Source organism: Salminus brasiliensis, chromosome 3, assembly GCF_030463535.1.
Source record: "Salminus brasiliensis chromosome 3, fSalBra1.hap2, whole genome shotgun sequence".
Taxonomy (NCBI): domain Eukaryota; kingdom Metazoa; phylum Chordata; class Actinopteri; order Characiformes; family Bryconidae; genus Salminus; species Salminus brasiliensis.
This window is the reverse complement of record NC_132880.1, coordinates 31,632,624-31,776,802: the sequence shown is the minus strand read 5'-3', so window position 1 is coordinate 31,776,802 and position 144,179 is coordinate 31,632,624. Positions and strand designations below refer to the sequence as shown.

General features: G+C 39.2%; 5 protein-coding genes across 6 annotated transcripts; 2 read left to right on the top strand and 3 right to left on the bottom strand.

Moving 5' to 3' along the window:
* Positions 1-53,288: 53,288 nt before the first annotated feature.
* nrsn1l (neurensin 1-like) lies at positions 53,289-58,804 on the top strand. The gene is made up of 3 exons (XM_072675898.1): positions 53,289-53,508; positions 55,557-55,763; positions 56,321-58,804. The coding sequence occupies exons 2-3, from the start codon at positions 55,566-55,568 to the stop codon at positions 56,744-56,746; spliced, it is 624 nt and encodes a 207-aa protein (XP_072531999.1). The 5' UTR covers positions 53,289-53,508; positions 55,557-55,565; the 3' UTR covers positions 56,747-58,804.
* Positions 58,805-71,271: 12,467 nt separating this feature from the next.
* On the bottom strand, positions 71,272-97,922 carry lpcat1 (lysophosphatidylcholine acyltransferase 1). Of its 2 annotated transcripts, XM_072674778.1 has the most exons (14): positions 97,763-97,922; positions 85,511-85,650; positions 83,198-83,412; positions 82,616-82,728; positions 82,164-82,224; positions 78,512-78,570; positions 77,643-77,677; positions 76,999-77,053; positions 76,788-76,870; positions 75,955-76,080; positions 73,761-73,914; positions 72,670-72,762; positions 71,946-72,087; positions 71,272-71,715 (listed from the first exon to the last, which is right to left on the bottom strand). In XM_072674778.1, exons 1-14 carry the CDS (start codon positions 97,880-97,882, stop codon positions 71,534-71,536), a joined length of 1,578 nt encoding a protein of 525 aa, XP_072530879.1. In that variant the 5' UTR covers positions 97,883-97,922; the 3' UTR covers positions 71,272-71,533. The 2 variants fall into 2 exon arrangements, with proteins under 2 accessions (XP_072530879.1, XP_072530880.1); XM_072674779.1 differs by lacking the exon at positions 85,511-85,650.
* Positions 97,923-99,567: 1,645 nt separating this feature from the next.
* On the bottom strand, positions 99,568-100,550 carry mrpl36 (mitochondrial ribosomal protein L36). Its single transcript, XM_072674457.1, has 2 exons — positions 100,466-100,550; positions 99,568-99,938 (listed from the first exon to the last, which is right to left on the bottom strand). The coding sequence occupies exons 1-2, from the start codon at positions 100,548-100,550 to the stop codon at positions 99,568-99,570; spliced, it is 456 nt and encodes a 151-aa protein (XP_072530558.1).
* A 1,836-nt stretch (positions 100,551-102,386) lies between these two features.
* Positions 102,387-105,316, top strand: ndufs6 (NADH:ubiquinone oxidoreductase subunit S6). Its single transcript, XM_072675897.1, has 4 exons — positions 102,387-102,575; positions 103,023-103,076; positions 103,180-103,302; positions 105,142-105,316. Exons 1-4 carry the CDS (start codon positions 102,432-102,434, stop codon positions 105,208-105,210), a joined length of 390 nt encoding a protein of 129 aa, XP_072531998.1. The 5' UTR covers positions 102,387-102,431; the 3' UTR covers positions 105,211-105,316.
* A 9,999-nt stretch (positions 105,317-115,315) lies between these two features.
* On the bottom strand, positions 115,316-119,037 carry irx4b (iroquois homeobox 4b). The gene is made up of 5 exons (XM_072674776.1): positions 118,993-119,037; positions 117,955-118,179; positions 117,164-117,276; positions 116,539-116,858; positions 115,316-115,938 (listed from the first exon to the last, which is right to left on the bottom strand). The coding sequence occupies exons 1-5, from the start codon at positions 119,035-119,037 to the stop codon at positions 115,316-115,318; spliced, it is 1,326 nt and encodes a 441-aa protein (XP_072530877.1).
* Between the last annotated feature and the right edge of the window lie 25,142 nt (positions 119,038-144,179).

The window sequence follows — 144,179 nt, the reverse complement described above, 5'->3', positions numbered from 1 at the left end:
ATACTGTAAGTTCTGCTGTCCGCTGAGCAGACTGCAGAGTGTTTCTGTAGAATTAGTGTCTATTCTTTAAGCCAATGTTCTCTTTTCAATGTCCTTTTTTGTATTTTCCACTGTAGATGAATGTAAACATTGTAAGGGGAAAACACCTGCCTTCACTCCCTGACCAATGACAATGTGCATGCATGTGTGTCTGTGCGTTTTTAGCCATCAGTCAGGTTAGCCCCAGAGTCGAGTAATCACACTGGACTAATCCTCTTCCAGACGGAGCGGCCGTACAGGAGCCAGACATAGAGCGAAAATGCAGAAAATCGCTCTCCATCCCCTGTGATATCTGCAGGCCTGGGGCTGTGTGGATAAGATGATTGAGGTGACACTGGAAAGAGCGAGCGAGGGAAGGTGGAAGGTGTGAGAAAGCAAGTGAGAGAGAGATATGAAATGGGGAGGGGGACGGAAAGCGCGACTTACCATAAAGAGGAGAAGCGAGGGATAGCGGGGAAAAAGCTGATGTGGAGATCATATACTGAGGTGGAATTGGGAGCCAGAGAGAATGTGAGCTGGTGAGGGAGAGAAAGAGTGAGAGCGAAAGAGAGAGAGAAAGAGAGAGAGAGAGGATTACAGACTCAGGTTGTTAGACTGGTCTGTCAGTGATAAGGGAATTGGACGAAGGAATGGACATCTAATCCATCAGCAAAATTCCGGCCTCACACAATTGTCGCCTTTACACAGGATTTATCTCCATGAGAAAGTTTCCCTCAGCTCCTGCGTTTGATAATGAAATATTATGTATGCTATTCATGGCTAACTGTATAATCTACTGCAGTCTTAGAGCACTAATTACTGTTTGGGGGTTATTAGAAAGCGCAGTCGGAAGCCAGTGGGAGGCGGCTTGTCGAGATGGAAAACAACAAGTGTTTTACGTTCGTTCGACTGCATTTCATATATGAATAATAAAAAAAAACAAAAAAACACAGTCTTATTTCTATGCTAATGTACTTTGAAAATGACATATAATTAAATTCGTAGATAATTAAGCTTACACATATTTTCAGGGAAAACACAATTAAACATCCCCATCTGCTTATTCTAAGTGATACCGTCTCCCTCATAATTAATATTTTGTTTGTCATGCACTTGCACATCCTCAGTACCTCTTTGCATCTGGCATAATTTGCGACAGTGTGGATGTGTATGTGTGTGTATTTGTGTGTGTACTAACTCTAAATATTCTCCTGAAGTATTTAGACCTTCTTCAGCATTTAGACAGCATTTGCTGGAGCACCAAACGCTTGCATCTGCTTTGTAGTAGTAATAATGACAATAATAATAATAATAATAATAATACTGTCTATTTGAATAGCACCTTTTATGCATAGAAATCATGCTCAGCTTGAAGCTCAAAAACTGCGCATATAAAACAAGCACAAATAAAAGGCGAACCACAGTAAATGAGAAAGCTGAAAGCTAAAGTAGATAAATGAGTTTTGAGCTGTTTATTAAAGCTGTCAACAGAAGGCACCTGACAGATCAGTTTTCGACAAAGAGAGCCAAATCTCTGGAGCGTATAAACAAAGCGCTTTTAAGCTTTAAATGCTGCTTCAGGGACATTGCTACTGGACTGTGTGGTGCCACAGAACACTTTTTTTAACCTGTAATGCATTCATTTTTCAAAGAACCCTTTTAAGAAAGCACTCAAGACAGGTTCATAAGCAGCAAGAAAATATGCAACATGGCAACCTATTTGGATGACAGAATTAACTACAATTACTACAGATTTATCTTACTACAGATAAAGAAGCTACTATACATTTATATAGAAATATGTGTATGTATATATATATATATATATATATATATATATATATATATATATATATATATATATATATATATATTAGATCATTTATTTAATCATTTAAATTCTTTTTCTCCCAATTTGGTACTGCCAGTTAACCTACCAGTTCATAACTCCAAAGCACTAGCAATGCCCCCGACACTGGACATGCAAAAACATACAAGTCAACCACTGTCTCTTTTTGAACTGCCACTGATGCAGCATCGCTGGGCAGTTGACACACTCAAAGGAAAGCACCAGGTCCCTAGATCCATCACACCAGCTAGCAGGCCCTTATGTTAGAGTGGTGAGGGGATAGAGATAACCATCTACCCAATTGTGCTCTTTCAGACTCCGGCCACTGATGGCAAAGCAGCATGGCTCGGGATTCGAACACCCGACCCCCAGTCTATAGTGGTAGCACCTTAGAATGCTGAACCACTCTGAGCCCCAGAGCTACGCATTCTAACATACGAAGTACTGTTCAGCAAAATACAACATCAAGTAAACAACAGAAACACGTATATTATCAATGTGGTGTTAACTCTTCACTGGCATGCAAAATGCAAAGAATGTTGTATCTCTAAGATGGCAATATTACAGGAGAAGGGAAAAACCTTCTCAACTTTCAATGGAAATCAATGTAAAAAGATTTTATTCAAAGCCATGTTTTAGCATTTCTTTTGGTCCATCAATCATGACATTTGTATACAATGTAACTGCTACATTCAAATTATTAAAAAGAAATTAATTCCATTACCTAATTAAAAAGTATACATATACAGAGTCCCAATGCTGAACAAACTGCATGTCTGAATTAAGATGATTATTTTTATTCTTATTTTAAATCATTACCGAACAGGAAAATCTACATCTGCTGTTTATTATCTTTGGTTTTTATAATGCAAACTGTGTAAATAGTTAGAGTTTGAATGATAATAGAGCATTTTCTTAAAACAGTCTATGGCCATCCTTTGGTCAGGCTAAAATCCACTCTATCCCTCAGCCTATCTTAGGCAATGAGCCAGTTTTATAGCATTCTCTGAAGCCTAAGATCGGTGTTGTTTATTTCAGCAGGTCTATGACACTTAGGCTCCTGGAAGCCTATTCAGTTGACACACTCTGTGCTCAGAATGGATGAAGCCTGGGGACTTCACATCACTTTTAATATCCTCTCCCATTCGGCTGCCGTATTGGTAGAGAAATGAACTGTTTTAAATGTATAGTTTTGTAAGATTGAGGGATGGGCTTTTCCAAAGAGCTTATCTGTGTCTGATTGTGGCTATTTGGAGGCATTAGCCATGTATCCACATGTGCACGCGTCAAAATGGCAAAATTTCAAACGCTCACCTATTGAGAATGCATTAAGACAGAGCGCACCCACTGTCATTTACATTCATATCAATTTTGTATGTCTGTGTGTGTGTGTGTGTGTGCGTGCGCACGCGCATCTCCATGTGTATGCCAAATGCATGTGCATGCACATGTACGTATGCTGCCGTGAAACATTGATGTAATGATATCTAAACATGCAAATTATACGCAGCTAAAAACGACTTCCTGGCTAATTAGGCACTTTTTTGCCTGACTGCATATTCGCAATACTTTCGCTCCTTTATTTCATCCATTTTCCAGAAGGAGGTGACACACAGGAGCTTGAGTGGCAGAGACGCCATGGTAACGACAGTTAGCACCATGTGAAGGACAGTATGCAGTTATTTCCATGCGACTTGGCAGACGCTGCAGTTCACACTGTTTCTGAAAGCATGCTGGGAGAATGTAAAGGAAACGTCATTGACATCACTCGACCACACATTCCTGCCAGGAACACTTACCGCATGATGCCGCAACAGCTGAACCCTGCTGCAAAAATAAACAGATATACATTTTTCAGTACATTTAAAGAAAAGTTTGCCAATAATGATCCGACGAGTGGATCCTTCGCCAGGCAAGATATCCCAAGATTTATCGTGTCCCGGCCAGGATGTCAATAAACACACTTTTGCTGAAGTTTGGTGGCAGTAGTGGCTCAGTGGTTAGAGCTCTGGGCTATTGATGACAGGGTTTTGGGTTCGATACCCAAGCATGGCAAGCTGCCATTATTGGGCCCTTGAGCAAGGCCCTTCACCCTTGCTGCTCTCTGGGTGTTGCAGCAATGGCTGCCCACCGCTCTGGGCATGTGTGCTCACTGTCCACTGTGTGTGTTTCACTGGTGTGTATGTGTGTGTTCACTGCATGGATGGGATAAATGCGGAAGCCAAATTCCATCTGTGTCACAAAAAAATGTCACAAATTAATTCGGAAACAATGTTCTTAATGGAACAGAAGTGGTTCTTCAATGACATCACTTAAAGAACTTTTTGTAATATTTTTACTTTTAAAGGAATAATTAATGGTCTTGTATAATATCATACTGGCTTTTTAGCTTTGTGACAGTGTTTGAACATACTAGAAAATTCTCACAACAATTATTGTTTGCAGGCAGATGTGACAAGTAATGAAGTACAAGTACTTTGTTTCGGTACTTTGTTTCAAAGTAGATTTTTAAAGTATTTGTAATGTTGTCACTTAATAATTTTACTTCTAATACTCCTGACATTTCACTTTTAACTTAAGTTTAAGTTTTCGTATCTACATTTTTTACCCCCATTTTGAATCCCCAATTGGTGGAACCCACACATATCCTCCTCCTATCACATGTAATGCACATTGCTAAAATTTGTTGAAAATCTGAATAAACAACACTGACAGGGGTGAACATTTCACCTGTTTTCTGGATAAACTTCAACTTTTACTTAAGTATTTTCTAACTGGAGTATTTGTACTTTTACTTAAGTATGGGGCATGTGTACCTCTGCCAGGAAAACCCCTTATCCATGAGCATCAATAGACCTAGGTAAATGAGGCCATGCCTAGCTATAATCACAGAGGAAAACATAGGTCAACCCTCTAATGTAGAACAACCTGTAAATTTAGTAAATTTAGAATTCATGAGAATTCATTCGCCAATAACTTTGTAATTGAGAAATTTCCTAACTGATTTTTACATCAGATCAATGATGTGTTTTTAAACCTGTTGTTCACAGCTCTGCTCAGCTCATAATGATGGATCCTATTGTCCTCATAAATGGAAGGAAACCTAAATAGGAAATCATTGGGGAATGTCAGAATCTTCATGAAAATGTCATAGTTGTACTTAGTATGTCAGTAGCCCAGTTGTCTTTTATTAGTAAATAAAAAAAAAATAGGTAGAAAGAATGAAGGAGAACCAGAACAGGGAGAAGAACAGGACCTCTTCAAAAATGTTTTGACTCCACTACAGCCTCCACTAGTTCATCAAATGTGCCCATAAAACAGTGTGTGACTAAACACTACCAAACGTAGCAATACCTGGGTTAAATGCTTCCTCTTTTCAATGATACCACTCACAGTTGCTCTTGGAATATCTAGGAGGTCAGGAAATTTCACCAACTGACCTGTTGCACTAGAGGCCACACTGGAATTCAGTGAGCTCTTTAGAAACACCTATTCTTTTCAATATTCTTCTACTTGTGTCCATATAGTGTATGTTTTGTTGTTCAAAAACATTGCAAATAGCTTTATGTAAATAAATGCTTTTAGGGAACAGCTAGGAGACCCACCAAATATGGAACTGCATTTTTACCTGACTACAGGATTAGGAAAGATTATATTGTTTATTGGAATTTGTAGTTTGAGTTTAATAACAAAACCTTAAATTTAATTCTGTAACTGCTAAATTGCTGAAGGTTACCCTGATTGTTTTCTGAGTATGCTCCTCTGCTTTGTGTGTGGATTTGCATATATTCAAAAACAACAACAAAACAAACATGTTCAGTTCAGTGATATATTTCATTTGAGTGCATTCTGCAGGAAATACACTCTGTCCAAAAGAAAGATCACCCTGAGTCGGTCTTGCACTCTATCTCCACTAAATCTATTGTCTAACAAGCATATTTGATGATGTTCTGAAATCTTGCTTTTAATACTATATGCAAAGTTGGCCTGAGTTTTGAAGTCCTCAACATTTGCTCGCTAAATCATCAGTTTCATCTTTTTTAAAAAGGAACGAAGAGATTCGTGGGCATCAAATGGAGCGCTCACTTCCATCGGAGCTTTTAGATGAGAGACATCGCCTCGTCCTCTACCTTTCTGTCTCACAGTGATGATGAGCTGCTTTAGGAGATGAAAGCTTTTCCAGCTTTACTTTGAATTAGAATCACTCTTTGAAGTGATTTGTGTTTGTTTGTAATGGAAACTACATTCTAGAAATACAAACACCATTTGAAATGAAATCCCACCGGACCCACTGTCTTCCTTTGTCCTCCAAACTAGCTTTTAGATCCGTTTGTTCCTATAAGGCGTTCATGCATTTGAATGTGGTCCACTGCTGCATAAAACGCAATTGTCAAGATCCTGTCCCTTCTAGCCGTTCTACTGCTGGTGGTCGTAATTGGCCCATGGCGAGGTTCTTGGTTAAACAGCAGGGGTGTTAATCTCTGATCTTATAATGATTAGATTCATAATGATTAGGATTCTTTGAGGATTATTTGATGCACTGTGAAAGGCAGATTGCACATTAATAAGCAGTCTTGTTAATGTGCCAGCTTAGCCACCATGGCTAATTTTCATAGTCTACTGGTCAGAGACAGGTATGGACGAGGATGAATAAAGAACACAAAGCAGTACTGACACACACAGTAATACAGGACAGTGTAAAAAAATGTGTAAGCTGTTGAAAAACTTTCCTCACCATGATCATAAAGCTGAAGGCTTTATCGAAAGACCATCTTTCTAATGGGTTTCACACTTTTGCCTCTTGCCACTCGCCATTTAGTAAATCTGTTGTCAGTTGTTTATACTGAAAGCATTTGAAGAATCTTGGAAGGACGCACATGAAACATCACTGATATCCCTTTACCACATTTTCCCGACAGATAGTCAATGTTTGTTTCACTACTATAATGTTACAGACACTGACAAACTTTATGAAGGTCACCCTGCATTTTTTTCCCTCAATGTTCAACTGTGTATTTGTTTAATGCAAATATTTGTGTATAGTTGAAATGCCCTGCAGAAGTATATTACATCTTTGAGAATTTCAAAGATAAGATTTGCAATACAAACATTTGTCTCAGTGGAGGACTAGCCTTCTAATGAGCTAACTTTATGTTTACTCAGTTCAATTACAATTCTAATTTATGTAAAAACTACAGAGAGAAACCAGGATTCAAAAGCTCTCCCAACCAAGAAGATAAAGAAGAAGAAGAAGCTCTCTAAGTGCATAAGAGAGAACAAGTGAGAAGAACCATGATTCAAAAGGAGAGCCTCAATAAGAGCATAATAAAGAACCACTAAAAAGAAACAAGATTCGTAAGGTGAAATGTTCTCAGAACATTAGGAAAAACTGCAAGAAACCAAGCAGTAGAAATAGAAAATGCTTTCTAAGAGTATAAGAGAAAACCACAGAGAGTGACAAAGATTCAAAAGAAAAGCCTTACCAATAGCATAATACAGAACCACTGCAAGGAACCAAGACTCAAAAGAAGATGCTCTCTAAGAGCATAAGAAAAAAAACAATGAGAGGGACCAAGAATCAAAAGGAAAGCATCACCAAGAGCATAATAAAGAACAACTGAGAGAAACCAAGATTCAATAGGAGAACCTCAAAAACAGCATAATGAAGAACCACTGAGAAACTGAAGTTCATAAGGTGAAACTTTCTAAGAACATGAGAAAAAAACACTGCAATGAACCAAGACTTAAAAGAAGATGCATATGGGAGCACCATTGAGAGGGACCAAGATTAAAAATGAGAACTTCACAAATAGCACAATAAAGAGCCACTGATAGGAACCAATATTCAATAAGGAAAAACTGTCCTGAGCATAAGGGACAAAATACAGAGAGAAACCCAGACTTAAAAGGAGGAACTCTCTAACAGCATGTAGAAGAACAGCTGAGAGGAACCAACACTCAAAATAAGAAGCTTGCCAGGGCATGAGGAAGAACCACTGAGACAAACCAAGATCAAAATAATATGTTGGCCAAGAGCATGAGGAAGAACATCTGCGATCAATCAAGACTTAAAAGGAGAGTCATCTCATTTTAAGAAGTATTAGATACCAATGGATTGGTGAATCTTGTTGCTTTAGGGGCTGTGGTGCCTAGTACCGTAACTTGACAGAAAAGTAAATAATATCCAATAAAATTGAATCAAATAATATTTTTTGATATCAACAGGCATCAGGCTAATATTCAGATTAACTAATGAAAAACAATTACATCAATGTTTAGTTAGGTAGTTTAGTTTGGCATCATAACACATAAACATGTCACAGCTCTTTTCAGTAAGTGTTTGTGCCATTTTGAGTCAAATGGCGAGCAGCTCATAGTGTGTTTGTGCCTTAATATACCTCCAGCCGCCATTTCAGCGCTGGTTTTATTTACGGCCTTGTGTTCTTCTCTTCCATCAGCAGTCATCGGGCTATTTTCATCTCATCCAAATTGTGGTGTTTTCACCTCTCTTTACAGAGCTAATGGCCGTGAAGCGCCGAAACACTGTTTTGTAACCCTGCATTATTAGGAAATTGCACTCCTCCATGGCGTGAAGTTGAATAGCGGAGGTCCAGCTCCACCACCCACGACCACTGCCTTTACCCTCCGCTCCAGAACCATTAAAGAGAGCAGTGCTTTCAGAACACCCTGCCCACTCCCAGCTCCCCTCTCATAACACTACACACTCTCACAGGCCTGCTCTTAAAACACCACACACACACTCACAGGCCTGAATCAGAACACTTACACTCACAACCTGATGGATGTTTGTCTCTCAATCTGTCTCAGCTTCTGCTAGACGTTTCTCACTGCAGTATGACATCATGCTCTGCGTCTCTTTCACTTCTGTCAGCCTGTCTTTCTCTTTTTGTCTGTTAATGTCTCTCTGTCCGTCCGTTTCTCTCTCTTTCTGTTTCTGTTCTTCACACACACTCTTTCACTTTATTCTCACCTTTCTTACTCTCTCTTTCTGTCTCTCTCCATCTGTCTCCTTTACTTTACTCCAGCTTTCCCTTCTCACGCTACTCACTTTCTTTCACATCTTCAACAAACTTCCTAACACATAACTCTCTCTTTCTCTCGCTCTCTTTTACAGGTTGAGGGGGATAGTGACATACATCCCCAGCTAACTGAAATATTGTGCTTTATTGAGGACCAATCTTACATGTTGTTTTTTACTATAGAAATATATGGAAAATATGAAGGGGTGAGTGGTAAAGCTATGCTAACGTCATTGACTAGCATGGTGGATAACACTCTTGCCCAGCACCTGTAACACTGGGGTTTAGTCCCTGTCCAGATACCCAGTGAAAATAAGAGCATATGCTGAATATGCAAAGTTGTTGTTTTTCACAAATTGTCCTGTGAGCACAGACTGGTGTGAGACGTCTACTGGTACCACTGGTAATGCTGTTTGGGAGGCACTTAATGTGTAAGGAATCACTGGGATGTCACGTGGCAGTGTTTGCTGCATGTAAAAATAAGCAAGCATACCAGTCATCTGTAGCAGAGTACAAAATGGGCAATCATGGGATGCAAAAGGATGCGATTTGACTGAAGGGCATGACAATAGGGTATCGGCCGAAGGTAAAGCCACTGTGGACCAGTTAACCTCTATAATGAATACCTTTCTTCACCTAATACAGTCCGAGCCATGACATCTCACTAGTGTCATCTAGTGTCATACATAACAAGATTGAGTAGGTCCCCCTTGTGCTGCCACAAGGGATACATTTGAGGAATGGACCGCTCAAGATATCTGAAGGTGTCCTGGAGCAGGTATTTTAAGGCGTTCTGTAAGTTGTGAGTTGGGACCTTCATGCGTCGCTTCGGTGAGCCTTAGGGGCCCATGACCCTGTCACTGGTTTACTGGTTGTCCTTTCTTGGACAACTTTTGGTATGTACTGACCACTGCATACTAGAAAAACCTGGCAATTGTTATTTTATAATTATTATTTTGCCAAACTGTATTAATATTATTTTTTTTATTATAGATGACAAAGAGCTACTAGTGTATGTGATTTATTAAGGATTAAGTCTAGGTACATCTATAGGTTGAGCATAACTTTGCCCAGCTTTAGCTGTCAACTTGAGCAGCCTCTCTAATGCTCAAAGAAAACAGGTGCTGAAACCTCCTCTAAACATGTACCAATACACTGCTTAAATGAGAGCCAAACTAAGCTATAGGGGATCTGATAAATCACACATCCGCTTCTTGCTGTCACTGCACATATAATACACATTTACCAGACTGCTTTATCTGTCCATCTGTGTGTGCTGTGTGAACATCCATGTTCTACATAAGCGCACGCTGTTTTTCCTCTGCATGCAGGTGATTATGTATGGCTAGCATGGAGCTACATGCCATGTTTTTGGGCTCAACTGCATCCCGAGGCAGCTTTAGGGAAATTACTCAGGCTTGTATATTGAGCTGGAACTGGAGCTTATTCCAGACATCCATGTCCCACTATTTCTTTCGCACTGCCTTTCAGTTGAGGCATGAGTGTTGGAAGATTTGAAGTGGCCAGGTGTGTTCAGTGTGTTTAGGGCATTTGTGTAGTTTGTTTTGGAGCTGCAAGATACTGTAGTTTTAAATACTGTACAGTAGTTTTTACATATTGGTCCAAGACTCTCGCAAATTCTTTCTCTCTCAGTCTGTCTTGCTCTTTTCCTTCTCTTTCCCTTCTCCTCTCTTTTTTTTGGCCCATTCTACTTTCTTTTTTTACTTCCTCTCCTAATCTTTTTCCTCTCTCATTCTCTCTCTCTTTCTCTTTCTCATTCATTCTTCTTTTGTTTCATTTCACTTCTTTAATTCATTCTGCCCTATATCGCAATGTGTCTTTTCTTTTGTTTCTCAGTATTTCTGTCTTATGCTTTCTTGCTGTCTCTCTTTCTTTCATTCTTTCTCTCTTTCTGTCTCTCTCACACTTCTCTAGCTCCGACTTTCTCTCTTATTGTTTTGATGTCTCTCTCACTTTTTTGCATTCCTTTTTCTGTCCTCTCTTACTTATCCTTTTTCCCTCTCATTCTTTTTTCCTCATTCTTTCATTTTCTCTTTTTTATTTTCTCATATTATGACTTGCTGTCCCTCTCCCTTTCTTGTAGATAGATAGATGACAGATGACAATTCTGAATAAACATGTGCATATGTTGGTATTTAAGTAAAGTGTCTAATGTAATAAGTGCAATAAGTGTCATGGAGTGCAGATGTACTGGATGTACAGTAAAGTGTAAATAGTGCAGATTAAACCTATGATTAAACATAAGAGACTCAGTCATCTGTCTAACATCTGTCCTCCACCCTCTTCCGGCCCCACTGGGAAGAGTTGAAGAGCCTGATGGCTCTCGGAAAACAAAGGATCTCCTGAGTCTGTCTGTGGAGCAGTTATGTGACAGCAACCTGCCACTGAACTTGCTCTTTTGGTCCATAATGATGGTGTGCAGTGGGTGACCATCATCGTCCATGATTGAGAGCAGTTTGTGAAATTCTCCTCTCTGCCACCCTAACTACAGAATGTGTTCCCAGAATGTGTTCCCAGAATGTGGTCCCTCTTACACTCTCTCCTATTCTTCTTTCTCTTTCTCTCTCATTTCCTTTCATTTCTCATTCTTCATTTTTTATCTGGTTTTCATGCATTACCAAGATTCCTTCTCTCTTCTTCTCTTCTAGTTTTTATCTCCCCCATCTTCGTCTTGATCTCTCTCTCTGTCTTTCATTCTTTCTCTTTCTGTCTCTATAATTTTCTTTTACTATCTCTTTTCCCTCTCTGATTCTTTCTTTCTCTTATTCTCCTTCCCATTGCTTTCTGTCTTGTTCTATCTTGCTCTCTCTCTCTCTCTCCTTGTCTTTCTGCCTCTCTCTGATGCTTTCTCTTTTCCATGGTTTCATTGTTTCATGCAAATACACATACACAAACAGACGCATCTTTCTCTATCTCTCTCTCTCACTCTCTCTCTTTCACACACACTCTCAGCTTGTTTGCGGTACAAGCTCCTATTGCTGGTGCTTTTTCCGATGACAGAATTAAAATGCATTTGCAAGATTAGAGGTGTTGAATCTTCAATCATATGGAGTTTCATCTCATATTAGAATTCTGAGCATGGACTGAATGTGTAAGTGAGTGTGAAAGCCCCCAGCACCATCTTGCATGGCATTAATGAAACAACCATGTGTGTGTGTTCTATAAATACACACAGGTTCAAATACAAAGTGAGTTTCTTTCAATAACTAGTTTATGAACACAGTACTGTTCAAACGTCTGGAACCAAAAGTTTAAAAAGTCTGGATCGAAAATTCAATGGGCCTCATTACCCAATATCTTCTCAAGACTTTTGTCCTGAGAAAAGTCAGGCTCAAGAATACCATTGTCCACAAAAACTGAACAAATTCAAATAAGAAAAAATGGTCAATGTCAGAATCTTTGTGAAAACGATGTAAGTGGGTTTTAAAGAGAATTTTCTTCTAAGAATGATTGTGAATAAAGTCTAATGTTCTAAAAAAAAACAGACAAAATAAACCTGAGGGCTCAGAGTGGTCCAGTGCACTATGGTGCTGCCACTGTGATCCAAGGGTCAATGGCTAGAATCCTGGGTCATGCTGCTTGCCTCCAGCAGCCAAAGTCCGAGAGGGCGCAACTGGCCTTTCTCTCTCAGGTTGGGTTCATGAAAACTTCCTTCCAACATCACTCCTAATGTGATGCACAGTGGTCAGCACAAGCATTCGTTGGCTCTTGTATCAGAGCTGGGAAGCTGTGCTTTCCTCCCAGCGTGCTGACTACTTTTGATGTTGCATCAGCGGCAGTTTGAAAAGAGGTGGTGGCTGGCTTCACAAAAGTCTGCACTCCCTCAGGGGCTCTCATCTTGAAGGGCACTGGATTCTGAAAAGGGTCAGAGGATGTCTCAAGTCCTCAGTTTGATTCGTCAAAAGCAGACTACAAATTGCTTAGTGCTACATCCCAAAATCTACAATGTCTAGGGGCCCCAAAACATACCTAGTGAAATGTTCAGTTTGCTGTAACTCTATTCACACACCAGACACATCAGTTTTTAATAACCTAGCTGTTCATGTACCATAAGCATCATTATTATGTCTGTTTTGAATTTGGTGTTTATGTAAAACACAAAGTTAATTATTAATTTGGAGTCTTACCTGAAATATATAAAATCTGAATAAATTAAACAAAGGCACTGTCCAGAGAGATAACCCTAGCTGTGGATGACCCTAAAAGGACTAAGAAACTGGAAATTCCTTAAGACTAAAGTTATGACAAAGGCAATTCACAGACTATTTTGGGTTTCAAAAAGTAGTGATCTCCTCTGGAAGCAGGAACCAAGACAAAAAAGGTTCCAAAGAATAAATTAGTGGTATTCTTATATAAATTAGTTGTAAAGTTGTATTTTTATCAAACAATTGCAATATTTTACATCCAAATCTTTAAAACGTCAAACCAACTTCTGCCCTGTTCCACTTTTTACAACGTATTTAAATGTTTCGTAAAACTTTTTATCATCCTGGAGAAACTTCGTTCTAGAGCTAAACATATGCGCATATACATATCACACAGGTCCCTGCAGTCAGATAACCACAGCTGCCCACCTAGTTGAATCCTCTCCACGGCTGACAGGAAGCATATATTCTGTTTCTGTTGGGAGATAGAAAGCGCATGAAAAATCAGCCACTATGACCAATCAACAGACACATTCACACGCTAACAAACTAATTCTTATTTATATAAACACACCTAAAACATCACATGCAAGGAAACAACAATGAAGCAACATTTTCTGAAGCAGGTGCACTAATAAAGACATATTGACCTCAATATGGCTCTTCAGTCCTGAATTTTTATTGCATGAGAAAAAATACCCCTCCATACTTCCCCTTAGGGGCTGCCATCTTGAAGGGCATTGGATTCTGAAAAGGGTCAAAGGATGTTTCTACTGGGAGACACTCCAGCCTCTTAGTTTGAGTCGGCAAAAGGAGACTACAGATTGTGCACTTCAGGCAGTGATATATCCCAAAATCTACCATGGGATGACCTTGGCACCCAATGTCCAGGAGCCCCAAAACATTGCACATAATCAGTGAACATGAATAAAAATACCTATTGAAATGTTCAGTTTGCTTTAACTCTATTCACACCAGACACATCAGTTTTTAATAATTTATCTGTTAACATACAGTAAACTTTATTATTATGAATGAAAAAAATGAAAGTTAACTAGTGTTACGTTAGTTTATCCTAACAACTGAATTAAGTAAACCACAATTTCTTGAAGCTAAGCTGAATGTTAACTAGCTTTACATGAGCTAACAATTTCCTGCAGCTCAGTTTAACGTTAACTTGTATTACATTAGTTAACATTAACAAATGATTTTAATAAACCATGTTTTCCTAAAGCTAAGCCTAATGCTAACTAGCATTACTTTAGCTAACACTAACAAATGATTTCAATAAACCACATTTTGCTTGAAACTAAGCTGAATGTTATCTAGCACTTACAACAGCTTACACTAACAAATAAATGTAATAAACCTTGATTTTCTGAAGCTAAGCTAAATGTTACCTAGCAATATTTCAGCTAACAGTAACAAATAAATTCAATAAACCACAATGTCTTGATGCTAAGCTGAATGTGAACTAGCATTACATTAGCTAACAATTCCTGAGGCTAAGTTTAACATTAACTAGCATTACATTAGCTAACACTAACAAACAAATTCAATAAACCACAATTTTCTAAAGCTAAGCTGAATGTTAACCTGCAATATTTCAGCTAACAGCAACAAATACATTTAATAAACCACAATTTTGTCAAGCTAAACTGAAGGTTAACTAACATTACATTAGCTAACACTAACAAAATAATTCAATAAAACATGATTTCCTGAAGCTAAGTGAATGCTAAAAAACGAATGTACGTTTACAGTAACTTTTCATGTTAGGGAAGTGGTGAACTAGTTATCACAAAAGAGCAGCATCCTATGTCCCTGTTGGACCAACGTTCCACATAAATGACAACAATCCCTTAAGACTAACAAGACACTTAGCACATTTTATTAGTCAGTACTTAACACTGAATGCCAAGATACTGTGAAATGCTTCTTTACTGCGCTGAACTATGCTGCTGTGCTAATCGAGAATTGGGAGTTTTAAATGCCAACTTTAGATTTTCCTCTATTCTAATGTTAGCCTGCACCGCCACGGTGCACCAGTCATTACCAGGCAACAGTGTACTCCACCTCAAGCAGGGTGCACCTGAATCGGCTCATGGCCCATTCAGCGCTAAAAGATCTGGAGCACATCTCCCTTTCACCCGAGCTGAATGAGCCTGGAGCAGCAGCCTGGAAACACCAGCTGCATTTCCCCCCTCGTGCCCTGCCTGATTACAGCCATTCTCTCTCCTTGTTCAGCCATAAATATTCATTTCACCCTCCCAGTCCCTGTTTCTGAGAATCTCCTGTCTGTGTTATGTCTGAAAATTAAAGCCCCGTAGTTGGTCATCATACATTTATCAATCTCCAGTGAAGTTTAATAGGGTTATATTAGCCCATATCGTGCTCGCCGTGCTGTAAAGCTGTAAAAATATTTCCCAGGCTGTGAACCTTGTTGTATGGCATGTATCATTTACACTGTCACACAATACTATTCATGGCAGCGCTTCAAATGTTCAAAGCGCATTGTGGGGAGAGGGATCCATCTTCAGCAGCGCCCCTAAGCATTTTCTCATTCTGTTAGCCGTGATGTTCTTTAGCTATCCTCTCTCCCTCTCGCTCTACACTTCAGCAGTTTAAGGTTTGCACATTATTGCCCTCAGTCATGCTCTTTTTGCCTTTTTCTCCAGAGAGCACAGCAGGTTCTCTAGCCTCTGCTTGCTGAAGGCTCTGTCAAGCTGAGAGATGATTGTGTCTCAAGGAAAGAGAGAGTGGAGAAGGAAAGTTAGATATAGAGAGAGACAGAAAAAGCTCTACTGAAAATAGATACACAATGGCCGCTTTATTAGAAACACCTACTTTGTAGATCTGCTTTTCTGGTGTGCAGACAGAAATTGTGTGATTTGTTGAGGCACAGGTATGGTTAGTCATCCTTTAGTGCAATGGTCAGCTTCTTTGCCGAATGTTTTTGGGTGATGGAGCCACTCTAAACCTAGTGTAGCATATGTATAGCGTATTCACAACATCTGGGAAAAAACCTGGAGAGAGCTAGCAGAGTATCCAGGGAGCTGAATATTAAAGAGAAAGTTCTAGTGTCTGGAGAGAGCTTAGTTTGGTGTATGTGTGATGGGATCAGTGCTCACATCCTCTGAGATCTGACAGGACAGGTGTAGGAACTCTCTGAAGACGACATGTTCGGCTCTGGCAACAAGATCTCCCAGGATGTGCATCTGTTGAGTAGCTGGGTGTTAAAGATGTGTTAACAGATGAATCCCAGGAAAGATTCCGAGCATACTCAACTAATACTGCTCTGAGACAGAACACACGACTGGAGACCGCAGTGGCAGATACAATGCCCATCAAAAGTTTGGAGACAACTTGCTTTTCAGAATGTTTCAAAAGCTTTACTTGGAGAATAAGCTCAGACATTGTACCCCTTGGTTGAATATCAGCACTTATCATATCTTTCTGGTATGAAGCAGGTGCATCTTTTTTAATCTCCATTTCCACCAGATAGAGAATCTGCCATTTACAGATGACAAAAGAGTGAAGTATTCTGTGTGAAGGCTTTTCCGTAGGCAGCTTTTACCTTGCTTCCTTTTATGGGCAAAATAGTATTAATATGTCTGTTGTTTTGGGGTTTCTGTCTTCTAAAGTAGCTAACGTTAACATTATATCCATGTGTTGTTTTGGATTAGCCATGCTGATATAGACACCTGAGCAGGGCAGCAGAAATGGGTTTCATGATGTTCACATGCTCTTTATTTATTTATTTACATGGGTTAAGCAATGTTTCCGGTTTACTTTAGGATCATCATCATCATTACAGCATAAATTTGTCTACTGCAGCCATGAAATGTGAAAGTGTGCTTCAGAGATTTATAGGTTCAGAACTTTCCTCAGGTAAACACACTTAGGCCATACACAAGATTTTGGCAATGTTCTAGTACAAGCTTTTAGCGGTGAGGTCATTTAGATCACAGTTTATCCAAATAAGAGTCCCTGCCATCCTTGCAGAGTTTGTTCTGATATGATGTCTTGCTTTGAATGACGGCACTCCGCCTCAAACTTAACCCCAGCAAGACAGAGCGGCTGTACATACCGGGAACTGCTGGACTTCGATCTAACGATCTTGCCATCTCCTTTGAGAACTCACTGATCACTCATTCTACAGAAGCTCGAAGCCTTAGTGTAGTCATCGTTCGTTATCGTTCTCAAGCCATGTTGCAAACGTAACTCGGTCATGCAGATTTCTCCTGTACAACATCCGGAGAATTCGACCCTTCCTCTCTAGAGAGGCCACCCAGGTGATTCTCTCGTCACTTCGAGACTTGACTACTGCAACTCTCTTCTGGCTGGTCTCCCTCTGCACTCCATCAGGCCCCTGCAACTTATCTAGAATACGGTGGCATGGGTCGTCTTCAATGTTTCTAAATTCAGCCATGTCACTCCACTGCGTTCTCTTCACTGGCTTCCTGTAGCTGCTTCCCGGATCCTGCTGGCCTACAAAGCCAAGAACGGATCAGCCCCTCCGTACCTGATGGCAATGGTCAAAAGCTGATCTGCCCCAAGAGCCCTTCAAGCTTCAGGTACGGCTCGACTCAACCCACCATCCCTCACAATCCACGAAAGACAAGCGTCCAGGCTTTTTTCTGTACTGGCACCGAAGTGGTGGAACGAACTTCCCCTGGGTGTCCGAACAGTCGCTCACTGTCTTCAAACGCAGACTGAAGACCCTCCTCTTCAGAGAATACTTGGGCGAATAGCAGAGTGGTCACCTTATTGACTTGTGTTTAGTAGTGTCTAACCTTAGAGGTATCTTTGAATTTTTAGCCTGTTCAAACTAGCTGAGATTTGCTTTTGCTTCTCTAGTTTTATTGCCTCATCTCCAACTCTTCAAAAGTACTGGATGGAGCAAAACCATTCCAGAGAACACAATTTCACTGCTCCACAGCAATGAAATGTTATATTCCATTAGGCATGTGGCCTATACCCTCTTGTTTATCTGCTCCAGATTCTATTGACAATACTTCTTTTTAGGGACTAGACAAGCTGTATGTGTGTGTGCATTTGCACATCTATGTCAGCAATAGGTACACATTAAAGTAGCTGATTTTGTTCATTATAGTGCATTTATTTGGGCATATAGTGTATGTTCTAAATTAAGGCCTTAATGAATTCATTATTTCAAGATGTAAAGCTAAAGTTTTGAGAAAGCCATTTTACATTTATGTCATTTGGCTGACACTGCTACCCACAGGGACTTACACTAAATCATGGTACACGGTTTTACTGCACTTTATTTAATCCAACTAAATGGAGGGAAAGAATCTGGCTCTATGTTGTGCTAAGTGATACATTTATTACTTATTTGTTATTAAAGGTTCAACTTTTGCCTCTTCAAAAGTTGCGTTTTCCTGTCAGCAGAGTTTGTCACTACTAAAGGAGTCCCCTTTTGACACAGTCACACCTCTAAATGAAGACTTCAGTGAAGACATTATGGCTCGACACACACATGATTCATTTTTAATGCATGACAGCTCAGGCTTTTGCTGGCTGCTCATATATTAGTACCAAAAATCATAACATTCACATGAAGACATTTCATCCATGTTTTATAATTCATAAAAGAGCTTCTTTCCACTGGTGGTGCTGTTTTGCCACACACACACACACAACCTATCTGCAATTTACTCGAAGAAGAACTGAGAAAACAGTGTAGCCACAGCATGCTGCTTCCTAATTTGCATTCTCTGCCTGATTTGTGACGTGCATGATAACTTGGACATAATAGTGGAACTCCAGCAGAAAGGATAAGAATTTCACATTCTACTATGGTTAAGTTTAGGGTTAGGTTAAGTTTATGTTAGCTGAAGGTTAGGGTTAGGTTGAGGTGTAGGTTCAGGTAAAGAAAATACACCTGTTAGAGTAAGGGTTAGGTTAAATTTAGGTTAGATTAAGGTTACGTTTAGGTTAGATTAACGTTACGTTTAGATTGAGTGTAGGTTCAAACAAAGTTGCTATCACTGGTTGCTTTGTATCATTTTATGTTTAAATAATTTGATTTTTGCTTGTTTGGGTTGCCTCAGTAATCCATGCATATGCATTAAGGTCTCACTATATTTACTACATATTGCACCAATCCTGAAATGGGCTTTTAGTCACATGGTACAAATTCCTTTTGAGACCAGGCTGTTTATTGAAACGTTATTGTGCTAACATTGAAATTGCATGTGCTTGTTGGTTTTGTCTAATTTCTGTAGCTACTTTCTGCATGCATGGCACCAGAAGCACTACAGTCTGTAATTCTACATTTATACACTGGACCTTTAAGGCAGGTCACAGACTGGAAATATGAGGTAAGTATTTCAAATATATATGCATGATTATTCTAGCAGAGCCTGTTCAGTATCACAGAGCCACTGACGGCATGAACCTGGTGAAACTTTTCTTTGTTATGGCCTCCTTAAGCCAACCTGAGTGACTAGCTTGAGGTGATATATGATGTTTTGTCCTCTTAAATGTCTGCTTCAGCAGGGCGCCATATTAAAGCCATTAGTGGTTCTTGGAAAGTAAATCGCAATTTTCCTCTTGAATGCAAATACCTCGCATGAGGCCCTGTTTTATCGGTAACATATGAATTGAACTGAGGGTGCTGTTAAATTGCTACAACGTTTAATTGAATTGTGCCTGTTTTTTTATTGTGCTTTATCTTTTTGTTAATATGACATAACAAGCTTTCAAATTCAATCATGCTGCTGACTCAATTTAGCAAGCGCTCCTGCCTGTTTTTTCGTCATTGGTGGTTAAGATAAGTCGTTGTGCTGTCACATATTTGAGGCCGACACTTTAAGGTGGTTCACAATTGCTCTGTGGCACTTGATGCATCATTAGTCTGAAAGGCCTTTGTTCTGAGAGACGTATGTGGAGTAAATGAATGCGCGCTGTATGTTCCTGCGGCGGTGAGGTGTGTTTGGGTGATTAGGGAAAGCTTTAAAGGGAAGAAGAAGAGAAGATTACAAAAAAACAAAAAAACAGCAAGAAGACAATTGTGTATCACGCTGCTGGGGGGCATTTGCACATTTTCAATCTGAAGCTTCAGTCTACTGCAGGCGCCTGTTTTGGACACACACAAACTCACACACACACACACACATACTCACACACACACACAAAGAAAGCTCCCTCTCCAGGTTTGGCCTGTTGCCCAGTGAAAGCTTGTTAAGAGTAAAGCTGGATGCTTTAGAGCAGCCCCACAGCCCCTGAACCTTCTGCCGGCCCCTTACTACAACAGGCCTCACACATATTTTTTTTTTCTTACAAAAATAGGATGTGTTATAATGCTAAAGTAATTGTCTAAAGACCTGAAAAGTAATTGATGTCCACAAGACAGGGGAAGACTATAAGAAGCTATATCATATGTACACCCTACACTGCCCTAATGGCGTTCACCTGTGCCTGTGCAGGCTAACGAGCCAGGTGAATGGCATAAAAGGGCATGCTAAGTCAGTCACGAAAGAGCACGAACACAGGGAGAGCCTGGACTGAGCTGCCAAAACGCTGACTGGAGTATACATGTGTGTAGAGACCGTAGGAGCCCCGGTTGGGGTTTTATGTTTTGTTAAGTTTTTGTTTGGGTGTGGTGGAGGGTGCGTAAAATAAAGGTATTTGTGTCACTTGAGCCCTGTGTTGGTGTCGTCTCTGAGCCTCGCTCAGGTCATGGTGGTCCCGCCCCTTTCCCCAGGGGTCTTGTCACAATATAGACACACTTTTACTGTTACTGCTCTCTTCCATTGCATGTAATGCTCCCAGCACTAGGAGGGTGAAGACTTAAACTCGTTTCCTCTGATACGTTTGCACCCAGCCATGAAGTGAAGAGATGTATGTGTGTGGGGGGGCATCTGTCCTTTCACATAGAGCAAAGCCAATTGTGGTATCTCGGGCTCTGGCTGCTGATGGCAGGCAGCATGACCCGAGATGTGTACTGTACAGTGTAGAATGTTATTAAGAAATGGCCTCAAGGTCAAGATAAGATCTGGAAGACCAAGAAGACTCATATACTCGTATGCTGATAAGAAAGGCTAATCAAAACCCCCATATGACTACCAAGAACCTGCAGGAAAGTTTAGCTGAGTAAAGCATAGAGGTACACTGTTCCACTGTGCAACCGTGCTTGCATAAACATACTGACTGAGGGACGTTTTTGAGGGAGTTTTCCATTGCCGCTGTCGCGACTGGCTCACTCACTTGGGGCTTGGACCCGACTCTCTGTAAAGCTGTTTTGTGACAATGTCTGTTGTTAACAGCGTTATATGAATGAAGTTAAGCTCGATTTATTATGGAAGAGTCATAAGAAGAAAATCAAACCTGTGACCTCTTCAGAAAAATTAATGTTTGATGTGTGCTACAGAACATACAGATCATCTAGTCATTCAGCCAGATATATTTTAAAAAGAAGTGCTGTGTATTGATGAAGTCAAAACTGAATTATTTGGCCTCAGTAAGCAAAGGGTGTGTTTGGAGAAAAGAAGGAACTGCATTTACTAAACAGAACACCTTTCCCACTGTGAAGCATGGGAGTAGATCTGTTATGGAGTGTAAAATGCAAGTAAGTTGTTTATCGCTGTTTAAAAAATGGGACAAACAAAAAACAAACAAAAAACAAACAGTGCACATCAAGGACATTTGTGCCTGTTTAAAACATATTATCTGCTTATATTCGGTTACCTTCCTATCACACACACACACACACACACACACACACACACACATACAGGCAGATACATACACGCACTCTAACTGCTGTGATGAATCTAATTAGAAATCTCCCTGTGAGAGCACTCTATCACGCGAAGCTTCGTTCTCCCCGTATTCCAGAGGAAACAACGACATTTGTCATGTTTTTTTATTCATCTTATCGGGTGTTACAGGTGCAAAATGTTGCTGAAGTTCACTCACACAGAAATGTTTATTTATGCAGCGCTAATTAACTGTCTTTCTCTTATCATTATGTGGGTGTCTTTATATGTGTGCATGTGTAACTTTCACCTGAACCATGTTCATGAAGCGCAAGCTCAAGACTATTTTCGAGTATACCTAGAGAGTTACAAAATGATTTTTTGAAACATGATTTTTTTTTCATGGATATCAAAATCTTCTAACAGATTTTTCTTTATTTATCTTGCACAGTAAATGCAGTACTTTGAAGTGCACTCTTACAAATGAAAAGGTAGTTTTGAACAATGCCATAGAAGAACTTTTGGTTCCCTAATGCAGATTCCTAAGCAAAACAGGTTCAGTTCAATTCAGTGTAGTTCAACTTTTTGTCATTACACTAATACAGGGTTGATGAACACATAGGATAGATAGATAGATAGATAGATAGATAGTACACTATAGGACACTATAGGACACTATATGAACATACATAGGTTATATAGTACAACGAAACATTGTTAAGCTGAATCCCCAGTGCAGAATAGGTAGGACATGACAATATACAAAACACAATTCAGGTTGCATAGACAATAAGTACAAAAACAATAAATACAACAAATATGTGCATGAAAGAGTTAGTGGCCAATACAAGGATGCTAACTAATTCTGAATAGGCATTATTTCAGATTCCTCCATTCATTAAAATGTTCGTGGTCTCAAAATGTTTGTATGCACGAATAAAATTTACACCTGCTCCTGACCACACATAAACTGAAATTATCATTGGACATGACTGTGCCTTAATTAAAAATAATTAAACCTATTAAAAAGTATTAACTTGGCTCCAAGTTGTCCAGTGGACTACACTGTTAAAGGTATAAGTTCCTTGAGGAACTTTTGGAAGGATTAAAAGTGCTTCGAGGAATCTTCAAGAAAAGGATTTTAGATGAAAAAAGGTTCCTTGAAGCTTCCTTAAAGCACCTTAAGAGGTTCCTTCACAGAATATGGCCCTGTTAAAGAGTCATTTATGTAAATACAGATATGCAAGAACATATGTAAATCTTTATGCACATAATGAAAGGTTCTGATCAAAATGTATTTTTCCTAGAACCATACATTTGAGCCAACAGCCATAAAGCAGTGTGTTTTTTAAGTGTGCCCTGTACATTGTGTCAGCATTTAATGAAAAATGAAACAACATACCAGTTTCTTCCACCCAAACCTCGCTACATTAACGTACGTTAAGAACATTTTTTTCCTTATCCTACAAAACTCCCATTTCAGAGATACATGGTTTGTTACAACCGGTGATACTTTGAGAGCTCATTTTAGCAATGTTATCATCCCCCTGTCTTGCAATACATTTCTCTTTATGGCAGGCCACTCTGTCTCCTGTTCCGTACAGTGTTATCTGCTGAGGTCCAGTGGCCTGTAAAATGGTATAAGGCTCAGAGGAGAATTTGCAGTATGATAAAACCATGCTTTGTCTGCAGAAGAAAAGCTGACCGGTCACACTGAGGAGTGGGATGTTGAGTGTTAAACTAGCCAAAACAGCCTGATCTTAGTTTACCAGAGCTGACCCTTTGCTGTGTGTTGGAGAAGAATATAAGATGGCTATGTGTGTGTGTGCCTGTGTGTTTGTTTTAGTGTGTTATAGTGGAAATGGTGGAGACCCCTACAGAGATCTTATCTCCTGTGGATTATATGGAACAGGCTACAATGCTGGGAAGTGAAGTAGAGCATTTTCAAAAGTATATGTTGAGCTAAAATCATATTTCAATCTGAAATATACACAAATCCTTACTAAACCATCATGGTATTGACATCAGGGATCAGTGGATACAGTTGTACAGAGAATACATGGAATGTGGTAAACTATGGCTAAGTTCCACCCAGGAAAGTTTGGATTTGCAGGGTAATGTGGTAGTTGTAGTGGATTTAACTGTAATGCTATGGTAATGGTAGTTCTATTTTCATACCCTCACCATCTCTTTTTCCCTCAGTCTTTCGGTCAATGATACTGTCCCATGAAGACTCCTTTTTAGTAGCCTTTTTTTGGTCACCTTAAAGAAACACCAGAAAGGTCCCTCCTCTTGCAATTGCGGCGCAAATTGAGGGTTTACACGAAGGGTCCTTCACTTTGGAACAGCCTTCTATGACATAGCAGCCGAGAAATACAGCCTACCTTGGCTTTCTCCCATTTGTTTTTCTTGTGCCCAAAACTTTTCATTCCGTTGTACTTCATTGTGCAATGATAGAGATTCTATTCCGTTATATCCCTGAGATTAAATACACTCCCCCTCCCGACGTAACTCTTGAATTATGGCTGGTTAGAAAACTATTGTGGAAATGTTCTGTTCAGGAGAACCACATGCGTCTCTTTGGTTTTAAATCAGCACTGAACAGCACATTGGAAACCAAGAGGTAGAAGATGATGCATGCAATTCCTACAAAATCAAATCATGGCGTGTTGAGCATTTCATTATTTTTACACTTAAATACTTAAATTAACAAAAAGCCCCCAGATTGTCACATTATAGGAACCGTTCACAAAAATATATATATTTTTATTTTAGCATTAATTAACAGCACATCTTGCCTACATTGTGGGACTGTATTTTTTCACACGGTCACACAAGGTTTGGTTCAAGGTTCAGCCAGTACAAAGCATTAAGGTACTCGGATTGGATCAGTTGGCAAAAAAATAGATTGGGATATCCCTAATAATCACTTACGTAGTAAAATAGTAACAGATACACTGACACTGATTAAAATCTCATTCCTATAATCTACATGAGTAATAATACAACTCATATGTCCCATGTCCTGAGATCGTATAAAAAACAACTTGCATGTGTGTGTAAGCTATGAGCTTCAGCTGTTAACTTCACTCAGGCAGCAGACAAAGCCCCTGTTCATCACCCCGTCTGCATTGTCAACTCCCAGGCCACTTTATGAGGCTGGGCAGATGGGTCAGAAAGCCACAGTTAAATCTCTCACTCTCATGCCTCGTAATGAGATTACACTACTACTAACCTCCAGCTCCACACAGTGCAGCCCTGCTGCTTCGTTCTAATAACTCATTACATTGATTTAAGGTCATACTCTGCAATCCTGCGCTCTACTGCTGTGGTGGAGTCATCATATAGGTGTAAGGTTAGGAAATATAATTCACAGTCCTATTGAGCTAGTGTCAATTAGGTCCTGTAGCTGTATGGTTTAATCACAGGTTGCTAATATTTAAAGCAACAATCTGCATCACTTTGACCTTAAAATAGCAGCTTCAAAATGACTGTGATGCTCTACTGATCTGTAATAGGGAGTCTGTTTTGTTGCTACTCTGAACTCAACACACCGTCACTCTGGTGAAGCTGGCAGGACAATACACACAGAACTTATGTAACGCTGCTTAATCCAGATCATACTAATGTAAAACCCTGTACTAGGTGTTGTGACAGGGGTCCATGTGCTTCTTTTACTTTCACTGACTGTTCTGTATCTCTCAGCTTGTCCAGAAATGCATGTGTAAAGCATGTCCTTTAGGAGGACCAGCAGTAGGAGGAGATAGAAATACCAATTGTCCATAATGCTGCTTTAAATACAATGTTGTATTTATGTAAATATGAGTTCAGCCCATGCGTTTAAGCAGGATCTTATTTAAAATGGGGCCATGCATACATTAACTCTACTCTTCTGTAAAGGATTTACACAAGATGATGGAACATTGCTGTGAGGATCTGATTGTATATCACCCTAAGAATATTAGTGAAAATAGGTGCTGATGTTGAAAGATCAATTCTGGACCACAAACACACTCCAGCTCATCCCATAGAGCATCATTACTCCAGAGAATGTAGTTTCACTGTTTTATACCCCTCTAGCCAGTATTTGGCATTGGGCATGGTGACCTTAAGCTCAAGTGTGGCTGCTCCAGAGGGTTCTATTGGCAGTTCCTTTCTATTGGGATCATACCAGTTATGGAGTAACTGAATTTACTAATTAGAAGGTATGTCATGCAAATGACACTACATGGCAAAATGTTTGTGGAACCCCCTTCTAATGAATATATTTGACTACGTTAAGTTGCACCCATTACTGACAGAGATGTGCAAATGCACACACCCAGCTTGTCTAGTGCCTGTAGAGAAGTATTTCCATTACAATCTGACCAGATAAACAGCAAGCAATGCTTCAAAATGCTCCTAGTGAAAGTCCTTGTACGGACAGTAGAGACAGTTGCTCCAATAAAAGCAGGATAAATCAATACAATACAATTTTTAACATACAATTGTATTGAGTCAAATAGGGTATGACTACATTATGTAATATTACATTATAACCTAAAATTACATTACATTTAATTTAAGCAGTTTTATTACTTGTGATAACATTGCTCTGCATATTGTATTAAGAGCATTGTAAAATAAAGTGTTAAAGAATTCCCTGAATTGTGCTCATATGGTACCAGTCAACTCTTGTGACTTGCTAAAGGGACCATCTGAAGGACCATCTGGAAGCAGACAAACTGACAGCAACACCTTCAGTTAAGGAGTCTACCTTCAGTTCAGTGAGTTAAGGTAGTGTGCTCCTGTCAGCTCTTCAGATTTTGACACAATGCATGCAACTCCCACTCATTTGGTGATTCCTATGTATTTACCTGAACAGCGGAGGCTTCTGTTATTTCTAGAGAAACTGAAGTTCTGCATCTTACATGGTAAGCATGGGCTGAGGACAAGGGATTTTGCAGTGGTGGGGAAAAGCAGTGTTGACTAGAGGCCTAGTGTGAGGTTCAAAAGAAACCAATGAGTCAAAAAGTGCACCAAAGGTTACAAACAATTTTATAAGTTAACTATGTGAAGCAAAATACACTCAAATGCAGCTTTTGCTCGATATCTTCGGTACTCATGAAGCAGCCACTTCTCCTGCTGTTTTTTGGCCTACATGGATGTTCTTATGATCTTCTATGCTTTTTTGTAACATTGGGAAAAAGTGAGTTGTTCTCTGAACAAGGCTGTCTTTATATGTTTATGTATGCAGGACCCCGTTTTAAATAAGATTCTGCTCTCTCTTGTGCCAAATTTTGGTTAGAAAAATATAATTTTCCAAGCTACAATAAAAACACCCTCTGTTCTCGCTTATATAAGAGAATGACAGATGTATAACTGAAGCTGTTTTGCCTGCATGTCACATCATATTTACAACTCAGTGAAAGACTTGGAGGGTTTTACAAAGATTTGTTTGATTAGCTTTGTTCCTAAGAGCTTCTAAGGATGCCAATAATGGTGAGACAAGCTTTTTCATGCTACCTGCAGTTTATGTATTTGAATAATTTTACCTTAATAAAAAATCTATTTCCCTAGAAAAACTCCCAACTGATGCTGGGTTGGACAAGCTTTTCAGAATCTTGACAAAAGCCACATCATCAGACCCAGAACTGAGTAAAATAGTCAAAAACTAAACTCAAGTAAAAGTTTGGTTATTTTAAAATAACAATTACTCAAGTAGCTGTAAAATCAGTCAGTTAAATTATGAATTAAGTAAAAGTTAAAAGTATGTTACGTCATCAGGCAAATATTTAGGCACAGCACACAAATCAAAAGTATCCAGTGCATAATTTTTCCCATCCCCCCCCCAATTTGGTACTTTAAAATAACCCACCCTTTCGTATCTCCACCAAGCACAACAATGCTCCTGACACAAGAAGGTAAGGATTTAACACGTCTCATAATAAACATAATACATAATAAAGTAAACCCCTGCCTCTTTGATGCCAATGCAGCATTGCCAGGCATCCAATACACTTGAAGGAAAGTGTGGGATCCCCAGCTCAGTCAGACTGAGGCGCCTGAGTCAGTCAACATTGCTTAAGAGTGATGATGGGAGGCAGCACCATCTACCCACCTGGAGCGGCATGGCTCAGGATTTGAATTCTAATTCGTATGCCCTATTAAAAATAATAGACAACAATATTTAGCTCAAGAAGCAAAGCAATCTGACAGTATATGGACAAAAGTATTGGGACATCTGCTCGTTATCGTTAGTGAGGTCAGAATGTTGGCTACTCATCACCCCACCTCATCCCCAACTCATCCTTCAAATGGAAAGAGCACCATCATTCCAGAGAACACAGTTCAACAGCTCCACAGCTCAGTGCTGGGGGGATTTATAGTTCTCTAGCCAATGCCTGGCATTAGGCATAGTAATATGTAATAGTAATAGGTTCTGGAGGGTATAGTAGGGTGTGTATATGTTTATATATATTTTCTATATTTCAGATTTGTAATTTTAAACTCACTTACACAGAGAAACAGATTAAAGCTTTAAGCCAACATGTAAACATTAACACTAGCCCCACACCATTTACTGAGAATGGGAAATCTTTTTTGCACAAACCATGCAAGCTGCAGAACCTCCTAACCTCCTATGTCACCTCCACTTAACCCCAGTTCAGGCCAGGATTAATCATTCAGATCACAGTGATTATAATACGTTCCAACATCCCAAACGACAACATTGCCCTTTTAAATCTATGATATGTGGTGTAACTTATGGCCACTGCAGCCTCTGGTTAGTTGTGTAGAAAAGGTTATCCACACCTCAAGCCTGACCACTGGACTGACGTGATCAATGGCTGTAAATGTTAATGGAGCCCTAAAGGGAGAGTGGACAATGGGGTACTATGAGAGGCCTGACCCCACTAAAGCTCAGGAATGCCTCTCTCTACGGCTGGGAGCTTTCTGTGTCACATGCTGTGTGTGAGGAATGGTCTATCAATAGTCTAATGCCATTAGAAGTAGGAGAGCAAGGTCAAATACACACTGCCAATGGCTCATTGGTAAGTCTTTTGGGAAAAGATATACATGAAGGTAATTAAAGCAAGGCCAAGGGTTTGCAAAACTGTGGCTTACCATTAAGTGGAGTGATCCCCCAATCATGGGTGTAATGAGTATAAACAGGTTTGTTTAATGTAGATATCTTTGCATTCCATAACTGTCTTATTCAGTACAGTAAAAAAAGTTTACAGCTCCACAGACATACATTGTAGTGGCATAGCATTAATTTTGGACAAATACCTTGATTGTTTGCAAAATTGCTTTCTGCCAAACATCCGGTCCAACAGCAAAGTAAAGAAAAGCTAACTCAGCTTGCTAACTGATATTAATATTATTTTGCAATGTTAGAGATTAGTGTTGGCAAATACAGTAACCCATATAAAGGTGTACCTAAACCAAACGTAGGTATGCCAGGTAATGGTAGTGAGCTGAGTGTGGTCTTCCAAATAATCCTGACTAATATACTTCCACAAATGTTACACATTTACATGTAGATTTTTTCCGCTTTTTATCCCAATTTGGTACTGTCCAATTCCCCAAGCACTAGCAATGCTCCTCTGTGCAAAGCCAGCCACCTTTTTGAAAATGCTGTCAATGCGACATTGCCACACTAGCTAACAGACTGTTGTGCTCTTTCTTACTCTGGCCACTGATGGCAAAACATCCATAGTGGTAGTGCATTACGCTGCTGAGCCACTCTAAGGGTCTTACTTTTGAAATATGTATCACACATGTAGGTTAGAAGTCTGCCTCAAGGGCTCTTACTGGTGTAGCATGGTGTGCTTGTGCAGCTGGGGAAGCAAATGCTAGTGGAAGGCAACGTGTAACGTGGAAGGCAATGTTGCTACTACGGTACACCAACCAATCTTCTGACCTAAGGTTTGTTGCAGTTTTTCATTTGCTTAATGGAGGTAAAAAAGAGCATAGAGACTGTTCAGTATGGCTGTATGGTCAGTCCATCACTGTTTTTCAAATACTTCTGCAAAATATTCACATTTCTGTGAAGCTTGTTGAAAAAGCATTGAAAAAGCAGCTATGCTAGAATGCAACATTATATGGAGAGGTCAGTTTCTGTTCTAGCTGTATATTCCTTTTTGCTTGTTGGGGGCTTAATGCAATAGTGCAGCTTCCCTTCTCAGATTTTGCAGACTTTGAGTCTGAGCATGTGTGTGTGGACCAAACATAGCAAAAATGTAGCCTATTAGCTCAAGCTAGTGTAACACTAGCTGTCTGCACACACTCACAGCAGTGCCAGCAGTGCTCAGATTAGCTTAGTGCAGTAAAGTGCCTCTCTGCTCCTAATGGCCCATAAATCAGTGGAGTCGCGGGCCTGTTTACTGCTGCAGTGGCCGACTACTCCGCTTTACAGCCCGTGATGGAAAAACCATTTAAATAAACACAGGACTCATTACATCTGAATCGGAGCCACCCTTCGTACACACAGCCGGACCAGGACAGCGCACACTGATACTGACAAGGCTGTGAACAGTTAGGGACATTTCGGCCTCGGATGACTTGACTGCGAGATGGAGCCATCATGCATTCACATTAAATTTGTATAAACAACTGGGCCAATCTGAAATGAGAATAGCTGGCAGCGGCAGGAAGCATTGAGGATCATTTTTATTTTTGTATTGATTTCACTCTGAAGAATTGTGGTTTGGAAATGCATATCCATAGATTTATGCGGAATGCATTCAGGAAATGTGTATTTGTCCCTTGGGGAAAGCTGCCATCAGCTCCTTTATCAAATTTAAATGACAAGTGCCTCGAAGAACATGCACACACACACACACACATCCACACATAAAGGCCCAAATTACTCCAGTGGGGTAATTTCGCAGGCTCATTTGCTATCAATTCCTTTCTCATAGATCTCACGATGTACACTCTCAAATGATTCTCTGTCTGTCCCTTGTATTCTTATATGCATGCTTTACTCGTATACGTCTTCAATGCATAAAGAAAACTATTGCATACTGTATGTACTTCAGACATACAGTATGAAAGAGGAAGAGAAAGAGAGCGAGGCAAATGTCATACAGAGAGAAAACGAAATGGTGAGGCGTACAGTATACACAACCCCACACACAACAAAGCAGTTTAAAGTGTGTGGCGGCGATGCGGTGTACGTTTCCTGCTCCACGAAGACGACTTGGCAGGCGTTTGTGTGGCAGCTCACACTGTGCGAGTCCTCCAAGTCTGATAGACGCAGAGATCAAACCAGCCCTCGGCTCGTTTCCTCTCGCTCTGTTCTCCTCGTCCTTCGCACCGTTCCTTCTCTCTTCTACCACAGGAAGCAATGCTCGTAATGTGGGGAAGAGCTGAAAGGAGAACAGAAGCTCTGCCCAGACACTTTCATCATCTGACAGTTACATGCTACATATAGATGCCCTAGAACGAGCAGACTTCACACCTAAACCATAACAGAAAGTCTTTTCAGTAACAGATAATCCTCTAATATTATGGAAAATATAGAAAACATGGAAACAAATGAATATACTACAATGCAGTTAAATTGACAGTTAATAAACTGTTGTAAAACAAAGACAACTGATATGTAAGTAATATAGTATACCTTTCATTCAGTAATGGTAAGTAGAGACTGCAATTGCTATTACAATAGTAACTCCAGTAGACTGGGAAGGTCACTGAGGAAAACTGAGATGTTCCAGTTTGAGATGACTTTTGCTTTGGTACATTATTATGCTGGAAGTAGCTTTTAGAAGATGGGTAAACTGTGACCATGAAGAGGTGCACATGGTCAGCAACAATACTTAAATAGGCTGTGGCACCCAAGTGATGATTAGTATTAACAAGCCCCCAAGTGTGCCATGAAAACATCCCCCACATCATTACACCACCTCCACCAGTCTAGACTGTTGACACAAGGCAGGTGGGATACATAGATTCATGCTGTCGGTGCCAAATTCTGACCTTACCATCTGTGTGTGCCTCAGCAGAAATTAATCAAGAGATTCAACTGGCCAGTGATGGGTGAGCCCGTGCCTACTGCAGCCTCAGCTTTCTGTTCTTGGCTGACAAAAGTAGAAGCCGATGAGGTCTTCTGCGGTTACAGCCCATCTACCTCAAGTTTGGACACGTTGTGCGTTCTGAGATGCTTTTCTGCTCACCACAGTTGTACAGAGTGGTTTTCTGAGTTACCTCTGAGTTAACCTTTTTGTCAGCTTGAACCTGTCTGTCTGAGGTCTCCAGGCTGACAGTTTTGAAAAGGCATTTCTGTCTGAGAACTGACTCTCACTGGATGTTTTTTTTCTCACCAGAGTAGACTCTAGAGACTGTTGTGAAGGTCTCAGGAGATCAGCAGTTACTCAAATGCTGCACATGCTAAAAATGCTCAAACCAACCTGTCTGGCACCAACAGTCATGCTATGCTCCAAACCGCTGAGATAACATCTGGTTGACATGGACTTTACCTGAAGATTCTGGCCTGTATCTACATGTTTTTATGTTTATGCCACATGCTAGGTGTACAGGTCTTCCAAATAAAGTGCTAGTTTATATTATATCTTTAGCTACCTATTATATATTTGGTAAATCAGAATGCGACACACTACAATGAGTGCACTGCTACTAGCATGCCACTAAATGTTTACAGGAAATCAGCATTGTTCAGTTCAATTCAATTAAACTTTATTGTCATTATACTAATACAGGGCTGTACAATGAAATACTTCTAAATATCAGGTGCAGTAATAAATAATGATGTGGGACAGTAGTGTAAGAACAGAGGGAAAACACAAAAGACAATAAGTACAATAGACAATGAATACAATATATATATATATATGCAATGTTTGCATGAAGGCAGAGGTGTGATGTGAAGGTAAAAACTAAGCTACTATACTAATAAGTAAACTGTGTGAATGTGAAGTGGCCCAGTGATTACAACTGGGGTCTAGCGATTACCATCACTGCTGTGACAGCTGTGACAGTGATGGTAATGAAATTAAAGCTACTTTTGATGAATGAAGTGGAAGACAGTTTTGTTGAACCTTAGACGATGACATCAGTCTGTAAAGACATGAAGGAGTCCAGAAATCTCCTGCCAAATCTGAACTGACAGCTCTGACTTGACGAATAAATTCCCTACTCAGCATGCTTCAATTCAATTCAGTTCAAATTTATTTATGTAGCGCTTTTCACAACAAATGTTGTCACAAAGCAACTTTACAGAGATCCAGGTCCAAGCTTTCTTTGAGCAAGTCAAGGGCAACAGTGGCAAGGAAAAACTGCCTCAGATTGTGAGGAAGAAACCTTGAGAGGAACCAAGACTCAAAAGAGGAATTCCATCCTACCCTAGTCAACAGCTAGAACAACAAATAACAGAACAACAAGAATAAAATTGACAAAAAATAGTGGAATGAGAGCTTTGGCAAATGTGATATCAAAACATAAATGATGAAAATGTAATTGAAATATGAAAGTGCTACATGCACAGCTATGCAGTGAGGCAAGATTAAATCAAAGCGAGGATCCAGAGAATGCCAGGATTGCAGTCAGTAGGGTAGTGAGGGTAGTGAAGAGCCAGGCCTGGCAGTGTCGGGACAGAACAGTCACAGCACAGCATCTCAATACATGGAAAAGAGCTAGAAAGAAAACAGAAAAGAAAGAAAAACAGTTAGAAGGGCCACGAGGCAAAGCTGAACCAGAGGGTAGACAGGCACCAGCACCCAACCACAAATTATCTTGCACCAGCTGAAAGCAGCATGCTTGACTCAGAAAAGCTACTTCTTTGATTTTTACACAAAAGCCTAGTTTTAAAAACACATAATATGTCATGATTAAAATCTGTTTCAAATTTTGTTTCAAAATATTTCTTTTTTTAGATCATGTGAATACCTTGTTTTAACCCAACATACCAAGACCCTCCTTTGGGATGTGTGACTATAGGTCAGAATGCTCATAACACACAAGAAAACATATTGGTGATATCAGCGTTGTAAAGGTCAATGTGGAGATTACAAATACCACACAATGTTGTGCAGCCCTATTTCCTATAATTAAAGGAACATTACAACATTCTCCAATTTATTCTCTCCTGTATCTGTATCACACAGCTGATTACTATAAAATAATAATTGCTGAAGCAATTGCCCATTGATTTCTGTTGTAAGTGTATGTTGGATCTGTGTTTTCTGGTTTAGTCTAAGCATGGGAAATGCATCAAAATAATTGTCTTTGGTAACTGATCATATGTGTGACACACACTTAAAGTTAAAAAATTGTCCTTTAACATACTGCTATGAAATGCTACTTTTATAATAAGGCATTGCATCACTTTTTTATTTTTTCCATTAGATGAGTGAACATTGAAGTTAAGGCGCATTGCTAATTGTTTTGCGTTCCCTATGTGGCGATATGATCTGTGTGGCTTGCCAAACTGGTCTCTCCTAATGTATGCTCTGTGAGCTTCCTTCCCTTGTCTGCATGTTTGGCTGGTCTAATTAACGCCGCTGGAGGTGTTGTCAGCCCACCTCTCTCTCAGCAGAGCGCAGCAGCTGTTTTATTCCAATGAGCGGAATGCTAAGTTTCATTAAGGCGCACCGAGCCTACTCGTTTCACACAGACAGGTGCGGCAAGGGCGGTGGGTTTTCACACCAAATCTTACTGATGCTTTAGAGAACTTTCTATCCCCTGCTTTGCAGAATCATCTTCCAGCTACAGTCTGGTGTACCACCGCTTTATTGTTTGATTTCTTGGAGTTGAAAGTCCTTTTGTCGACTGACAACACACTGTTCAGCCAGAGGGAAACTGTTCAGTGTAACAGTAATCCCACATTTACGTCTGTTCGTCTTGAGCCGCATTGCAATGAGTGTGCAGGCCCATGTTGATGGGGGTTTTGGGGGGCTGAATGATCCTACTGCAGCCCTGGGGGAGATGGACCCGTGTTATGTGAGGCATAGACGTTTAGGTAATTAAGGGTGTCGTGAAGTCTTGTCATTGATATTCCCCAGCGCTGTAGCCAATGTCCATTACTCATAGTAAAGCTCATTACAGAGAGCAGAGTGGCCTGCTTCTTATCGCTACATTTCAGCCTCTATGTATGGAAATGGAGAGAGATAATTAACTCAACGGACCTTCATCTTTCAGGAGAAAATATGGACAGATATAAAAAGATCCAAGTCCAGGGAACTGTATAATGAGACTCACTAGGGCAGTTATGTACGTGAACGTATAGCATATGACGTTTCAGTTTACCGGATGATCCTGGAAGAGGTCTGTGAATGCGTTTGTATGTTAGATAAAAACTGCTGAGGATACAGCTGAGGATACAGAACAGAGCAGACGAGGTATCCAAAAGATCACCAAAAGATGAGACTACAGGAATTTGATTAAGAATGAATAGCATATGACCAGACATTTAGTGCAAGTATTGGGAATAGGAATTGAGAATGGGAGCTCAAAAGTCCTGTATATTAAAATCATTCAGACTTAAAATGGTTAGAAATTTCATTTGCTTTTTATTGAAGGTGACAGGCATCACAATACCCACAAAGCAAATATAGCTATTTAATGTTTGAACCCTGTAGCTGCTCTGAACATTGTCATCTATTTTTTTAGTTTCATGGTTTAGCTGGTTTACAAAAATGTCCAACCTTTCTGACCAAACCAGTCAAACAGTATGACTTGATAACCAGCTTGATCAGATTAGTCATGCTGATAGACCAGCTATACCCACTGCTGTGGGCACATGTACTCACTGTCTCTATGTGTTTGATCATTGCTCCCTCCTGACCCTCTGACACACCCAGTGATTGTTTACAGCACCAAATTAAAGACCTTCTTAAAATGAGTTGTGTCTACTGCTTTAAAGAGGAACTCAGCTTTAGAGAATATCAGTGTTACTGAGGTCTACTAAAGCCTGAGTAGACTGATAAATCACTATGATCAGATATGTATCTCAGTGTTACTGGGCTCTACTAAAGCCTGAGTAGACTGATAAATCACTGTGCTGATCAGTTATTTATCTCAGTGTTACTGAGCTCTTTTGAGGGATGATTGAACGGAACAAATCTTCTTAGTATTGGACATGTATGTTTACTAGTGATAGACTTGTCAGATGTCAGGATGTCAGTACTATACTGTCATGCGTTTTGTGGCATTAGGTAAAATGTTAATGGCAATTGCAAACTTAGCTATATGCATATGTCAATGTATTCAGAACGTGTTTATTTTATGTATTATGTATTGTGAAGAAATATAGTAGTGAATTTCCTTTAGGACAGGATTTTCAGTATTCAGCCATTGCTATTTTTTTAAGTACTCTCCCCAACTCTGCATAAAACATATAGCATATGATATTTCAATTTCACCAATGATCCACCAAAAAGCACTGAGAATACATTAGTGTGTGAGAGAGAAAATAGAGTCCTCTACAAAACTGACGTAAGAAAAAACCTTAACCGAGGGTATGGAGAGGAGCAGGCAAGGTGCCAAATAAAAGTATAATTTACGCAGCTGCGTTCGGGACAGTGAAGGCCTCCACACAAAGATGGCCTGTTCTGAAGGTGCTCATAAATTCGGGGTGCATGAATGGCTAAGCTGTGCTGCCGGACCCCACTCCTCCAGAGGGGAGACCTTGAAAGATATTTCCACCCGTTAACCCAGCTGATTTGTGGGACGTTAATGGCTAACGTTGATGTAGACTCCAGGTTTTTTTCTTTTTCTTTCAGCGATGGCGTCTACTTGGGTCAGTATTGCACTAGTTTATCATGTCTTTCCCACAAAAGGCTGGAAAGTCTGGGGAAGTGTTAACCTCCTTTGCATCAGACTTGTCAGACAGACCACTGGTGTTTGCACTATGGCTATGTGAATATTTGCCATTTTTTAAAACTGCTCAATAGGTAGCTTTTTAAATATGCCTGTAATAATAAAAATAGATTTTCTAAATATTTGATACAATCTCTTGGGCACTTTTAAAATATGCACTTCATTATATGACCACATGGTGGCGTTGATTGGTTTCCTGCCTTTGATGGTCAAATGCTGAGCTTAAATATGTTTAAAAGAAGCTTTACTTTGCAATGTATGATTGCATATGTATATTTTCCAGACTCTGCAAACTGCCACATTGGTCTTTTTTGTTTTTTCACAAACACTCCAAAATTATTGATTGTAAAAAATAGATCAGGGGTTATGGTGGGCTCAAAGAACTGATGTGATATTGGGGAAACATGTTTATATAGACATTTTAGCTGCTTTTTCTACAATAGTAATGAATGCAATTGCAGAAAAATCATGAACAATACAAGCTAAGGTAAGTGCTGAGCACTTACTAAAATACCTCATGTGAACCAATTTTCTTAGTGTAGTAGTTAGTTGGTTATTGCAGTAGAAGCCAACAGTTTAGAACTGAGTGACTGAGTGCTTGTAGCCCTTCAACACTTGCATTGTATTAATTGGAGAATTTCTAGTGTAAAACCGACTAAAATAAAATATATGTTGTACACTATATGTGCAAATGTTTGTGGACACTCCTTCTAATGAATGCATTTAGCTACTTTAAGTTGCACCCATTTTAGTTTTCAGGCACACACATAGCTTGTCTAGCCCCTGTGGAGAAGTACTACCAATAGAATAGGACTCACTGGAGCAGATAAACATGAACCTATTGGCACCATGCCCAATGGAAGGTGTGTGCTAGTGGGGTATAAAGCCCCCCAGCATTGACCTGTGGAGCAGTAGAACTGTGTACTCTGGAATGATGGTGCTTCATCCAATACTTTTGGGATGAGTTGACCTCACCAACCTCTTGTTGCTGAATCCCTGTAGAAAGACTTCCCTGGACAGTAGAGACAGTTACTGCAACAAAAGCAGGATAAACTCATTTTAATACCCTTAATTTCAGAAAAAAAGGAATGAGCAAATGTGTCAATACTTTTCACCACATAGTGTACAATCAGTAAACAAACTAGGTGTTAAAACAACGTAATGTCACTAAGACATATTATTTAGTAACTACAGATACTTCTGTACAAACTGGTGTGTAATAAAGTGTACAATAAAACTTGCCAATCTCAAATATTGATGGAATTGAAACATCTGTCATTGGTGTATAAGGTGGTGTTTATATTACAAGTATATCAATATATCCCATATTAATTCCAAGGAGATGGAAAGGTTAATGGTGGTTTTAGAGAGAGTTTTTTTTTCATTGACCTAAGGGATTGCACCTCTTTGCAAATCCCATCGAACAGAGCCATGATTTTATATGGGTCTGCCCATGAGTTAGGCAGTAAAGTTGTCAATCATTGTCTCAATTTGGAAAATAATACTGTTGGTCACATCTGCTGGCACAGCCATGATAGTACTGTTAAATCGCGTGGGCCTAGTTTAACCAGTCACCAAGGGCCTGGCTTGGGGCAACGAGGGGAAAGGTCATGCCTGTTACGACCACCACTGACCAGTCGCAGAAGAGTGCAAGAACAACCCTAATGAGATGTTCTTATGAACATTAAATATGTATGACAGAATAACTGGGAGGGGGGGTTCTAGGTCTAAGTACTTCCAATTAAGCTCTAGTCAGAGGAACCACAGCACAGTGGGGCTCTCTGAATGTTTCAGCACATGCTGATCCATACAGCATCAACCAGCCGTCAGAAGCCAACACAAAGCAAAGCAGTAATGACAGGGTCTATACCTCAGAGCACTGCTGCTTTAACCCAAAACAGCTGGGGTCCTACACATCAAACCCAGCTTAACAGTCTTTCTGAGGCAACAGTTCAGTTCAATTCAGTTAAAAAAAGGACGGGTTTGTATCATGTTGGGAACTAGGTGCAACAAACTCATTACTTGAAACCATTCCAAAGCAGTAATCAATGTTACAAATTACTTAGCATGTCAACTGTAGATAATAGTATAATGTTGAAATGTGGAAGCTGTTTAAGTATGGTTTCTTGCAAGTTAGCTTACTTGCTAACCCCTAACATATAAAAACACTTACTCAATTTGGGTCCTACCATATGAAGGACTGTCTATTCAGAGTCCAGTGCACACAAAACAGATGTGCTTTTGGGTGAAGTTTACAAAAGTTGAACTTAAAGCAAAGGTTTAACTGAAATTAATGAGGAAGAACATTTGGGAGGTCTCAAAAAAGGGACTCAAAAGTTTTGTCTAGTCATGCTCTTTAATGGACTTGCACAGGACAGTGTTACAGGTTTAGGGAGCTTTAGAGATGTTTAGAGAAGAAAATACACTGCATGGTCAGCCAAAGTCATCTGGGGTTATATCACCATCGGGCCAAAATTTCATAGAAAATTCTTGCTTGGTGTTTTTAAACTTACCAACTATTGTAATGTCACTTGTCATTTCACCAGTTTTGGTTTGATTTCTGTAGTATATACATGGATACAGCATATCAAGCTCACCCACTGATTAGTGACTTTTAGTGCACCATAATTATAACAGCACTTTATAAATATAGAACTTTGGGATTGCTTAAGCAGATTAAACCCAACCCAAACAAACCCCCCAAAAAATGGAGATCAACTTTGTAACAACTTTTTAATTTTAAGAAAAGGTAAATGTATTCAGTTGAGTTATATTAACTAACCCAGACTGAACTGCATTAAGTGAAACATGGTGATCTTCAGAATGTGCCTTAAATTTGGGCTGTGCAATCTTGATAAGTAACACACCTTTCACATTGGCCTCTGGCACCATCTGTTTGCATACTGGGCATGTCTTCCCCCCTTCCCTCACAATCAGTGTGTGGTCATTCCCCCCAGGCTACATACGCTCTGATGTAAATTCATTTTTCTCAAAATAGCTAACTTTCTGGCCTTAGTGTTGTAGGATATTAGAGCAAGTTGTCATTTTCTGTACTGCTGAGTGTGACTGTATGCTGGCTGAGTACTGCACTGTCCACTCTTGCATCACCAAGATTATATAGTCAATGGCAGATTACTAATAGTCAATTGTTAAAGGAATGAAAGACTAAAGCATTATTTAACAATTGCATGTTTATTCACCTTCAGTTGAGATCTGGGTTAAGGTAACTCAAATGATGCAATTAAAGCATCAATACTTCATGAATGATTCTAACCTAACATATTTGAGTTGTTCTAGCATGTTCTACTTTTTTAAAAAACTCAAATTTTCAATTTGTTCAACAAAGCTTAACTTAATTGGTTTTAGTTTTTTAATTTAGGTGAATGTTCCAGCCTTACAGTGTACAATAAAAATATTTGCTCAGCTGCCTTTGCACGCATATAAACTTAGGTTTTATCCCGTTCTTAATCCATATGGTTTAATATGATGTCAGGACACCAGCTATTACAGCATCAACACTTCTGGGAAGGCTTTCCATAAGGTTTAGGAGTGTGTTTATTTGAGTATTTGACCATTCGTTCAGAAGCGCATTTGTGAAGTCAGACACTGATGTTGGAACGAGAAGGCGCATCAATGTCTTTATGGACTTTGCTTTGTGCACTAGTACGCAGTCATGTTGAAACAGAAAGGGGCCATCCCCAAAGTTGGAAGCATGTAATTTACTAAAATCTCTTAGTATGCTGAAGCATTAAGAGTTCCTTTCGCTGGAACTAAGGGACTGAACCCAACTCCTGAAAAACAACCTCACACCATAATCCCCCCTCCACCAAATTTTATACTTGGCACAATGCAGTCAGACAAGCACTGTTCTCCTGGCAACCACCAACACTCGTCGACAGAGAAGCATGATTCGTCACTCCAGAGAACTCGTCTCCACTGCTCTAGATTCCAGTGGTGGCCTGCTTTACACTACTGCATCTGACGCTCTGCTTTGCGTTTGGTGATGTAAGACTTGGATGAGGCTGCTCGGCTATGGAAACCCATTTCATGAAACTCTCTACACACTGCCCTAAGCTAATCTGAAGGCCACATGAAGTTTGGAGGTCTGTAGTGAATGACTCTCCAGAAAGTTGGCAACCTCTGCACGCACTGTAGACTGCATGCCTTACATATTAGAATAGCCTCCACCATAACTGTGGACTGACATTGTTTTAATAGACAATTGTTTAGAGAAAGCCTCATTCTTGGCCTTTAGGAAGTCTGGGATAAGCCATTAACTGTGCATAGGAGTGGTAGTCTAATCAGGTTACAGGCAGTTGTTAGAAATGAAAAACAGCAACAGCAGGTCTGTGTCAGAAGTCTTTACTGAAAGAAAAAGCTTCCACAAAGTCAAATACATGTGAAGGTCTATTATGAGCTTCAGATAAAACTTGTGGAATATCTTTCACTAGTTTAAAATGTCTGTATTTCAGTCAAAAATACATTAGCGTTAGATTAGTGCTAACATGCAATTAGAAATCTCACAAGAGCTTACTTTTCGCCCTAGGTTTGACCTTTATGGCCCGAAGTGAAGTCCTCGCTTTAATAGTCATGGCTCGCCTCAGCTCAAAACTCACTGACTTTTAGGATGGACATGGATATCAAGCGATGTCGCTCATGCGTTTAGCTACAGTTGGTGAAACAGAGGCTTTCTCATCAGCGTGTCTCTCCAGCAGCCTCACGGCCCATTATGTCTGACACAGAGACACAGAGCCGTTTTTGCCGCACGTTTTGACATTTTCTTGGGAATGATAAAAAATGAATGATGACCTCAATAGTCTTTTACATCTGCCTGAAGATCAATACAGTCTGGGGGAGTAGGTCAGAGGGTCTCCAGGGGTTGGGGAAGTGGGGGGATGGAAAAGGAGGGGGGGTGTTGGAGGAGCCTCTTTGAGGCGAACTGTGGATGCACGCAGGCTGCCAGGCTCTGTAAGCGCTGGGCTTTAATTGGAGGGCCTGGGCCGGGCTCTGGCTCTGCTCTGTTCGGGCTGGGTGCTGAGCAGGGCTGTCAGTGCAGCAGCGGCAGCTACAGCCAGAGCAGCATCCTCCCAGAGCCTGGGAGAGCCATCTATTATTGATCGCTCCTGAGATGAAAGAGGACGCTCCGCTGTGCACTCCGCTTCACACTCAGCAAGGAAAGAGAGCGCGCGAGAGAGAGAAAGGGAGTACAGGGAGGGGGGCATGCCCTAACTTCCAGTATAGTGTCTAGAAACAAGAAAAACAAGGCTTTTAAGAGTTTGATTCTTTCCCTCGTTAGTGTTATAGACTTTTAGACTTGAAGAAATCATCACAACACCCTAGGAACTGTGAGAGGTGGTATCAAAGCGCTTCTAATATCCATAATTCATAATATGGCTTGTCAGAGAACAGTGTATTCTGTCAAGAACTCTCATTCGATGTCCTTTCAGTACATGTTTAATATGGACTAAACCACCAAAGCAGTAATTATGATTCCTGGTAGAGGTGCATTGAAATATACACATAAACATATTGCATTAACAAAAGCAAGTCAACTGAAAGACACACTTGTGCTGATGCATGTCAAATAATTCATGAATAGTTATGAATACATTTAAATTAAGTCAAATTAATACATACATTTTATTAGCTACACACACTATAAGTCACACACTACACAAAATGCTGTGTTACTGAAAGCTGAGTTATCTGAAAGCTGAGCTCAGCACGTTGGGTCATGTTTTTGAATGATATCCACAGTCTGGGTAGCTTCTTCTTAATCTTAGTGACCCCTCAGGTTAATCTGCTAAACTAATCAGAAGAGGAGCAGATTTTTGAAACATTTGTTACCTCTTTTGTACCTAAATCATATTTCCTGTAAAGTCAGCAACATATGCCATTCCATAACCTCGCCAGAAATGATTATAACTTATTTATAACAAGTAATATCAATCAGTATTTCACCCCACCAATGTCATTATGTCATCAAGTTTAAACCTCATTATGGTTGTTCCTTCACTCAATTTATGCTTATGAAATTAGCCAACAACATTGTTTATTGCTCTAGAGTTTACACATTACTAAATCAAACGATCAGAGTTAAATACCACCTAGAGATTTGCAAAACTGGCTAATTAGCTTTCCCTCAGTTGGTGGAAGCTGCTGTTACTGTGGCCAAATCAACAGTGGCCAAGTAGCTAGCGCAAACTCAGCTAAAGATGCCACATGCTAGGTCAATTAAAGCTACAATTCCAGCCTGCTAGCTTAGTAAACTCTTAAATTTAATGTCAGCATCAGTGCTATAGCTATAGTTTTTTTTTTGTATCACTGGAAAATGTAAAAAAACCCTAAAAACTAAACAAACCACTGATTTGATGCATTTGAATAATATTTCTTTTGCAGTAATTACTATACGGAATCAGGGCAATATTAATGAATAATTTTGGAGACAAAAAATAAGCCAGAATATGAGTCAATATGGAGAACAATTCCAGCTTTTTAGAATGTAATAATAATATAAATGATAAATAAAACATGCAGTGTTATAACAGTATTGCATTATGCTTATAGCATAACTAATCCCCAGTGTGGCCAACCATAATATTTTTATATATAAGTGTATATATATATATTTGGCTTGTCATGTTAATATGTGCCCAGTCCTATTAAGATTTTTCATAAATAATAAAGTATTAGTTGTAAGATCTCTCACTAGTGAGAACCACAGCATGCAAATGTACCACCCTGAACACGCACAACTGCGTACATGTAGGCCTGTGTGTACACCAACTGTCATAGCGTGTCCATAACATTCCATAAAATTTAAATATTAATTCAGGTCAAATTGACCTTACAGCTTAATGACCGTAGCAAATGGCACGAAGCTCCGCCCCCTCCAAGGAGGCGAACGCCACCCCAGTCATGCTAATTCAGCACGGAAACAATAGGGCTGTGGTTCCGGGCCAGCGTGGCATAGATGTGTGGGCCTCCGCTCTGTCGGGCCCCGAGGGGCCCCCACATGAAGCCCAGGAAGACAGCAGATGTCAGGGCTGCTGTGCTGCGGACACCCCCCTCCCCACCCTCCAGACCCCTCTGCCCTGGGGCTGTGTGCAGTATAAGCTGAGTGCAGGGGAGAGAGGGACAGATGGCAGGGGGTGAGGAGAGATGGAGAGATGAGGAGAGAGCAGAGCAGAGCCTGAGAGCGTGGTCACGGTGCCAACATTGTGGACAGAGACGTGTCTGACATGTTTACCTCGGTGGATTGAAACCTACAAATGTGCCCTTTAATGTTGATGGGCTTTATGTGTTAAGACTGTTAATGATGGAGTGCTCTACACCTACACACACACACACACATAGTGCCTCAATTGTGTCAACAAGCTACATTATTTACTACAGCTAAAAATGTGATGGCAAATAACCATAATACATCATAAACCAAAAAAGGACTCATTCTTTAGGTCTTTGAACAGACAAAAGGTTGCAGCAATAAAAGCACAGGTAATTTAATCAGCTCTGTAATTTTATATGTTTATGTTGTTTAGGAACTACATTTATTTATTTATTTGTATTCAGATTGCTAGAAAGAAAACCCACAAAGTGCAGCAACCCATTTCTCCAATACCTCTGTGGAACAGATGTAGGCTGTCATAGACAATGTACTACTATGATAATAGACGTCTCTCTCTTAAGATGGATATTTCCCTACTCCTGTGATAATATTTAAGACTGAGGAGTCTTAACAGTGTGAAAGCAACACGAAGGGCTTTTTTGTGATGATTTTGGAATTTAAGTCTAAGTCAACACAAAGCAGCACTCTCTCTGGGGTTATATCGCCATCTAGTGTTGAGACAGAAATGTGTTGTTGACTTTCATCTTGCCTCCATTCATCATCCACGTGGTTCACTAGTCAGTCTGTAGTAGGCCTCCAGAATATAGGCCAGGGCGTCTGGAAGAGAGACACAGACAAACAGTTCAGCATTTTGGATTCATCAAATAAATTCTGGCCTTCTATATATAAATCTGTTTGGAATGTATGATCAGTTAATCATGAAGGATGTATTTGTATTCAGTTACATCCCAAAGATGTACACCGATCAGCCATAACATTAGCACCTCTGACAGGTGAAGTGAAAGACATTGATTATCTTCATCGACAGTGGCGTCTGTCAGGGAGTAGGTATATTAGGCAGCAAGTGAAGGTGATGTGTTAAAGAAAAATGTTAAAAGAATAAGGCAAACCTAAATGTAAATGAAAAAAGTGTAATTATACATAATTCACTGATAATATATTCTAAACAGAATAAAGGTGCTACAAGTGGTTATTTGAGCAATGCCGTAGAAGAACCACTTTTGGGTTCATAAATTAATCTCACCATAGAGATGTGTCAGTTTAAAAGGATTTAAATGATCTTCACACTAATGTATCTCTTTTACAAATATGATTCCTTAAGGAACCAAACATAGTTCTTCTATGGCATCATTCAAATAACCATTTTCACCTTTTACCTATTATTAATGTTGCCGATACAGATGATACAGATGCAAGTATAAATGGAGGCACCCTATTCTTGATCATTATGGTCTAGATTCAAGTTGATAAGTCAGCAGGAAACGACTTACAATTTATTTATGAGGCTGCATAATAATACTTTATTATATTTAATAGTTTGTTCCTGTCTGCATTCCTGGCTTCTGTCTGATCTGTGTCTCATGGTCTCAGTAAATATACTGACAGAGCTGACTAGCAAATGGATCCACATGAGTACCAGTATCCAGTAATCCAGTAGCCTGACCATAACACTGCCTCACTGAGCTCTAAAATGAAAAACATATTTCTATGCATACTGACTCTAACATGCATTCACAAGAAAGACTTGCATTCACAAATGTTCTGACTAATTTACTGAAAGTGGAGTTACGAAATAACTACATTTTGAGAGGAGGAACAAGCCTGAATCCCGTACTCGCAAATCTAACAAGCTATATATTCAATCTTCACCTTGTTCAGTCTTCGCAACCCTCCCCCACCCTGCCATCTCCCTTTAACTGTGTTTTCTCTCATTCCTGCCTCCACTTATCAGAGATGGGGGACTGGCTTAGTATCACAAAGCAGAAGCCATCCAAACTGCAGATCAAAGTTCTCTCCCTTTTTACTGTCTTCCCTCAAATCACCATAAGCTGAAAGCATGGTCTGAACTAGCAAGATTACTTTTTAAACCATCCCTCCTCACTAACTAAAAGACCAGCTGCTCTATGTAGCCCAAAAACACCACCCACTGAGCGCAAGCCAGCGGCAGATCTCTAATGGGGTCTCCAATAAATAAAAATAAATATTTTAATAAATGCATTACAAATTATGTTATAAATGTTATGTTTTAAATACCACATATATTTTTGTCACTCTTCACCATTCATAAGTCATATTGCCAAAATGAAATTCCTGTATGTTTAACTTGATTGTCAGGTGTAGATGATTTCAGGATCATATATTAGAAAACGTATGTATGATTGTAATACATTAAGAACAATGTGAGTGTGTTGCTACATATTGTAACCATTCTTTTCTCTATAATAAACCACTTTAATTATTAAGCCATATATACAGATAGATAAAGCCACATATACAGATAGATAAAGATTGGCCTCCATGATTTTGACTCAAGTTATGTATCATTAAATTAACTAAAAAAAAGGCTACTAAATGGTTTTTGACTCGGATGTATGCCCCATTAATTAATTATAGCTTTAACCTCAACATTATATGGAGGATCTTAATACACTGACAATTGAGAATTGTTAATAATTCATAATAATTAATACACTACAAGAATTGTACCTAAGTACATATATTTTACAGTGAAAACCGTCAAACCATGACAGTAAAAGACTGTAAACCCCCCCAAAAAAGGTTGAATTCAGTTCTGGTAACAGTGAAACACTATAAATATGTATATCAGCCAAAACAAGTACATTTCCCAGTGTTAAATAGTCTAGCATTAACAGTGAAACTATGTCATGATATTTATATAACAAGCCCCAACTAATCCAAGTAATGATGGATTCAAGCTTATATTTCTCAATAAATACATGGAACTGAGCCAATAATATACAGTGGGTTTGAGTGTGCAACATCTTTTGGATGTGCATTTATAGTTCATATCATTGGTTGATTGCCTGGCCTCAGTGTTGAAGGCTGTAAGAGCAAGTTACCACTTATCTATGCTGATGAGCGTGACTATATGCTAAGTTTTGCAGTGCTCACTCTTGCATTACCACAGGAATGTACTTTCAGTTTTTCTGGCAGATAGTTAATATTAGTTGATTAAGGAATCAAAGAATACACTAAAACAAATGAGGTGACACTATACATTTTCAAGGGTTTTTTTTACAGTAATGTAATGTAAACATAGAAATCTATTAGAAAATTTACTGGCAACCACATTTGCCGGTAATTGAACAAATTTTAGGATTTGGGGATTTCAAGCAGCTTTATTTGACAGTGTTGTTGGAGTGCATATAAATGCCTTGATTCGGAAACCCGTCTGAAACATCGTCTGTAGGTTCCTCAAGATTGTCATGGCATGCTAGGCCAAACCAAGATAGAACGAAGACTCCCAGAAATGGTTTCACAGCAAGCAGATTTATTAACAAATACCAAGGATACATTAAAGGGCAAAATGAGGCAAATGATGCAGCAACTAAGGGGTACGAACACAAATGCAACACAAACGTGGCAAACAAGAGTGCAAATCAAAAATGAACCTGGGACTAGGAGTTGAGCTGGCTTGAACAGCGCTATAATGACTAAGTGGGGAGAGCTGGGGGACCAGCTACTGAGCAAAAACGGCTAGGCCGACCAAACCTGGGGCCGCAGCGTGCTGCCGTGAGCGAGGGTTGCTTAGCTGGGACGTGGGTAGCCAGAAAATCCGGACCGTGAGCGAGCAAGCCTCGCAGAAAACGTGGATAGCAGGGTGACCTGCTCCTGAATGAGAACACCGAGCAGAAGCTGGCCTCAACACACCTCTAACAGTACGGGAACCTCTCGGGCAACCCCAAGGTCCCAATCGATACAATTCTCGGCTGTGTCAAGGCTTCTTAAATACCCCCCCAATCCCAGGTGTAACTTATGAACCAAATGAACATGAAACGAGACACTGAATCAAACACATGAACACAAATGAACATGAACCGATACGATGAACCAAACACATGAACAAAAGTGAGGCAGAAGTCCTTATTTGGGCCTGTGGGTGGAGATACCATGGGGCAGACAAAGATGCTAATAACACACAATGAAAATGTAGTGATTTAATTAATGGTTAATTTGCATATCACTGCAAAAGCAATACTGCATTGATGATTAATAAACTATATGTATCGTGTGGCCCCTTGTCAGCTTTTGTTAAATCTTACATCTTAACCCCAATCGTAACCATTTCTAGCTCAATCTACTTGTAACCAAATACCATAAATCCAATATTTCAGTGGAAGCTGGGTGATAGGAGCGTATCTCAGCAGCTTTATGAGATATAGATAAGACTGCATGGGTTGGAATGGTTTTCATTACTTATAGAAATGCCTGTAGTTTGACCGTTTGGATGATGTAACATCTCCATTTTGCAGCACAGGCGAGCTGTCTGTGCGTCTCTTGACTTTTTGAACTCCTCTCGGTTCCCCCACGACTCCAGCCGTCTGAAGCACTTCATATATCAAACACGGGTGAGGAGAGAAAAGGCGATGATGGCATTTCTGCTTCACTGGCTCAGCAGCATAATGAGCACATTATCCTCCTGCACTGCAGGGCCATGCAGGCTTTCCCTGCACTTTTAATATTCACAGCCTGACACTATTCAAAAGGACATGAACAGAGAGATTTCAGAACCAGAGCCTTTTCTCTTTTTCTCTGTCTGTTCGTATAGAAAAGCTCAGACTCCTTTAACGATGCTCTTTTCTCGTCCCGCTCCCCTGAAGCCTGCTCTGACTGGTGTGTGATCCTGCAAGCAGGCGGTGGAAGAGCTTATGATGATGGATCACAGCATCCTCGATAGTTCAGTTTTACTTGGTTACAAATAAGCGGCCTGAACGGCACCATGAAGCGATCTTCTTAGATGTGAAGCTCAAGGAACATGCATGTAACTCATTCGCTACCTAACTCTCTCACTCTCTCTACCTCATTCACTCGAGGACTTGTTTTTTTACTTGGACACAACCCACTTGTTTACTAACTCACTCACTTGTTTTACGTTCATTCATTTACTCACTCCCTACCTCACTCCCCTCACTGTTAATTTGTTCCCTCACATAATCACACTGATTCCTTCTTGATCCTTTGTTCCGACACCATGCTGAGCTTCAGATGTACGACCAATTACGATAGCTTAATTATTGCCGTTGTGTTACAGCAGAACATGCAAGAACATGTAGCAAGTATTCCAGGTTCTCTTCTTCAATTTACTTCTGGGTTGCAGATGGAGGAGGTGAGGAAAGCAGTACAGGCATTTTTAAATGTAGGTGTAAACACCATCTTCTTATCTGCATCTTCACGCTCAGGATCTCAATGGGTCTGGAGCCTACCCAGAGTCAATGGACGCAAGACCGCTATTTAACTGTTTTGGTTTAGAGCAAACAACTGTTAGTTTGTTAGGTTGGATCATGCCTTCAGCTTATGATGATTTGGGAGAAGACTGTGAGAGCGGAGGGAGAACTCCCTCTTATTATATATTGGGGTGGAGTTTGGATGGCTTTTGTTTTGTAATAGGAAGCCAAGTCTCCCATCTTATGTGAGGAACCAGGAATGATAATAATAATGACAGGAGTTAAAGGGGAGGTGACAGGGTGGTGGAAGGTAGATATGGAATTTATAGGACGTTACATTAGGCATATCCCTCCTCCCAAAATTCAGTTATTTCATAACTCCACAAAGGTAAAGTAGCCTCCACATCAGGGGTGCCCATTCCTAGTTGTGGAGATCTACCACCCTGGAGAATTCCAATCCAACACATATTGATCTGATATTCAAGTGCCTCTGAAGGCCTTCATTTCTTTGATCCCGTGTGGTACATTATAAGTGGTGTTAAACTCAGGGCAGGGCAGTAGATCTTCAGAAATGGGATTGGGCACCCCTGCTGTATATACATGTACATTATGTTAAGGTTGTTTAAGTCTGTAAAAGGTTTTCATTTCCGATTCAATTTCCAATCTCTTTTTCAGATATGGCTCTTTAAGAAGCCTAAAGTGGGTAGTCCATGGCAGGGGTGTCCAATCTTTTTGCAATGGGCCGGTGTGGCTGCAGATTTTCTTTCCATACAAGAAAAAACACACCTGATACTATTTGTTGAACAACTGGTCTCTGTTCATAATTGAAACTGATTATGCATGCCCTTGCTTTGTTAAAATAATAAAAACCTGCACCCATGCACACTGACTCTTTTAAGATACCGATCTTGCTCTTCTGTGTGGCATCTTCTAATAAAGTTTTTCACATATGTCATATGTTTTTACGCTTCTTTAGGCTACTATTTAATACTGTCAGTGAGATGGAAAAGAGTTACTATTGGTCTCTTAATTTAAATTAAAGCATCCACTGGAAAAATGATTGGGCCCAAATTAGGACTTGGCTAATAATTGTTTTTTGTCATTGTCTCAGTCTTCTCTGTACAGTTGATTGTCATTAAAAATGAATAAAAAATATTTTACCAAGTATGTTACACATAGGAGGAATAGTATGTATGACATGTAACATAATAAATAGACCAGGCAAGTATGCAGACTGTTGCCCAAAGGAAAAGAAAAGGGGACGATAAAATCAGGAAATAAAATAAATACAAGACAAAGAAAGCATTTATAAACAAAAACTGTGAAAGAAGCTAAAAAAGATGATATGAACATGTGCAGAGAGTGGAGTTCTGGACCACAGTCAGGGATCTTCATGACCCTGCTGTTAAATACAGTGGTGTGCATTTGGGCACCCTTAGCCCTTGTTTTTTTTCGAGAAGATGTCAACACAACATCTGTAGCTAATTGAGCACAACACAATATTTTGTCACTTGTAGTAATTCATGAACTGAAAAAGGAAACATAAACTACAACATCAATGTGTCCTGTGCAAAGATTTGGACACCCCACGTGTTGCAAAAGCTGACCTGACCTGACAAGGTCTCAGACCTTAATTTTTAAAACAGACCTGAGGCATGTAATCCATTGTAATTAGGAACTGTCAGCTGTATCAAATGCCCAAATTTCTCAATCCTCTGACTTTTCACACCTGGTATCACACCTGAAACCTAACCATGCTGCTAAAATACTGTGCCGCGGAAACTTATGCTTACCTATGTTTAACTCTCTATTCCTCATAGGTGCCCACATAGGCATCTTGGAAAACTTTATGCTGAAGTGTTTGGCATCATTGTGAGAAATGTAGATTGCTAGCAAAAAACTACCGGAGATAACATTAGCATTGATTGCTAAAACCTATATGATTGCCGCAAACCTGTTGAAAGGATGAAGCTGAAAAGAGGATGGCACCATCAGTATAATGAAAATATATTGCTCCACTTAATATTCAGGGCCTCCAATAACTGTGTCATTAATATCAGTGCAATAACAATGTAACTATTGGGAATGTACTACCTGTTACTATCACAGTACTACAGCCTTTGTACCATCACAAATATATGAACTTCTTCACAGTATTTGAGCAATTTAATGAGGGTAATTCCATTGGTTCTGAACTGCTACATTTCCTGTTACAGCCTATGAGGTGCAGAACAAATACCCCTTGCACAACACTGTGAAAAATGGCATCGAGCTGCAACACTGCAGACTGGCAAAGCTTCCTATTAGGTGGAGGCCAGTAGCTGGGCAACATGAACTGTTTTCTTGATGGGCTAAACGTCCTAGTAGGCTGAGGCCTCTGGCTGGGTGGAAGAATGTCACTCCTCAAAAGCAAAGCCCCAGAAAGCCATAATGGCAGTGCAAGAGATGGTGGCAAGGTTTGGGCAACACTGGTGAAATTACATGTGGAGTTGATCATAAAGTGAAAATAAGTCACATCCTCTACAGAGACATAGTTCTGCACATTCTAAAGCATAGCTACTGTTCATTTGCTATATATAAATATAACACATTTAGGTTTAGCAAACATTACTCTGGTTCTTATCGAAGGCTCTTTTCTAAAGGAAGCACTAATTTAACAGCACTTTTGACATTTATATGACATTTATTTCTAAATATACATTACAAGGATACTAATACAATGCATGACAAAAAATACAGAAAAGTACAATTGTCACAGAATTAGTGCAGAATAAATGCCACTGCAGCCAGTCTCTATTCCTCAGGCATGACCTTGAAATTATATGAGAACTAAAGAGCCAGCAATGTGGATTAACATGTTGACTAATAGTATCAATTTCTAATATGCTGTCTTGAAATCCTGCCGTCAAGAAATCCATACTTGTCTACAAGCATGTAATACCAGGTTTTAATTAGCTATAATGGGAAGTCAATGACTGAAATTCACATAAAATACAGCTCTTTGGAAAAGTTTATGCCAGCAAATTATCACCATTGAATCACTATTATTTTGCCCCAGAATGAAACATACTTATTTTCCTTTTGTGGTGGACTGGTGAAAAAAATTATGAGCTCTGCCCTGACTGGCTGGTTTACGACTCACAGGAGCTATGTAGCATAGCATGGCACAAAATATCATAGCTTTGTTTTTAGCACCGTAACATGAATATTGTAATTGTTTTTTTGGAATAATTCTCAAATCTTATCTGATAGTGTTGTTGTCCTCTCAGAGTCCTCTCAGTGTCTTCTCAGTGGCCTGCTGTGGCCATTTTTTACAGCAACCCATTTTAAGCTCTAGCAGAGTCTGGCACATCAGCAATATCATATATTCTCAGTGAATGTTGTGTCTTACAGCATCACCAGCTGTGGATAGGGTTAGCAGGATATTTGCTTGTGGGCTGGGTGTATTTATAATTTTAGAATAAAATGAGACAAGACTGTTACGTCAAAACTCAGTTATGGGTTTTGTAACTGGCCTGTTTTATAGCTGTGTTTTGGTTTTGCTGATTTTCTTTCCGAAGAAGAAACATTAGAGTTTGAAGTTCATGCTGTGTCAGTTCAATAAACTAAACTCATTATTCAACTCTCATTATTTAGTTAGAATAAGTTCCAGTCTTTGTTATTTATTTAGAGTTTATGGTTAGTTCTCTGTGTTTGTGTATTTAGGGTTTGAGTCTAGTTTGGCTGAAACATATGGTTTAGTTTTATGTAAGCTCTCTAGCCATTTATTAAGGGCAAACATTCTGTCCTTATTTATTTGGATGAGTCAGAACGACAAGGCTGGCCTTTAGTTTGTACAGAATGCAAAAGCCTGCTTACAGTGGGTGGGTAGGAAGGGCCATCCTAACAACCAGGAGTTTATAGGCCAGCACATGGATGGCTCATTTCATTATGCTTTTTTTGTTGATGTTTTTTTTTTTATTGTAAATAGTTAAATGTAAATAAATATATAAACAGATATTAATAACGACAATAAAAATAAATTCTCTCTGGTCATTTACTGGGGGCCGTGGATTGGATCTGCTGTCTGTTTGCTTGACCGTGCTGCTCAGCCTTTGAGCCAGCTGAGATGTGAACGACACTATGATAAACACTCGGCTTTCGTCACCATCGACATCACCATCATCACCGTCCGTCAGCGTCGACCAATTTTGCTCCAACAACAAAAACAAGAAGAAAAAAAATAAAAAAAAACAAGTGGGCAAATAAATAAATGCGTCGAGCGCTGCGCATGCGCGTGGCTGCCTGCGCGCTGAAGGAGCGATGGGACGCGAGTGAAGAAGTGGCGAGGATCCCTCTCTGCAAACTGGGTACCACTCTGCTTTTTCCTCATTAGCTCTGACTCAGCCTGTTGATTATACAGCCTTAGAGAGCAGGGAAGGTGGAAGGGAGTGCTGGATGGATGAGATCGGCAGAACAGAAGAATGAAGGAAGGTCAAAACAGGGGGAAAAACATCCGGCAGCGTGACTGATGTTTGCTGTAGATCCAGGGTTATAGCTATGTCGACTACGGTTGGTCAGAACATTGGTTTATTGCAGTGAACGTGTGCTAGGCTACTTATAGGCTGGAGCTGTGTGTATTTAACTGGGAGTCGTGTTGTCATGGCTACGTTACAGCGATGGTATGTTTACTGATGTTTGCCTGCTGAATCACTTTCCTGAGTGAATGTCGACCTGTCAGTTCTACAGCATCGCGGTTTCAGCACCACGGACAGCGGCTGTAAACAAACACGCTTAATCTTAAACAATGCACCTAAACACACTGGGCGAATGGACACTTTTTCTTTGGGTACTTTGGTCTGTGAATTGCTGATTTAGACTTTGTCACATTACACTGTATGTGCATCATGCAAAAGCAGAGGTGAACTTGACAGATTACCAACACCATGCACTCTTAAGACGAAGCTTTCTGAAGCTGTTCGAGGCAAAAAGGGCAGTGCCACCATTGCTTTTCAAATTCCTATGTAATTCAATGGTTAAGATGTAAATTCATGCAGTTATTCAGAGTGGTTTGGAGTGAAATGCTCTGTTCTAGAGTAAAATAAACGAGTCGAGTTTCACTATTACGAGTTGTTGGTGATAGAAACCAGACATCCAAAGACGTTTCTGATGCCTGAGGCATTTTTCATGGTTAAGAAGGTTTCTGCCTGAAATGTACTTTTAAAGTGCATATGTAGTTGAAAGGTGCATGCAGGGCATTATGTTGTAAGGTGACATGATCCCAAAGAAAAGTGTATTTTCAGATGTACTACTCTTGTACTTTCATAAACATTACATATAATGCTTCACTTTACTTATTACAAGAGTAAATTAAGTGATTATATTTGTGTTGTAGACCTTGCAACCCCTGGTTCCTGAGTTTTGGGATTTAAATCAAATAGAATGGCATTATTTGCATTTACATACAGAACATTTGAGTTAAACATCAATTTTGAACCAAAAAAGTGGAAGGACCCCTTTAATTGTTAATTGTTTTACATTATGTGGGTGCACATCTCATTTACAAAAACACACCATCCATTAAAGCTTCTTTAGGGAACCAGAAGTGGTTCAGCATCACTCCACAAAAGCCTTTTGCCATGTTTTTTTATTTATTTATTTATTTATTTTTAAAGAAACTATGCTAAAGCGTTTATCAGGGGAGCATGAAAAAAAGTCAGCAAAAAAAGCTGACTTGAAATTTGAGCTGTATTAAATTCAGTAGTCTGCAGAAAACTGCAAAATAGCAACGCCCTGGGACCCATTTAGCACTGCATAGTTTAAAATGTTTTAATATGTTTTTTAACACCTCATTAAACAAACTGTTAATAAGCTCTTAATGAATGGAAACAGGTGTGTTATGAAAACAAAGAATGCCAGGTGGACAGGGAGTGAGAAGTATTGCTGTAGTTGGCCAGAGAGAGAGACAGTGAGAGAAAGAGGAAGAGAGATGGGTGGTTGTTTATTCTCTGTGTGAGAGAGAGAGAGTGACTCATCTGTGGGCGGTCAGTCACCTTCAAAACAGTAGCAACTACAACAGGCGCATCCATTTCACTCTGACATTCAAACAGAGAGAGAGAAAAGAAACAGGAGAAAATCTAGAGATGGTGATGCAGATGAAACCACATGACACATAGTAACACATTAGTCTGATAAGACTATTATTAGAAGTTGAATAAGTCATTGAGAACTCATTTAGTAAGACCAGGTGTGAAGGACAATGGACAGGGATGAATGTGACATTAAGATTATTTACCGGCTTAGCCATCAAATTCCTTACATACAGTACATTATGTTCAATGAATGATCAGCCACTGGTCAGCATTCAGGCTTTCACTGCTTACCGTAGCTTATTCTGATGTTTGTGTTTTTGTTGTAGGTCTAAAAGATGGCCTCATGCCCAGAGGTCTGTAGGTCGGAGCGCTCAACACGCTTTAAAAGTATGGCGGGCTCTGGTTGCCATGGTTTTGGGGTTCGCTCCTACCTGCACCATTTCTATGAGGAGTGCACGGCCTCCATGTGGGAGCAGGAGGACGCTCAGAGTCGGAGTGCATCACCACAGTGGTGGAGCTCAGGCCTCTGCAAGGTATTGGCATTATACTGGTGCTGAAATCTATTAAACCTCTCAGGGCTTCATACACAGCAGTTTTTTTCTACGGGAAAAGTTTGTGCAGAATGATGATGGTACAAATACATTAGTAAAACATATCCAACCATATGGGGTATCAGCCTGAGACACCTGGGCAAATACCATAGCAACTACCATAGTAATGATTTAGCAACACTCTAGCAACCATCTAGCAACTTCATAGCAACCTCCTAGAAACTAACTAGCAAACTTATAGCAACAAAAAGGTTTCACTCTCACTATTTAGTTTACATAATATATAGCTATACTAAAGTAATATTTTGAATTGTTTATTAACCTTGTTTGTGTATTTATTTCATTGTTTGGTTATTTATTTATTCAGATTTTTTTTCTATATATACTTTCTATATTTTTCTAAAATATTTAGGACCAATTTTGTCTTTTTGTCCCGGTAATTCCCAAATACAATTGTGCAGAATGTCAGATCTCCAAGAAATAGGATTAGACAGCATGAATGTGGTGATTGATGAAGTGCCCTCTCCCCTCTCTATCAGGTTTCTCTCGCATTTGGAGCAGTGGTCTTAGCTGTGGGTTTGGTGGTCTTGACTGTGGGATTTGCCACCCCCTCCCGCATCGAGGCCTTTGGAGAGGGGGAGCTGCTGTTTGTGGACCGGCAGGCTGTGCAGTATAACCAGGGGCTTCACATGTGCGTGCAGGCCGGCACAGGCATGCTGAGCCTGGGGGGGCTGCTTATGGCTGCTGGCCTGCTGGTGTCTGCCTTCTCCAGACCAGTGGGCAGGGAGAGTGAGCGCAATCTGCAGACCATCGGAAGAGAGAGGAAGGGGGCAAGTGGAGGGCAAGGTAGAGAACATGGAAGAAGCAACACCAGCCTTGTCACTAAAGCACCAAGCCCAGCAGCAGGAGACGCCGCTGTACCGGTCAGTCTCTCTAAAGTGGAGAATGTTCAGCCTACCCCCTGAACAACCCAAACAAGTTCAGTCTGTCTAAAGACCTGGATACACTCGGCCTGTTTTTCGCTGATCTGATGATTTGGGTTGGTCTTTTCACTGACCCGCTTTACAAATGGTCATTTCATGCATGTTAAGTGTAATATCAAGATTAAGGACTATCCACATAAAGATGCAAGTGTAAATACACAAAGCACACAGTATGGATTTCAAACAGATTTAAATCCCATCTCTTACCCCTTCAGTGGGTGGCCTGAGACACGATCTGGCTAGATGTTGACCTCACTAATGCATGTTTTGGCTGAATGCAATCAAATCTGGGAAGCAAATGATCCAGCACCTAGTGTAAACCCTTCACCGGCAGAGTAGAGGCTGCAGCAAGGAATAAACTTATTGTTAATATGCTTGACTGATCTCAAGGGTCTCAGAGATTGAGACAAACTCATTGAGACTATTCATTTATGGTCTTCAGGCTGAAAAACTATTATACAATGTAATGTACAAATTAGATTGCTTCGGAAGATACTCCGGTTTCCTCCCACCTCCGAAAAACCCATCGTAGGCAAATTGGCCATGCTAGATTTTTCCTACACTTCTACAAATAAAGGTGCTACAAAAGGAATTTTAAAGTTGTATGTGTGAAGAACCTTTAAATGTAAACAAAGGGTTCCTTACACTTATGTTTCTTTTACTAAAATGGTCCCTAATGAAACAAAAAGTCATATAATCAAATATCATCACCCAAAGAACCCTTGGTAGCACCTTTATTCTCTATTCTTATAGAGTAGGTATAGTTGTGGATTCTTTGTGTAAATGTAAGTATGTTGGTACCCAAATAGACTGGTCCAGAGTCTAATATAATATACGACTCTATGGTAAGTTATTTACCAGCTAGTTGGCTTGATCAGACTTAATAAGGCCATACAAATGAACACTCTTTTGTACATATTGTACAAAAGATTATAATGTATAGTACGCAAATGTTCTGAATGTTGAAGAGATTAATTCACTTAAAATACTGCTTAGTACAGTAGTATTTTTTAAAACTATTGGCTTCATGAGGCTTAATAAGGGCTTTATAAAGCCATTCTAATGTGCATGATGTTTCTTTCAGGATACAGGTGTAAGTAAGGCCTCGTACCTGAAATGACCATATGCAAAGACTTGGGGATTTCATCAAACAATGAAATAAAAAAAAATGGGCTATAGTAGTAGCACTAATAAACTCTGCTTCTGCCTCTTCCAGTGGAACAAATAGAGCTAGCATGGCAGTAAACAAGAAAATTAGAGACAAATTAAATCAGAATGAAGTACATTATTATTACAGCTTGTCTTTGCCGTGAGCCATGTTTGTTTATCGCCCGAATTGTCAGCTGTTGTCTGCATAGTTTTATTAAAACGTCACCTTGGTGTATCCAGGCCTTTCCAAGAAATGAAAAATGCCCACTCACTTAAGAAGGAAAATTACAAATGCTTTCATTTATTATGTGCTACTTCTGTGCAATCTTTAATTGATTAGTAATTGTAAATCAATCATATGTTTGTTATTATTTCACTTCTCATTTCTTTTTATTTTCTGTTAGAAAAGAAATCATATAGCTAACACAGTCACTTGTAAGACCAAGTTAATCAGGATGGTAAAAAAAAAACAAAAAACATCAGGCTGAAGATGTTTGGCTCACATACATCATCTTCTTTGCGGTTACCTGGCAACCTTTTGATCATGTAATCCACCTTATTGAGCAGAAAAAAAATGATGATAAGTGCTGGCACCACTCATGCCCTTACTCACAGCAGTCCCGATGAAGAAAACACATGACACTGTTAATGTGCAAATGGCACTTCAGAGCAGTGTACCGTGATTACTCCACTTAAGTCATTTCATTTCATTACTTTAAGTTGCATTTCCCTCATTTCCTTGTTATCTATTATCTTCTACTGTTTCTTGGTCACTTGTGTGTTCCAGCATTTTTCTATATATATATATTTTTTTTCGATCGAAAGAACGACTTTGGATTTGAAGGCTCCTCTCCAAACAAATGTGCACAATAAATTCTAAGCATACTCAAACTGTGGTGCCCGCTGGTCTGTTCACATCTTCTGATATCTATCACTCAGGCATGCTGTGATAATATCAGTGGAACTGGCTTTGACTTTAAACTAGGGAAAGCGTTGCTGCTCTTATTGGCCAGCCATCTTTCGGCGGGCCATCTAGTCTTTCAGAAGCTGTAAACAGATTGAAGGAAGGCAGCGATGACTCATTCCACCTTCTCTCCTCCCCCAGCCGAGCAGTGAGTCATCCTCTCTGATATACCATTCATAGGCCGCCGTTCAGGCACCGTTAGTAATCCATTACCCAGCATTGCAGAGCATGCAGTGCTGCAGTCTAGATTCGCTCACTGCTCTGCCCTAATAGGAATTAATGTGAAACAACACTGAGGCACAAAGAAATCTGCTGTCATTGCCTGGTGGTCTTCCCATGCTCCCAAATCCAAATGTTTAGGTTCTAAACACGTTTTAACACACTTTTTAAAATACAATGTTTAGCTGGGCTGTTCTGTGATTCCAAAAAGAACCATGTTTGTCATAGATATGTAACATTTGGACTGATAGAGAACCTTTCCATATAGAGAAATATGCTGGGTCTTTGAAAGGTTCTTCACAGTCACAAAAGTGGTTTCCTATGGCATCACTCAAAAAAAAACATTTGTACATTTAAGGCATTTAGCAGACGCTCTTATCCAGAGCGACTTACAAAAGTGGTGACTTACAAAAAGTAAGCGTAAGTTGTAGGACCTACTGCCCCATGTGGTTCTACTCCAGAGGCAATGCTGTACTGGTACCAGCGTAGTTAGGCAGCACAATGACATGTGATGTCAATGACGTGCATGTGAAGCAATAAAAGTCTAAATAACATTGAGCCCTAATTCAGTAATAAATTCTTAAGAATTTGTCTTGAGAAAAGTCCCAACAAAATGTCTACATCAGAATCATGATGTGTTTTCAAAGCGCAGAACTGTTTACAGCTATGCTCCTATAATGGAGGATCCCATTGTTCTAGTAAATTGAAGAAATTTCGAATAAGAAAATGTTGGTGATTGCCAGAATCTGCATTTGTGGATTTTAAGATGACATTTCGTCTTTACAGTTGGTGAATGAAGCCAAATCAAATCAAGTTAAATCAAGTTAATTGTCATGTCACGGTAACACAGGTGTAAAGATGAGTGGAATAAACTAGACTAGAGCATAGCCAGCTGTAGAACATATATACAACATATATACAGAATAAAATTACAAAATATATACACATTAACTTACATTATACTCACACACCATACATGCCCAGTGTTTTCATGGATTTTATCCCTTTTCTAAAATGGTATACAGCAGGATTATGGCTTCAATTGTTCTATTTACTGGGTTAAAAAAGGTCAAGAAACAGAAAACAAAACTTAGGAAGTGGAAAATACAGAAATACAGATCAATTAATTTTAAAATTTGTATTATAATTACTATTAATGCATAGCAAAGCATTAGGATTTCTTGGATCCCGAACACAGAGGAAGTAAAGTCAAGCTGAAGAAAACAGGAGGGTTAAGTCGAAGCCATAAGCCCTGCAGCAGAAGCACAGCAGGTGTAGAAAGAGCCTCATCCAGGGTGAGTCATATTCAGCAGCTCAGTCAATGGAGCATGCCAGTCTCATCTCATTTCCCCTGCAGCGCTCCCTCTCTCTCGGCGCAGTCTGTTCCACTGACGGAGCCGCTCTGTGTGTGCTGCTGGAGCGCCCTTCACACGCTCCGTCTCCCTGCTCTCCTGATGGGCCGGAGCTCAACAAAAGCCCAGAAATTCCTCCCTTATGAAGATATCTGTCATGTGGAATATGTGAAAAGTAGCGTGTTCAGTGGTCTGAGGATGAAAGACCATAAGCTCTCAAAAGCCAATGAATGTCACTTTGGCAGCGACAGTACAGAGCATAGCAAGTTCACGCTGTGATCTTTTCCTGAACATGTGTAGAGAAACACTGCGACAGTCCTAAACCACCTGAGAAAATTGGATTGAACTCTTCAGGCTAGGAACATGTAACTACTATAGATTTGCTACTAGCTGCATTGGATCTGAGGTAAATTGAAGGGTGGGCCAACATCAGAATCAGGATCGCTTTATTTCTTAAGGCAATTAAACATTAGGAATACCAGACAGATATGGAAAAAAATCCACTGTCAAAGCAACTAAAATAAAATATGTGAGTATGTACATTGTCTGTGTCACACAAAAACCCAGTATCTCCATTTTGTTGGAACCAATTTAAATCTGGCAGTTCTTCTCTAAATTGTGTCTGAATTTCCTGATGAATGGACCAATAGAAATGCTCCAATATGACATGGAACAAAATCTTTTTACACTAACCTCCATTGAAAGTTAAGAAGGGATTTCCCTTCTCCTGTGAAGTTGCCATTTTGGTAAGGTTTTTCAGTGACAGTGGCAATATGCAGATCTGAGGAACTGTGAAGTCTACTATTATTTACACTATGTTACAGAATGATATGAACATTTACAATGCAAAAATGCATTTATGGCATATTCATGGTGGACTTCTGGGTTGTAAGTCTATTTAAAGTGTGGGATGTCCATGCCAGTTGAGAAGTGCCACTGCTCTTGAGAAAAAGTGTGTCTAGTGTCTTGTGTTGACTCCAATAGTTCTTAAAAGAGGTGATGTCCAGGATGAGAAGCACGCTTCATGTCCCTGCTGTTAATAATATATATGTCCTGAAGCGCTGGCAAAGTACACCCGATGATCCTGTGTGCTTATTATGCGCTGGATTTTGGCTTGTTCTTGTGAGGTGGACGATCTAAAACATGTGGTTATGGATGATGTGTAGAACTGAATCATCAGGGCCTGTGGTTGGTTGGTTGAGTTTCTTTAGCAACTTCAAGAACAACATTCTCCGCTGCACTCTCTTTTGGTTATGGAGCCAAAACCTTTCGGATTAACCTTAACAAACTTAGAAAAAAAATGGTTAAAAGATTTATCTTATAAGTGAAATAATGTTGCAGTTATGTTTGTCTTGTGTTTGTGGAAGCAATCAGTATTTTAAACAAGGTAGAAGAACACAGCTTTGGTTTCAGATTTATCCAAATTTACCCTCACAATCATTTGTTTACATCCACCACCATCAGCTCACCCGATTTAACAAAATGAAGCACTGGTATTTAAAGAAACCTACAAATAACAATGGAATTCCTAAAGGAGATTTTCAGAATGGCTACATTTCCAAGCCATAATATATATATAATATTATAATATTATACAATATTACACTGTAAAAATGGCTGGCAAACAAAAACACATAGAAAAGAAATCAATGTCAAATATCCTAATTCAAATTCAGTGGAAAACCAATACATTTACAGAAATGTACAGGGTAACACTGTTATTTTATAGATTTTTCTTGCATTATTATGATCGAATACCTTCAATAAAGTGATAACACTAAAAACATATTGTACAGGCTTTTTTTTACAATGAAACACTTAAAGTGACAACGCTTTTTTCGAAAGATTTTTTTCTATTTATGCATAAAATCATTGATTACTAATTTACATTTACATTTACATTTACGGCATTTAGCAGACGCTCTTATCCAGAGCGACTTACAAAGTGCTTTGCTATTTACCCAAGAAAACCTCAGCTAGTTAGAATAGACTAATACAAAAGATACCTCCAAGCTTAGACATTGCTAAACACAATACAATAAGGCAACCATAGAACTATTCGTCCAAGTACTCTCTGAAGAGGTGGGTCTTCAGTCTGCGTTTGAAGACAGCGAGCGACTCGGCCGTTCGGACATCCAGGGGCAGCTCGTTCCACCACTTTGGTGCCAGGACAGAAAAAAGCCTGGACGCTTGTCTTCCGTGGATTTTGAGGGATGGTGGGTCGAGCCGAGCCGTACTTGAAGCTCGAAGGGCTCTTGGTGCGGATCGGCTTTTGACCATTGCCATCAGATACGGAGGGGCTGGTCCGTTCTTGGCTTTGTAGGCCAGCGTCAGGGTTTTAAATCTGATGCGGGCAGCTACAGGAAGCCAGTGGAGAGAACGCAGCAGTGGAGTGACATGGCTAAATTTTGGGACATTGAAGACGACCCGTGCCGCTGCATTCTGGATGAGTTGCAGGGGCCTGATGGTGCGCAGAGGGAGACCAGCCAGAAGAGAGTTGCAGTAGTCAAGTCTGGAAGTGACGAGAGACTGAACAAGCACCTGGGTGGCCTCTCTAGAGAGGAAGGGTCGAATTCTCCGGATGTTGTACAGAAGAAATCTGCAGGACCGAGTTACGTTTGCAACATGACTTGAGAACGATAACTGATCATCCATCACTACACCAAGGCTGCGGGCTTCAGTAGAGGGAGTGACCAGTGAGTTCTCGAAGGTGATGGCAGATTAATAGATTAATCAAGGCAGCAGAAGACGGAACAAAGACGGCAGGCACAACGATAGGTCTTACATGTAAACTGGAGACTAAACGAGTCTGAAAACTTTCTTCCGATCTATCTGAGCCTATCTCATAAAGGTATTTCCAGGTCCCAGACCAGAGCTCAGATTCAAACCCCGTCCTGAATACATGAATGTGTTAGAATATCATGACTATATGGTAGAATATGCAGAGACAGGCACAGTCCCTGGGCTGAAAGCCTGACAGCTGATGCCTTCTGTGATCACAGCCCGTCACTCAACATTACCAGGAGAGTTGCATGCATTAAACAACGCTATCAGCTGTAGGCCACTGCGAAAAATGATCAAGAATGCATATGTTATGCAAGTTACCGCCAGCCACGCTGTAACCAATCACTTTAATTCAACATGATGACACATAATGAGCCGACGTGATAAAATACTGTCATTTAGATAAAGGTTTAGACACCTATTGTCACTGCTGGGAATGGAAAACCAGCTTGTTATGTTAATGGAGGCACCGAGGTGGTCAGATCTCTCTAAATATACGCATGTTGTCGGTTGTCAAATTAAAAAGTTTTATTAAGCTAAGTTCGGCTGCTTTAGACGCAGCTATCGCAATATTCCACGGTCAAATAAGCCTGCTCGTATTCGCCATCAGTGCAGTTTGTTGAACATGGAAATGTTAATTGGATAGCAAAGTGAGAAATATCATATTCAATAGGATCCACCTACTATTGGCGAAAAGCAATATTCCAAATGAGATTTTAATTTGGATAATCTTTTGAACTTTAATAGAGCCGGGAGCCACTAGGCATATTGCGATTGCTACATCATTATTAAACAAAAGTGACACAAAACCATCAATTCTCCGCCCGTGACAGATAAATGCTTTCCACTACACAAATAATATTAGTTCTGCCTACTGACACCAGCTCTTATCTCCATATTGGTTTATTGGGTTCACATTGCTGTCAGGTGCTGGGAGATTTGACAGAAATGTTTGCATATATGAATAGCTGCACAGACGTACATTTCTATATGTGTGTGAGGAGTGGTGGGAGTGTGGGGGGTGGTGGGTGTGAAAAAAAAGCCTCAGGCATGGTGAAGGAGACGAGCCCCTATCAGCAATTTAATGAAATTCTCCCTGCTCATCAAAGACGGACAGAGGCTGATTATACATGGAGAGGGACAGGGAGATGGGATGAAAGCCTGGCTTCCCAAATATCATAATCCATACTCCTCATCATTATCATGCTAATGCTCGGCAATAGGATGGACTTGTCGTCGGATGCCGACCGTCAAATGTCACCAGGCTTAACTTTAGTTAAACTAAAGAGCAGCTGAGAAACAACAGCGTGTGTGAAATGTCCATCACCCATCTCATTCCCCAAGAAGATCACCAGAAAAAGAAATGTCAACATATGCTATATGGCATGTTTTCTTTCCTTGATCTTCATGTTCTTCTATATTTCTGTACAAACAACTTCACCATTATACATCAATGTAAACAGCACTCAGAGAACTTGTGGGACTTTCTATGAATACAATTTAAGTCTTACAATACATACAATTTAGTACTTTTTCCAAGCCATTGTTCTATTGTTCTATTCTTGTTTCTATCAGAAAAGTTGCTGTGTCCAGTGTCTGGGAATGAAGATGTGACTGAAGTTTAGTTGTTCAGCTTTGAGCAAGAATATTGCATTAACTGTTCAGGAATTACAGACATTTTTGACATAGTCAATCCATATTCTATTTATTTTTAATACTTGGATAAAATCTGGAACCCATAAACAAATCTAAATGAGTTTCCTCACTTAAGATGCTTTCCCAGGTCGTTACTGCAGCCGCCTTCAATTGCGGCTTGTTTGTGGGCCTTTCTGCCTTTAGTGAGTGAGAACTGTGCTCAATTGTGTTGTGGTCAGGTGACTGACTTTGCAATTCCAAAATATTTATTTCTTTGCCTTTACATTTATTATTTCTGGAGATTTTTTTGGTTGTCCAGCAGTACTGTGTTTTGCAGCATATGATTGAATCTGAGCAGAAAGTATAGCAAATCCATCCTGATACCTCTATCAGCAGTCATATCATCAAAATAGGCCAATGGCCCAGTTCCATTGGCAGCCATACATGCCCATGCCACAACAGTGCCTCCACCATGTTTGAGAGATGATGTGGTATGCTTCGGATCATGGATCCTTTTTCCTTCTCCATACTCAAGATAATCTTGCTGATAATCTGTCTGAAGAATCTTGTTCCAGAACTGAACGGGCCTTTTAGATGGTTTCGAGCAGTCTAATCTTTCTGTTCAAGGGGTTTGTGTCTTGAAGTGAATCCTCTGTATTTACATTCATGAAGGCATCTCTTGAATGCACTTGACTGGACTTGACACCCACATTCTTGCGTGTTGCTTGACTAGATGTCATGAAGGGGGTTTTCTTCAACAATGAAAAATGCTTGTTATGTTTGGATTTTTTTCAGTCTAATAAGGGCCTACTTCATTTGCATCGACACTCTCTCTTTGCACTGCATATTGAGAGTTCCAATGACCAGCTAGAAAATGCAAATTTAAGTCTTGGAATGAACTCTAGACATTTTTTATCCTTATTTTTTTTTTTTAATAATGAGGGAAAAGGCCACATCTCACCATTAAACTGCATGAATCAGTCAATTGTCCAATTACTTTTGAGTCTGTGAAAATCACCCTTCATTTTATGTGAGCAAATGAGTATTACTCCTAATTGTGCCAGTTTGATTGGCTCAGAGACATTCTAGGAGGGCCAATATTGCACGATAATGGCATTCTGACCGAAGCTTAATGATGACCAAGTATCAATCTATGACGACAGTGCGTACAAGACAAAAAACACTAGCCATAACAAAAGCAGCAATGTTATAATTCTACAAGTAAAAGACAAATGTATAATGTCTGACAATAGTGCCTTTGTATTCACGAAAACTACAACCAAACAAAAGACACAGACACTGTTGGTGTAAAACAAAGCAATGCTGGTGTTGTAGGTAGAAAGGGTATATTACATAGTTTGAGACATAGAATTAGTTTAACCAATCAGAGGGAACATGATCTGCTGTACAATTTATGGTAAAACGAATAATTGGAATACAGGGCGGGCTTATACGAAACAAAGTTCAGCTTCACATTTTATTAATATTTAACAGCTTTGGCAGTGTGTGTAGCCATGGGATTATTAAAACCTGCTTGAAACCCTAATGATTGGAAAATTATGCACAGTTTCTTGGTTATTTTGACTGAAGGGCATAGCCTGATGATGATGTTAAGATATATTAGCTCATCACACCTCAAGTGTATTATTGCTTAAAGTGTTTGTGTAGTAGTTTGTGTAGGGTTTTTGTGTTAAACCTCTTGAATTAAAAAATCTACACTCCAATAATATCTTCATTGCTTAATTTCAAATCTACTGTGAAGGCAAATTTATAAAAAATTGTCACTGTCCTAATGCACAGTCAAATCTGTCTCCGGTTAGTCAGACTGAAATCTGATGGTTGTGTGGGATGTTATATGCAAATTTGCTCATTTCCCAGTTACTGGTTTTGCAGGTGTACTGGGAAGGATTTGGGTTGGTGAATGCATCTTGGAGAGATGGATGTGTTTACACTGTTAGAACATGTGGCTTAAAAGCATCTCAGACCACCTCCTGAAGTGGTTTGAGTGAATGGATTTGTATATGGTTTAAATTAGTCTTGGGTGTGTTTACACTTGCATTTTTATGTGGCTTGGCCTGATACTCAAGAACTCATGAAGTGGCCAGGTGTAAACAGGGTTTCTCAACAGTTTGAAGCCTTCTTGGCATTGAGCGCATGAGTTTAACTCAACTGAGGCTTAGACAGCCTTGCTAGATCTCTCTTGAATGGTCAGAGCACTTTCTGTTACTTCAGTCTTTTTCATGCTAGGTTTTTCCCTCTTGATTTTGAAGATTTAGAATTAAAGTCTTAAATGTACATTAATCTTGGGCTCAAAACAGGTTCCCAATCTTCTGTTACCCTTGATTACATTCATTTATTAAGTTCCTGGTTCTTTGGGTCAGGTTTATTATTAAGTTGGGAAAATACACAGGAATTAACATTAAAACTTACAAAATATATTAAGATTCTCTTAAAAATAAGTGTTTTAGAGCAGGACGAGACCAAAATGGCCCTAGACCCCCTGATGAAAGTGCACTGAAGTTGTTGAAAAGAGGAATGTAAAAGGGGAGTGAGTGTTCCACTTGTCTAAGAGTGTAGAGCGCGTCCCTTCCCCTGTATACTGCTGCTTAAATGCCAAATACTGCACACGCTGGATTTAACAGTAGTTGCTATTTTTGTTGTGCTGCTGCTAAAATGGATAAGTGGTTGGTTGATCATTTTTAAGATCGTAAAATAGTGCTTTTTCTCCTAAATTCTGAATTTTCAGATACATGACCCACAAACCCATTTCAATCTCCATAAAGAAAAGAGAATAGATTCCACTCACACCTAAAGAGTTTGTTTGTCTTTATGTTTCGAAAGATTTATATAAGTAACATTACAGGATTGCAATGAAACATAGGTAAGTTCCTTTTAATGAAAGTGTGATCTGATGCAATTATATGAGAGGAGAGCATCAAGTGCTCATGGTGACTTGTAAACACCCTTGTTGGTGAAGTTTAAGGAAATAGGACACCCATTTTCTTGGCCTTGCACACCTAGCGACACATCTGCAAACGAGGGGTAAGACAAGGTGCACAGGCAAGGGCGCAAGTGCGAGTAATGGGACAGGTCGAATGAGTAGGACATGGTGTATTCCAGCACTAGGGTGGGAAACCTATGTTGTCAAAAGCTTCTAAATCCCAAACTTCAAACTTCAGCCTTGCTTATTTTTGGGATTCTTGGGTCAGTAGAGATCGGTTCCAGAACGTAGAGCGTTGAATTTACTTGGTTTAAATGTGTACCTCATTGCCACATGAATAAAATCTCTCAACACAATTACTGTGAAAAATAAGTAAAGTGAACATCAGCAGTGTGCTGATGGAATATTTTATTCACTGCTTTACTTTACTTTTCTCAGTCTAACAGAGACCTGAAACCGCATTCTAGCATGAAAGTGCTTGAGATGAGAAGGATTCATTGATGAGATGGATTATTCTATATAAGCACTAAGTATAGACTTTTTCCCCCCTCTGTAAACATCAGGCCGTGGAATGTGTCTCAGCATTCAGATGAGGCAAACAGTGTGAGAAAGGCGATCTGCTCCTTCTCGAAAAGTATATGATCTCCTACAAATGACCATGCACTCGTTTCCTCACCATCATCGCTCATTAGAACCATCACAGACAAAGACAGACTAACTGCAAAGCTATTTAGTGTTAAGTCCGACTATCAAGGATGCTCCGGTTAATTCAGCAAGACAAGCTGCTTAGCAGCTCCATCAGTTCAGGGCAGATGTGCACCAAATCCCGCTTTTCCATGAACAATTTCAGATGATGTCATTATCTATTAACGGCCCTGACACAGGTGGCAAAATGCTCCACTTCCAGGAACCCAAGAAACCAGCCCTCAGTCGATTTTTACACCAGCAATGATGTAATGCTTTTCCTTCAGCCAGTAAGGGGCCATGTTATGGCTGGATCTTAAGTGTGCTAGCGCCACCTTATGGCAATGTGAGGAAGTGTTCATAGGAAATAATTACAACAAAGGGCATGTTTGTGTGTTTACATCCAAAGAGAGAAAGAGAGAGAGAATGTGTGGAAAAACAGAAATAGACATCAACAACAATCAAAGCACAAGACAAGATACCAATAAATATGAAATAAATATGAAATAAAGAAATGTCAGCAGCAGCATTGGTCAAACAGAGGTGGTTGTTCTCTACTTGAATATACTCACAGCCATCCGCCAGTTTCAAAACACACCAAGACTGTTTATTACATGGATTGGCTGTGTCCACACTCTATTCTGTTACTCTGACATTTCTGTTAATACAGTATAACCTCTGTTAAACTACAGTGCAAGTTATGCAAGTAAGGTTAAAGGGACAAAGTAAAGGGGAATTCTGCATAATTCTGCATTTAGGATGTAAACAAATTGTGCACTGCAATTGATGTACTATCCAAAACCAGCAGTGATTCTACATGTGTCCTGTGCTGATAGCAGCAAAATAGGGGTGAATAGAAAAATAGAATCTATTTTAAAAATAAAATAAAAATCAAATTTTCAATAAATTGCCTTAAATGCAATTGAAAATAATTAAACAGATAAATAAATAAAAACAAAATAACTACACTTTAATCTGAAATCTTCTCAAACTTATTGTAAAACAAGGTCTGAATCCCAGCTAACATGTCCATGTGGGGCCTGTATGATTAGCTCAAAATGGAAACAGAAAGTTTTGTCCTCGGGTTCCACATTGACCCCACATATAAATGCCCATCAGGTTCAGAGATGGGACAATCGTGTGAGTCTGGGTTGGGCTGTAATGAGGGGAAGCCCAACTCACAAACCCAATGCTCACCTGGAACTCACCTAGTTCCTAACATTCATCATGTAAAGACCCTGTTTACACCTAGTATATAGTATCACATGCTTTTACACTCAGTAGTGATGGCTAGTCAGACTGGGATCCGATGTCTGTGGGGGCCAAATATGCAAATTTGCTCATTGCCCAGCAATTATTACTGGTGTTTGAGGTGTACTGGGAGGGGTTTTGGTTGTCGAATCAGCTTCTGAAGTGTTGTGAGTAATTGGATTAGTATCTGGTTTAAATGCATCTTGGGTGCATTTACACTGGATGATTTTACAGCTAGCCAGTCTGCATGACTTTATTAACATCTTAATGATTTGCTTATGCAGAAATGCTTTTAAATGGGTGAAATTCCCCTTTAAATGAACAGTTAAATAAACACATTTTTTGAAGCATGGGGTGTAAGGGGTTAAGACTTCTTTCCAATGGCAATGACCTTCAAGGACACTCTGTTGGCTAGGCTTACCTCATATCTCTCCCCCTCTCTCTCTCTCATACACACAAACACACACTGGACACCGACCTGCTTTGATGATGCATCCTGACCCTTTTGTAGGTTTGTCCAAATAATGACATCATACATAAACCTATTAGCCTATAAAGACTGTAAATCTGGATAGTAGCTCAGGGCATGCTGGATATGGAACAATAAAGAATACATATTGAATCATGGTGCACGCTGTTCTAGATAATGTGTGTTTTCAATACTCTTAATTAAGCATGGTTTTCAATTTAGGCAACACCAGCAGTACAGTAAAAACAATTACACTGAAGAGGAACTGAGCTGCAAACAAGGCTTTCCAACTACAACCTGCTAACACTCTAAACAACTCTAAAATTAGTTATTAATTAATAAATGATCTTCTCATCACACAAATTAATGACATCAGCCATATGAGACACCACCTGCTTTACCACTACAGAGTGAAATAAAGCAAAACTGCACAACGCACTCCTCATAGCAGCATGTGCTGCTGCACACATCTAAGTGTATATCCCCCTCTGCTGGTGGACAAGGAAACTGCATTCTGTAAGACAAGAGCTTTGTAGCTGGCATGGTAGTGTGTATGTGGTGCTGGTATGAGTGTTTCAGGGGCAGCAGTGTTTATGGGATTTTCCGAACACTTTTAAATCCGTGCTAGACTGATTGTGGATCCACCACTCAAAGGTTTCCAGCCAAGACCAGCTCAGTGAAAACAACCACTGATGATGGGCTAGAGGACGACTACCTCATCTGTTGATGCACAGTTTGTGATATAGTCTTTAATGGTAACCATGGTTGCTACAAGATGAAAGTGTCTGGTAGGTGTTACAAAGCCAGATTAGTAAGTTGGCAATTAGGAAATTCTTTAGATAAAGCTTAAGTGGTGGTGTTTGGAACTTTGGGTGAATGTTCACTTTTGGATTTTATTATATCTATGCAGTATTTTATTCCATGACAGAAATGACCATATTAAAGACAAGACGACAAGGCTTTTCAATGTTTCTATATTAAAATTCAGTCTCAAATTACAAACAGAATGAAACCTTAAAAAAAATAGATTAAATAGATTAAAATGCAATGCCAGAAAATAAGCTTAAAAGTTCAGTCAGCTTTCTGAAGATCTGTGAGCATTACAGCATCATTTCAAAAGAAACGTTTTAGAAAACAAACAAACAAAAAAAAAAGTAAATGGATACGTCATCCAAATCCTATGAAATCCAAATTCAATCCTCAAACATTTTCAAATAATATTCACACTCTATGCCAATATACACACATTCAGGCACACCCTACATACATACATACATACATATACATACACATGCATACACACACACACTCAGAACTTGTCTTAGTCATGTTTCTTGTTGTGCATGTTGTTGGGTGTATTTTGGCTTCGAGGGCTGAAGTCCAGACAGAAGCTGTTGGTTATGGGGTTTGGGAGTTCAGAACAGGTGTGTGTAGCCTGATCCGGGACACAATGGTAAAACTCTACAAAGTTCGGACAGCCCTCCATAAATCTGCAAAAATCATCTGACAAAAAAAACAGAGATCATTTTCCTAGAGAGCAATTTCTAATATAGCCTGTAAGTACATTAAGAAAAAAACACTGTAAAGCACTATGTTGTCACTGTGATAATTATATTAAAATACCAAAAAGAGTTCAGGATTTTAAAGTACATACATTTATTTAATATTCATTAATATTAGTAATAATAGTGATCATTTAGATAAATGTGCTCAATGCAAGTACACATACATACCAAATGTGATCTTTCCTTTGTCTCTTGTATCAACGGCTCTGAAGACATCACAGACAGCGAGATCTGCAACTCCAAGAGCGGTTTTCAGAATGACTGCCAGCTCATCCTCTACTATAGCTCCGTCCTCTTCAGCCTCAAACATCTGCACAGAACAAGAATCACGGAACAACACATGCTACAGAAGTTTGGAAGCAGCACTACATTTACAAGAATAAAGAAATTAGTATGTTAAATATTTGAATAATTTGTAATATTAATACTAAAACAAATTAGACCTGTTTAACTGACTGTAATATGTTTATTAAAACAAATCCGAAACGGTTTGTGCAGCAGCTGTTAATGAGGTTATCTCCTGCTGATTCTCTTGGAGAGTTTTACTGCAACTCTAATCAGATCCACCTAATTCTTATATTGAGACTCTCCTAAAGGCTTCACAACTTAGCCAGGTGTGTGACTGAAAATTACTCAAGGAAACGTAAATCAACAGAGTGTGGAGGATGCCTTATCCCGTGGAATGCAGTAGAGCAGAGATGCACCTCGTCTTGGGAGGACCAGAGTGTAATGCATGGGGCAAAAAGAGAGAGCAGCATACAAATAAAGAAGGCAGTTGGGTTTCAATGGGTTTGACGTAGTTGATGCAGAAGCCAGGCAGCTTGAACTAATCCTGGGGAATTTTACTTTCTGGACCGGAATGACCTAACTCTAGTGACCAAAGCAGACTCACCCTGAAGGCTAGCTGAATGGTGTCCAAATATCTGAAGGGCCTACAGACCACAGAGAGAGCGATGACATACTCCCTCACATCCATCTGACCATGCTAGAAAAACACAAGGTAAACAGAAACACGATGAAGGAGATTGTCACACGTGAATAGGTCTATCCAAGGCCACATTCACATTACAAGCCTCATTCATCAATTTTTGTTTAAATCTGTTTTGGCCATCTTGACCGTTTACGTTCATAAGTGTAATGTAATGTGAACTAATTGTCTTGTTTATGTGCATCGCCTCTGCTGAGATGGTGTTAATGAGGAGACCGGTCACTGATTGAAATATGAATGGGAGTTCACTACAATAGAGTCCCATTCTTTAACAAAAAGAGCCAAACAGCTTAAGATAAGATTAGATAAGATAAGATAAGATAACCCTTTATTAGTCCCGCAGTGGGGAAACTCTCAGTGTCACAGCAGAAAGGGAAAGCAAGACACTCAGTTACAAAAACGTAAATAAATAATTGTAACTATAATTTGCACTATATACACAGCTGGTTATTCTATGAGTGCGGAAGCTCAATGATATTGTGGCGCTAATGTGAAACTTACAGAACAAGCACGTTTTCTGCAGGTTATTGAGCCAAATGCTATAAGCTATCCATAATGTTTTTGTCTGATTTTATCAGCCATTTAAAATATGCATTTAAAACAGTAGTTTGATCAAAAATGGTCTCTTCAAATTCACAGAGATCAGAGCCTGGTCTCGTATGCTGGAAATAACTGCCTGCGATCATCACCAACTAGGACCACTAGTTGAAAAGGTCGGATTTGACATGCCCACACAGCCATGAAAAAAAAAAAATCAGATAAGAATTACTTCAGTCTGGTAATGTGAATGCAGTCCAGGTTTTATATCGATGAATGTGCTTTGGATAAAAGCCTTTAAAATGTAAAAATTTGTAAAATATTATTTAATATTTAGTATTGTGTGTCTCAGGGAAAGGCTTTTCCAAATGTTCCAAAATATATTCAGCAGTGTTACCTGAAACAGAATGATTCTAATTATCATGTTCACAAAATAAAGAAAGCAGCACCTACTCTACCTCCTCAAAGAGGGCAAAGATGTCCTGCAGCGTTTCAGTCATAGGAACATTTACATATTCTGCAAAACCCTCCAGGCCTAGTTTGTGTCCACAGAGCTTGCGTGCCCGGCTACCCTCCTCCTGCAGAAGCTGATCTGTCACGCTCACATTTAAACTGCAAGACAAGAAAGAAAATCAAATGATCAGTCTGATGAGTCTGATGGATGGTTCGATTTGACCAAAGTTTTGAATGAATGAAGGAATATACAGAATCCATCTTTATTAAAATACACAAACATGGCCAAAAATAAACAGCACACCTAATATTTGGTTAAAAGTCCCATTGCAAGTTGCAACTTGACCAGATGCCGCTTGTAGTTTCTGGCAGAGTTCTAGGTATTTGACCATTCTCCTTGGCAGAACTGGTAGAGCTAAGTAATTTGATTGTCTTGGTACCGAACTGACTTTTCAGTACAATCCACATATTCAAGATCAGGACTTTGGGAAGGCCGTTCCAAAAGCTTAAACGATAACCATGTTTTATCCATTTCTCAGCCAACGTTGATGTGGCTTGAGGCCATTGTCCTGTCGGAACCCAATTGCGTCCAGGTTTCAACCGTATAGCTGATGGTTTAAGATTATGCTGAAGAATTCTGAGGTAGTCCTACTTCTTCATTATTCATTATTATCCATCCACTTTGTGCAATATACCAGTTCCAAAACAGCCCCAGAGCAGGCTGCTACCATTACCTTGTTTAACATCTGGTACACTGCTCTTGTTGAATTAACTTTTACTCGTCCAAACAACTTTGTCACAATAGTCCACTACATTTTCCTCCAAACGTCTTTGTGTATGTGGTCACCATACTTTAGTTAGAGTCTGAAGGTATAATCTTTTTTTTTTTTTTTTTTAAATGACATCCAATGTTTTTACACACTTGGGGGAAATAAATAAGTAATTTCAGCCCACAGTTTCTACATTAGTGCACCCTTTCATGCTATGGAGATTCCAAACAGCAAAGTATCACAAACTAATCTTCTAGGATCTGCAGTCACTCACTGAAAGCTTGTCGTCCAGAACTCCTGCCTTAGCCTGCCTGAACGTTCATTTGCTTTACTGACACTCCTTCCTTACTAGAGGGCGCTATTCTCAAAGCCTGAAGTCCTTGCCACCAACAAAGAACAAAAGCCCAGGAGAAATCAGCCATCTGAAATCAATCCACAACTTTTAATCCAGACCAAGTAAGGCACCTGCTTCATGTCTCTCTCTTCAGGAGGTAGCTGGCATACAGCAGCGTGGTGGAGGGCACAGATGAGCAATGAGCAATGCCACACTCACAGCCCTTTGATTTTCCATTACTCAACACTCACACATTGACACAATCTCTGTGCTCCCACTGTTCTTTAGAGTTTCCCCAACCTTTAAAGAACATCCTCCCACTAACAGTTGTCCTTCCATCATCTGCAGTGTGTCAACAGACTTGTTGAAACACATGTGACACGCCTGGGACCCCCATAAGCAAAGATACCTCATATTTTGTCACATATTCTGTATATCTACGTATACATACGTATGCTATATGTGGACAGCCCTTCTAATCAACACATTCAGCTACTGTAAGTTGCACCTACTGCTGACACAGCAAGTCTAGTGCCTGTAGAGAAGTACTGCCAATAGAATAGGACTCTCTGGCGCAGATAAACATGAACCCATTGGAATCATGCCTAATGCCAGGTGTGGGCTAGAGAGGAACTGTGTTTCCTGGAATGATAGTGCTCCATGCAGTACTTTTGGGAGGAAACGGGGAGTTGGGGATGAGGTGGGGTAGTGATTATTCAACATCTTGAGCTCACTAACACTCTTGTTGCTGACTGCAATCAAACCCTCATAGCAATGTTACAAAATGTAGTTGAATTGTTTTGCACAGTACTATATATTTAATTAAATACATAATTGCACTGATCAGCCATAACTTTAACATCACCTGCCTAATACAGAGTAAGTTAGTAGTTAGCAGCAGATCCTGTAAGTCCTGCAAGTTGTTGAGTAGTTTTGTTTGTATGTTTAATGTATAGCAAAGTGAAAATACTAACAAGCATCGATTTCTATCCAACACAACAATACTTTCTCCTATAAAACATCCATTCATTCATTTGAACAGCTTTGAAGATCAGGCAAAACTTGAGAAGTGCCTTGTGGTACCTGCGGACTCACCCGAGTCTACGCACCAGTCTGGAGAACTCCAGTAGGCAGGTGTGACCTGGCAGACACAGTGGGCCTTTTGCCATTGCAAGCTGACAGTCCTCAAATGAGTAGTCAATGATCGGCAGCTGCAGAGCTCTTAAGAGTAGACAGATAAACAAAAACCCAAAGATGATTTACAAAGCAACACAACATGCAGCAAAGCTACTGAAGCTCAACCGCACAAAATACATCCTGCATCATTTAAGGTGGAACGGAAAATTTGAAGTACGAAGACAACTTCAGACGTGTTTTGGCTGCTAAGTGGCACCGTCATTGCACTTATCAGTTCACATCAAACTCTTTTTTGTTTTGTTCAAAGTAATAAGATCACAAATTAATAAGGGTAGTTCCCCTCTGCAGTACCTGAGCCTAGAGGACACCAGAGGGGACACAACAAAACCAAGGACTGGGTTGGATTGGGCTTTAAAAGCAGATACCCGGTCAATTAAAAAAATGCCTGGATTAGCACCGATCCCAAGTCACTGGATCAGACCAGGACATCCCTAATTACAACTGTATCACCATAGGAACCACCTGGAATAAAATAACTACTGATCAGCGTAGCAACCATCTAGGAATTTCTAGATTCTAGAATCACTAGATTACTAATTGATATAACTGTAAGCGGCAGCCCTACCTCAAGCACTACACAGACAGGGATCTATGTAAAAAAAACTTCATTAAACAAACCACAAGCACAACTAAAACCACAATGGCCATTTAGAAACACAAGCAAATTTCATATCCTGAATCAAGGATGGTGCACAGTCTAACTAAACAGAAGGCCTGTATTGGACACTCACTTGGCCATAATATGCCTTACATTGCTGGCAAATAGAGCTGGGTCCCTCTTCTCCTCCTCTGAAGGAGTGTATGTAGGGAGATACTGAGCAAACACAAACAGGGAGTTTCAAAGAATCATAAATCAGTGAAGCTCAGAGATCACAATGTTGTTGTAAATAAATAAAATGGAAATGGAACGCTCTACTTAAAAATGAACATTGAAAATCTCACCTCTATTTCTATAGAATTATGCAGCTGACACAAAGTGAGCCATAAAATCTTGAATCTGAAAAAGGACATCAACATTTCACTCATTTTACTCAAAGCCATTTATACACTTATGACACAACCGCACTCTAAAAGAGAGGAGATTGGGGGAGAAAAAAAAGACATGAGACAACAAGAAGAGAAAACAGCAAGAGAAGACGAGGAAGATGAGGAAAGAAGACATAAAAGACGTAGTAAGGACAAACAAACGAAGACGAGAAGACAAGCAGATGAGAACAGAAGAACGGAAGACTAGAGAGAATAGGACGAGAAGACAAGAAAATAGAAGACAGAAGAGAAGAAAATAGGACAATAAAAGAGGGGGGAAAAAAAGAATAGTAGATTAGTGAACAGAAATGAAGACAAGACAAAATGGGACAAAATGGTGAGAAAAGAGAAGACAAAAGAAATAGACAACAGAAGAGAAAAGAAGATGAGGAAAGATGAGAAGGCAGGAAAGAAGACAGACAAGAAAAAGAAGAGAAAAAAAAAGATGACGAGAAGACAATACAGAGAGAAACACAAGACAGAAAAGAAGACAAGAAAAGAAAAAAAGAGAAGATTAAAAACGAAGACAACCGTGGACACAGGAAGAGAAGAGAACTCACGCTCCAGGTCCCTGCCATGTCCATGATATTGTGTCCTATCAGTGGAAGACAAAACAGTCAGTTTAGCACTGTAAACACTAGCAACCACAACAGATATGAGGAGTGCAGTTTGCAGGCAGCGGCCATTACAGGCCATGACAGGCCTACAGCATTAACAGTTCTCCATGAACTAAAGCCACAACTCAACCTCTGATGACCTCAGTCCGAGATTCCAGTACCAATTACACATTACAGAAGACAGCGCGGTGTGCCGGCAGAGAGAGAATTCATGCTTATGCAGAGTAGAGCTGGGCAATATGACAATATTTTATCGTATTGTGAGAAATTTGTTATCGTGGTACACAATATGCTTTTATAAGTGCATCATGGATATCATCAGTGCTTAAAGAGCACTGCTCATCTGCATGTTTCATTACAAAGAGTGTAATCAGCCTTATGTAATTCAATGGAGTGCAGGATATTTGGGAGAGTATTTGGATATCATTTTTTTTATATAAAGATATTACGCTGTTGGCACATTTTGTCTACAAAAAATGTCTTCAAATATCATGATAACATTTTTCCATACCACCCAGCTTTAATGCAGAGTGTTCTAAGAAGCATCTTAAGTGTACGTGAGTTTCTTTTCAGTACTAATAAGAGAAAGAACAAGGGGGTTTATTAAAATTAAACCCCCTTGTTAAAAAAATCTTTGTCCATTCTAGTAGTCATTGTTGTTGCTGTAATCGTCTTTTTTGTTGATAATGTTACTTTTTTTAATAAAAAGAGAAAAGAAAGGAGAAAGAAAAAAGCAATACAATGAAACAAAGAGTGAAATATTTATTAAAATAAATATTCTCTGTAGTCTCTGACCGGCTTTCCTCTCTTACCGTTTCATTAGGATAGCGCAGAACTACCGGCTGAACAGGAACGCCTGGGATAAACGCACCTGCAAGAGGAGGGGCGGAAATGAGCAGACTGTCCAAAAACAAACACAGACCATCAGCTCTTTAAATATATTAGCACAACACCTTTTTTACTGACAGCTTTATGACCAGCACTGCATTTTAAAGCTAGCATTTGTGTCCTCAGTCTACTGGAGGCTGATCGGAGGAGTGGCGCACAAACAATGGCCAGCCCCATCTGCCCCAGTTCACAGTAACATGACTCCGTATGCGTGTGTGCACATGAGCGCATGCATGTGTACTCATGGCAAAGTGCATTTTAGCATGGCACATAATTTTTCAGTTTGGATTATGAAGGCTTAATAAAGTGAGTACACATTACTGAGAACACTAAACATTATATAGGAAACAATCAGAGCACGGAAAACAAAGACATGGGGTGTGTGTGGAGGCAAACATGACTAAAAGACAATGCTGCTGAAGTTACTGCTGGTGTGTGTATGTGTGCGCGTGTGTTTAAGCAGTGAGGATTACTCCACTACTCGGAGTTTGAAAAGTAACTATACCTAAGAAGTGTAGAATATCAGTTTTAAAAGAGACTGCCCCCTCTGTAGTTGTAGTTCCAGTGTAAGACAAGTTTATTGCTTCTATTAATTAACTGACATAAACTCATACCCCTCTGATTAGCATAATAAAATCCACATCTATAAATAATCACATGCCTCAATCCTTTAATCTTCCAATTATGTTGAGTTGTTGATGAACCTCCAACACATTAACACTGTGACACATGTATCAAGCAAAAGCCAAAGCAGAAACCAGTAATAGCTACCTGCACTCTTACAGTTCTCCATTCTTTGTTCTATTCTAATTGTTAACAGTATAATACAGTATTAATCATATACAAGTTAATACTTGCAATAATTATCTTTTTTTTTAATGAATTTAACACAATTTAAATACTTATGTAAAATGGAATGTACACATTCACAGATAACATAATATAATGTAAAGTTTTCTACTTTGAGATGTAATCACTTAAAACCCTAATTGTTATCACAACTATTATTATTATTATTATTATTATTATTACTACTGCTACTATTATGACCCCTGGTCATGACATTATTATTATTATTATTTTTATTTTTTTTTAGCTTGTTACTGTAGCTGCAGGTCAATGGGGTGCGCTCACTAATAAAAGTGCCAGTAATAAAAGGGGCTCCTCCCGTTTTCCGGCCATGGAAGAACGTCCTGCTCAAACCAAACTGCATTTTTTCCCCCTGTATTTTTGGTTTCTTTTGTTTCAGGTTTAGTTCGGTTGTGTGTGCTGTAGTTGTTTAGGCATATGTTCACCCCTGAACCTCGATTTTCTCCACTAAATGATAATAAACTCGTACAGTGTCCGCTGTTTGGTCTGGCAGAGGGTCTGCGGAGCGAGTCCACTCTCATTTTCTGTTACAGCTTGAACCTGTTAAAACTCATAACTTCATATAACTACATTATGAGTTATAACATAGAAGTAATTTCATAAATAACCCACAGTTATGTGCACTATTCTGGACACAAAGAAAATGTATGTATTCTTTAGTTTCGAATTAATTGATTACTACGTGTAATATCATACACCTCTTGCACAGGGCATCATTTCATATATTTGTCTGCCTCCATGTTGCTTTTATTTTATTGTAAACAATGGCCCTAATCAATATCTTTCTAATAATTGTCTTAAATAGGTCAAGAACAAATTTAAGAAGTCCTAACAGAAATTGATAATGAATTTTTATTCGCAGAATTTACAGCTCTGCTTTGTCCTCAAAAACTGAACAAATTCCAAATAAGAAAATATTGGCAAATGGCAAACTCTTAGTGAAACCTGTGTAAATGGGGTTTAAGAATTAATAGAATTATTAAGAACAGCTGGTATTTAAGGCCTATTATTCCAAAATGTTGAACATTAACAATAATAAGTTTAAACAGTTCACACAGTGTACTGAGCACAGTTTAAACGATGGAGAAAACTTCAAATCTGTATCTCCATTTTTTTCCCTTTTTCATTGAACAGCAGCAATGTGTACATGTCTGTTAACACACACTACCAAAGTTCTAAATATGAAATCTTATTTTGCGCAGACATTTTCACCAGAACATACGAAAAGCCTCCATTAGGACACTGGCCTTCAGATCCATGTGTTTAAAGCCAAGCCAGAGCATTCTGAACCGTGTGCCAGCTCTCTGGAACAAACCTTGTTGTGAAAATGTGTCTGGCTGTAGACCGCCACCGCTGATGTGTGCTGGCACAGTGAAACCACCAGAACTAAAGGATGCAGAAAACACAGTCCGACAGGCAGACAGTGGGGGTAACCGAACGAGGGATAAGAGAAGTGAAAGAGGGGGATTCGGTGCGTGGAACAAGCACAATAAGCGATGGGTGGGAGTGGATCAGCACAAAATAACATGACCGGACAGTGCAGACAGGAAGAGGAAGCCAAATGCTGAAGCTCTCAGCTCTGTGAACTGAAACGGTCCACAGGAGATAAAGAGAGAAAAAACAGACGCGCACACACAGTGCCCAATACCACGGCAGTGTTGTAGGCCACATGATAAACTGATCAGTGCAGTAAGTGCTCATTAACTCAAACTCTAAAATTAGAACACAAATAATTATAGAATTAACATTAATACAGTGCTTGGTCATTTTTTGGGTCAGTGTAAGCTTAACCAATTTTACATCATTTCTTAAGAAAGCAAGTTCAGAGATATTACTCTTGTTTTTTTTGTAGTATTCAACATATTCAAATGTATGTGTGTTTATATTCAACTCTATATATTTATGATTTATAGATTTATTTTTCCCACAAAACACCTAATACACTCCTTGCAACAAGAATGACCGTAGTTTTGCTGCACATGGGCTCCTTTTCCTCTCAAAAGAGCCTCACTTCTTTGTGGCATGGATTTCACAAGACATAGGAAATATTCCTTTGAGATTCTGGTGCATGTTGACATGACTGCTTGGCGCCATTCCTGCAGATTTTACATGGTGCACCTTCATGCTCTGAATTTCTATCATATCCTAGAGGTCTTCTATTGGACTCAGATCTAGTGACTGGGAAAGCCACTAAATAACAATGAATTGGGAAAAGACTTTTGAGGTAGGGTGCAGTTTTATGCTGGACGTAGCCACTTGAAGATGGATAAATTGTGGCCATGAAGGGACGCACATGGTCAACAGCAACACTCAAATAGCCTGTGGCATTCAAGTCATGATTGACCCAAAGTGTGCCAAGAAAACCTTAAGGTACAAGATGCAAGGTAGGTTGGGTCCATGGATTTTACCTCTTGGGGCCAAATTCTAAAGCTACAATTGATATGTCTTTATTTATTTATTTATTTATTTGCAGTGAGTGTAGTATGTTGGCATGATCAGACAAAACTCAGAGAGTTCAGCGTCCTAAAACTGAACGAAAGACTGCAGTGGCTGGAGATGCACAGATGCAGAGCTAATTCTGCGTTCTTCACAAACGTTCTTCACAAACGTTCTTCACAAACGTTCTTCAACTTATCAATTGTCATATTGCGTTTGGTCAGCAAAAAAGCTGTGCTGGGGAAGCAGACAGACAGACAGAACACATACCAGGCTTAAATGCAATGAGGCAGGATCTATTGGTGCACGTCCCCTCTGGAAATATCATTATCTAAAAGCAACCAAACAGTGAAATTGTGTTGATGGCAGAAAATTAAGCAACATGATGAACATGAATGATCAAATCTTCAATATTTTGTAATAATACTTTACAGATACTTTACAGAAGAAGGACAAAACACACTTAACTTTAATGTTTTCAAAGAAAGTCTAGAGCATTGTTCTAATTAATCAATAAACTGTTCACGCAGTGTAAAGAACAGCTGAAAAAGATACTGTATAATAATAATAGTATTATTATTATTATTATTATTATCTGATAGAATCAATCAATCAGAACAAGCTTCTGAAATAATGATATTGTGGTCATAAAATCTTTACAACGAGATTACAAAAAGACAGTCTTCTACTTTTCACACCTTGTGTGTGAATGTGTGTCTTACCTGAGGCCACTCTCCTGCAGAGAAAGCTCTGCGTTTGATCTCCTCCACAGTCTTCCTGCGAGAGTCCTGATCTGAGCGAGACACGAACACTGGCCGGATAAACTTTATGAGCGCTGCGAGACAGCAGTAGAAGGGGGGGGGGGTTTCCCAACAAAGATGTATAGATGAATTGCCAAACATTAACATTAATTAATTTGCACAAATACACATGTACAAACAAAATGGGCCTCATTCATGAAATGTATTCATAGTTCATAGTCTCAAAATGTTCCCAAATGTAATTAAAATGAATCAAAAAGTATCAACTAAGAAATTAAATAATAAATACATACAAAAATAAATTCAAACTAAATTACACTGTCATTGTTTTCATTTTCAATTCATTGTGCTACTAGGGTATCATTTCATACATCAATACTATCTCTAACTGTAACATTCAAAAACTGTATATAACTGTATATTGTTCTGAATAACAATGCCTTCGGTTTCTGTTCTCGGAAATGCTTTATTTTTTATTCCAGCGGAAACACCAATCAGTTTGAGAAGCCAGCAATTGAATAAAGGACAAAAGAGTAAACTCACTGCCCCAGACAGGAACGTTTCTGCTCTCTGCCTTCATCACGATAGAGGCCATGGTCATGGTTACAGGGATGGCGTCAAAATACGAGGAGTGTGGTGCCAGCGTCAGAATGGGTGCTTCACTGGGCAGAGCTGGCCTTCCTTTGACCCGTACCCAGTGGAAACCTCCAGAAAACCACATCGCCCTCATGATGGCCTTTAGAGCCAGATCCACCAGCCTACAAGGTGAAGAGGAGAAGACTACTGTTATAAATGATACATATGAAACATATGGATATATCCCTGCTCTATCCCTTCATAGTCACTACTCATAGTCGCTACTGGGTTGAACAAGCTTTGTGGGACACTTGGGAGATAACCCTTCACTTCCATGCTGCTTAGTTACAATTAGCTACAACAAGCTTGTTCAGCTTGGAAGTGCAGCATTTTAAACTGGAAACTGTGTTATGTAGCGGATCTAAACTTTTACTTGAGTTCATTAATCTTATGTTGGGAACTTTGACAACTCTATAATTTGGTATTCAACACTGCCATGAAAGAACAATTTTTGGTTCCATAAAGAACCATTTTTGTAAAAAATGAACCTTTTAAAAGCTCCACTGGACTAAGACGCTGTCACTATGATCAGAGGATCGCTGGTTCGAATCCCGGTCAATGTCCTGAGGTACGTATGCACGTTTTTCATGCACACAAACAAAACATGGCTCGGACATTTGGAAAGCGGAACTGCTAGATCAAGGCAGCAAATTGCATTTTGAGCTCCCCGTGAAGGACATGCTTCACACATGCATTTCTGGACAAGACATAAAAAAATGCCATCAAAAGTGAAAGAGGCATGTGGACAGAGGTGGTGGATTCAAATTAAAGGACTGTGTACAAAAAAAAAAGTTAATGAGTGCTCTCTTAAAGCTCCATAGTTACATAGTGCAGTAGGAGCATTCTGGAACCAGAGTGGCAATGACAGCCAGCAGTCTTCCTATTACAGGTAAGTAAAGCATCAAAATGATCCTGAAGCTGTAATTATAAGGTACAAATATACCTAACTACATAATGTCACTTTTAAAGCAACGTTATAATGTTGGAGTCCTGTTCCAGATTAGAGCTGGGAAGTACTGGGAGGTAAGGAAGATTTCTGTGAAGAAATTAGGGGGCAGGTGTGCAGAAAAAAATATGTCCAATGGAATTATTTATTTATGTATTTAATTTTTTTTTTAACATGATGCATACCATTTTTAAATATATACATTAGAGATGTAACGGTTCATGTATTCATATTGAACTGTCATGGTACAAGGTCACGGGTAAGTGCGCGCAATCGAAAGGGGAACGAACCCTGTACACATACCCCATGTTTGTCTACCACTTGACTAGAGGGGGCAGGTGTGGATATTGATAACCAATTTGGTACAAATTATTTATTTCTCAAGATAGCAATCCAGTTGGCTTGATTACAGCATCACACACACTTGGCATTGTCTCGAGTCATATTCTGAGAACTTGCTGAGGGTATTTAGCTCAAACGACATTCCTTGTTTATGAGTCGCATAAATTCGGTTCACTCAGGTTTTGACTAGTGACTGATTGAGCATGTTTCGGTCAGTGTGAATTTGTGTAAAGGTTTGGTCCTGTTTGTGCTGACAATTAACTTGTTTTAGGGAAAAGAATGTTTTACGAGCCTTGTAAACACACACACACACAGCCCATTAAAAACGCACTCATACAAGAATCACACTCACACAGACAGAACACACTCGCAGCAGGAGAGTGGTTTTCGTGACCAGTAAAAGTGGATGTTTTCTCAGATTCTCACACTGCTTTTGTGCAAAGCACATGCATCCTTATGTAAACACACAGAGAAGTCTCCACAAAGTTTTAAGGCTTGAACTGCGCAACACACGTTGCCCAAGACAAACTAGCCTTTGGTCCATTTTAGAGTTACTAAAAGTGAAAGAAGCATGTGCACCTGTACAGGAAAATGACAGGTTTTTACACAAATATGACTCGGGCTACGCTAGTGGCTCCTGCAAGCTGTGTCCTGCCCGCTTCACCATATATAGTGCAGTTAGCAGCATACTGAGCCCAGAAAAGCAACAAGATACATGCCACTGTGTAACGAAGGAGAGTAATTAATCAAAATTATTTGAAGGTAAAATGCTAATTAAAGTCGGAATGGAAGCTTATATCCCACCCATTTCATATCATATATGCCTATGAATTATTAAACTTGCCCTAAACCATAGCGAGCAATTTCTAGTAGATTTGCCTTTGTCAAACTATACACTTCCGTATATGCAGCACTCTGACTGCTCCACTTACCATCTCCACCAGGAGAGTGGTTCCACTGCATCCTTTGAGCGGCCCACAGTAGCTATAAAGGCAAAAGGCCAAGCCAGCAACATCATAAACGCAGCAAAGAGCAATCGCACAGGAAAGAGGGTCATGGTCATCACTGCAATCTGCTCAAGAGAGAAGAAAGGGGAGACAAAAAAAAAACAAAAAAAAAAAAAACAGCCACCATCAGTCATACATCATACAACCACACACAAATAACAAGCTACACAATGAGCTGGTAGTAATCACCCCTCCTCTCCAAAATTCTTCCAAATCGTACAATTTTACATTCTAATGCAATGTCCAGTACAGCATTCCAGTCATAAACAGGACAGGGTCATAGCAGACAGACAGGAGGACACCTGCTATGAATGATTTGTGAGGGCCAAGATGTGAGAAATTTGCAGCGAGAATGAATTTAATTTCCCTAAGTTGCATAAGCCTGAGAGAAAATCTGCCCAGGCGCAGGAGAAACTAAAGCTGGCTAGTGGCATTAGCATTTAGATTACATCCAACTATGGCTTCACCCAAGTGATGCAGCCCCAGTCACCTAAAAGCACTGCAGATCGTCTGCACTGTCGCGGAGAGTAAGTTCAAAGCATGACTCGCTCAATCTTTCCACGATAAGCTTTGTGATAACACTAAAGAGCTTCAGGGACAGCAGGGCCTCATTCTCTATGTTCAGTTAAAGTTTCTACAAAGCACTCAGGGACTCAGCCCTGGTGAGGGGAAAAAATATATAATAAAATAAAATACTCAAGATACTCAAACTTAACCTCAACCTCAAATTCAAATGTGCATGTCTCTCTTAACGGCCCAAATGGTTAAAAGATATATAAGAGGAGGGGGTTAACTACAGTTCCCATTGCAACACTATAAGTACAATATAATTCCCACAATACCACAGCTTAACATTTCAGGATGGAACTCATGTACCATGTATTCTTCTTCAACTGTGCACACCAAACCACAACGTCCATACCCTGATGGTTCAGTACGAATATACCCACCATTACACCCCTAGTATACAATAGAGGCACAATACATTGCTGTCTGCTGCAACTTATTCAACACTCCAGTGTTGTATAATGTGCAGTTCAAACTGTTTAGCATAGTGGATAACACAACCAAATGGTTTAAAACCCCACCTAGTCAAGCACACTGTGCTATACCAATAATAAGAGTGCTGGGGCAAGACTTTCCAGGCTATGTTCATTACATTTGTACTTTCAAGGTATTTGGCTGACCCGCTTATCCATAGTGATTTACATTTGAATGGTGGTACACCGGTAGTAAGGACTGTAGAGTAAGGTCAGAAACATACTTCATGCAGAGATGCAAACGCAGACGCTTCACTACGCAGACTGAGTTTTGTACATAATTGCATTCAAAACTATTTAGCAATGCCCTTGATTGTACAACGGAAGCACAGGCTGAGCACCGCCGCAAGAGGATATACAGCGGCAGCAAAGTTCTCGTACCACAGACTGTCATGGTGGACCAGTTTGAGGAGTCTCCATTGTCGCCCCCTGAGTACTGAGTGTTCAAGTGCCACAAAACAAATTGGGTTTTTACAGCAGGGCCGTGCGTTTGTAGAACATCGGCATTTGCATTCTTGCATCGTGTAGGATTCTTAAGTCTGTCTTAAGAATCCTGCTCAGGGACTGTAGTGTGGTGTGTCTGCCCGGCTGTGGAACTGAACCCTAGTCAGCCACAGGGAAGATTAAATAATACAAATTATTATTATTATTATTATTATTATTGTTATTATTATAAATACAAATTAGCACCATGTTAATGACCTGAAGAAACATATGCCTGGATTAGGTAACACATACATTTAAGCTATACTTAATTAGCAAAACTGAATTACATACAACTTCAAACCATTTTATGTAATGAGGTTTGATTCATATAGTATTTTGTAATCTTCCAGTACAATTTAAGTTTGAAGTCTCAGTTGTTTTACAAAATGAAAGAACTTTCATTCAAACAAATCCAATAGCAAACTCAATTAAGTAAAAGCACAAAGACGTCACATGCAGAACTTACAGCAAGGTAAATTCAGGAACAAAAATAATGGTAAGGAAGATTGAGATTGAGAAAGATAGACAGTTGAGGGATAAACAACATAATTTATAGGTCTGTGGTTTAAAGCAGCTTCCTGAGACGAGGGAATGAGTATTGACCTTTGACCCTGATCCAAACAGCCGGTGGTAATCAGCATGACGGTGGAGTCTGCAGGTCAACACAATGACCTTCACAATGACACCGAAGTTCCTTCATCAATATTTCAGACTCAAAACCCTCATTCATCTTAATTTGCTTAGCTGGTCCTTTGGCTCCCATAAACAGGCTCCACTTTTAATACAAAACCTCAGCTAAACACATTTTTAGATTAATACAGACATAACGTAATACATCATTCAATACTGTTAATGTAAAAATGTTTGTTTCAGCCTCAGGAGATTAACAAAAAATAAACATTTAATCCACCTGGACTTGCAATACAGAGAAATGTTAGGATAATTTATTCCTGTAGGGTCATAAACGCAGTAAAAAGAAATTGTGCATCCCTAACATAACAGCTTAACATACAGCTTATTAACATAACATTGTCACGGTCAGACAAAAACCCTGTATCTCCGTTTACACAGGTTTTCACTTTGACTTTACCTAAATCTGCCAGCTCTTCCTTACATTTTGTCAACATTTCATGATAAATGAACCAACAGAAATGCTTGAAAATGATTAAATAATATGCAAGATCAACTAATGTGACAAAAATAATGAGCAAAATCTTTTAACACGGACCTTAAATTTAATAAATTAAAGTTATTTCTTTTACTGTAAAGCTGCCATTTTGGAAATATGAGGTTTTTGCATGACAGTGAATTTATCCTGCTTTTGTTGGCGTAACTATCTCTACTGTCCAGAGAAATCTTTCTACTATCCTTGTTTGGAGCATTGCTGTGAGGATTTGATTGCATTCAGTGATAAAAGCATTAGTGAGGTCAGGATGATCACCACCCCACCTTATCCCAAAGCATGGGCTAGAGCACCAACATTCCAGAGAACATAGATCCACTGCTTCACAGCTCAATGATTGCGGGCTTTATACCCCTATAGCCTCGGTAGGCATGTTTGCAACAGGCTCATGTGTAGCTGCACCAGAGAGTCATATTCTACTGGCAGTACTTTGATAGAAGGACTAGATAAGCTATCTATGTCAGCAATGGGTTGATTCATTATAAGAGGTGTCCACAACCATTTGGACATAAGGTCTATCATCACGCATCAGGAATTACTTCTTTTCAACACTTCAATTACTTCTTATCTTCCATTCCTGGAGCACAGTAAATGATGCATTATTAATTACAAGTTAAGGAAAGTTACAGTAAACATGTTTTGGCTTCTATAAAAAGGGAGATTTAAACAGAATCCATGGCTGATTTCGCTGCTGGATCTAGAGCACCATGCTCATGCTGTGCGTTACTGGGAACACCGGCAGTTTCACAGAACACAGCAATACCTGAGCGCAGGTGTGCACACAGACACACAGACAGAGACAGACACACATCCAGGCACACACAGAGCTACTGAATAATTAAACTGAGCAAGGGTGTGCACTTCCAAATTCCAAGGACTGTGTACTGTGACTCACATTAGAAGATGCAAAAACTTAACTGCAATGATATTAATAATTTAGTGAATAGCATTAGTGAATTATATATGCCAATGGCAAAAATATATATTTCAAAATTTCCCAACATAAGTACTTATTGTTGTAGCTCATTTATTTATTTAAGTAAAACATTTGCTTTAAAATACTTTACATACAGTCTATCCAAATGTGTGGACAATTCTGTTTAAATTACATGTTTTGTTGATTTTCAGAGTCAAATAAATAAACACACCATTTACATGGAAAAAAATAAAATAATTATTTAATGAAATTAAAAATAAATCATGGCATTTTTGCACATTTTAATGCCATGAGTTTGCCTCCCCTATGGAATAAATGAACACTTCGCTCAATATACAGTAAGCTTTGTGTTTACATGCAATACACTGTTCTACAAAGACACAAAATATTGTAGTCGCATGCAAAAGTTTGAGTACACCCAGTCAAATTACATGCTTTGTCAATGTGAGTGTAAAGCTCACCTCATCTACAGAAAAAAAAAAAACACTTTTTAAAGCACATAGTTTATTTACTGAATTCAACAGATAAAATGAAAAACAAAACGAAACCACCTGTGTTTAGGTAAATTGCATTTTCTTTCCCCAATTACAATTACATTTAGCAATCAGTAATTGCCCATAACAATGTGTGGCAAATATAGAAAATATATACTCATTTCCCCCCTTAACGTCAACAAAACATGCAATTTAACCAGACGTTTGCATAAATACATAAATAACTAGACAATATGTTAACGTAAATATTATTTTTTATATTGAATTAAAATATTCAATCATTTCTTTTTTTCCTTGTGGGACATTTAACATATTGCATGTGTACATTCAAAACATATATTGAAAGACAAGTTGCTTATTAATTTCAAAATAGGATTCATTACATGCGTGTTTATTAGAGAATATACACTTTTAGTAAAGGTGCTTCAAATGGTTATTTGACCAATGCCTTAGCAGATGTTTGTGACAGAAATGGTCTAAAGAACAATGACTTGATGTAAAGGTTGTTTACTAATCTTAAGTTTCTTCTCACTCTGACATTTCTAATAAGATAAGATAAGATAAGATAAGATAGTCCTTTATTAGTCCTGCAGTGGGGAAATTCACAGTGTGACAGCAGAAAGGGATAGCAAGACACTCAGTTACGAAAATTTAGATAAATAATTTACACTATATACACACAATATAAATAAGAATTAAAAAAGCAATAAACAATATTATTTACAGACAATCACAAACAAGGTTCTTTTTGGAACCAAAAATGTTTTTTTGTTTTTTTTCCTAAAGCCTTTTGAGCTTTATTACGAGTGTAGGGGTCTAACAATTTAGATTTAAAAACAAAAAACAAACAAACAAACAAACAAACAAAAGTCTGTATCCCTGTTGTTGCTCAATTTACAGTCAGGAATTGTAATTTTCTAGACAAGCTGACGTAGTGGACTGATGTGGACTGATGTATTACAGTAATTTTACACAATTTTGCATAAATATGGCTTGAGCTGCAGAATTATGCGAGCGTGGCCCTGTCCTACAGACTAGTCTCACTAGCAGAAGTGAGTGGAGCATCAACACGATTTTGAGGATGTCATTTTACGAGAAAAATGTTTCTTTAAAGAAGCCAATTCTGCACAGTGCACATTGTGAAGGTCATAACAAATGTTCTGATGCAGAACACCACCCCTAAACTAACTATTCAGCATTTTTCTGATGAGCTACATGGACACATAACCTCTAACTAGAGTGATGGTATAATCTAATGAGCCAGTGGGCAACATCTTCTGCAGATTGTTATGAGGCCTTAATAAGATCAGTCTCTGGAGGCGGTGTGTGGCAGGCATGCACCCAAATAACCTTGTTAGAGCAGAGCCACTGACACCAATAAAGCAGGCCATGTCATAGAGGGGTGATTAAATGTGGATGTGCTTCTTATGCTCCCTCAATGAGTCCATCAGGAGGAGCTGAGCAGGAGGGAGGGCGAGGAGACTGTTTATTTATTTATCTGGAGAAGCTGTCAACACCTGCGGCCTCTCCAGACAGGACGATTAAAAAGACGTTGGAAGCCGAGGCTATGGCTCCCCAGGGGAAAGGGATGGGGGTGAAGTGGTGGTGTGTGGTGAGAAAAAAAAGCCAGCCTGGAAACCCAAACAGGGACCACAGATACAGAGTATGATGCACAACATACTACCATACTGTCTCTTTAATCAATATAGTCATATTAGCCTTTGCAACACAGAGTTTGGAGGAGGTCACAAAAGACCAAAAATGCAAATGATTTTCCTCTTTAACCAATCACACGTTCACATTTTAACACAGGAAGAACTGGAGACACAGAAAGCAGAATTAAAATCAGGCAGTTTTCTAAACCCCACCTGCTCACAACATGTGGGATATCCCACAGGGCACTACTGAGAAAAACACCCTTTTCCCCACCTCCCTGCCTATGGGGTCCCAATACCAGCCTCCTATCCCTCCATCTGCTCCCAAAACACAAAGGGGGCGATTCCCATCAATACAGCTGTTTACCCAGTTAAATATAAAGAAAAATGAATAAACAAATGAACGAATCAACTAAATGTACAAAGATGGGAGAGGCTCCCAGCTATAGAGCTTTTTCAAAGGCAAATTGTCCAACAAAAATGACAACCAAACTAACTAACGAACCAGATGGGAGACTCCCATCCATTTAGCCATTTAAAATGACAATCTTACTGCATTGTAAATGCAAGGATTTCACTACATAAACAAGCCAATACAGAGAAGAGACTCCCATCTATTCAGTCTTTAAATAACAAAACTGGTCTCTAAACTGGCCCCCCACACAGGTCATCTTGAATAATCTATACACACACGGGTTTACAGATGTAACATATCAGTCAGCCAAGTGGCTACAGTCACAAACACACTTTCAGTTAATGTATGTAACAGTACTGTAGCTTACTAGTTACTGATTGCTAATGAGTTCAAGGCCATCAGACCCACCCGGATATGGAGATCAAATCTGCTGTCTTGGACTGGACTGCTACGAACTGCTGTGACATCATCAAGCATTAAACTAATGACCAGGCCAACATATAGATGGTTGCGTCACTCCAATTGACATCATATCACATTTTTGTCCATTTATTAGTTAAGTCTTTTGTGTATTTCTAAAGAGCTGAGTAGCATGTGACATTCAATTTGTGAAATAATGGAATGAAATTATGACTTTTGCACACAAAAATGACCTGCAAATCCACCTCCCTAAAAATTTAAACTCCAACTCGATAACTCATACTCAGCAGGTTCGACTTACGAGTATAAACGTCCAAGGACAGAAGTGAGCATGTGCGGTCATTCTGCAATTAGAGCAGCACAGCGGTGCAAAACGCATTCTGGGGTATTTGGCTGTCCCAAGCCCACACAAGTCACCCTCTGATGTGTCCTCAATAACACAGGCAGAGCAAAAACACATGCAGGCCTTTGGACTGTACTTGGCCAGATGCAGATGTTTGAATGGAACATTACATGGGCTCCAATTCATGTTGTTTTACAAGTCCATAAAAACACAAGTACAGAAAAGAATGCAGATTGAGAATTAGCCAAAGGCCACTGAAGGCAGTAATTAGTTGGATCAGGTGGGGAAGCTATGGGACTGGAGCTCTCCAGGAGAATGGTTGGAGACCACTGCTCTAAATAATGCACTCCCCTGGAAAATATAGCCTTGTGTATTGTTAAACATCGGGTTCACAGCGTCCTAGAGACATACAATGCACGCTTTGTTAGTAGAAGTCTTACTTTTGTGACCCAAGTAGCATTTACAGGGAGTAGAGAGCGTGTGTGAACAAAGTTAGGAATTGTGAGTTAGTGTGTAGAGGACCATTTAAATGATCATGAGCCTTAATCATGAGGTTAGCAGTGAGCTTAGTTATGATGGCATTATTGGGGACTTTACTTCAAGAAAGCAAGATTTGAACAATATATTATGAACATACATTAATAATAAAAACTGTGTGAACATGATCAACAGTGAATCACTGTTCTGTGTATAAGGGTGTGTTACAAATGTAACATTATTTTGCTAGAGAAGTGGACTGGTTACAGTGGGCAGTTAAAGCACCAGGCTATTGATGACAGGGTTGTGGGTTCGATACCCTGACTCGACTAGCTGCCATTTTTGGGGCCCTTAAGTAAGGCCAATCACCCTCCCTGTTCCCTGGATGCCACAGCAATGGCTGCCCACCGCTCCAGGCATGTGTGCTCATTATCACTGTGTGTGTTTGATCACTGCATGGATGGGTTAAAGAAGGCGGCCAAATTCCAACACTAATAGTGAATATGGCGGTCGCGTCTCGTCTTGTCTTACAGGTCCCGATCCTAAAACCATTGTTACACATAAGCCAACGCTAATGATTTCTATTGGTCTGTTTACCATGAAATGTGCCCCCAATTCAAAGACCAGCGGGGTTTTCAAATGGTGTAAAAATAAGTTATGAAAATTAGACAACAGTGTTTATGCTACATATATATTACTGTTATTGACCCATATTACTTTACAAAATTACTGCCACCACTGCTTTAGAATTACGATTACAGGACTCTTATTTGAAGCAACAGATACAAGAAGTGCGGACATATGATTTTCCTATATCTATGCATCAGACAAGAGGGAGGGAGGGAGAAATAAAAGAATAAACAAGATAACGTTAAGATAAAGTTAAAGAGTTTTACAGTAGTACATTAATTTGAAATGTAATGTAAAGCACATCATACACTGGCTGTGCAATGGCGCATTCAAAAACTCAAAACCAGTGTTTATAATGGAGGCACGCAAGCACACGCTTTACGACTTTGAGCACTGTTCAATTCCTCAGAGCGCCACAACGTGCCGCGTCATATTTTGGTACTACTTGATTAAATTAAAGCCACACTGAGACCACTGAAAGCCACAGTAGATCACATGTGACCAAGAATTTACACAGAGAAAGGCAAAAGGAAAAAGCTAAGGCCAAGTTATCCCAGCTAACATTACTATGCCAGCCCTGTACAGATTGTACCATTTAGCTCAGAAACAGCCAGTTCACAGTGGTTTGGGGGGGGTGATATGAAATGGATCTAAATAAATAGCTTCATTTTACCGGGGTCGGTCTGCCACTATTGCTGACAAAACCTACAGGAAACAACCATTACATACTGTACACCAATAAAGGAGAAATCAGTTATCTTGCCATTAACAAACATATACAATCTCCATGCCGCTCTTATTTTCTTCAGACAGTGACAAGGATAAATGTCATGATCAGATCTGCTTTGTTGATGAACTTCCTTCCCTGCTTTACATCTCCCTTCCATAAACATGATTATACGAGAGAAGGAAAAGAGGGAAGATTAAAGGGCAAACTTCCTTTTTGATGCTTGGGAGGAACAGGAGCACACCACAAAAGGCACTGGGTGGGTCTCCGGCTCAGATCCACTATAAGCAGCATTAAATACACAAGAGAGACTTTGAAAAGAAAGAAAAAGTAATAATAACCTGACAGATATTCAACACCTGCCCCCCTGTGTGAAACAGTGAATGCCCCTTTCCTTTCAACACTCCCTTTAGCATCAATAACTGCAACCAAACTCTTTCTGTAGTTGTTAGCCATGGAGGAATTCTGGGGCACTTGGGGAATTCTGTGACATTTTTAGGCCTTTGAGTATCAACTGATCATTTCAGACTGCACATTTCAAAAAGGTTTGAGTGAGCCATTACAAAAGTTGACATTTTGTATTTGTTTAATCATCATGAGGTAGACTCGGTAGTGTGACTGTTAGATGACCCAGCTATGAATCAGCTTCAGCTCAGACAGATGACCAGGACAGATGACCTGACATCGTCTTGAAGGATTCTCAGATACAGAGCAGTTCTCTGAGAGAGTGTCCAGAAAAAACACCCAAACCAAGAAACTACCACCACCATGCTTCACAGTTGCCATGAGGTTCTTAAGGCTCATTTATGCCCGATGCTAAATATGGATACAGATACAGACTGAGCCTTCTGTCCATATTCTGTGTCAGTGTTTGTGCACATTCTGTAAAAGCTGACAGATACGGACGGAACGGAGCAGTGCCACTAGAAATCATGGGGGCAATGTAGCAAATAGTTAAAGTGAGACATGACCACTGCAATATGGACACGATAAAGAGGAAACTCTTGGAGAAAGAAACATATAGCAACACCTTTTTACACCTTTAACAGCAGTTTACACCGCTGCTTCTTTTGTCTTTTTTATAGTAAGTACATCAACGCAAGACCTCCTCCACTGTCGCCATGTTTGTTTTCCGCACTTCCCTCAAGCCATGCTAACACAAAGGACGCATATGGAAGTATGTTCGATTCTTAAGGTGTTTTTAATAGTTGCAAATACTGTATCACACCTGCTGACTGCATAATTAATTCCTTGATCACTAAAGAAAGAGATACCAAACTTCTCATTTTTTGTCAGACTATCCTCTGACAATCCAAGACTAAAAATAACATGAAAAACATGCAGAAATTTATAAAGACAGACAGGGCAAGCAATTTCAGTGTGTGTGTGTATGTGTGTGTGTGTGTGTGATATATATATATATATATATATATATATATATATATATATATATATATATATATATATATATATATAATAAATGAAATGTGTCCATGTGTGTGCCACCCATTGCCGACACAGGCGTTCAACTGAACACACAGACACACACACATTGATTATATATTCTCCATAGAAAGACTTGTCAATAGGGTATAACCCCCCTCCCAACATTGGGCTGTGGATTATATAGCTGAACTGCACCCTCAGGAGAGATGGAGCTCCATCGACCTTTTGGAAACAACATCAGTACTTGACCTCACTAATATTCTCATGGCTAAATGCAATCAAGTCCTCACTGCAAACGTTTGGACACCTGGTGTTAAAATGAAGCTGTTATTTTCAAGGGAAAATTACTACACATTGCTTTAAATGATTATAATGCTGGAATATTACATACTGGAGTTATACTTGGATTGGAAAAAGCTTGAGCAATTAAAATTTGACTGCAATTTGACTGACCAATTTTAACGGCCTAGCAGTCTAAAGAACATGAGAACAGCAATAACAGCAAGAGTGTCCTGTATGTGGGCACCTAATGCTACGAATGCAGCTAATAAAATAACCACTGTGCCTCACATTTACATGTTAAGGTTTAACACAAGCAATAAACACAATATTGGTCTTTATATGAAACTGTAGTGACTTTCATGCTGTAAAGGTCAAAGTAAATACATATCTATAGGACAGACAGTACCTTTCCTTACACACTCACCCTTACTTATTGAGTTGTACTTTAATGCATCCACCCAAACTGAGCAAGACTGATAGAGAACTCAGCGCTTTTCACATTCCTGGCCTTTCTTAGTCTTACCTTCCTTACTTTCTAATGATCACATTAGTGGGTTTGTATTTCACAGTGTTATAAGCAGGCCTAATCAATCTGACTCCATCTCTCACCCGCACGTGTTGGTGTTTAAAAGAAAAGACAATGGCATGGCCTGTATCCTGGGCCTTTGACATTAAAACGAACAGCATATGGATTTACAAGTATGGATTTGCAAAGCAAGTTCTTTACTTGACTGTAATGTTATATATATATATATATATATAGTATGTATTTTTTCTTTCTTACTTACTTTATGTATTATTTTCTACTTTAACATCTCTCAGTCTATTTTTGATGACTGTTTTTACATATATCAATTTGAACTGACTTTGTACAAGTTCCAGACAGTACTTTTCTTTACACACATGTACTGTGGGGCAGTGGTGGCTCAGCGGTTAGAGCACCAGTCTATTGAGAACAAGGTTGTGGGTTCGATACCCGGGCTCAGCAAGCTGCCACTGTTGCAAGGCCCTTTACCCTGTCTGCTCCGCTCTGGGTGTGTGTTCACTAGTGTGTGAGTGTGTGTGTGTGTGTGTGTGTTCACTACCACAGATGGGTTAAATGCGGAGGACACATTTCACTGTACAGTGACAAAGACAAAGTGCACCTTTACAATCTTATATGCTACATGTTTTAATAAGCTTGTGTTTGGACTACAACAGTGCTCACCAACCCTCCCTTACACAAAGTACCATCCTACAGGTTTCATGTCCAACCTAATCTAACACACCTCATCAAGGCAGTAATCACACATGGATCTGATGGGGTCGACCAGGGTGGGAAGACAGAAGGCTAGTGACCACTATACCAGACCAGTAAAAAGAAAGAACCCTGCACTCCAAGCTAAATACAGCTGGTAGGTAACCTACAAGAACAGAGCTGTGTTCAGGTCTTTAGGAAGTGTAGGAGACCACCACAGAAATGACTTCGTAGTCTGGTGAATGAATTTCTCTTGGAGTAAAGGCTGCTGATTATATTTAATCCAGCTAATGCTCAGTGTATCGTCTCACACTTAAGGAAATCCCAAAGTAATGACAACCGAGAAACACGCAGAGCTACAGGAGCGTCTGTATCAGCTTGGAAACTTCATGGGAATTGGCTTACCTTGACTTTCTGAAGAGGAGTGAAGCGCAACTCGTGCATGAAGGGGTTTCTAAACTGGCCCGAGAGCTGAGAGTCATCTCCATTCACCGTCGTTAACCGCTTCCTTTTCGCAAACCTCATCCTCAAACAGTCAACATGGAGCTGAAGCTGCTGTTTCTGAGAGACTTCTCCAAACGGGTTTGAGGGGGATACTAGACCTGCTCTGAGCTCCCGTCTCCTGAAGCGCTCATCACCTCTGCCCCGCCCATTCGGCGTGCCGCGCATGCGTGATGAGCTTCTTCAGCCAGCCTCGCTGGGCAGTTGAGGAGCACGTTTAAAATAGTCTACTAAAAAGTCCATATCCTTCATTTATCCTTTTTTTTCTCCATTGTACACTTGTATATAAAGTATGTGTGAGTTTATCCACCACAACCAGTTAAAAAGTTTATACATGGCATCTTTCCAACCTCCCCCAGTGACTTACCATTAAAAGGCTGGTACTGTACCTTTAAAACTGCTATATTATCACTGACGTCACGTTTTTTGTTATTTTTATCGTTTTTAACTTTAACTAATTTTAGGATTTCATGAATGGAGCAATCTATATTTAATTGTATTTATTAGATCTGTTTTATTATTATTATTATTATTTTTTTTTTTTTTTTTTTTTTACATTTGTCTCCCATTAAAAAAAAAAAGTTTTTCCTTCTCCTGTAAAGTTGCCAGTTTTGGGGTTTTTGCATGTCAGTGACAATATGTAAATTGCCTTTGTTCTGTTTGGCTGTCCTGTTTTGTTCCTCGTTCAAAAATCAGTCCAAGCCAGTGACTGTGGAAAACAAACTGAAGCCCCATCCACTTGTATCCTGTATATTTTTTGGGGGGGGGGGGGGGAGAGATTGCCTGCCTTTTGGGAACCCATCCACACAAAATCACGTTTTGGTGACTTAATGTACCGGTGCATCCCAGCCATCACTGCCAGACTCTGAAACAGCTTCTACACCCAAGCTGTCAGACTTCTCAACAAGCAAGGACTGAGCTGAGACCACCTCTCTTACCTTATACCCACATCTCTAATAATGCTCATGTACCCACTTGCTGCTAACTACTGTAATACCACAAAGGAACTGGTCTCCTCTACCTCAGTAACTGCTGTGTTCACAAAGGTGGAAGCAGACTGTTTATACCTATATGTCATAGCACATTACATAGCTCTGCACCTTATCCCCACCACACATTCAGTACTGAGTGCTGCATCACTGTTGCACTGTCCTGTCTGTTTACTCTTGTCTAATTTCTGTTGTATTTATCATATTCACACTTGTATGTATCTGTTCTGTATTGGATTGTAGTCCTGGAGGAACACAATTTCCTTCCACTCAGATGGAAGATGGAAAGACATGGCTTCACTTGGCTTTCAAATGCCACACATGTAAATGTAATGTTTAGCCTCGTTCATTTAAGTGGAAGTTATAAGGAGTGTTAGAGCTCACACTGCTTTTGAATGTAGCACAATACACAGCACCCATTAGAGCTTATTTATACAGATCAGCCTTAACATCCTGTTTAACTGTGGAATAAAATGCTTGAGTAAAGATGACTAATGAACCAAACCAGTAAAAGCACACAAACGTCTTAAAGGAAAATCTATTATAGAAAAACGTAGAATATGGGCATTTAAACTCTTAAAAAAGTTTGTGAGAAACACTTTGAGCGATCCTAAAATACGTACCCAAACACACACAAGAGCTTAAGTACACTGATGTACTCTTTATTATTACGCAAAAGAAGTGAAATACAACGAGGGAAGTGAAATCAGCAGAAGACACTCATCCCTGCCGTTGTTTGTGTCTCGGGTGGGTTTTGCAAAACACAAACAGCCGTCCACGACGGCGAACAAAAAAACAGTCTTTGCATCGTTTCTTCAGTGCAGTTCTCGTTTTCATGCCCACAGAAGGCTGCGCACACAGGAGCTGCTGACACTGTCCAACCAAGTGTGAGCAGAGAGGGCCGTGTGGGCCCTGAACAGGGCTGAAGATTCCTCGGGCCGGAGCCATTGCGGCTGCAACGGTGGAAATACAGCGCTGCGCTCCCGCCGCAGGTAAGGAGCTGACAGCCGCAAGCTTCACGACATGAGACAGCCGCCGGGTCAGGGAGCTGACCAGACATGGTAGAAATAGCGGTGCCATGGCGCCAACACCTGTACGGAGAGGAAAACACAAGTGAGTTGAAAACATGCAAACTGGAAAAGAGCTATGCGGGTTCGAGTGAGTATGTAGGGCCGTTATCAAAGATTTAAGAGTATTAAAAATGTTTAAAGACTGGGGTTTAATGCATTTGTGTGCACTGCTTCAAGTGCATCTGCGCAGATCTGCAAGAAATCAAACGTATCCAGTATCACTATGCTGTAGATATGCAATTTCATTATATTTTCTGTATCACAATGTACTCATTAAATCACATCATTTAATGATGTGAACAAACTAAGCTAATACACACAACACATTTTTAATCTAAAAGATAATATATAACTTAGGAGTAAGAGGTCACACTTGCATAGGGAGCCTCCTTTAGCAGACTGTCCCACAGAAAGCCACACACTTCACTCTACTTTCACGTACTAGCTGACATTAGCGTTATGTGCCAGCTATAGTGATTATTAAAGTGGTAAAATATAAAGACTACATATGATGATATAATGATGCACTTCTCACATGATAAACTCACCGCACAGACGAGGTTCGTCTTTGAAGTAACGTAAACTGACGTCGCTATTCAGCGGGACATTTCCCCTACCGTGTAGCATCCTCATATTTAGGATTATAAGGGTAGCTAGTTACAATGTGGGGATTACAGCACTGCAGCAGTCGCCTGATTAACCGACAAAAGGCTGACCATCGTAACCCATTTCTATCAGACGACCCAGCACCAACTCGTTCAGTCAGTTAGCACTAGCTTACTAGCTAGCTATCCTACGTTAGCTAACGCCAGACTCGTAACCTGCAATGCTAAATGACCGAAGTCCTTTAATTTTAATGACGCATCTCGCTTCAGAGATGATTAATATACATACCTGTTTAGATAAACTCTTTATTGCTGATTCCTGGTCTTAGTGGCCCTGTTATTATCCCGTTTATTGATCTGTGCGCATGTTTCACTGCACCAGCACGACTTAAAGCCGACACTTCCGGTGACGTAGGTGACTTTGAGAAAAGTCATTGGGGCGGTTTCATTTAGAAGTCATAACACCTGTACCCTACTCCCTAGTCACTACACCCTAGTCCCTATTCACTACTCCCTATTTACTACACCTTACATAGAATTTTCATACCCCACTCCTTATTCACTACATATACCATACTCCCTGTTAAGTTCACCTTACTCTCTATTCCCTACCATATTCCCTATTTACTACACCTTACTCCACATACCCTACTGCCTATTTACTACACCTTACTCCACATACCCTACTGCCTATTTACTACACCTTACTCCACATACCCTACTCCTTATGTACTACACTTTACTCCCTATTCCCTTCCCCCTATTCATTGCCCCTTACTCCCTATTCCCTACCCTACACCTTACTCCACATACCCTACTGCCTATTTACTACACCTTACTCCACATACCCTACTCCTTATGTACTACACTTTACTCCCTATTCCCTTCCCCCTATTCATTGCCCCTTACTCCCTATTCCCTACCCTACACCTTACTCAACATACCCTACTGCCTATTTACTACGCCTTACTCCCTATTCCCTACACCTATTCATGCACCTTACTCCCCATACCCTACTCCCCTGTACACTACACCTTACTCCCTATACCCTACTCCTTATTCATTACAAATGACTCCTTGTACCCTACTCCTTATTCATTACACCCTACTCCCTATACCCTACTCCTTATTCATTACAAATGACTTCTTATACCCTACTCCTTATTCATTACACCCTACTCCCTATACCCTACTCCTTATTCATTACAAATGACTTCTTATACCCTACTCCTTATTCATTACACCCTACTCCCTATACCCTACTCCTTATTCATTACAAATGACTTCTTATACCCTACTCCTTATTCATTACACCCTACTCCCTATACCCTACTCCTTATTCATTACAAATGACTTCTTATACCCTACTCCTTATTCATTACACCCTACTCCCTATACCCTACTCCTTATTCATTACAAATGACTCCTTATACCCTACTCCTTATTCATTACACCCTACTCCCTATACCCTACTCCTTATTCATTACAAATGACTTCTTATACCCTACTCCTTATTCATACACCATACTCCAACTTTTAAGGGCCCTTCAAAACAACACTAGAAATGGTGGATCACTAAAAAGCATTGAGACTGAGCCACAGCTTCTGGCGCCACCTGCCGTAATGGCGCGCTTCAATATTAGAACTTAATCAAGAACATGTCTTATAATAATAATAATAATAATAATAATAATAATAATAATAATAATAATAATAATAATAATAATATTTTTTGTCTACGTGTGTGTTTTATCCTCAATAACGATTTTTTTTATGTCCACGTAACACATAGTGTCCGTCAAAGAGCAGTATCTAGTATCTAGTGAAATAGTGTAACGAGCCTGTTGGACACCAGGGGTCAGCAGAGAGACATTCGCCTCAGAGCTGGCCGAGGGAGCTTTGGGGAAACATGGCAGCCTCCTTTCCCAAGATCTTGTCCTTCGGTAAAAATACGAGGACTTTACTTGGAGTTTTGCGGCTTTCTGCGGTTCCTGCTCAGAGCTACACTGTACCTGTGTCGAACTACGGGGAGAAGATTACGCACACTGGACAGGTAGCGTCTGCCTTCTTATAAAGCCCGGACTGAGTTGCTTGCAGCGATGTTGGCAGTGTTAGCAGTATGCTAGCCAGCTAACCAGCTAGCTGCGTTCACTTAGCAGGCTGTGTCAACCTCCGAGCAGCTCTTGAACTTTTTATATTTCAGCAAATGTTTTATGGCAGGTGGCCGGGGATATTTAACTCGGTACATGTAAACAAGGTAAAGTGAATGCGGTGATGTTGGGTGTAGCTGAATGGTGACACGTTTGCTCTTCCAGGCGCTTTAGTTTGATTAGGAAAGTGCAGAATATCAGTGTAATGGTGTTTGTCCAGCTGTGTTTAGTCCTGTGGGTGAGTGAGTGGTTATCATTACAATGAAAGAGATGAAGAAGCAGAACTGGACACAAACTGGACACTAAACATATCGTTTGTTTGTTTGTTTGTTTGTTTGTTTTTGGTGCAGATTTATGATGAAAATGACGTCAGAAGAGCAAGATTCTTGGGCAGACAAAAGGAGGTAACGTCACTGTCACTGAAGATTCACCGAAATGTATTTGTCCATGATGGCAACGCTGATTTCTGGAATTGTCCTCTCTATTATGTCTCTATCGATCGTGTAGGTGAACGAGAACTTCGCCATCAACCTGGTTGCAGAGGAACCAGTGACGGATGTAGGAGAGAGAGTGGTGTCCTGTGATGGAGGCGGAGGAGCTCTCGGCCACCCCAAGGTGTACATCAACTTGGTAAGTATGTTGATGTACACTTCACCTCACTTTACGTGAACTCAACCTTTAAAACAAACTAACATTAGAAAGCTCAGAAAGGAGAGGAAACAATAATAGTGGCACTCTCTGAGGGATACCTACAACAGTTCTGTAGAGTCCACATAATCAAATCAAATTTATTTATATAGTGCCTTTTACAAGTGGTCTTGTTACAAAGCACCTTTACACAATCAGTAATCAGTAAAAAGACAAGAAATCAACAATTTAAGAACACATGAAAACCCAAGACCCACAGTGAGCAAGCCAAAGGTGACAGTGGCAAGTTAAACTCCCTCAGAGCTGGAGGAAGAAACGTTGGGAGGAAACAAGACTCACAACAACTCTGATCAGAACTATTTATAAGTCATTGATAATAGTCACTGAACCACCAAGACTGTTTTACTGCTCAGGTGTGCTGATCTAAGAGTCCAAAAATATCACAGGCAATAGGAGAGTTGATTACCAAAAAGTAATCCAGGTGCAACAGATTATTTTATTGTTATTACAGGTTATTATATTGGATTTGTGGGCTATTTCCCATACAGCAATTAAATTAGGAAGTGAGCTGTCTAGCTAACTACTGGTCACGCTTGCATGTGTACTGTTATCTAATGGCTACAAGTCACTGACGAGAAGCATTGCAAATAGAATAGAATAAACATGAACCTATTGCCAGGTGAGGGGTATAGTGATCAATAGAGCTCAATCTGTGGTTCTCTAATATACTTTTGGGTTGAGTCTGGGAGTTGGATGATCACTACCCCTCCTCATCCCCAACATCCTGACCTCGCTAATGCTCTTCAGAAAATAAATAAGCAGGTGTCCCAATACCTTTGTCCATTAGTGTTGAAACCTATAGTCTTAAAGAATCTGTTTCAAACAGTTACAAAGACAGATGTTTGTGTACAGCTGTTATTGCACCATGGTTAGCATTTAACTGACCTAATACCGTAAATTTTTAATCTTTGGAAATGAGAACTCTTTGGAACTTTGCCAAACTGTACTAGACACTGGCCCTCCAGGGCTGGAATCCAAGGACTTTTGTTTAGGATTTGACTTGAAGAAACCTGTTTCTGCATTAAATATGGCCATGTAATGACATACAGGCTGATCTTAGTCAGTCAAAACACAAACTATCTGCCCCTAACTCGTACAGCAGACTGCAGGAAGGCTGAGCTGAGCATCACAGGTTTAAAAAAAAATGTAGCTCATATAGAAAACAAATTTTACCAGATGTTTCACTGTTTGTAAAAAACGCACAGAATCACAGGTGTGACATCTGAATCTACAGCTTGAGTTAGACACAGATACTTTTCTTATGACCTTTTGGTGGGGCTGTTGTCTTCAGGACCACAGAGGTCCTAAATAATCAGCTTCTGTGCACGTAAAAGGTAAAAAATGAGGATGGTCACCAAATATTTTATGCCTTTTTTTTCTGTGAAAAAGAGCTTGCCCTGTTAACATAAAACAATCTAATAAAAATAATCCAGATATTAACATTAATGTCTGTAACAAAAGTCGTGGAAATAAAACTAAATGCCACCCACTTCACAAAACTAATAAGATAAGATAAGATTAGTCCCGCAGTGGGGAAATTCCCAGTGTAACAGCAGAAGGGGATAGCAAGACACTCAGTTACAGAAATTTAGATAAATAATTTATGTTGACTGAACAGAGACCCTAAACACTCAGCAGAGTTGAATGGGTCATAAGGAAGCTCTTCACGTTTCCAACCTACACCTATGCAGACAGTAGCTTTTACTTCACATTGCTGCAGATAAAAATGTGTAGTACTTCATACACTTTCTCCTCACACAGGACAAACTGACCAAAGTGGGCACCTGCGGATACTGTGGACGTCAGTTTCAGCAGAAACCTCATCACTGAAACCCCTCTGTTGACTTCGGTCTTCCTAATCTGCTCATTATAAATTATTCCCTTTGACAAGTGTTTCATTAGTTTCCTGTACAATAAAATCTTACTATGAATATAATAGTGCTGTTCTGTGATTGTTTTCTTCTGTTTTTCTTTTCTTTATCATATCCATTACATTCCAGTCTAATACAACTACTACTATTAATAATAATAATAATAATACATTTTGTTTACATAGCATCTTCCTTTTGCTCAAATTTGCCTCCAGTTCACAAGAACAACTCAATGATGGAAAATGTGACTTGTAACGCTGAAAAGAGGCAGGGCAATATGCTATGATTAAACTACTCTGATGTTTGTGTGAGTTGGTAACTCAAGAGTAATTCTGCAACTGGGTTTTCAAGGCTGAGATGAAAACGATGCAGAAGCTCTGTGGGAGGGTGTTTTAGAGTTTAGATGCCACTACACTGCAAGATCTGCTTCTCTGAGAATGCAGGCTGAGGTGTAAGATGCTTGAGATGCAGCAGAGCACAAAATATTGAAGCGCAAGATCAAGAAGGTCTTTTAATGTCATACAACCTGTAACTAATGCAGAGGAGGAGTGGTCGGTTAGTCATTGTGCATTTTCTGCACAAGTATTCTGGGATTCCTTTACCATTTTCCAATCACAGTGCAGCATCCATACATTTACCACCAGGACCATATGAACTTTATTTTCTATACCAATACCTAGCTGATGTTAACTGTGCTTTCACTTAATAAACTGGGTTTTTGTTGGGGAACTCATCTGTTTAACTATTGATTTCAGTTACTCAAGTCATTTTGGGAACACTATGAGTGAACTACATACTGACATTGACATTGACATTAGTGTAATTAGTGACATTAGTGTAAGATAATGCTTGTATACAATTAGATGGTATAAAGGCACTTTATTATGATAAATTGTTCTGTGGACACTAGCAAATCCCTTTAAAAGAATGCCTGAGGAACATCAAGGTATGAGAACACTTACAGGCAACATATTACATAGATATTACGAAAATGACAAAGTAAAATAATGATACAGTTACATTTGAGAGAGACAATACTGATACATATGGGTAAAATATACTGTGTAAAAGTATAATACAGTACAGATTGGGAAACTAAAACCATGCTGTACAATCTGGGAACAGATACTTTATAAAGTTATAATATGGTAATATTTGGGAAAGTAGAAGTATATAGTACACTATGGGGACATAATACTGTACACAAAAATGGTGGTAAAATAATACAGTACCATTTGAGAAAAAATATATACTGCAAAATATGGGATGTACAATGTAAAATGTGGGGGGAAATTCTATGTAAAATTACAATACAGTAAACATTGTGAAAGAAAGGAAAATGGTAAAGAATGGACTGTAAAATTATGATAGTCAAATTTGGGAAAGTTAAATTATACTGTCAAATTATAATACAGCAAAGTATGAGTGACTTGTTTAAAGTGGGATTCAGGCTTTAGTTTTTATATACATTTTATAACATTTGTACCATAGACCAAAATATTAGTGCTTCTTTAAACTGACCAGAGAACAGAACTGAATTAGAATTAGAAGTCCAAAATAAAAGACATATAGGGAAATTCACCTTGAATATTATGGTGAACTTGAGAACCTTGATGTTGTAGTAGACCCCACCACTAGAAAGAGAAATTCATAGGAAAGCTGCTGAATAGCAAAAATTAGCTGCAATATTTATTGGCTGCCTTAATGACTGACAAATGCAATGAATATCATGACATGGCATTTGAACAACTGGTCTGTGATGCATGATGTTAAAAGAAGTGATATTACGTAACTGTGTAAAGAGAGAATAGTGGTATAGGAGGTGTTTTGAGCCACAGTTTGAGGAATTGGTCTTCTTGAATAATGTGTTTAGCTCCAGGAAATTTCAAAGGCCTTTGTGAAGCTTCTCCTTGTTCACTGCCAGAGGGCGCTGTTTATCTTTAAAGGGCTGAGAAGGCAATGTCTTCAGTACTTCAGCTGATTGGTAGCTATTTTCTGGCACTGCTCTTGTGCTTGTCAAGACTTCAGATCAGTGTAGACACAATAGCATGTTCATTTTGTTCATAACTTTTAAAATAGACAAATGAAAATATTTCACTAGGAGATATGTTGATCTAAACAGTGAAGGAGTTCTAAAGATCTGTGACCTCAAGCCTCCACTCACCCTAATTACATGACCTTTAATATATAATATATATAATATAATACATATAATACAAAATGTTTATTCTTTAGAGTTTCAATGGTTTCTATATATTTCATTATTTATATATTTGTTTATTCATTCATAAATAAGTAAATTATATAATCATGAGGTAGCAACTAAATAACAAAAAACAGCCCTAAATAACATTATTAACAAAGCTGTTCTCGTCTTCTGCAGTGTTTCATCAATAATGTCTTAAATAATGTAGTAAATAAACTTTTATTTTACTATAAATGTAAATGCATGTGTGTAAATGTGCTTCCATTGACTGCTACTGCAGTAGGTTCTTTCAGCATCTCCATCACTCAGTTGAGTGGACAATTGTCCAACTTCTATAACTGTCAAGAGCAGCTCTGTGAAGAAGCCAAGGGAGAAGGAGAAGAAAATCCACGGACAAAAGCCAAGGGAGAGTGAAAGATAACTTGGTTCTTAAAGCAAAGGCAGACCAGGCTCCAGTCTCATCCTGCTAACTTTGTCGAGTGTCAGAGGGGATTCAGTCTGATAAGAAACAGCAGGGCGGAACAATACATGTTTGAGGAAGATCATATATATATTTCATCAAGAGTATTCTCCGTCGGCATGGCCATGCCAAATTGGCCCAGTGGCAGTGTAGAGGCAGTGTAGAGGTCTCTGGTGGTGCGTGCAGTGGAACTGAGTTTTCCAGCTGGAGGCTCTCAGGTTGGAGAGAAGCAGCCATGCTGCTATAATTGGGGGGCTGGTGACAGAAAGCAGGAGACAGTGTGATGCTTATTAACCCTCATCGGCGCTATGTCCTGTCCAGTTTGTGTGATAGGTATGGGAAAGGCTTCATTGTTAAGGGCTTCTGCATTTCTTTGCTTTTTTTCCCGATAGCAGCAGTGTAGGCCTCGTAGGCAGATGGCTAGTTCAAACATCGCTCAGAGCAAAATTTTGGAGTGAAACTGAGCATATGAATTGTGCTGCATGGAAAATCACACTTTCTATTATTCATGGGCCTAAAGTGGAAGCGGGAAAGATATAGGAGTGAGTTGGGTTTTTAAAAAAACCCTTAAAGCTTTACACAAAAATTGCTTTGCTGTAAGCCAAGTACTGTGTGCAACACTGGATTGGTCTAGATTGTTTTCTGTTGTTTGAAGAAGTTTGAATAATAGGAAAGCACTGTTGAATTTAAAATATATATATTTTTAAAGATCTTTTCCCCAGTAGCATCAAGAATAGGAGAGCATGGTTGGGATTTTTGAATTATTTTGTAATACTTTATATCTGTAGTTTCAAGAATAGGAGAGCACTGTTCAATTTAAAACAATATTTTTTAAAATATTTTGTTCTCTGTAGCTTTAGAAAAAGGAGAAGACTTAAATAATTTATTCTCAATGGTTTCATAAAAAGAGCAGTTTTTAAAATATTTTTTCTCTATATTATCAAAAGTTGGTCTTAGAGAACATCCATGGGCAAGACTCCTTACACTACATTCGGCTGTGTAAAATGATTGAATTTCAAGTCATTCTGGATAAGAGTCTCAGCTTAATGTCCTAAATGTAAATGAGCACTATTATTTACATTTACATATTTAAATAAATGTTTTTTTGTTTGTTTGTTTGGTTTTGTTTTTTTTTTGCTGGTAATCTTATAACTTTATTTTAAATATAGAATAGCATCCCTGTTCTTTTTATTATTATTTTAATTCTGTGTTTATTTTATATCTTTTTTCTTTTGTTTTTTCATCTTTTGGATGTTCTCCTCTAATAAGTCAGCATTAAAGTAGATATTCAAAAGCAATAACTGGAAAATTTTGGAAGATACGACATATTCAGAGTAATTACAGTGAACTCTGCAATCAATTCATCTTCACAGCTCATTTGGGAACACACACACACACAGTCAACCGCTCCAGTACACACACGCCACACTTCCCCCTCTTAATTATTCCTCAAAAGACCCTGAAGCACTCAAAATTCACCTTGTTATTGCAGCTCACTTTAACTAACTGTCATTATTAACTCGCTTGTGCCATATGAACTAAAGTCATGACCTTTACTTATGAGGCAGTGTCATGTTTCTCAGTGCAGGCACAGACTGTACCCTGACATATAGTACCTCAGTGTGTGTATGTGTATAGCTTGGGGGTTAATGGTCAATCCAAGACTCTATTGAACTGAGAAATGAGTGTTTCAGGTCTTCAGGCCTAAGCAAAACCTGCTTGGAGATAAGTCCATAGGGTGGATTAGGGGTGCGGGATATTGATGTACATACTTTGAATCAACACATAAATCACAGCCTGAGCTGACCAAATGTTCTTATTACTGCTCAGTTGCTTTTCTGTTGTGTTAAAACTGGAAAATACGCCTTAAGATAGATTGTTATTCTTCTTTATACTACAATTAAAGCAAAAAAGATTCTACTTAGAACTAAAAAGGAGTTATCTGACTTATATAACACTACTGAAACCCTTTAAGACTGTTTAAAAAACATCTATAAGAGGTTTTTCTTGTATGCCCTTAAATACCTTTACCAGGCAAATAACAATTTATGCATTCAAATAGCTCTTTAAATGACTGTAGTTCTGTATAGAACCATTACCTTCACTAAGAAAAACCCTGAATAACCACTTCCTAAAAGTGTAGACGAGAAAAAAATGCCAGAACCTGGTTATTTGTTACCAGATGTTGTATCTGTGTGGGATCACCATAGATGTCGCTGGGGATGTGTTTACAGCACTATGGCTTTGTACGGCCTTGTGTTTTACTTCATCTTTCAGTGAGAAACACAGAAACTAAACACATCCTCACTCCACAAACCACATCTTGAGTAACAAACTGGACATAATGGCATTACATGGCTGGAGGAACAGAGTGTCGTGTTAGCGGCGCTGTAAATATCATGTTAGTGTTTCAGGACAAGAGCTTCTGCTAAATGTACCTGCTATGGGTGACAGTCTGGTTACACGAGAGCCACCAAGACAGTAAAAGCAGTATAAATAATAAGAAAATGAATTCAGGCTAAAGTTTTTTTTGCCTCATTGTTTTTTCATCAGATTGAGACTCCTGTTTGATCTTTTTTCATCCAAAGTAATGTGCAGAGCCTCCACAGTAACAGGAAAGGCAATGTGTTGTGGTGATGGATTAGACTACACTTCTGAAAGTTGTCAGTGATCTGTGATAAATATCTGTATGTAAGGACTATGAGTGCACTAGGTTGTGAATTTTAAAATGCAGTCCTGAAACACTCCTAATCACTTTAGTGTGAATGGGCAGGGCTGTACACTGAATAGCTAGATATATGTAAATGTGACAAAACTCATGAAATGAACTGTTCTTTTTAAGTTTACTAATATGATCTGTATCTATTGAGAAAACAGTAGGTTTTAAAACTTTAACATAGTTTACCTAATACATCAAACTCTTATATTTAAAAAGTGAGAAATATGTGGGCCCTTTAGCACAATAATACATTCCAATTACAAGATATCAAATGAAAACATTACATATTATATAAAAGACAAATTCACTGTTGTCCTGTAATATTAATGTTAATATTAATAATGACCTGTAATATTGATATTAATAATGATCTGTAATATTAATGTTAATATTAATATTAGCAAATATTATTATGTTTACCTCCCTCTCCATAGCACATTTCCCAAAATTCAATTAATACTGCTAATGTTACTTTATTGACAATGCTGCTTTAACACTGGCCAATTTTATGTGTACTTTCCACCTATCATCAAAGAAAATGTTCAGCTTGCTCAGAAATCCCCCTTAGCTAGAAGAAGTGCATAAAAGACTAAAAGTGTACCTTAAAAACACTCTGTAACATTTGCATGAAGATATTTCATACATATTTTACGACACTACAGCTCCCATCCAGTGGTGGCACTGTTTTGCCGTGCCATGTTGCTACATTCATGCTGCTTTTCTCCATTGTGGAACTTTAAAAAAAAGGAATTTATGGTCAGAAACTCCTGCAGAACCGGTAAACATTTTGCATTTAAATATAGTTAAGTTAAGGGTATGGTTGGAGTGAGGTTCAGGTTAGGTTATGGTGAGTTAGGTTTAGGTTGAGGTGTAGGTTCAGGTAATAAAATGACATTGGTTAGGGTAAGGGTTAGTTTAAGGTTGTTAAGGATAGACTAAAGTTTAGGTGAAGTAGGTTATGGTCAGGTTTAGGGTTGAGGTGTAGGTTCATATAATACAATTACATCAGTTACTTTGTAACATTCTCTGTTCAAATCATTTGATGTCTGGTTTGTCCCAGTCCATTTAGTACACATTGTGCAAATTCTGTTTAGTAGTTTAGTCACATATATGTGAATTCCTCTTAAGATATGGTTGTCATCAGAAATATAGTGTAAGTCACATTAATAAAATATTTTAATAATAAAACACTTTAATCACATTAATAAAAGAATTTAATATTCACACTGACTGTAATAATGACAGCATAAAATCTTGTGTTGTTAATCAACACCTCCTTTGAGAGTGAATAGTTTAGAGCTGCTTCTCTCATGTTTGCCAAGAAACATCTGGAGTTCTTAAACAATGTAATGGACAGATAAAAATAAACTGGAGCTTTTTGGTGGACACTTAATACAGCTTTTCAAAGTAACAACCTCATATTGTGAACAAACTGTGAAGCATGATGTTGGTAGTGTGTTGGTTTGGGGATACTATGCTGCATTTGGACCTGGACCTTGTCATTTCATCTGTCCATAAGTTAAGGCTGAAGTGCAGTTGGATCATGCAAAAAGACAATGATCCAAAGTGGAGTTGTATCTCACAGTGGTTAAAAAACAGAAATGTAAACTTTTGGAATGGCCAAGACAAAGTCTAGACCTAGACCTAAAAATGTTCAAAAACACCTTCAAAGAACAGTGGGCCAAAAGTCCTCCGCAGTGTTATAAGACACTGTTTTTGTCCCCTTTTCCTTTTGTTCCCAGGTCTTTTTTAATTTATTTGGGGATTTGGGTGTATTGTTATTCAGTGAGTGAAATGTGAAAAATGTGGGAATTCAGGAAAAGATACTGTAAATTTTCTGAGCAATAAAGTTTTTTTTTCATCCTCTGCAAACCTTCATGTCTTTACAGTTCAGAAGCTGTTTGTCTGTTTCTTGACTCAGAAGAAAGTCAACTTGGCAAAGAATCCGGATGTCTTTATTTATTACCTTAAATGTAATTTATTTATAAAGCTGAAAAAGAATGGAATTCTCGGGTGAATTCTTCCTGAATTATTTAACCTGAAATCGTTAATTCCACACAAGGCTGCGGCGGATTCCTCCTCTGTTCTAATGAATACTTTATCATCATCATCCCCAGCTTCAAACCTGCAAAATAAGCAAGAGCAAAGTGCTATCACAATAGACTACAGCGAGTGATATTCTACACTGTATTTGATGTAAGACTATCTAGTATTTTGCGTTTCAATACTTCTTTAAAATACTGTACTGGATCGAGTTACTTAAAACCACATTCCTGTAAAAGTATTTTTACTTCAATGTTAATTGATTTAAAAATATTGAGTTTAACTGAGTTCTCTATAGAACTGCAAGTAGGCTATAATCCTGTCATGTTTGGGTTATGTTTGGTCGAAAAGAAAATGATAAGGAGAGAGCGGTGGAAAATAACCAGGCAGTCCATGAGCTGAACCAGGAGGGCAGAATGAAATTAACCCCAAAAAATAGAATTATTAGCTAGATGTGAAGTTGAATTTGGTGGTGCCTAAATGAGTTATTGGAGCAGTGCTCTAAAATAACCACTTCTGGTACCTTTATCCACTTAAAAAACCTATGGTCTGCCGGCAGGCCAAAAAGTGTTATTACAAACTTCTATTACCAAAGAATAGCCCCACCAGTTTATACAGAAGTTCCTGTAATTACTGAATAATACACCTCAGTGTGTAATAAGCCTTTCTGTGTTAATTAAAAAGACAAATGTGTGAAACAGTTTGGTGTTTGGGGAAAAAAAAACATTACATTTAAAGAACCACCACATAATGTAAAACCTAGTATAGAACCTGTACATTATGTAAAGGTTTCATAAGCCTAAATCTTCTTTTTAAACATCGTTCTGATAAGTACACTTACATACATGGAACTACTACCCATCAGAAACAGTTTTGATGTTGAATGTTTACATGCTACGACAAACCTTTTAATGTAAAACAATGTGAGAAAAGTGTAGTTATACATGATATGGGCCCTTAAACACATCTGTGTGTTCTGTTAAACGCAGCAGATTTTATATTACTTTGAACCCAAGCAGTCTATTATCTTTCGAACTCTACTGCATGAAGCTATTAAAGCTCCAGTGACAGCAGAACATGGACTGTTTAAGTCTACTTCTTCATGAGTCAACAGAGATTACTTCATCTGGGCTATTTCTCTCTCCCTCGGGGTGGTAAGTTGTTCTATCAGTGAACAAACCGATTACTTTCAGTGCCAGCGGTCGTCTCTTATCAATGGAAATGTGCCTGTGTACATGTAGCACTTAATGGTGCTGACTAAGCCAGTTTTCTGCCTCTGCAAAGCCTCTACCGACATAATAATAGTGTAGTAAACAGAGCCAATTAATGGCAAGCAACACTTCCTGAGGAGGAATTTATTGGATGTGTGTTGAAAGGGTTTTTAATGTATTTCTTTGCTTATTTATTTATCGACCAATCTTAACTTGAGTTTGCTTCTTAGAGATGCAGGATGAAATGATGAATCGACAAAATTTCTTTTTCAATGTCTATATTTATATGAAAGCAGTTAAATTGTGTGCCTGACTTCTCAGAAAGAGAGACAGAAAGAGAAAGAGAGAGAAAAAGAAATGTATCTTTAAAGTCAGAGTGATTCTTTTAGCACCATGGACAGCAAAGGACAATTCCATGTTTTCTTCACAAAGCAACCTTTTATTTTGGTGAGATAAATAACAAATTAGACTGGCATATCTGTGTGATGTGCTATCATACAGTAGTGATCACTGGCAAAACATTTTGCAGGGTCAAACACTGTATTTCTGTCAGATTGAAATGTGTCATCTTTGTTTAAGTGTTTTAACTGTACTGTTACTCCAGATTTTCAGATTTGCTTTTAAAAGTAACAACGCAAATAACCCAATGTGGAACCCACAGCAAAATCAGTTACAATTACTGTAGAAGTGGAACTTGCTGTAAATAGGTCTCACTGCAGACAACATAAACACCTGCACTGGTGTTTAATAATAGTGGTTTTAGAACAATCTGCCAGATCTATAAAATAAAATGTAACACAGTGTTAAAAATAAGGGTTTTTAAATGGTTCTTAGTTAGATTTGTTTAAACCTTAAAGGGCCTATATCCCAAATGTTACTTTAGTCCACTACATTATTCCACTTATGATGTTTGTTTGGTTGTATGTAAAAACACTAGAATTCATGCTTATATGACCAATTTTCAACTTCTTCTTATCCCTTATTATTAAACACACATTTTTTTTTTTTTTACTGGCTCTTTAAGATTGATATTTGTAAACGGTACCTGGGTACCCTTTATTGGGCCTCATTTGAAAAACACTACTTATAACTTCATTGTAAATGTATATGTAAATACAGTGTTTTTGTGACATCATTAGTTTCCATATACAGATTGCATGAGCTGGGCAATACATAATAAACTGATAATGTTTACATTATACATTAATTATTTTTTAAAAAAATAAAAACCGGGAAATTCACTTTTCTGTGATATGGGCCTTAAGGTTCTTTACACTCACACATTTCCTTGGTTTTCTAAAAAGCAATCCACTGAATGATTCTTTAGGGAACCAAAAGTGGTTCTCCTATAGTATCGCTCCAAAGAACCCTTCTTTGTCACCTTTATTTTTAAGAGTGTGTCATTTAAACCTGTTCCACTGTGGACTACGTAAGCTGGGTAGAGGTAACCGGCTCTTGCAGTCCGTGGAAAGTGTTCTCTGACGTTGGGCAGCTGGGGGAGCTTGTCCATAATCCAGAAGCGCTGGAGAACGTTTGGTTCAAGCTGCTCTGTGAATACAAGGGATCGTGGAAGACGCCATCTATCCAGTTTCTGAGACTGGACACTGGAGAGTCTTGTTGGCTTTCTGCCAAGTCTGAGTCTAAATGGCAGTCCGCGGAGGACGACCTCATGCTCTGACCTTTGTGCATGCATGACGGGTAGTCGGCGTGGTTTAACGATGTGGCAGTCTGTGCGAGTGACCAGATCTTTGGCTTGGTCTCAGGCGTGTGCGCTTCCTGACGAGGGTAGAAAGTCTTTGAGGAGTGGCTGCTTTCAGCTGTCAATCCCAAGCAAGCTTTACCAAAAGCATCGTACTTTGCAGAAGTCTCCGGAAGAGAGACTTGGATGAGGGGCTCTCGGAAGCGTTGATCTATGCAGTCATGTGAGCTTGAGCGAGTGCTCCTGGTAAACAATGCCTTGGGTTCACACTCTGAGCTGTCTGACTCCGTTAGGTCCAAGTCTTCCAAATCGCTTTGTGGCAAATCTGTATCATCCGTTCTTGGGTTGTCTGAGGTAAAGAGATGTAAATATTATCTGGTCAGAGGTGGCTTTCAGATGATGGATAGGCTAGAGCCTGTCTGATGGCATGTGGAGCAATGGAGAGGTCAGAGGGGAGCTAGAGTCAGTAATTGTAAGCCAACAAAGTGCATTTTTAATAAATTGTGTAGTTAGGATATTAAGGCCCCAAAAAGTATTTGGACACTTTAACCATTTGTTAAACTTCAATAAAGTTCTTAAGGCCAATCAGACTGCACTGTAGGGCTCTATAGGGTGGTCTCTGCTCTGGGGCTGCTTATCTTACAGTGGTGTCAGTGAGCTTGTGTTTATTGATGGGATCCTGTACATTTTAGATACTTCCTCTTTGAACTACAAAAATAATTCTAATAATTGGTCAAACTACAACTTTGTGAAATATCCAATCAATTTTCAAGAAATATATAACCAAAAGTATAGTTTTGGAATCATCTGTGTAAAATAAACATCATTTGGGCCACTGTACAGGTACAATGTCTACCTAATAAACTGCCAATTGAGTGATAAATTGTCAAAATTCAAACAGTCAAACTGCAAGGAATTAGCCAGTGCATGCAAAAACAGACACACTAACCATCAGATTCCTTCTCGGATTTCATGGGTTCCTCTTGAGACCCATCAACATCGTCGCTGTCCTCATCGCAGCCTTTCTCGTCTGAGGCTTTGTTGCGAGGGGACCAGGTCATTTTATTCTCCTTCTTGAGTCTCCTCCTGGCGTTGGCGAACCAGGTGGACACCTGCGTGAGGGTCATCTTGGTGATGATAGCCAGCATGATCTTCTCGCCTTTGGTGGGGTACGGGTTCCTCTTGTGCTCTTGCAGCCACGCCTTTAGAGTGCTGGTAGTCTCCCTGGTGGCATTCTTCCTTCTTGTACTCACATCCATAGATCCGTATCTGAAAGTGCATTATCTTTTATTTGGCATGTACCAGGCTACTCATATGCACTACAAAAAGTAGGTCTTTAAATAAATCCACAGAAATAACTTTTATTTCATTAAAGAACCCTTCACATAATAAAAAAAAACCTCTATACCAACATAAGGGTTCATCCTAGAACCATTGCACTCTCACTGAATCTCAAAAATGAATCACTAAGGAACCATGTATTTAAAAGCGTTGTAGGGAACAAAAAGAGGTTCTTCCAAGGCATTTGAATCTTTCTGGCTCCTTTATTTTATGATAAAAATGATATATCTTACCCATATCCTTCATATTGGTATTGTCCGAATGGATGATCACATGAGTAATACGCTGGCCCTTGGGTGACCCTCGACTGTGCTGATCCTGTTCCATCTTTCTCACCAAGCTTGCCCTGTCCACAAAAACACCAATTAATCATGAGTTTAACATTAAACACTTTATTCTGCTTTCTAGTCCAATATTGTACTGATTTAGCTCATTATGCATAATTTTATGATCTATTATTGTTACTGTGTGTCATTAGGCATCTATAAACCACTGTCCTGTCCACTGTTTCTGATGCCTGATTAAACTCATAAAGGGTTTGAATAATTTGCTGATGAACTGGACCAGAAGTGTTAAAGTAAGGATTCCCAGCTCAAATAAAAACTAGGCTTTGCCAACATTCTTAGCAAATGGGTTCTATACAGTACCAAACAATGTCCTTTTGTCGTATGTATTACAAAAAACAGGACCTTTTCTGGTGCCCTATAACAGGTTTTCCATTATAGAGATGGAACCGTTTGATTATGCAAAGATCCATTTGAGTTCTTTGAGCGTTCACAGTTCTACACAGAACCTCTGTCTTTGCTGAACAACCCTTGAAGACATTTAAATGTGTATACCCTTCTTCAGTTAAGCCAACGGTTCTATATAGACCACTCAAAAAGCTAAATGCAAAGAAATATATTGAGAGTGAATTTCCAGTATTTTTAAATAACTGTTGTTATTATATTGTTGTCCAACAACCCCTTTCTGCACTCTGTAGAACCCTTTTTGCGAAGAATACATCAACAAATATCATGCCCACCAGGGAATAGAGAGAGGTCGACTCTGTCCCATATGAACTGTAAGTCCCATAGCTGTGGTTCTTCCCATAAGTGGAGTTCAGGTCATGCCTGGCAGAGGCCACCAGCCTGCTGTCATACACCGGGCAGCAAAGAGTGCTCTGCGGAGAGGCCACTACTCCAGCTTCTAATGGAGAGCCGCTGCCGGACTCATAGCACGCACCCAGAGCATTGGAGGACCATAGGAGCTGTTGGAGTGGACGGATAAGGTCAGTTTTCTATGAGTAGCAATTTCAAACAAACTCTTTATGCCTACTTAATAAGCCCATATTTCTTGCTTCTGCAGTAGAAAAGTAAAGTGTATTAATAATGAGGAAGACATTACTGTACACTTTTACAATGCCATAGAACCACTTTCGGTTCCAAAAAGAGCCAAATTTATACAAAAGATGTGTGACGTTGCATCTTTGAAGAACTATTTATTATAGGTTGTCCCTAGAACCAAACGCCCAAGCCAAGAACCGTTTAGGAACCTATGTTTATGAAGGTGGAGTCTTCATGGTCTGCATATAGTACATTTTTCTTTGATAAAAAGATTTTTAATGTGTATCATAGAGCCAGAACATACAGAATTAAGTTAATATATGCATACTGAATAAACTGATTTATGAATCGTGTCAAATTAGTCTATATATTTTTCACTATTTTAAATGGCAAGCATTAACTTAGTAGCTTTTCAAAGACCAGTAATCTAAAAAAAGAAAAATCTATATTATTTTGTCCAATGCATCACAAATTTGAGCGTTAACCAAGCATTAATGTAATTTAATCAAAGCTCACCTACACAATAAATAACATAACAATAAAATATATGTGTTTACTTTAACATATAATCTCAATATTAAGACTGACATAAAAATGTAAGCGCATTAAAAACTGAACACAATTGAAAACATAGATTATAAAGTTATCTGAACCTCACTGATGAATCAAAGCTGGGCAAAAGTAGAAAATAACACCAATAAAAAGTATAAAATCCATTTTATCTTCAACGTACTTACCTGGGGAGCTGCTGAATAGGAGTAGCCAAACTGTGTGTATGACATGGCTAAGATGAAAGTCCAGCAAGGAGGAGGAAACGCATCTCAATGCAGAAAGTCGAGCTGAGGGTCATCAGTTCATCTGCTGCGATCTTCTTACAAATGCAGGTGAATCTGCTCCAGCAGCGTTGGGTTTGTTTTCCCACCCGTAATCAGGCAGGCCTCGCCCACTGCGCTGGGATTGGCTGTAACGCCCAGGCTGCTGCGCTAGGATTGGCTAGTAGTTTACACCCACAGTAGTTCATTTAAGATGAACTGCTAACGAATCCTAACGAAAGTGGGGGTGGTTTGCACTGAAAACGGGTGGGGAACAAATAAACAGCGCTCTTCAATCAATACAGTGTTGTGAAATAATAATAACTGCTCTAAAAAAAAAAAAAAAAAAAAAAAAAAAAACAACAACAAAAAAAATTTGAGCTGCAGAGCAACCTCCAGTACTGCAAAAATAAAAGATTCCAATGAAAATAGAGGGAAAGCAAATAAATAAATCTAGGGATCCCAAATGTCTGTCATGTCATGTAAGCAGATTTAAAGGACTGCAAGTAGCCTATATCTAAAATGAATCTATATGTATTCTGGCAGAATGACTCCTACAGTGGTGGTTAGCCCATTCTTCTTCACACATTTCTACACAATGTCTAAATCCCTGGATTATGTTGTTCATGACATCACCTGAACTTCCTCAGTCCTCAATGCAGTCCATCAGTTGAGTGGTGTGGCATATTTCTCTTCCCTGCTTTTCTAAATGTGTTCTTCTAGATGTGTTCTACTAACTATGTTCTTCTAAATGTGCTCTTCTAACTGTGTTCTAAATGTGTTCTGCTGTTCTGGTAAATGTGTTCTACTAACCTAACTGTTCCTCAAAATGTGTTCTACTAACTGTGTTCTTCTAACCAAACTATTCTTCTAAATGTGCTCTTCTAAATGTGCTCTTCTAAATGTGCTCTACTAACTGTGTTCTTCTAACCTAACTGTTCCTAAAAATGTGTTCTTCTGTTCTGGTAAATGTGTTATTCTAACTGTGTTCTTCTAACCTAACTGTTCCTAAAATGTGTTCTTCTATTCTGGTAAATGTGTTATTCTAACTGTGTTCTTCTAACCTAACTGTTCCTCAAAATGTGTTCTACTAACTGTGCTCTTCTAAATGTACTCTTCTTACTGATGTTCTACTATGTTCTTCTAACCATGGTTCTTCTATCTGTGTTCTTCTCTTTGTGTTTTCTTTTCTGTGTTCTTCTCTTTTAAACATGTTCTACTATGTTATTCCAACCTGTGTTCTACTAACTGTGTTCTTTTAACCTAACTGTTCTTCTAAATGTGTTCTACTAACTGTGTTCCTCTAAATGTGCTTTTCTAACTCTGTTTCTATTTAATGTGCTTTTCTAACTCTGTTCTTCTAAATGTGTTTTTATGTGTTCTTCTAACCAAACTAACCTTCTAACCTGTTCTTCTAAATGTGTTCTACTAACTGTGCTCTTCTAAATGTGCTCGTCTTACTGTGTTCTACTATGTTCTTCTAACCATGTTCTTCTAACCTAACTGTGCTCTTCTAACCATGGTCTTCTAACCATGCTTTTTCTATCTGTGTTATTCTCTTTGTGTTTTCTTTTCTGTGTTCTTCTCTTTTAAACAAGTTCTACTATGTTATTACAACCTGTGTTCTACTAACTGTGTTCTTTTAACCTAACTGTTCTTACCAACATGTCAATAACTTTGCAATAACCAGCAGCACATTCAGAATACGTATATTGTGTTTGAGTTTATTTGTATTTACTCTAATGCTATAGTACATAGTGCTATCATAGTGCTAGCTCTGCTAAGTACAGATGTATGTATGTGAGTTTTATAAATATGTTTTTAATTTTTTTTTCCAATTCCAAATGAATAATTCAACAGAACAGTATTGTTAATTGTTTTAAAAATTGAACATTTATTTTAAGTTTGTTTAATGTATTTGAAGGGAGCACAGTGAAAGAGCAGGCTTGTCCCGTTCCTCCAAATGCTCTTTTGCTTTAGAGAGTCCTGTAGCAGAGCCCCAGGCTTCCTCTCATTAATGAGGACGTGTTCACTTCAACACCTGCCTGCTAGCCCACACTTCACACACAGCCCGCCTGCACATGATTGATGACCACTGAGAGACGATTAGCATAATTGCTTTGCTATGTACTTTCAGACACTTGACTACAATTAAACAGCGTTATGAGGGCGGGGTAGGGGACAAAAGGAAAGACTTCATTACACATTTACTTGGATGAACTATTCTTAACAAACAGCCCAAAGACACCACAGGTAAATACTGATGAAGGACTTGCACTGCAGCTCTGATTCTGAATGAGGACTGAGGACTGAATGTAATAAAGACCAGTATGGTGTACTGTATAAAATGTTGCATAAAAACAATAGCATTACTGCAATAATTCAAAATACAATAACCTTATGAGACAAAATAGAGTATACTTATGAAACTAAATACACTTTGCTTATGAGACTCTTACTTATTATACTAATGAGACAAAATATAGTATACTTTTAAGGAAAAATATAGTATACTTATCAGAAAATACACAGTATACTTATGAGACAAAAACAGTATGCTTATAAGACATAATACAGAATGGTTTTGAGGCAAAACACTGTTTACATATTAGACAAAACACATAATAACAAAATGTTGTTTAGAAGTGTTTAGATGGTCATAGACCATAATGCATCATATTAATGTACAAAATTGCAATATATATATATATATTATATTATAGTGATTGCACTATAATAACTGTAACCCTTTTTGTGAAAAAACAAAATGTCACATTTCCTAAAGGATATTTTAGGCCCATTTTCCACCAAATGAATCCTTTATCGCTCACACTTAGAGTGTTCTAAGTTCATCTCTTAGGATGGAGATATACAGTACCTGAGATGCCAGCTGACATCTTTGCAGCTCACAGTGCTTTCTCACCGTTGTGGCTAAGAGGTTTGGCATGTTACAGTTCACTTAATATCCATAATTGATGAAGAGGTTTCGGTGCATTTACTCAACACTTAGTTCTTGAGGTCCAGGAGCTCCTCCAGACTCTTCATTAGAGATGGAAACACAGATAAACGTGCCTCTGGCTGCAAGTTATAACCTCTAACCTTATGTTTTCACTCTTGTTTGTTCAGATTCTAACGTGTGTAACACTCATATCAGGTCTTCTAAGTGCTAGATCCTTGTGTTTTTTCCCACTGGATCACTTTTGCACTTGCTATGCCATATATGTGCTCCACATTTTTAGATCAAAATTGCAGCCTTGTAGATCTAGCTGATTTTAATGCTTTGTCCAGACATTAACTGCAGATGAATTAATTATTCATATTATATTGTGTTATTAAATGGTAGATTCTTTAGAACTACATCAGAAAGAGACAATATTAAACAAAATAATTTCTCTACGCCCTCCTAATAAGCGTATTTTGTATGTCAACAGTAGAAAGGTGAGTGGAGAGGACATCACTGTGCATTCTTAAAAACAATAGTGCTACAAAAGGTTATTTGAGTGAAGCCATAGAAGAACCACTTTAAGTTCCATAAAAAAAAATTGTAAAAGAGATGTGAAGAACACTTTCTCCACTGCCACCAATGCAGCATCACCAGCAACCAACATACTCGGAGGCACCATGTACCTGACATCACACTGAAGTGATGTGGGGAGAAAGTGCTATCTACTCACTCAAGGCCTTTTGTGCTCCCTCGGGGCCTTGGTCACCGATAACTAGCAGCATGACCGGGATTTAAACCAGCATTCCTCTAGTCATAATGGCAACACCCTACTATGTTGCACCACTTAGGGACGTGCTGTTATTAACATTACTAAAATCAATGGTCTGTTCATTATAATCATAAAGGAAACAACAAAGTTTCTCTATAATAAATACCATATTTTTTACTTAGAAAGTAAAAAACATTGCCAGCACTGACAGTAAACAAATCAACACGAGCTCATCAAATTCATACATATCCCACTAAAGTTCAAAGATATTTTACACATATTTTACAGTTCACAAGGAGCTCCCATCCACTGGTGGTGCTGTTTTGCTAAATACACACAACCCAACCTGTCATGTACTTAAAGAAGAATTGAGAAAACAGCGACACCACAGTATTCTGCTTTTTCTCTGTTTTAAAGCTTATACTTAAGGTATTCACCCCTTAATGCAGAAAGGGTTAGTACACCCTTAGACGTATTATTCATTAAGTACAGCGGCTTCTGGTGAGGCTATTCTTTGGTAACAGAAGAACACTTTTGGTCTCCCTGCGGGCCCTAGGCTGTTTAAGGGGTTAATGTATAGAAATGGTAAGAATTTCACATTCTACTATGGTTATGGTTATGGTGAGGGTTAGGGTTTAGTTAAGGTTAGGTTATGGTAAGGTTTAAACCTCGGTTTAGGGTAGAATTAGGCTTATGTATAGTTGGTTAAGTTTAGGTTTAAGTTAGGTTCAAATCTATATTTAGGACACATTGTATGAATCCTGAAATAATCTTTTTGTCACATATATATGAATTCCTCCTGAGAGCAGGCTGATCATATATGGTTTAGAACAACTTTCATCTTGTTAGATTAGATTAGATTAATTGGAATGCAAGTCCTTCTGCTCACTCCTTCTGTCTTTTCTCACAAATGTTATTGTTGGTTTTTTTTGTCTTCCCAGTCAGACTAACTGCATAGACTACATTATTCAATACCACCCTGTATATCATTTTCCTAAAAAAGAAAAATCTGTCAAACCTTGCTATCGAGCAATCGAGCACACTACATATATGTGCAGTTGAGTATAGCAAAATTAATAGGGACAAAATTACTTTCACTCATAAAACCTTTTAGTTGCTATTACAACTATTTAATTTTTCCTTTTCTTTCTTTTTTTATTACTAACCCTCTGTACAATCATAAACTCTGCTCTGACATTATCAAGAAAGAAAAGAAAGAAACAAAGAACAATGAAGCAATAAATGAATAATTAATGCACAGTGGAAGTGTAGGCTTCAGGGCTAATCATAATCCAAACAGACTCTTGTAGTATGAAATACAGATTTCAAAAAGTTAAAATAATTCATTGTGATGAATCTCATTTGTCTACTAAAGAAATAATTTGTTTATTTTATAAAGTGTGTATTGTGTTGTATGCGCTAAAAATACAATGAAATTGGTACTTTAAAATAAAAAAGAAGCAGCTTACTAAAAGTAAAAAATAGTACTTTTGGTAAGTCACTAATATTCTTTCCATGGTGTGAAGGTTCACAACATACCTGAACATGAAAAACAGTTTTTACCAATGTCCAGTGAGAGCAACAGTGGCTGTATATTCCACCCAGTAACTGTATAATATCATATAAATCATATATTCAATCAATAGTTCAGCTCCTCTGTGATTTATGCCTCTCACTCTCGTTCATACAACTCGTTGATTCTTGTTACAGTGGAGGTCCCAGGAGGAGAACCGGATCTACACTTATTATACAATGTTGTGTTGGTTTTCTTAGGTCTCCCATGAGCACTGTCCAGCAAAGACCAATCAAAGATGCTGAAGGTATCGCTTTAAAATACAATTAAATGTTGTAGTAATTTCTAGGAGGTTAAGATGGTCACTGTTCTTCTCTAACCATTCCGTGTGTTGCTAGCCAGTGTTGGGGCATCTGTTAGCTCTTGCATCTGTTCTCTTCTCTTCGTTGGCAACAGTTGCAGTTTAGGGCTTTTTTACACTTGTTTGGGACAAATTTCATATGAACCGTAGATTGCGGAACTTCACATGTCGCTTTTCTGCATACATTTTTGCAACATGGTAGAACCTAAGTTTATCCATTTATTGCTTTTACTTTTTACTTTTCATTGGATACAAACATTCAAGCAGCAAAGAACAGTGCTTCCTGGAGTCATGGCGTGTCACCATTCAGGAACAGGTGCAAACAAGGAACCATTCTCATAGGAGAAGGTTTTTAGCCATACAGGCAATGTTTTGAAGCAGTCACATGACTAAACGAACCAATTATGCAACCCCAACCACATGTGGCGCCAGGAACGGATAGCATTAAACTGACTAGAATTTACAGCTTTCACACTTGTCCAAATGTTCTGGACGCTCAAAGCAAGCGCTCCTGGGTCCAAACAGAACACTAGTGGGAAAACGTCCTTAAGGAAAATGAGGTGACACTTCAAATGTATCTCAAATAAATTTTTGGCTAGCCTCTGGCTTCTGGCTTCACCCTTCCAGTCCTGATAGGGGAAGTCAAAGGTGGGAATTTGCAGTAACTTAAGTGGAGAGAAAACTGGATGGCTTCATGGTCAAACTAGGAAACTGCGTTAACCTTCATTTATTCATCCATCTTCTCATCCACTTCCTAGTCAGGGTCACTGAAGGGCTGAAGCCTACTCGAAATCACTGGACTCAAGAAAAGAATGCTCTGGGGAGGGAACCAGTCCATCAGAGAGTTGTGTTAACAGCACTAAAACACTAATGTCCTCCACCAGTCCAAGAACTAGTACTAGTAGCAGTAGCAACAGTGAACCATGTGTCAACAGTAAAACTGTAAACTGTTAAAACCCATGTATAATGTAATTCAGTGAAGTAACCCCATTGTAAGTGTGTTTGGGCTTTCCGATCTTTTACTAAGCATATGAATATGTCTCGAAATTATTGTCTGTGGTATTCAATCATATGCTACAAATGCAATAATTTGTTTTCGGGAAAAAAGGGCCACAATGGGCTCTTTTTCATAGAAGAACTAGTTTCGGGTCCCTGAGGAACCACGTCTGAAAAAACACGTTGTGAGTGTAAAAAAGCTTTCAAAGATTTCAAGAACTTTTACATGATGTCAAGGTTCTATACCAATTTAAGGGTTCTTTCTACCACCTTTACATTCTGTGGAGGTTCTCTGATCTGAGGGTCGTCACACTCTTAGGGTCTTAGGGTCTCAATTCACACTTTAAGGGTTTTTAGAGAGCCGATAATGTCTCTTTATCCCCTATTATGATTGCATCCCAAACATGTTGAATAGAGCACCATCATTCCAGAGCACACAGTTTCACAGCTCCACAGCTCAATTCCCCTCTAGCTCACATCTGATATTTATCTGTTTATCTGCTCCAGAGAGTCCTATTCTATGCAGTACTTCTCTACAGGAACTAGATGAGCTGTGTGTGTGTGCATTTGCACATATGTTGCAGCAATGGGTGCAGTGGCTAAATACATTAATTAGAAGGGGTGTCCACAAACATTTGGACTTATAGTATATGTTCTGAGCATCATTTGGGTTGATAAGTGCTTTTATTGTTAAATCAGAGTAATGTTGAAATTAATTACACCGCTTGACTGACATTTGAAGCATTCTTCTGTTCATGTGTTTTCATTTCCACAGCATAGGTTCATGTCACATATATGATCTTAATCATTGAATTTGAACTTTGTAAGGTCACATTCATTAATTATCAAAATAATCAGAACAATAGTATTGTGAAATCAGGTTAGAAACAATGAAACAGCAGCAATAACAGCAGGAGTAGCTACATACTTACATCAGGCCCAAGTGACCATAGTGAATCCATCACTGGAGGTACTAGAAGAGGTAATGTCATACGCAAGTAGAGAAACAGTGTTCCTCTGGGCAGTTGTGATGAAGGAGGCCTGCACATTTGTGGTGATTTGATAGCTCCTCATGAGTTTTGTGGTACTTCACATTAGAAAAGACATCTCTGTGAGACTTCTAACCCTTTAAGCCATTTACTGAGAGTGACAGCTCTTCGATTGAGTCTTCTTCTGTCTGACTGCTACGTGTGGCAGCCGCGCATCATAACCTACTACAGTGTTTTTCTCTCGGCTGATTGAGATGCTCCAAGGTAAATGTTTTGAAGCCGGCACTCCGTGCTCAGATGAGAATACCATCCTTCATTGTTACAGGCAAATACAAATTGCCAGCAACTTTGAGTGACAGGTTTTTTTGTTGGACGTGAGGGAAGCGCCCCATCTGAGTGAAAGATTTATTTCCACTCCTGCTCAAAACACAGACAACAGCGCTTGTTCAATATATGAGGCCTCTTATCATGAGACAAATTAAATGTCATTCATTTGAGGGGAGGTTCTCCTTTCACGTTTCCCCTGGGGAGGCTTTTCTGCCTGGAAATGGACTTAATTTCACTTAGCGGGACACTAATATACACTCTTAACAATGGAAGTGGTAAAAATAAGTTCCTCAGAGCAATTTCACAGAGGAACCCTGGTTGACAAAATAATATTTTAATGGATGGTTCTTTAATCTCTTGAACAGCCTATAGACTGCTGACGGGCCAGAAGTGTTATTAGAAATGTCTATTATAAAAGAATAGCCCACTGGTTTGTACAGAAGTCCCTGTAGTTACTGAAGTACTGTTAGGAACTACTGTTAAGAGAAGGGGTTAAGAGCATTTCTTTCTGTAAAAGAGACACAAGGCAAAATGTTCTTTAAAGAACCATCGTTTAAAATGAAATGCCCTTTAAGATGCAAAAAACCTTCCACTTACATCTTTACAAAAAGAGATGAGAGAACCATATTTGGTTCCCTAAATACTTTCAGATGTTTTTTATGGTAAAAGACATGAGTGTGAAGAACCTCTTCAAAGAACCTTAGATTTAAAAAAGATCTTTGGAAGGCCCCGTAAATTGGTGCTGATCCTTTACCTTATGTCAAGGTTCTAAAGCTTTTCAGCATGTTTCTCTAAGGAAACTAAAAGTTAAATAGCGTCACTCATAGAACCCTTTGTGGCATCTTTTGGAACCTTATTTATAGTTGTGTTTTAGAAGTTCTGAATCTGAAACGTTTCTTCACATCTCAGACCAATTCCTTCAAAGATCTGTTTGATCACTTTGCTAAAAGGTTTATTATATGGCATCCTTTCCTTTCTGAAAGTGTGTAGTAATAAACAGGCAAAAACAGCTAAATCTCCACATGGTTAACCCTCAACCTCTGGCTTGTGCCCACAATTTACCCTTCTCTCAAATTTTCTATCCTCTGGAGTCTCTGCCTCTGCTTCTGTCTCCTTTCTTTCTCTTTTTCCTCCCTCTATACCCCTCCGTGTCTGGCTGTCCTGCTCTTGCGGCCTGAAGTGGATAAAGTCCAGGGGGATGAAGAGAATGCTCTCAGGCAGACGATTCGTTCATCCAGGCAGAAAATGGAAGGAAAAAGAGGAAGGACAGGAGTCGGGGAGGGAGTTGGCTCTTTTCTCACACACTCTGGCTCTGAAGAGGTGCACCGAGGGGACCCTGTGTCAAGTGATCTCTGACACTTCATTCCCCCATTACACAGGAACCCTCTCTGACAGACACAGGCAGAAAAAAGCCCAGAGTTTCAGGCTGGAGAGCAGGGAAGGTTACTTTCTAAATGTCAAACTGTATTCCGTTACAAAATGACTCATTACTTAATTAAAAAAAAATAATACACACAGTAAGTATCTGGAGGTTCTTTCATCAGGGACGACCTACCAGGGGTCATTATTGACAGTTGGTTTGTGTTTGTATTTACAATATTTGTTTGTTTTTGTTTGATGTTAAAACCTTTCAATTTTCAACTTTCACATTAAAAAACAGATGCAAAAACAGTTGAGGCCCTTTACAATTAAATAGGCTGTTATGGATAGTGTGTCTTCAGAATCATTCAAAAGCATGCCAGGTTTAAACACTATAACTTATGAATAGTATGAATAGGTGGAGCACTTGTGACATCTCAAAAACCAAAATATTTTTTTGTTGAAGAGAGATGTTCGCAACATTTTTAATATCAGTTTGATGAAATATATGAATGTCTCTCTCTCTCTCTCTCTCTCTCTCTATATATATATATATATATATATATATATATATATATAGACATTCATATATTTCATCAAACTGATATAAATAATGTGAGCATTTACACAAGAACAAAGTTTTCATCCACTAAGTATTCATATGATAATTCATGTGATCATAACACAGATGGAAACAGAATAATTACTAAACATAAGACAATATGTGGCTTTAAAATGACATTTTTGTTGGTTACATTATTATATTACTACAACATTTAAAAGTGGGCGATATGGTATTAATATGATGTAATATCATAATACTCAAATAATTTTGCCCACTGCTGTGGAGCAGTGAAACTATGTGCTCTGGAATGATGGTGCTCTATTCAATATGTTTGGGATGCAATCATAATAGGGGATAAAGAGACATTATCGGTTCTCTAAAAACCCTTGAATTGAGACCCTAAGACCCTGAGAGTGCAAAGACCCTTAGATCAGAGAACCTCCACAGATGTCACTATAATGTCACAGTATAAAGGTGTATTCAACATTTTACACACTGTGTACACATCAAGTATGTTTTTCTAATGTAGTCGGTCAGTGTTCTAGAAGTATTGACGATATCTACGGCACACTCAGAAAAGTATACTGTTACATATTGGGATGTTGTTTCTCACAGTTATGATGAACGTTGTTATATTACTCAGCTCCAATTACAGCAGGCTGGGTTTTCAACACAGCATTATATCAGCTATCATGGTTGGATAAACATAGTGAAGTAGCTTCCTTGAATATACACTCCAAACAGCAGTTGTGTGAAGTTGCACGGGTCTGGTGGTGGGTTTGTGCGTCTGCTTGGCTTGTTTTCCAGGCCAGTGCCACAGAGAGAGGAGCCGCTCTTTAAAGTATGCATTTCCCCGTCCCGCTGAGAGCCGGCGTATTCCTCCCCATCACTGCCGCTTCATTACTCCCTCACCAGCCATGTATTATTCACCCACATTCAATCCTGCCTCCGCTGGGACCAATGCTGCTGGAAAAACGTTTTAGCCTCTTTTACTATATAAAGTCTCTCTCTCTCTCTCTGTCTATCTCCATCTCTTTCTAGCCCTCTGTCTGCAAAACTTTCAACAAAATAAGTAAAAATGTCATTTCAATATTGAACTCTCATAAATTATTGGCAGTAAGACTCATATTATTGCTTTAATAAGGCACACACTTTTGTCCAGTGAAATACAGCTAAAGAGTGTGTCCAGTTCATGTCCATAAATCATCTAATATGCACCATACACACAGCTCCTCAGGAAACACCTAACACCTGACTCTACTGACTTTACTTATGAGTTGAATGGGGCAGTGTCTGGTGTGTGTTTTTCTGCAAACACTCTAGGCGCCACCATCTGGCCACTCCATGTAACTTCATATAAGCATCATTTTCAGTGGGAAATAAATGCTTGGGTTGTAGCTGTGTAGCTGTGGATGAACCTACACACCCATACATTGATCCCAGCTCATCTTTAAAGTAGGGCTTAATAAAGGACAGGCAAAGGGGTTTAAACGGTTACGTATGAAAATGTGGAATATAGGTAAAATGCTTCTTGTGTGTGTGCCCATTGTTAACTCTACAGTGCAGACACTTGCTGATGTGGGAGCGTGAATAAGGTCTGGAAAGCTAAGGCCACTGAGAATGGCCTGTTCTAAAGGAAATGTGTAATGACAGCTCCAGTCAAGCAGAGGAGAACACTGGCAGTTTCTAAAAGACTTCAACCATAACGACGGGTCAAAGTGCAATCAATAGGCTTTTAGGGGACGGAGATCTATGGAGGCCTACTGTATTTTTTTTTCCACCACCAGTGACTCTCTCTCTGACATCTCTCAGTCTGACACTCCTCACTCGCTCTGCCAGTATTAATAGAACAAATGTCTAAATGCTTTATGCAATAATGCAAACTCACTGTCCTCTTGTGAACATGAATTGTGTATACTCAAAAGGAGAAACATCCTAAAATGATGAGGAAAAAACACTGATAGGAGCCAAGACTCAAAAAAGGAAAACCTCTCTAAGAGCATGAGAAAAAGCCACTGAGAGGAACCAAGACTCAAATGCAGAGGCTCCTTAATAGATGTGGAAGGACCACTGAGAGGAACCAATCACACTTAGGAAGCACTTGGAGGAAGCAAGGCACAAAAGAAGAACATGAGAATAAACCACTCTTGCACTTTCTCGTCTGCACTCGGTGTATTGTACAATCTGCATTGTGTTGTACTATATACTCTGTATACTCTGTATGCACTTGTGTTTCTGTCTGCACTGCGTTGTGGGTTGCACTATTGTCCTGGAGGAACGCTGTTTCGTTTCACTGTGTACTCTGTATATAGTTGAAATGACAATAAATCCTCTTGACTTGACTTGACTTAAAAGACTTAAGTGGAAAAATTCTCTAAAAGCATGCAAAAGACCCACTGAGATGAACCAAGAACCAAAAATGAGAAAATCTACAAGATCATGAATCACTGAAAGGAACCAAGACTCAAGAAAAGAAACTGTCTAAGAGCATAACAAATAACCACTGAGACAAATCAAGACTCAAAAGAAGAAACTATCTAAGAGCAAGAGGTAGACCACTAAGAGAAACCAAGAATCTGATGGAGAAACTTCTAAAGAGCATTAAGAAACACCACTAAGAGGAAAAAAAAGTCAAAAAGAGAGGCTCCCTAAGAGCATGTGAAAGAACCACAAGAAGACTCAAAAACAGAAACTTCCGAAAACATGGAAAAAAGGAGATGCTCTCTAGAAGCATGGGACAGAATCACTGAGGAAAACCAACACTAATAGCATGTGAAAGAACCACTGAGATGAACCAAGACTCAAAAGAAGAAACACCCAAAAATCACGAGGAGGAACCGCTGAGAAGAACCAAAACTTAAAATAAGAGGCTCCCTAAAAACATGGATAGGACCACTGAAAGAAACCAAGACTCATATGGAGAGATTCCAGAAGTCTGGTGAAATTTATATTTAAGTGTAGATATTTGCTTTCACCTGAGTACAGTAAACATTTAGTCTCTACAGTTTACTTCCGCTGTAAATAGAGTTACAACTTGTCATTGTACACATGCTGTCAACTAAGTACAGTTTCTCTGCACATTTACACCTTTGTGAGCGCACAGGAAACACTACGTACACCATGTAGTAAAACTGAGACATGACCTGGAATGAGTTCCCCTTTAAATTTTACTGTTCAACCATGTGTAGACACACACAGACATGCACAGACATGGTCAGGACCCCCCAAGACACTGACCACCAAGGCTGAACAGCCCACGCCAGACTATGACATGTACCCTCTTTATATTTCAAACCCCATTTAGACATCCCCCTCTTTAGTAAGAGGATACACCATGGGATACATCATGACACTGATGACTCTCAAATGATTTGGACAACCGGTGGACAGCTTGTCACCACACCATTTGAGCCGAGTGTAGCTTTTAGCCTGCCCCGTTCTACAGCTGTTATTTAAAGATAAGCCCTTGCAATGCTGTACTGCACAGCACACCCTACTGCTGATGAATGGAGCGTTTTTCAAAGCCTTATTGTCTAAGCTGAATCTGGGCGATATTGAGCCATTGACGTTTGGTCTGGTCCAGTAAATTGCCTGGTGCTTGGCCATTGACCTCCCCCTGAGAGACTGACAGCAGTCAATAAAGCTCCACTTCCTGCGGTCCCATGGGGGCCACCACTCCATAATTCCTGGGGATCGTTCTTCCTTCGGCTTCTGTGTCCACTTCAGCCGCAGGAGGGGAGGGAAAGACGTGATGGAGAAACAGGATACCTGCCAACTGTTTATGTGATCAATGGCATGGCCCATCACAAGCTGGCTAGGGTTAATATGGCCCATTTGACTCAATTACATAAAGCACTGACTGGGGAAGAGAGGGGAGGGAGGGAATCAAATGACACTCTTTCCCCCTCCTTCTTGTCTTCCCTTAACCATTCTGGCTTTCTGCATTCTGGCTGTCCAGAAAGATAAACAGACAGACAGACAGACATTTAGAGAGATGAGGATAATAGATAGACACACAAATTTGTGTGCCATTCTATTGTAGATTTGTGCCTCAGATCATTGTCCTGTTGCATGGTCCAATTTCAGCCAAGCTGTTAGATAGATGGTAGATAGATTGACTCTAGAAAACGTTGGTGTACAGAGTTTATGGTTGATTCAGTGACTGCAAGGAGCCCAGGTCATGTGGCTGCAAAACAAACCAAAATCATTACCCCTCCACCATCATGCTTGACAGTTGGTGTAAGGTGATTATGCTTATATGCTGTGTTTGTTTTTTGTTTTTTTTTTTGTTTTTTTTTACCAATTGTGGCACTTTGCAGCATGGTTAAACCTCTCCACTTTGGTCTTGTCTGTCCAAAGGACATTGTTCAGAAGTTTGTTCACATGCAACTTTGCAAACTTAAGCTGTGCTGCCATGTCTTTTTAGGAAGAAGATGCTTTCTGCTGCCAACTCTTCCAAACAAGCCATACTTCAGTCTATTTATAATTGTACATGCATGAACTTAAACAGTCTGAGTAAGGCCTGTAGAGAGATGTAGCTCCTGGGTTTTTTGCAGTTTCTTTGAGCATGATGCACGGCCTGACATTGGGATGCATTTGCTGGGACCTCCACTCCTGGGAAGACTGGCAAAATGTTTTTCACTTTTGAATCATCTTTCTTACTGTAGATGGACTTCTAATTGTTTGAAAATTGCCTTATAACCCTCCCTAGATTGATGGGCAGAAACAATTACTTCTCTAAGGTCATTGCTGATGTCATTCCCTTATTAGCATTGTGTTAACACATGCCTGTGTGCTCCAGACCAGCAAACTGCCATAACCTTTGGCTTTACAGAGACAGTCACAATAGCTGATAATCAGTTAATGTCTTTCTGTAGTTGCCTTGAATTGGATTAAAAACCATGACGTTGGCCTACAAAACTAAAGCCAGACCAGACTCTTTCTACCTGATGGCAGTGGTTAGTGCCTGATTTGTACAAATAGCCCTTGGAGCTTTAGATATAGTTTGGCTTCACCCACCATCCTGGCACCAAGGTGGTGGAACAAACTTCGCCTAGGTGTCTTCAACTACAGACTGAAGACTCATCTCTTTTAGGAGCACTTAGTTTGAATTAAGTTTGCACTTATTAAAGGCTGTGATTGCACTTAATATGTTACTTGGATTTCTTTGACATTTAAGCACAGTGTAATATATATATAGTTGTCAAGTTGTCATGCCTGCCCCTGATCTGTCATGTCTGCCTCTGTTTTGTGTTGTTCGTGTCTTGTCAGTTCAAGCCCCTCCTGTTCATTAGTGTTCCCACCTGTACATCCTCTGTAGCCACGCCCCCTGTTAGTCCCAGGTGTTTCTCTTGAGTCCCTTGTTAGTCTCTGTACAAGTACCCCTTTGTTTCAGCCTCCCTTTGTCTGGTCTTGCGCATGTGTGCATTATCATGTTGGTTTGCGTTCATGGCAGTTTGCAGTGTGTTAGCTTGTTTTGTTTTGTTCTGTTTCAGTTTGTTTCCTTTGTTATTTTCAGTCTTTGGTTTGTTCTTTTGTCTCTATATCTTTGTGTTCAGTTTGCTTTGTTAAATTTTAGTTTCATTAAAAACCTACGTCTGCCTCCGCCTCCGCCTCCAAACTCATCACACTATACACAGTTGTTCATAATGAATGAATTTGTAATTTGGCAGTATCTAAGCTAAGAGATGTCTTTGGATTTTAGCTTATTTAAACCAGCTGGGCATATTTTCACCGTCACTATGGTGGACAGTACAGCCCTTCTGCAAGTCACACTGTATAAGAGTGTCTGCTAAATGCCTTAAATGTAAAGGTAAGTGTTGATATTCTAACGTCAAAACTGTCAAACTGACAAAAAAAGCAATACTAAAATCTAACCACCCAGTTGCTCTATATATAAATAAATTATTATTATTATTAATTATATATAAATATATAATGAGTGATATAGACCCCAAGTGAAATTGTTGGCACTCCTAGATGAAATGAAGGCTCCAGAATCCCAATGGGATTCTTTGGTGTAGGGTGGTCCTCTCAAGGTGCTTCTGCGTGTTGAGATTGAGGTTATAAAAGAATAGCGCTTGTCATTCCCGGACAGCAGAATAAAGGGGCTATGAGCGTGTCAATAAATGCTATCTGTCATAAAGCAGATAAGCTGACGTGAGTGGACAGGAGATGTTTTACTGATGAAGACACACAACAGACACAAAAACACCTACACATGCTGACAGACATGTGATAAGCAGTGGTCTTGCGGTCAGAAGGCATCCCCAGGGCAAAAGAAAAATGGACACCGGCAGCTCTTAGATCATCCCTGTAGTCCCTTTGTGACAAGTAGAATAATGGCTGGTTTAAACACAGTACTCAAACAGATGAGTGCAGTTTACATTAAGCTCAATCCCATTAGTTCCTCTTTAATAAATGAGCTGATCCTGGCTGTAGAGCGAAGGCTGCTGTATGCTTGTCCTCAGCTGATATGGGCTCGGCTTAATGAAACACTCTTTTGTGCGCTTGGGTGAACTCATTTGATTTTTTTTCTCCCCATAGGCCTCCTGTATCCTGTGATAAGTCCTCAAACCACTGAAGCCTGTAATGACTCCATTACTGAGACCCCCACCAGACTGAGAGTGTGTGTGCATGGGCGTGTTTAAGAGGTGCTTGTGTGTCTATCCCATTATCAGCTGTAATCATTTTGCAGTCGAGGTAGTAATGGGATCTAATACAGGCCTATATGATGTCACGAGTGTGAGGATCTAATATAGGCCTATATGATGTCATGAGTGTGTATGTTTGAATACTGAGGTTTAGATAAGGGTGAGGATTATACTTACATAAATACATAAATGTACCTAAATACAGTTTAGTATACACTTTTACAAATAAATGTGCTACAAAGGGTTCTTTTGAGCAATGCCATAAAAGAACAACTTTTAGTGAAATGAACAACCACTCATAGAGTGTAAAGTGTTTGCATAAAAGGATGGTTCTTTAAACCTTCAAAATGTCCCTTACACTCACAGATCTCTTTTACAAGCATAGAATAAGCATCATTATTGGAGTTATCATATAGGTTTTCTACCTATGGGTGTTTCTACCCTGTAAACCCCACTCGCTTGTGTGCGAGTCTGTGGCTGCATTCGAATGGTTGACAGAACTTTCCTTTCCTGTCAGATTTCCTTGATTCTGTCTGATCTATTAGTAAGGTTCTGTCTGACCTTAGTAAATATACTGGCAGAGCTGACTAGCTGATGGATCCATATAGTCATTAGTGTAACAACTTCATGGTGAACAGATCAGTACAAAGGCTCCAAAATTAAGAATTAAACGTTCAGAAAATAATTTTGGCTTCTCTTGTAAACGTTTTTTTTTTAAATGATAAATGAGACAGTATATTGATGTAAGCATGTTTTTTTTTCTTCATGATTTTGTACTGATCAAAATGAAATGGCGCATAAAGGATCTGTTAACAGCAAATGGGAACATCAGTTTTAGGCCATACCTGCTTCTGTTACAAATGCGATAACATACATAGAGATTAGACAGATAGACAGGAGAAGGTGGCACAGTGGTGCAGTATTTTGTTGGAGCATTTGTACTAGACCATTCATCCTAGAACACTTATATTTTTTAATATATATTATATATCTTTTGGGTCCCTGTCATTCACAGGACCTTAGAATCATCATTATTATTATTATTATTATTATTATTATTATTATTATTATTATTACAAATTGACCGTTAAATGGTAAAACAAATTATTTACTATAGTTAAAAAAGAAATATATGTAAAATGTTTTCCTTTTGAAAAAAATTCATTGTGCATTACTCTGTTGTTTATTTTCTCCTTTAATCAGTTGATAGTTTGGTTTTTACTACTCTAAAAATAGTAAGATATTGGTGGGTCATTTTTTGCATTATAAATTTGACTGCATTTTTTCCCCAACACCAGTATTAAGCAAATACATGGTAAGCCTATATCCTGCTGCAACCCTTTAAATACACAAATACTTACATCAAACACAATGCCAGACAGGTTGTAAACTCATAAGCCAGTAATTATTCTGAGAGGAAGCCACTGCCTAGTGCACAAGAAGACATAACAGGTCAATTGGAAGTTAATGTTCTCTTTGCCTTTCGAAGCATGAAACACACACACACACACACACACACACACACACACACACACACATGCAGACACAAACACATTCAACTGTAATGAATTTATCCACACAAACTCACCGCCACTGACCCGTCACTTGCAACTTCACCTAGTGTAACTGCAATTACCACGAACAAAAACAGTTATGCTGCCTCAGAGAAAAATCTATATCACATTTTGGATATTCCAAACCGAAGAAGCTGTGTGGGACATCAATTATTTACCTCCCATCAGACCAGGGCCTTCTCCTCATTTGCACACCGCTGCCTACATGACTTACTGCAGAATCACAGTAGCTGTTCTGAGCAACTAAACCTGGAATAAATGTGCTTCTTCTGGGAGCTGTGAAATCTGAGTTCATATTCCATTATTTTCTATTATGCTGGCTTTATTATCACTGTGCACTTACACAATTAGTCTGCTTAACAGTGATCTGCAGAAAGCCAATGCTGCGTGAAAGCTCTTCTCTTCAGGTGAGTGCTCGGATACAGCACAGCAGCAAGTCAGCAGTTTGAATTTTTTTACAATGTGTGCAGTCTCAACCTTGTCCTTATCACGTTAACGTGTCTCTAATAACCTATGTATAAATGATTTATTTTATTTATTTATTTTTTATTTTAAATGCTGCAGTGGTTTGCGATGAGTATTTTACTCACACATAATTGTTTACTATTGCTAATGTTAGCACCTAGCACTATCATCTTTTGAGTAAGACTACTACGAGCTAATGCTAAAGCCTAAGGCTAAAGCTTTAGTCTGAAGACTCACAGTGACATTGTATGTAAAGTAACTAGTCATAGTAAACACCATTAAAGAGGAATTCATTTTTTGTGACATACAAATCTGTAATATTTAATGGTTAAGGTATAAACAATGTCCTTCAAAGTGGTCTGGTTTAGAGAAACCTGCCAAGACAAATGTCCAAAGAGTTTAATCCCCAAATATTACCACATGAATCGGTTTGGAATACACTTCCTAATCCAGACACTGTTTTATAATGGTTTTAAAAGAAGCTTTTGGCCTTAAACCAAAATTTTAAATTATTTTTTAGATTTACCTGAAATGTCATAAGTGAAAATTCTATTAATTCTATAAAAGCTATAATACATTTGTGGCATTTAGCTTATCCAGAGCGACTTACAAGGTTACTCGTATTACAGAGGTGGACCAATGTAGTGTTAAGAGTCTTGCCCAAGGACTCTTATTGGTGTAGCGCAGCATAGTCACCCAAACCTGGAATCGAACCCCAGTCTCCCACATGGTGTGGTAGCTCACTGGCAGGTAGTGGTGTTATCTGTTGCGCCACACCAACCACTAATAATATATGAATAACATATAAAGAAATGGCTATATTTGAGTTATTGACATGGTGACCCCTAGTTCTTTTCATATATAAATAACATATAAAGAAATGGCTATATTTGAGTTATTGACATGGTGACCTCTGGTTCCTATCATCACCAGTGTCAAGAAATCATTATTTAGTCAAAAGTAATTTTCTCTTTAATTCACTATTTCACATAAAGCCACTCTAAGTGACATTGTTTACACCTCGTTAACAGAATTATGAACTTAATGTTCTTAATAAAAAATTTATCTTAATACTAACAAGATATATAGCAGACCCCAAAGCACCCCCAAAGCTCGCAGAACACAGCACTAAGTGAATGTTTATTTGTGGACCATTAAAAGAGTCTGCCAGTCCCAGAGTGGCCACAGGAGGGCCACTGTGGATTTGGATGGATGTCCAAATGGTATTGTTATATTTAGAGTCTGAGACTGTTCTTCTGTTCTATACATTACAGTGCTCTTTATAAATAGCCATGTGTGCTACGAAACAAAGACGGATGGCTTACCTTAATAAAACAAAAACAACTACCCAGAGTGAAATCAAATGTGCTCGGTGGGACCGACTGGAGCTTTGGGCTACTGTGGGAGCATCCAGGCTTATTTATAAAGGAAGCAATGATGAATGTGCTTTCAAATGTAGCAGGCAGACAACAGGCCACACAGAGCAGGACACTGAGCTGAAAATAACAAGCCTTTTTGAGTAATTGTATGGTCCCCTTATTGAAGCTCATGGCCACATTAGGAGGTCATAAATCAACCCATGGCCTCATCCTGACACCAGAATCTGCAGCTTATGTCTACCCTGTCTAGTCAATACACAGTTACTACCTTGGAAAAATATGAGTGGCATCTCTCTCAACTGTCTATGACTATTAGAGAGCAAGATTCCCCTTTTTTGTTACTGCCACTTTCTATGTAGTTGTAAATCTAATTACAATCACTATAGATCTATTAAAGATCTAAGGATAGGGTTTGTTTTATAGTTTCACAAAAAGCTTAATTAAATTCATGACTCTCAGGGTCCATCTTCAATTGTCAAGTCATAGATCTTATATCTTTGACTGTAGTAAAGGGTGAGCCACCTCAGAGCAGTCGTATAGCTGAAAAAGACCAGGACGGATTCATCTTCTAACATGAGGATGACTGTCCTGTCCTGCAGTTAACCACAATTAAGAAATTAAGAATAAGCAAGCAATATGATAACAGAAAGGAAACACAATACATAGCATATTCTAATACAAATTCCTATAAAACAAAATTTTGGAGCATTTCTATTGGTCCATTCATCACAAAAGACAAGGTACATATATAAATGACTGGGCATTTCCACATATACATAAAGAAAACATAAACAATAATAGAAAAAAGCACATTTTGCAATTGTTTACTTATTGGCTGTTTCTACAGTAATTTGCAAAAAATGTAAGACCCTTGTTTAGGTTACATTTGTTAAGTAAATTTAATTGAAAACAAATGGTATCATCTTGCACATTTTCTATTAAAATAAAACCAATAACCTATAAAATGCACCATGATTTTTGTACCTTTTGTTTTCTATTTGTTTCAAATTCTTATATTATGCACATTAACAGTATTTGAGTACTATGGAGAAAGTTGTTCTCTGTAGAGAATATGCACAGATTTTCATGCCAAGGCCTGCATATGGCTGTATATTACAGTGCTGTCTGGTCACTGGTAGTCAGGAGAACCAGAGACACCCTCCTTTGTGTTATACGAAAACTACTTCAGGATGTCCTATCCTTCTTTTGCAAATGATAGACTGGGAAGGTCACCAGCTGGTCACAATGCGGTCCTAGGTTAAGAGGGTCATTAGACTATTAGGATGAATGTCGTTCTTAACCTCCATGAAGCTTTAAGAATTTGGCCCCCTATCTACAACAGTCCAAGAGGACCATGGCACGACATGGAACAACACATCAGACTGAACTCATCAGCTAATTGAGCTATGCATGCTCCACCCACAAAATACATTCTTTTACTGTTCGGAGTTTGGGCAAGCTTTGCAGAATACTGACAAATAGCTCTTTCCAGTTAACTGGAAACTATAGCACAAAGCTTTTTGAAAGCTTTCTGTCAGAGAAGAACCAATATTTATTTTGCACTGGTGTGACAATTCACACTTTTAATGGGTTTGGTTTTCTGTCATATAATTAAGGTAAAACAGCCTCTGTAGCTCTGCCGGCCCACCAGAGTTTGACACTTCCAAACGGGGGGTCGAATGAAACATGGTGGTTTGAAATGTAGAAGAATTTCATACTGTGTCTCAATTCAGTGTGGCATGTTTTCATTTGGTTGCGGAAATCCCTATGCGATGCTGTACATTGAGACTGTTCTACGTTGTCATGTATTTTCTACGTATTGTGCCTATTAAACTACTCATAAACTACATTTAAGAAACTAAGCTGCAAAGCATCCTATTTTGAGTACATTGTGTTTGGGATGTCACAAAATCAACACATTTACATATTTTCACCTAATCAGCATCTGCAGTTTATCTCCACCCATTGGCCATGTGATATAAGTGATATATAAGGGAACCAATCAGAACAGAGCTAGTTTATGTATCTCAGTCTTAAAGTCACAGTAACAAAACAGACTATTTAATTCTAATGAATAAGGAAACGCAGGAAAATGGTGAGGTCAAAAAGAATGACCATCATAAAATGCAAACTATCAAAAACCAGCATAAGTGAAGCTTAGAAAGAAAGAAATAAAATACAGGAAAAGTGTTGTATGTATGAACTCCCTAAAACAAGAAACAAGCGGATACTGAAACACTGGCTCTGCACTGACCCAAATCCTACAGCTCTTTGAAGTATATTATTTATTTTTCTTACCTCACTGCCATAAATGACTCATACTGTGACTTAGTATCTTATGTCAAAGGTAGACAAGTTAGGTCCCCCCTGAAATCATCACAGGCGACTTTCATTCCCCAACAAAAAGACTACTATACAATTGATCGGTTGAATCACAGCTAAGAAAACAAACCCTTCGAGGCCCGTGTCAATCCAGGCAGGTCACTCCAGCTCCTCAGCAGAGCTTATGGGCAGCAGAACAAAGGGCCTCCAAAGGGCCACAAATTCAGTGGGGGTTTCTCCTCAAGACTCATGGGTAAAATTCTCCTAAGCCTATTTAAGTTTTCAAACGGCAGTATCTTCCCCCCTTTTCCCCTCGCCCTCTCAGCGTGGCCGTGGTATCCAAACATGTCTTCATTTACTCACTGTGTGTTAGTGCGCCTGGGGAATTTCCCCCGCTGAAAAAGCCGTCTCAAATATACCATTATTATCGCTTCGTCAGCTCTCATTCACTGTTTTCCTGACCCCTCACCCCGGACTATGGCAACAGTGAGAAAAATGTCCTGGTTGATTGACAGGATTGAGAAAAGCCTGCCCCTCCCCTCTTCTCCACTAGGCATTTCAAACACTTTGGGAGAACAATGGAAGCTTGGGTGTAATGGGATCAATGAGGGGATGATGACTGTCAAAAGAGCACAAACTCCTCACACAAACCTGATTATCTCAGCGTGACGGAGGCCGAGTAGAGGGGGAGGGTGGGGAGCCCGAAGACCCATGCCGGGCGCCTCCAATTGGGCTAGCGTTGAACACGAGGCCCAGGCTGTCGGGCCTTGCCCTCTCCCATCCACCGGGGGCCTTTAACAAATCCATTCAGACGAGTGAGACTGATTCTCACAGCTTTTGTGGCTAAGAAGAACCTGGGGGTTGCAGGCCATTGGCCATTGTTCAGTGGTAGCAGCGAAAGCATGCTCTTCTCCAGGTACCTCAACAACCCCACACTTCGCTAAACTCCTGAAAAAGATTCCCGGAGATCAGCCCTGAAATCTGCAGCCATATCCGAGGGTAGGAGGAGATCCAGGCTTGAAAAGAGCAACAGGAGAGCCCCCATCTCTGATAAAGCCCTGGCTAATCTGCTTTAATTTGGCGCTATTTGCAGGGCCGACAATATTACAGTATTATCCGTGCAGCGATTAGTCGCAGAGATGAATGTATCCAGATTGGATATTTAGGCTGCCATTCACACAAGCTCAAGCAGCCTGATCAGTTATTACAGAATCTTAATCTTGAAACCGGCTGGAGCACAATGACACTGTGATAATGTGATTAAAAAGGTTATATTGCTGACATGGTGACCTTAAGTGATTGAGAACACAATGCTGATTAAGATGAATAGGGCTCCTTCATCGTTTCAGTGGACTTCCCTTTTCTTCCACAGGCAACGCTTTACCAGTTTTATTTCAGTGGAGTTACATAACACCAGAATCAAACCGGCTCATTCATATTCTGCGTCAAAAGCCTAATCTGAACTTCTAGTCTTTGGCTGAAGCACAGAGCACTCCCAGATCAGTCACTGCCTCTGTGTTCTTCAGGGCTAACCTCAGGGGCTCAGTGCCTAAGGCTACACTGCACACGCTAACAACTACTCTCCATCTTAATTACAAACTCGGGTCACTCAAGGGACGCCCTCTTTATGCAGAGTTTGCTACCTGAGCTTGCGTCAAGTTTCAACACTAGAGTCCTGACTACAGATGGGATGGTTTCTGGGTTTAATGATATACTGAGGTCTAAAAACAACGAAAGTCATACTGATAGCCATTTATGCCGCTGCCTTGGTTAACACCTTATTTGGATTGTACATTTCAGTGGATTTGTAGATACTTAACGTAACTTTGATTTATATTTAACTAAATATCTAATACATTTACAATAGTTTTCCCTAAAAATAAACCTAACCCTTGTACCTGGTACTAATACAAGCCCTAGTCCAAATCGTAACCGTAATGATAATGCTGGTGAGACTCAGCTATATAATTATAGTATTTATAGTTATAATATAACAGTAAACAACAACAGTACTTGTTATAATTTCAGATTTATTTACATAGTAGTTGAAATGCAGGGTTCAATTAAAATCCTATTAATACACATCAATACCTGTACTGAAACAATGCATATTTTTTATAACATTGCAACCACACTGAGAAGAATGTGGTAATTTTGGCCGCCTAGCCTAATCCTGAGTAGTGTGACTCAGCTAAGGCAGTGGTTTTAGACAGAGACTGAACTAAAGGTTCAATCAAACAAGCATCTTCAATGTAGACCCATGTCTTAAGAACTCATTTGCACCAAACTGGGATTGATTTGGTTCTTCCTGGCCAGGAAAGAACACTGACCGAGGCCCTGACTGACAGTGTGCTTATGCGAGCCTTAAGCTTTGATTGACAGGCGGCTGTGCTGAGTGGATACAGTACAAGTTTCCTTGGCAGGGGGTTGCACAGACGCAGGATTGGCCAGATCATCAATTACAGCGTTGATGGACAGCTGACAGCGTGTGTATATGTGTGTGTATTCTCAGCTTCAGCTGGAGGCGTTCTCAACAGATCAGTAATCAATCACTGACAGCAATAACAGCTCAGTATGACGTAAGATACAATAACAATTGCAGATGTTTTTTTTCTTATTTGTCTGTAATAAACACACAAATACACAGCAGTGAACCGTAACTAGTTGACCTAGGAGTTCCATCAAATAAAATTCTGTTTTAATATCCCGCCTATATGATAATGCTAATTCCCACTACAAGATTCCAGTAGCATGTTAGCACTAAGCTAGCAGCAATGCACTGGTATATTTAGTTAACAAACTTTTAAAGCTTGTGTAAGACATTCCATGTTTGATTTGACCAAGTTTGATTTGGCTTATAACAGGTATTAGCATACATTTACCTTGTATGTAGTAG

Coding starts and splice junctions, on each gene's coding strand:
- irx4b (XM_072674776.1), bottom strand. CDS start 119,037: ATGTCATACACACAGTTTGGCTACTCCTATTCAGCAGCTCCCCAG. Junction 117,277..117,954: donor CGACCTCTCTCTATTCCCTG/GTGGGCATGATA, acceptor TTTTGTGGACAG/GGCAAGCTTGGTGAGAAAGA. Junction 116,859..117,163: donor TACCAATATGAAGGATATGG/GTAAGATATATC, acceptor ATGCACTTTCAG/ATACGGATCTATGGATGTGA.
- ndufs6 (XM_072675897.1), top strand. CDS start 102,432: ATGGCAGCCTCCTTTCCCAAGATCTTGTCCTTCGGTAAAAATACGAGG. Junction 102,576..103,022: donor AGATTACGCACACTGGACAG/GTAGCGTCTGCC, acceptor TTTTTGGTGCAG/ATTTATGATGAAAATGACGT. Junction 103,077..103,179: donor TCTTGGGCAGACAAAAGGAG/GTAACGTCACTG, acceptor TCGATCGTGTAG/GTGAACGAGAACTTCGCCAT.
- nrsn1l (XM_072675898.1), top strand. CDS start 55,566: ATGGCCTCATGCCCAGAGGTCTGTAGGTCGGAGCGCTCAACACGCTTT. Junction 55,764..56,320: donor GGAGCTCAGGCCTCTGCAAG/GTATTGGCATTA, acceptor CCTCTCTATCAG/GTTTCTCTCGCATTTGGAGC.
- mrpl36 (XM_072674457.1), bottom strand. CDS start 100,550: ATGAGGATGCTACACGGTAGGGGAAATGTCCCGCTGAATAGCGACGTC. Junction 99,939..100,465: donor AGACGAACCTCGTCTGTGCG/GTGAGTTTATCA, acceptor CTCTCCGTACAG/GTGTTGGCGCCATGGCACCG.
- lpcat1 (XM_072674778.1), bottom strand. CDS start 97,882: ATGAGGTTTGCGAAAAGGAAGCGGTTAACGACGGTGAATGGAGATGAC. Junction 83,413..85,510: donor CCACTCTCCTGGTGGAGATG/GTAAGTGGAGCA, acceptor TTCACCTTGTAG/GCTGGTGGATCTGGCTCTAA. Junction 77,054..77,642: donor ACATGGCAGGGACCTGGAGC/GTGAGTTCTCTT, acceptor GTCCTTTTTCAG/ATTCAAGATTTTATGGCTCA.